General features: G+C 41.8%; 2 protein-coding genes across 3 annotated transcripts; one reads left to right on the plus strand and one right to left on the minus strand.

The window, feature by feature from the left end:
- The first annotated feature begins 2773 nt into the window (after positions 1–2773).
- On the plus strand, positions 2774–96209 carry SLC9A2 (solute carrier family 9 member A2). Its single transcript, XM_039223195.1, has 12 exons — positions 2774–3062; positions 40361–40824; positions 47684–47934; positions 66327–66544; positions 66946–67148; positions 77606–77695; positions 78254–78324; positions 84691–84852; positions 90008–90104; positions 92224–92355; positions 94046–94136; positions 95452–96209. Exons 1-12 carry the CDS (start codon positions 2774–2776, stop codon positions 95820–95822), a joined length of 2439 nt encoding a protein of 812 aa, XP_039079126.1. The 3' UTR covers positions 95823–96209.
- A 9455-nt stretch (positions 96210–105664) lies between these two features.
- MFSD9 (major facilitator superfamily domain containing 9) lies at positions 105665–119920 on the minus strand. Of its 2 annotated transcripts, none has more exons than XM_039223199.1 (6): positions 119717–119920; positions 114915–115002; positions 113880–113923; positions 113421–113550; positions 110178–110387; positions 105665–106761 (listed from the first exon to the last, which is right to left on the minus strand). In XM_039223199.1, the coding sequence occupies exons 1-6, from the start codon at positions 119879–119881 to the stop codon at positions 105971–105973; spliced, it is 1428 nt and encodes a 475-aa protein (XP_039079130.1). In that variant the 5' UTR covers positions 119882–119920; the 3' UTR covers positions 105665–105970. The 2 variants fall into 2 exon arrangements, with proteins under 2 accessions (XP_039079130.1, XP_039079131.1); XM_039223200.1 differs by lacking the exon at positions 119717–119920 and adding an exon at positions 112616–112679 and having other exon boundaries at positions 114915–114963.
- Positions 119921–140285: the final 20365 nt, after the last annotated feature.

The following is a 140285-nucleotide window of genomic DNA, read 5'->3' on the forward strand; positions in this document are numbered from 1 at the left end:
GTAAGGGAGTGAGAAAGGCAAAGGTCAAATCAGGTAAGCCACTGGAGGATTTTAATCTTACCAAATGGCACTGAAAAGTCGCTGAAGGGTTTTAATTTGATAGAGACATGATCTTCCCTTCAGTCATTTCATGTGTACAGTAATAGGTGGTGTTACCACCGCTTTCAGCGTTTGAGTTCCGAGTCATAGGGCCCTTTGAAAAATGGCTCAGCCAGTTTCTGGTTGGCATAGTTTGATACTTTGTTATTTGTTTCAGGGGAAGGATGAAAGATAATTTTTAAAAGTAAGTCCTTCATCTTCCATTTATATAAAAGAACACTTCTCTAAATGTGAAAAAGTTGATAATCTTTAACTACGATAACAGATTTATACAAGCAAAGTGATAATAGAGTCTATAATTTCTACAGTTGGTATGGGCAGTCAGAGCCCAGAAATATAGACCTGTCATTCATTTTCTTGTTTATGACGCACAATCATTCTTCAAAGCATTACGTGACTCAAACTTCTAGAAATAATTGTCTGAATGTGCCTTTGCCCTGCTGTCATTTCACTAAACTTGTACAACTGGCCCGATTGGCTTACTGCAAATAAAACTTTATTCTGCTATGGCTTTTTTGGACACTCCGTAAATTATCCTCCACTGTTATATTTAAAACCGCTTGAGAAAATAATCTGCCATTTATGGCTAACTAGTCCTCAGGTGGGGGTTGGGCTGAAACCAGTGTTGGCACAGACAGGCTGACTTCAATTCCTGCTAGATGCTTATTTGATTTGTAAACTTGGGTACATCTGCTTGCTTGCTTGTTTGTTTTTAAACATTTCTGCATCAAGAATTGGCCGATACAAGAAGGGTACAAGAATGTAAAATGGATACAAGAATGTCTATCTCTTTGAGGGTTTGTGATAATTGACAAAAAAGTTGACAAAAAAAGTCTAAATCTTTGAGGGCTTGTGATAATTGATAGGTAAGGTGCTTTGCATGCAGAGCTACCCAATTTTACAAAGTTATTATTTGCTGTTCCTTTCTTCCCGGGGAATATGCAGTACATAGCTTTTCATGAAAATTTCGGAGGCAGGCAGATTTGTGAATGTCTGGGTGATTCTTTTTAAGAAGATAGGACATCCGTACATTCAATTCTTGTTACATTTTTGAAACACTAATGCTTTGGGTCTCTTAGAATCCTTCTCTTTTTATTCTGAACTTGTTCCTGCATAGCTTTCAAAGTCTGAAGATGACTTACATGCTCTGTTCAGGTGGAAAGCTTTCTTTTTTTCTATTCTTTTCTCTTTTTTCCCCTCCCGTGTATCCTCTGCTGTCATCTCATAGATTCCCTATGTTAAAACTTGGGGCGGGGGTGGGGGGGGGAGAATCTGCTTTGAAGTTTGAAATGCCGAGTGCTTAATAGCAGGCACCATACTTTGACATTGAAAACATTTGCAAAAAAAAGAGAAGGATTTTATTTCCTAAATATCGAAGGGAGAATGGTTTCACTAATTGGGATGACAACCGGTCTGCTTTTGAGGATCTTTTCAGTTTCTGGCGATGAAGATGCTGGGGCAACGCGCCCTCACCCAGGGACGCGGAAGGCTGCTTTGGGAGCAGGCTGCGCTGCGAATGCAGGGGGCGGTCGGCGTTACAAGCTCTTCCCGATCCAGAAGGAGAGTCGCGCCCCCTTTCCTTCCCTTTCCCAACCACAACCCGTCCTGTAATTAGCGGAGCCGAACTGAGCAAATCACTGGCTTTTCACGAAATAATTATATTTGTGTTGCTCTCGGACATGTGCACCTCTAAGCCCGAAAACAGAGAAAGACGTTTTTTTCTTTTCCGTGACCGGGGGCAGGGAGAGAAAAAGTGGAAGCGACAGCGGTACAGGGAGTGAAACTGGCCCACGGTGGACGAGGAAAGAGCGAGCGTGGGAAGGGAGCCCGAACCGGCGGCTTCGGCGCGCACACGGAATGCCCTGCACAGGACGCGACTTGATAACCCTCGGAAGGGGAACAAAATGAGGCTTTTCTCAACTTTCTGAAACCTCCACAGAGCTCCCCAGTGTGTCCCGGCCTCCGCAGCTCCGGGGCCCGGCCGGTAGCGCCCCCACGCCGCGGGCCCCGGCTTCCCCTCGGGACCCCGCGCCTGCGGCGCCCGGGCGCGAGCCCGGCGCACCCGGCGTCCCCTCGCAGTAGCCTGCGGGGGGGAAAGGGCGCGACGCGTGGGTCGCGCCGGCCCCTTCGCTGGAGGGACGCCCGACGCTGCCTCCGGGGCGGGGACAGCTCCGGCCACCTTGCGCGATTCCGCCCGGAGCCGGCTGGTTCCGGGGGTGGGGGGTCTGGGCGCCCGGTGCCGGCTAGAGAGGAGCGCGGCACCGCGTCGCCCGCGGGCTGGGGCAGGTGCGCGGCGCGTCGGCCCCGAGCTCGCGTCCTCCCGCCCCGCGGCCCGGGCGCCGCGCCCGCCCCGCCCCTGCCCCCGCCCCCGCCCGCGGGCCGCCCGGGGCAGGGCCTGCAGCTGCGGCCGGCGAGCGGCGCGCCGGGCATGGGCCGGCGGCCGGCGACGGAGGGCGGCTGAGGGTGCGCGCTCGGCCAGGCGGGGTGCCCGCTCGCGGCGGGGACCGAACCGGCGGCTGCGGCGACCCGGCCCCGCGGCGGGCGGCGGGCGGCGGGCGGCGGCTCGGGGATCCACGCTGTGCGCGGCGGAGCGCGCGGCGCTGCCCCGGAGCGATGCGCTGAGCTCGCGGAGGGCCGAGCGCGGGGCTCGCAGGCAGCTCGGGGAGCCGACCCCATGGAGCCCGCGGGCACCGGGAGGAGCCTGCGGGCGCCGCCGCCGCCGCTGCTGCTGCTGCTGCTCCTGCAGGTGGCGGGGCCGGCGGGCACCCTGGCTGAGACCCTGCTGGACGCGTCAAGGGCTATGGGCTCCAGCTCCAGCCCGCCCAGCCCCGCGAGCGTGGTGGCTCCCGGAACGACGCCGTTCGAGGAGAGTCGATTGCCAGTGTTCACCCTGGATTACCCCCACGTGCAGATCCCCTTCGAGATCACCCTGTGGATCCTGCTGGCCTCCCTGGCCAAGATAGGTGAGCGAGCTGGACCCGCGAGCTGGGGTGGGGGCGATCGGAAGGGGCCGCCCGGGTGGGCGTCCCAGTAGGCGAGCTGACCTCTGGGTGCTGGCCACCTCCCTGCGGATCAGGGCAGGGGCGACAAAGCAGCTTCTGTCCCAAAGGGACCCCGGGAGGAACACTTTCATGCTTTGGTTCTTAAGTGGACATTGGCCTTGAAGTAGCCCCAAACTGTTAGTCCATACAAACTCAGCGATTTGCTGCTTGCCTTTTGCCACCGACGCCAAGTGGTACAGCCCCCTGCCGAAGCAGAGACCTGTTTACTGAAGGAGGAGGCGACGTAGCTGAGGTTTATTGGTCTCCCCGACTGGAGGAGAGGCGCAGGCTAGCACCGAGACTAAAACAGTTAATGCCCTGGATGCTCTGAGAGAGAAGGGCGCCTTGGCAGTGACACAGACCCTGCCGTGCACCTGACTAATGAGGTGCGTGGAAGAGGACCAGGGACGACTGAGTGCCTGCAGCTGCGACAGAAACACCCTGTCTCCTCCCCTCCTTTGGGCTGGGGCTGTCACTCTCCAGGAAGCGTTTTCTTAGGTGACTGAGGCCAGCGAAGCAAGATGCATATTCAAAACTAAACCCACTTTGTAAACTGTCTCTTTACCTCTTATTTGGAAGCAGAAGTGCAGAGTGTCTCTTCTCATCTGTATCCCTCCCCCCATAAACTTTTGTTGTGCTCATGGTGCTTTATGTTATTTTTACCTTATATTTTTAATACTTTTTAATTTTAAAACACGTCGGCTACTGTTGTAATGATTCAAAAAGTTATTAGGTCGAAAGACACGTATGCATTATTGCATGCGTCTTCTGCATTTGTTCTCCGAAAGATCCTGTGCTGTGCAGTAAGACGGGTCTCCCTAAAGGAGAAGACACCTTGCCTGTCATCCTCAAGCTCATTGATTGGTGGGAGAGATACCATACACACCTGTGACCATAATATAAGAACGTGCTAAGAAGTGTGACAAATTCAGAAAAGATAATACGGCAGTGTAGGGAGGCAGAAGCCACTGTATGATGCAAAGGAAGCATTTAAATTGGGTTTTCGGGGATGACCAGGGTCAGTTGGAGATAAAAGGGAACAACATTCCAGAGAGGAATGAACAAAAGGCTTAAATTGGGAGGAAAGCACAGAGCAGGCAGAAGAGATGGTCTGCAGGAGGGTGGGAGTTGTGGTAGGTAAGCCTGATGTCAGATAAAATGAATCCGATTCTGTTAACGATGGCCAAAGGAGGCGCATGCTGTTTAGTGACTTGGCAGGCTGCAGTAGCCTGGCTTTGACATGGTTGTACTAGTTCAGTGTTTCTTTTCCACCTGCGAAATGGAAGCAGGGGAAATGGATTTCCCCATCTATCAGGTAGGTGTGCACATTGACAGAAACTCTTTGCCTGTAATAATGAACTCAGGTGCTATCTCCTCACGTGGTCCTTAAAACAACCCTGCCACGTGGAAAAGGCAGATATTAATACCCCTCCCGCCCCCATAGAGGTAGACACCGAAACTCTAGAGAGCTTACAAGGGTTCCAGACATACAAAGTGGGGAGCCAAATGCAGGCTGTGTTCACTCTCCCAGCCTCCATCGCTGGAGAGGTGCTTTTGTGCCGTTTCCATTACTGCTTCTTGGTTGCCATTTCTATTCAATTACAAGTCTTTGTTTTGTTCTTCACTCCTGATTATTTTAATCTGATTAATTACACTAATAACAGCTGCTGGTAGGCACTTAAGTTCATTACCTCTAATTTTCATAACCATCCCGGGTAGGTCTGATTACCCCATTTCCTATAGGAAGAAACAGCAGTGGAGAGGTTACCTTGCGGGTGGGTGGGGAGCCAGAATTCCACCCAGGTCTGTCTGATGTCTCACTTTGTGTCTATCCTGGAGGCGTGTTTTGTTATGAGGATCAAGTGGGTCTACCTATGTATAACATTCTTAGAAAATGCTGGGCGTGTGGTGAGCGCTGAATCTTGTCACTGGTCGGCTTGGAAGAGGAGTGAATGGAAGCGTCGTGTGGTGCTCTGGCACTGTGTTTCCTTTTCCACTGTGCTGGGTCACCTCCCCCCTTTCTCTGCTTCTCTTTTAGGCTCAGCCTTTTCCCCTTTTCCAAGGGTTCCTATTCATGTGTGGGTTGCTCTTTCATACTTGTTTTTTTTTCCTATCATGATCTGTTCATCTCGTTTGACTTTATCCCATTAATTGTGTGGTATTTTATTAAAATGCTTGTGTTCAAGGTGTTCACAGGTGTATTGATCTGTCCATTGGCAGTATTTACTGATCTGTTCGTTTGTAGTTATTTATTTTTTTATCCAGATGTATTTATATTCCCCGGCACTTGCTGTTCTCCTGATCTTTCTGCCCTCCCACCCCCCGCAAATTCTCAACTTCACTGGCTACTAAGTCCTCTTTCTTTCCTGCATCTGGGGTGGCACAGAAATGGGAACACAGACAGATTTTCATGTCTCCCGATCAGAAGAGCCTGAACAGAGAGAGACCTGAGTGGAGACTGCCATGGGTGGGGTCAAGGGCATATATAGTTCCCAGAGCAGAGAGTATAGTATTAGAGTCCCCACAACCAGTTCTTGGGGGGCTTTCCTAGGTTCTTCTTGTATATATAGTCCAGCCCTGTCTTCCTGCGGCAGCTCTGTCCTTAGAGGAGCCTGGAAATGCCCAGATGTCCACTCCCTCCCAACCGGCACCCCCCCCCCCCCCCCCCCAGCCCCGGCCCCGGCCCTGCACTTTCTGTTGGCTTTGAGGAAGACTGTCCTTGTATTGTGGGATGCCTTTACAGCCCATTAAACAGTATCTAGTCATTCAACTTCTATTTTAACTTTTGTACTGGAAGAACTATTATTATGTGACTTAATTTGCTCATATTTTGGGCAGGATGATGAATTGAGCTGTGCAGGGGGACTTGGGGACTTGAGAGATTACAGATGTGTTAACTCCTGCAAAATGCCATGGTTTCTATTTGGGGGACTTTTATGCCATGTACCAGGTGTACCTGAACTTACCTAACCCAGAGAACATGGAGAAACATTGCTGGTGATTAATCTAAACAAAGGTAACAGGTTGCCCCAAATGCAGGCTCCTAATAACATTTGTAGGTTTAAATCATGCCTGATGGTGAATTCAGAATTGTTTGCTAGATTGCAGTCCAGTATAGCTTTGGAAATATCGCAGTCTGAAGTGAGCAGGTGCATTTGTGGCAGATTGTTAAATGATTCAACTTTTCATTGTTTTACCTGATTATTAGGGCTACTCAATTTCTGAATTATTTGGTTAAAAAGAAAATTCTGTAGTCGTGTTGATGACGATGTGAATGTGTATGTAAAGTATGTTAAATAAATAAAAGAACATACCAAATTGAGTATACCGTTGAATAGGTGTTAAATTTTGCAATTTAAAACATTTTCACTTAGATCCTGTAACACATGTAAACTCGTATTCTTTAATTTTGAAGATTTATATTTTGAATAATGGTTGATTTTTTTAACTGCTATAAATGCTCACCTTGCTTGGTAAATCCTGTACCCAGCAATGGAGTTCTATAGCTTAGAATTATAGGTAGCCAGAGAATTAAGAAGAGGGAAAACTTCCAGGAGTGTTCTAAGATTCTCTCCTCTGATTTCCTTGCCCATGAAGTTGATCACTGCATTTGTCCTAAACCGGGTGAACTTGGGCATGCGTTCTGCCATTCTTCAGAGTTCAGAGACAGAGCTCTGGGTTCCTGCTGTTTAAAGCAACAGAACTCCCTTCTCTTGTCCCCCCATTTAGCTTGTAGTCTTGTTGAGCTGGCCTGTTTGCCTCTTGCAGGTGTCGGCATGCATCCTGCCCTTTTCATCTCCTCTGCCCTGAAACTTGGAGTTAGGATGCAGAATTTTTCCACTTCCCTCCACCCTGTTGTCTTGAAATGAAATAACTTGTAGTATTGTTTTAAGGAAAAGACAAAGCAGTTTGGTCCCTGAAGGTTTCTCCTCTTGGATCCAGTCTGTCCTGATTTGAAATATGAAACCAGATAGTTTTCTTCAGTTGTTATCTATCTGTACTACCTGAGATCTTGATCTCTTAGAAAAACCTATTGTTGCCCTTGATCTGTTTCCCTTTGTTTTATTTGTTTTTCCTGAAGTGTATACACCAGCTGGTTGGTCAGTGGATGAAACTCATGGTTTTTCCTTGTTTCTGAACCACGTCTTACCTTGAACAAACTTGCGAAGCTCAGTCTTCCTGATGGCATGCATTTTTTACTAATAAAGCTAAAAGAAGAATTTTGATTCCTTTTTGTCTCAAAGCTTCCATCTCTCCTCTTTGGGTTAACCATATGTTTCCTGAGTTCTGTGTGAAAGATGACTGCAGCAGCTCATATTGTTTCTAAGGATCATTTCAGGTGCCACCTAGAATTTTATCACTGTACTCTAACACAGAGATATTTTCATATCTTTTAAAAGAATAACAGGTAATTTTTCTTTCTTTCTTTACCTAGATCAAAAGTCTCAGAAATTTGTCTACTGTATTCTTTTTCAAAGAATTAGATTTTGTTTGGTTTCCAATTTATCAATTTCTTCTCGTTATTAATTAGTTCCTCCTACTTTATTTAGCATGTATTTTGGTTTTTTTTATCCTGATTTAAAAGTTTAGCACATTAATTATTGAATTTATTTGTTTTCTAATATGTTGACTCCCACCTTCCAAGGGTAATTAATCCCTGAAAAAAGACTTATAGTTGAAAACATAATTAATATTACTTTCAGTAATTTTAATGACAACTTTTTAATGAACTCCTATGTTCTGAAATAGGCATGCCCTCATACTAAAATGACATCAGTCTTACTAAAATGCATGAAACCATTTTCAATAGTTTAGTTATTACAACTCCTAAGAAGCATTTCTCTTCATCAATTCTTCCAAAATTTGGCTATTCACTTGTTTTCATTAAATTCAGAGCTGTGATAAACTGGCAGTCCTGACACTCAAGAAGACTACCTTACAGGGGCGCCTGGGTGGCTCAGTTGGTTAGGCATCCCACTTCAGCTCAGATCATGGTCTCGTAGTCTGTGAGTTTGAGCCCCGTGTTGGGTTCTGTGCTGACAGCTCAGAGCCTGGAGCCTACTTCAGATTCTGTCTGTCTGTCTCTCTCTCTCTCTCCTTCTCCTGCACATGCTCTGTCTCTCTCTGTCTCTCAATAATAAATAAATGTTAAAAAAATGTTTTAAAAGACTGTGTTACAAAGCAAAGTTGTGATAATTCTAAGTTTATGTAAATTCATCTTTACAGCAAATTGTAATAACAATGAAGACAAAGGCAAAGACTAAAGAATTGAAGGAGGTGATACAAATGAAATTGCACTTTCCTAATCAATTGCGTGAAATCATTACTGCTATTAACTGACAACCCATCTGTATTATGAGATGAGAACTTAACATATCAGTAATAAAGCTGGAAAGATGACTGAAGTATCTCATCAAGGGCACTCAGCCACAGATTTAAAATCTATAATATCCAATTTAGTCTTTATGAAGTCAAAGAAATTCCTCATGAGCTCAAGTAGGAATATTAAAAGAAACTCTTCTTAAAGATGGTTTCTCATGATCCAAGAGGGTAAATCTTAGAGGAATGGCAATGTATGTATTTTTCTGACATTTATTTATTTTTGAGAGACAGAGACAGAGCATGAGCAGGGGAGGGACAGAGAGAGTGAGAGAGAGAGAGAGAGAGAATGTGAAGCAGGCTCTAGGCTCTGAGCCCTCAGCTCAGAGCCCGACGAGGGGCTTGAACTACAAACCACGAGATCATGACCTGAGCCGAAGTCAGACACTTAATGGGCTAGGCCACCCAGGTGCCCCAGCACCTGTATTTAAGGCTAAAAATATATTGTTCTGTCCTACTTTAGTTGCATTGTATAGTTTTGATATGTAGAGTTTTCACTATTGTTTCATTCTCAGTACTTTTAAATTCCCTTGTGATTTTTTTAATTCTAGCCCAATAATTATTTAGAATTATAATTTTTAGTTAGTAAACACATTGAACTTTGTGGTTGTTTTTTATTTATTCATATTTTAGTTTTGGTTAGATAGGCCTGATAATTGACTTTTGATATTGATTTAGATGTCCTCTGTGGTTTAATATGTGGTCCTTCTTAAACTGTATTTTCCATGCCTTCTTGAAAAAGATTATAGGGGTGCCTAAGTGGCTGAGTCAGTTGAGTGTCCAACTGTTGATTTCAGCTCAGGTCATGATCCCAGGGTAGTGGATTGAGACTTGTGCTGGCCTGCACACTAAGCATGGAGCCTGCTTAAAATTCTCTCTCTCTACCCCCCCACCCCCACATTCCCCTGCTCACTCTCTAATATAAAAAAGAAAGAGAAAAAGATGATATATTCTCTATTTATTGGGTGTAGGATTTTATACAGGCACATGTGCACATATGAAGATACACACTGACACACAGAGATTAGATTAAATTTATAATTACAGTTTTTAGCTTTTAATAGAATTGCCAAGTTTTTTGGCTCTTTTATCTATTAGGTTATGGGGTACATTGAAATCAGTCTCTAAGACTGTGATGCCAATTACTGTTTGTAATTTTGTCAATTTTTGCTTTATATATTTTGATGCCAAGTTATCAGGTTCATATTGTTATATCTTCTGAGTTATTTAATGATTAAATCATGAGCTTCTTTATTTTCAATAATATTCTTGTGACTCATAGTCTGTTTTTTCTCTTATTACTATTGCTATTGAAAATAAAACTAGATTTTACGCATGTATTTTTTTCTGGATCACATCTATATTTGCCAGACATATCTTTTCCCATAACATTGCAATCAAATCAACTAGATAATTTTTCTTCAGATATATTTTATTAAACTACATATACATTGTGGTACATGTTCCCCTATGAGTCAGCACTCCTGTATCCTTTGGATAAATTCCTGGTAGTGCTATTGCTGGGTTGTAGGGTAGTTCTATTTTTAATTTTTTGAGGAACCTCCACGGTTTTCCAGAGCACCAGTTTGCATTACCACCGACAATGAAGAGTGTGTACACTGTATGTTAGCCAACTTGATAATAAATTGTATTAAAAAATTAAAAAAAACAAAGTCCATACTTAAAGCTCAAAAAAAAAAAAAAAACCCACCCTACATATAACTGGATTTTTTGCATTTAATTTAAATTTTAAAAATATTTGTAATTTTAAAAAGTACAGTTACATTTATTGTAAGTTAAGATATATGTGAGCTTATTTAGTTCTTTGTTTATTGTGCTTTTACTTGGTGTCTTTAATTTTCTTTTCATATTTTGGCTTAGTCAATTTTTCTCATTTATTTTTAATATATTATTTTATATTCTGTTTCTATTCCTTTTGTGCTGACTCTTCAATTTTAATTTGATTACCTGATATAATAGGAACAATGGCAGACTGTTTTGGCTCATATACCAGTTACATATTCCTATATATTTTGTAGTTGTATGATATTGGGTACATAACTTAAAACTCTTTGGGTTCAGTTGCCTTATTGGTTAAATGGGTATAATAAAAGTACCAATACCATAAGCTGTTAGAAAAATTAATTTAGTTAATATATGTAAAATCTTAAAACAACTTTTGGAACATGGCAAACATAGTATTTACTATTTTGTTATTGTTTTATTCTCTTCCTGAATAATACTTAATATGTATAATTTTTAACTGCTATCTGCCTTTTTCAGAATTGTAGTTTTTTGTTTTAAAATTCAGACCTGGTTTATATTTTACTTCTTCCAAATTAGATTTTAGTTTTTAGACCTGGTTTGTATTTAATTTCTTCCAAATTAGTTTTTAATTTTTATAAGCAGTGTTTACATAGAATTGCAAACATGCTTACCAATTTTTTTATTGTTACTTCTTCGGTCTCCCTTTCACATTGTTTTCTTTATACTGAAATATTTTCTTTGATGGATATGTCAGGGAGGGCCTTTGAATGATAAATTCTCTTGATCTTTAACAATGTCTTTATTTTGATTTTTCTTTTAAATGATTATATAACAGAGTATAGGAGTTGGAATTGTTATCACTTATCAGTTGGAAGATATTTCATTATTTTCTGTCCACTTTTGTTGCTAAGGAGATTTATATTGTTACTCTCATTGCCCTTTGGATTAACCTGAGGTTTCTGTCTGCATGTACTTAAGATTTTTCATTTGGTCATTTCTGATATTTTCTTGCTGCTTCAGTGTGTCTAGGTATTGACTTATTTTATTTTTCTTGCTTGGATTTGGGCTTCCATATTTCTTAATGCTGTTTGATGTTTTTTATCTCTTTTCTGTTTCTTGGTGATTTTATCAGATCTTTTTTCCAGTACCACATGACTCTCACAGATTAACCTATGCTTAACTTACTCATTGGATTTTTCATTTTAATTATACTTTCATTTATGCCATTTTGGATCTTTTCCCAGTCTATCTGCATTTTGTTCATATTGTTCTACTATTTAATTAATTTATACTCCTCCTTTGATACTTTTATTTAAACTATATTCATTTTATAGTTGTTTTTGTTTTAGATTTTTCTCTTGGGGCACCTGGGCACCTCAGTTGGTTAAGTATCCAACTTCAGCTCAGGTCATGATCTCATGGTTTGTGGGTTCAAGCTCTGCATCAGGCTCTGTGTGGACAGCTCACAGCCTGGAGTCTGCTTTGGATTCTGTGTCTCCCTCTCTCTCTGCCCCTCCCCTGCTCTTGCTCTTTCTCTCTCTCTAAAAATTAAAATTAACATAAAAAAACTTAAAAAAATAGATTTTTCTGTTATTTTTAGTTGTTATTACTAATTATGTTGATCACATTTACTGGTTTTCCCTTTTGGATATTTATTTCCTTACATAGATTATATTTTTTATTGTGAGCTTAGCTTCAGCAGGGGATGTTTACTTAGAAGTGGTTTGTTTCCCTTAAGTTATGAATGGTTCTAACAAAAATGGTTTTGAGTTTTCATGCTGGGACCCAGAGTTTCAGTGATTGGTTTTTAATACTAGCTTGGTTTTCCTATATGAGTCAAGTGAACTTTAAACCTGTATGTAGGGTCAACATGGAATTTTATACTTCACAGGTGAATTTTGTCCTCTACCCAAGGCCGTAAAGAGTTGATGTATTTGATTCCGGTTTTCCTTGGCTATAGACGCCTTTTTGTATGTGTTTATTTGGCACAAGGTAACTCTTTGAGACTCAGGAATTTATGCACGAATCCTTCCCTTACTGGTTTGACTTCAAATTTCTTGGCTTCATGCATGTAGGTGTTCAAATGCACACAGTGCAGGTAACTTGTGTGGAATTGCCTGGTTCACTGTGGCTTCAAATCCTCCTGACATCTCTCTTTTTGACTTCTCTCCTTATTTCTGGCCTCCCAGACATTTTCCTTTATTTTGAATGTGGCTAGATATTAATTTTCTGTGTTTGAAGCAAGAGGTGGCTTTATCTGTGTTCACATTGTTGGGTGGCTCAGTGCTTTTACAAGAGACACATGCTATGTAATGTTTAAAGTCCATGGATATGTTCTGCCCATGGAATATTGTGATGGACTCTCTTCAATGTTAGGTGAATATAATATGTACTTTCCTAGTTTTTCTATTTGCAGGATGGGAAGACGTGACTATGCTGCTTTTATCTTCTATATTTTCATAGTTGGATAGAAGAGAAATAGTTCAGCAATTGAAAAAGTGTTGGACTTGAGTTTCGGAAAAGATGTCCACAGATTAGAAGCAGGAAGACCCTGTTGCAGTTTGAGTTCTGCCATGAACTTTGTCATCTGACCCTGCCAAGTTTTCAGCTACTTGGTTCTCACATTTAATTAGTAGAAGGAGGGATATGTATCTGCCCCATCTGTTTAACATTTCCACGGGGATAATCAGAGATACTGGGTAGGGAGGAAGTAATTTATAACAAAGATTTTACTTTTATAGCAAAAGAAACTTAAGCCAAGAGAAGCATGTGTTTATTATATTAAAGGGACGTGCAAACATGGGCGTATTGTCATTCTAAATGAGGCATGCACAATTATAGGTTACTCTCTTGCAATTACATCTTTTAAATATGATGAATCATAATTGATGTACTTCCTGCAACAATCCTGCACATTGTTCATCACCATTCAAGGGCTTTCTAATCCTGATTTGTAAAATTCATCCCTTGTTTGAAGATGTATGCATCCCTTTCCCTCTTCAATTACTCCAGGGGAGGTGTGGGAATTCCTTTGAAAGCTCTCTGTGTGGTGGTGACATAACCATATCTTTAAAGGTGAGTTTCATGTTAATACTTAGTGTTGGCATCCAAAGGCTCACATGTGAAAGACAGAAAAGTCAAAGTCACTATTGTCTTTAGAAACTTCAGCTGTAGCTAAAACAGGTTACCCATACCCACCCTGCCTGTGAAAGTGCTCTAAAGAAGTTTAAAAGTTCTGTTGTCCGTACACAGCTTCTCATGGAGTCACAAGGCGGTGGGACAATTCTTTGGCCACGTTCCTGGGACTCTGCCACGGGCAATTCTGCTACTCCCTATTACTAAGCTTCTTTCCTGGGGATCCATGGGCCGGGAAACCTGATCAGTGTAATGCAGCCGAGCATAGTCTTTTATTGTGTGGCCTTGGAGAGTGGAGATGGGTGGGCCTATGTAATCCCTCTATCACAGTTTTCCTTAATAAAATAATAATAGCCAACCAGGATGAAGCATTATTCCATGCTAGGTATTTGGGCCAAGTGTTTTATACCCATTATCTTACTTAATCTTCACAGCAACTCTGGTTGGTAAGGCACCATTATTATCCCCAGTTTTAAAAAATAGATGAGGAAACAGGTTTAGAGAGCTTAGGTAACCTGTCCAGGGTATCACAACTCTGAAGTGGTAGAGGTGGGGTCCATGGCCAGCGTACCTCATTGCTCTCTGTGTTTTGCCCTGGAGAAGAACATTAAGTTCTAGGCATCTGTCTGTGGTCTCCACAACACCTTGATGTGCCTTATCTCATGCACTATCAACCTTATTCGTGGGGGTCTCAGATTTTCACTATAAAATCACATCATGATGATTGCATCCTGCCTACTTCACCGGACCTTTGTGTGGACCAGCTGAACTAATACACGAAAGCACATTTGACTCTACAGTTGACAATGGTCAGACCTCACCACAACTCTGTAAACCAGTAGGACAGAAGGAGCTCCAGGAGGCAATGTGGCACTTAGGCAACTCCTAAGTGATATCAGAACTAGAACTTGAGTCTGGAATTTCTGCATCTTGGTCTAGCTTTTTCTCCCATGCACAAGTTAGGGAATATAGAACTCTAATGCTTTTGATGTACATATTTAACATGTTATAAGATTCATAGGTTATAGGTTCAACCCATAGCTTGGGCTGCCCATTTTAATAGGCGAAAGTTCAACTTCAACAGGTTTACAGGGTACAAGGTATTAAGTCTGTTTAATGAATGCATGTGCATACACAGGTGTTGAATTGCATGCACACACATGCACATGCAGACACGTATGCACATGTGAGTGACATTCATTTGGATGTAAGCTCAGTGCAAGAAGGGACTTTGTCTCTTTGATGTGCTGACTAGAACAGTGCTTCTTATGTAGTTACTCAGTACATAAGTGCTGAGAAAATTAATAAGTAAATAGTATTTAGAGACACTTTTTGTTTCACCCCAGCTTAATCATGTGGTAATTAAGGTAACCGTGATATCCATGGTTTGTCCATGATTTCCATGATTTGTGTTCATTATCCGAGAACATGTATTAATAGTCTGCTCTTTACTCTCAAATATACTAGTTCACATGATCATCTCTTTAGTCCCTCCGCTTACAATGCACATACTGTTATTGCACACACTTTGAGTGGTAACTTCTGCCCTGTTTTCCAAAATCTGACCTCTCCCACTTACTAGCTGTTGATTTTGGGTGAGTTAATCCTCTCTAACCTCAGTTGTTTTGTCTGTAAAATAGGAGAATGAGAGTAGCTACCTTGTTAGGTTGTTGCGAGGGTAGAGTCAATGCACGTAGAAGACTTGCCACCTTCAGACCCTGGAAACGTGGTTAGCCCTTGGATGAGAACAGATGTCTTGCTTCCTCCTCCGAAGCATAATGATATGACGCCACCCAAGTCTATTCTGTCCAGTTGTTCTGGAGCAAGTTGTTTGATTGTCTGGATGGTCCTGTCTCCTGCTGTTGGTGTTATGTACGGGCTGCTCTCTAAATCCTAACGGTTCTGTGTTCAGTGTTGCATAAATGTAAAAAAAGTCATCTATCTGCTTTTGTAAATTACTTTGCCATAGAAAAGAAAGGCTGTGCACACCCTTTGTTTGGTGTTGGGTTCCTCTGTGAGAGACTGAAGGGGAACAGCCAGGGGTAGCAGGCGGGGGGCGTATTAGGTGGGGGGCATAATAGGTGGGGGGGCAGCAGAGAGGGCCTTGCACATAAGGCTTGTGGTCCCCTGAGACCTTCTCTGTAGGAGCAGGCTCTCCCCTAGGCCCTCCTCCTGACACCCTCTGAGCTGCTGGCTCTGCTCAGTGTCCTCAGGGTCCCCAGCAATGTCCGTTCATACACAGGCAAGGAAAATGTGTTGTACTTTTTTTTTTTTTTTTTAACAAACTGTGTTTCTTTAGGAATCGAGGTGCGAAAGAGTTGTAAGACAAAGTGCTGCCCAAAGTAATCGTGAACACATCATTCATGTCAACCTGTCTTCTTGGGAAAATGGCATTATCCTTAGTGCATCCCCTGCGTCCTGTCTGGAAGGACACAGCGATGCTGCCATGGGCTGGAGGAGCCGATGCCTTTACGAGAACTAGAAAATCTGTGTGTGTGCCTGTGTGAAATAGCTCCTGCCCCAGTCTCTCTGGGTCCTACGGCTTCCCTTTAGCACCTTTATCACTGTCTCGCATATGTTTACTTATTTATTAGTCGCCTGTGTATGCTCACTGTCCCTCCCTCCTCAAGTATAGGCTCCAGGGATGGGGGGCCTGGGTCTTTTGGTTTTGTCTACCTCTGCAGAGCTCAGGAGGGTCACAGGTAAAACTAACGGTGTCTGCGTCCTCAGTACTGTTTTCTGTTTTCAGCTGCTTCACATTTGTAAGCCTATCTTGATTCTCCCGAGAGTCTTCATTTGGTTTTGTTTTACCCCTGACGTGCATCCATGAGCTTACATTCTAAGCATGGTTCATGGGCGCTAATGGTTTTGCTAAAGGGGATTTGGTTGATAAGACAGCCGACTTATATATATAGTGACTTTACTCCCTCTGGAGTGATTTTGTTTTTTCTTCTTTTTTCTTTTCACCAGGTCTTGATGTCTCAATTTTGTGTTTTGAGGCCACTGAAACCAAGGGAGTTTATTTCGCTTCCTGAATCTCTGAACAAGCGTGTAGAATGGACAGGCCTCCAGCCTTTCATTTTTCCACTAACTATGTTAGTAGTACTGGTTATTATTTTACTAAAGTGTAATGATTATGATGATGGTTGGGCCATAGAATTCTTAAGACCTGTATATCCCAAGAATTGAAGTCCCTTTGGTCTTTGCAATAATAAGCAAATCGAAAGACACGTGGATGTGCGGAGACCACCGAGTTGGTCATCAGAAGCTAGAGAGGAGGCAGAATGAACAAAAATGTGCTGATCTGGTAAGTTGAGAAAATAGCATCATCTTACCAAATAGGGTAGTCTCTTAATTTAGCTTTGGCCACCGGTGTGCACGTCGATCCCCTCTGTGTGTATATAACCAGTGACTGGAGTTAAGTGTTAGCAACCACTTAATTGAAAAATGAAATTAGGTAGCAATTACTGGCAATTGTGGGTTCCTCTACTATACTTTGATCTACTTATTTTAAGCAAGTGGTACATTTGTTTAGAAGGCTGCCTCCCAGAGGAATAAAAACCAAACAGAACATAAAACTCCAGCACAAGGTGGTTGAGTGGGTGGGGTAGGCTCCCTGGATAACCGTGCACAGCTTAATGATGGGTGGGCAAACAACAAAACCAAAACTTGGCAGGAATCGTTTACTAACGCATGGGTTGAAAGGATGACAAGTCTTGGGACTTCACATCTAGCTGCGGTAGTAGAAAAAAAAATGGCTTTCAGTCGCTGGCCTGCATGCGCTGGGTCTTGGATCTTGGTGCCCCCTCCTTCCCTTCTCCCTCCCAGCCAGATCTGCAGAGGGTCTATGCAGATACAGTCAGGGAACCCACCCACTCCCTGGATAGTTTCATTCCCTCTACATAATGCCTACACCTTGGTAGAGTTTTTAACCTCAGAAGGATCTCTTTCAATCTAACCTTTCCTTGGCTGAACCCTTTCATAGAAGGGTGTTACTGCAGCGGAAAAAGAAGAAAAAGAAAAAGGCTTGGGCCAGGAATCACAGTGGGGAATAAAATCTCTGTAGAGTTAAAGATATTTAGAGTATGGGGCTGTCGAATCCACTTCACGGCTGTAAAATCTGAATCTGGGGTCCTGACAGATTCAGAACAAGTACTGTGATGACTCTATGAGTACTTCACGAGAAACAGGAGTCGAGGGCTTTTCTTTTTCTTTTTTTTTTTTTTAGAAATTTTTAAGGTTTTTATTTATTTCTAGGAGAGAGAGACAGCGTGAGCAGGGGAGGGTCAGAGAGAGGGAGACACAGACTCTGAAATAGGCTCCAGGCTCTGAGCTGGCAGTCAGCACAGAGCCCAACGCGGGGCTCGAACCCACGGACCACGAGATCATGACCTAAGCGAAAGTCGGACGCTTAACCGACTAAGCCACCCAGGCGCCCCGAGGGCTTTTCTAAATAAGAATTCTTGGTGTGTCCAAGAGCCACTCTGAGCATTTTAACAGCACGGATCTTGTTTCCCACCTGGCGATACTAGAAATTCCCCTGGTATCTGTGGATTACTCTCCTTGGCATAGGGAGGCACATATTTCACACCCAGATGTAAAATATGCGAAAATTCCTGGGACACTGTCCAGTGTCATTGTTATTTCCTGGTGCAGAGTTGCTGCCTTGGTGGACAGTGAGGACACGCCTGAATCAGTTATAATTTCTAGGCTGTGTGGATGGTGTGGAATGTCTACTCTACCTTGGCTGCACTGTGTATGGAACATTTTGCAAAATTCATAGGACACGGTCTAAGCATGAACTGGACATCTTTGGAATTCATTTCCCTGGCCTATCCCACCTGTAGTTTCAAAAAGGAGATTGTAGGGGCGTCTGGTGGCTCATATAGTTAAGCTTCTGGCTCTTGATTTCAGCTTAAGTCACAGTTTCAGGGTTCATGGGGTCGAACCCTGTGTTGGGCCCCATGCTATCAGCTTGGGATTATCTCTCTCCATCTCCCTGGCCCTTCCCTGCTCGTGCATTCTTTCTCTCTCTCTCAAAATAAATAAATATGAAAAAAATTAAAAATAAAAAGGAGAATGTGACCCATAATAGAGTAATCTAAGATGGTCTACTTCCACAGGAAATAACCAAGATGGCAAACTATGTAATTGGTTTCGATCCTCTGAAAGCCACTGACTGGTAACCAATCTCACATAAAGTTGAAAACCACAGATAACTTTAAATAAAAAGAAGTATGATTTACAGAAAAGCACAGTGTTTATTTATTTATTTATTCTTTCCTCACTCTCCAAGCTTAGTTTCTTATCTTGGAAAGGAAGAAATGGATTTGCTTTTGACAAGAAGACTATGCAAAATAATTATGATATGTGTACTTTAGATAGATGCTCATGAGCTAGTCTCTGGCATGACAGTCTCTTTCAAAATTCCTAGAAAAAGAGTGAGCTATTTTGTCATCAAAGCAGCCATCGAGCAGCCAGGACATGCGATTATCACTTCATTAGAATAGATTTTATAGAGATCGTGGAGGACAGTAGATCTGCTATAAAGCACAAGCTGGGGTGCTGTATCTACGGAGTCATTAACTTTGCCCTGTGCTTCGTGTGCTCGCCACTGTGGCCCAACCTCTTTCACGGCCAGGAGAACTTTCTTTGTGAGTGGCCTGCCCGAAATTGATTTGGGCTGCAAAGCCCAAAGAGACTCTGGACCTTTTTGCTTGGCCTCCAGGCCCCTGAGAGTCAAGTTCAGTGCCAGGAACATCTTCCCAGGCCACCCCGTGCCCCCTCAGGGTGTATTTGCTCCCAGACACTTTCACATGTGGAACCAAAAAATTCTCTGTCATTTGAAGGGAGAGCTTGCTGTTGTTTCCATTTGTGACTTTCCTTGCAACCCAGAGACTTGTAGTCTTTCATTTTTCCCATGTCAGATTTCTGAGAGCAGCACCTCCAGCCACATCTGCCTTCGGCCCCAATAAATGTGTCTTCTGCGTGACATAAAACTCTCAGCCTTGGATGTGGTGATGTTGGTGAAGGAAGGCACACCACACAGCTCCCGGATGACTTTGCCCATGTATCTGCATGTGTTACACACGCTGCCATACACACTCACATGCATGTAACTTTTAAGTCTGTCTTGAGCAATCACGGGTAGCCCATTAAACACTAAATATGAAATTTCTGCTCATGAATGTTTGCATACTCGACTCCGCAAAAATCCTTTTCTGGTCCATTGGCTATAGGCTAGTTCTTTGGGCCCAACTTCTTGTTGAAAGGAAAATCTGAGAATTGATTTTATCTTGCTGGTGGCCCCAGAATGCAAATAATGGGTCTGAGATTGAAGAAAGACCTTAATTCGGGTGATAATGAGGCAAGGACGCAAGTCACATCTTGTGCTCTGCCCTGACTCCTGGGTAGCATTAGGATTCAGCTGTCTTCAGTGGAGACGAAAGCCCCAGCCTGCAGGGCACTCCGGAAGTTCCCTCAGCCCGCAGAAGTGCCCAACTCCACATTTGCCACTTCGGGCCTTGCAGGGAGCTTGCCCATTGACAGCAGCCAGCCTGGGGCCTAGTGAGAATGGGGAGGTACCCCCTCTGAGGAGCTGAGCACTGCTCCCTTCCTTAAGAGATGGGAGGCAAGTCCCATAAGCCATGGATCTGAGGGCTGAGTTGTGTTCTCATTGCTGCAGGTCTGATTTGAAGGAGTGTAAAAAGAACAGTGAAGAGAAATAGAATGTAAGGTTTCCCGCCCTAGTCTCCACTGCAGTCTTTTTTTTTTTTAATTTGGAAGAGAGAGCACAAATGGGGGAGGGGGCAAAGGGAGAGAGGGAATCTTAAGCAGGTCCCACGCGCAGCAGAGGTCATGCACGTGGACCCTGGGATCATGACCTGAGCTGAAATCGAGAGTCAGACACTCGACCGACTGAGCCATCCAGGCGCCCCTCCTTTGCAGTTGTAGTAGCCTCTGCAGATTGGCTTTTGGACTTGCAGTCTAGACGGACAGCAGACAGTGTGGCCTAGTAGCGCGTATGCATACTCTGTGGCTGCGTGGATGGGGAAGCCAGGCGTAGGGCAGGCCCGCAGGCAGACTGGAGAACCAGCACTTGCCCTGACTAGAGGAAGCCTCTGCCCAGTTCCAGCTGATTGCCATCTTGCACAGATTGAGGGCCAGAGGGCCCAGACTGCTGATTTTTCAAGATAAACTACACAGAGGAATTTGTATGTGTAAGCTCTCATTTACCAGTGATTAGCTCAATATATGGAAATATGAGCAAAACAAAATAGGTCTGTAGGTCACGATGGCTGCCAGTTAGTAACCTCTGGTCCAGCCTTTTTCATGTTGCATGAAATTTTGCTTCCTGTCTTCATACCTGCTTGTATTTAAGGGCTGAGTCTATTGATTGGGATTCTTATGCACTCAGGATCAGTTGGAATTTATCAAGTTCATAATAGCCAAAATGAATACCATCCTCAGAATATGCTTGTGTTACCAAAAGATAAATAAGTAAAAATGGTGACATCCTCTTCCCATTGATAAAACTGGGGAGGCTGTTCTGGAATCCCTAAGTAAAAGGCATTCCTGTTTTATACCTTGAGTAAGGAGCACAGGCCTGGGAAGCAGTGTTGGGAGGGGGTTGGGCCGCTGGCATGTCCCTCTCAACGCTGCCTCTGACATTTAATTATGTCACACTGTAACTTCATTATCTATGAAGGTAAAGTTAGTTCTTTTACCCTTTGCTTCACAGAAAATCCTGATTTTTTGCTTGTTTTCGGATAGCCCATGCTTTGCACATTTAATGGTTCTTGGTCATTTCACCATAAACATGATTGCCACAAATATTTTGCTATATATCTAATTGGGTATAAGACAGTTTTGCTGCAAAAGAGAAAAATCACAAAAAATAATGGACATTCATCTTTAATGGACATAATGAAACATGAAAAAATTAATAAGGATATTTATAATAAAAGAGCAAGCCATGAACAGTAAAACAGGGACATTTAAAAAGACATAAATGAACATGAAAAAATAATAAAATTCAATGTTAATGTCTTCCTTCATTTTAGAGAAGTGTCAGTTTTCCAAATACTAGGATACACATTTGTAACAGAGCTTTGTGCTACACCGTGAAAGGCTTCTACACTGCTGTTCATCCTTGACATGTTATATTGTCACATGTCCGTTCCGAGGTGTTCCGGAGTTCTATGGGAAAGGTATAAAACACACTAATGCTGTAATGCATTTGTAACTGAGTTTTGTTATCATTGTAACTGATACGTTATTTTCTAGTAGAGTGTAGAGTGCAAGACAGCTTTAGACTGTCTTATTTCACACTTCCAGTAAGTTTTGTTACCATCTCTTCTATCAAGTTGATATAGAAGTTATCGCCTACTTTTTGAAGACTACCATGTCTGCTCATCACTGAACATTCTGGGGTATAGCCAATAGTTAGATAACATAAAAATGGGAGCTTTGTCAATGGAGGAATGAAACCAAACTGTCCATCAGTCATTCTGTCTTTTAGAGCAGAATTCCTTCTGGTCAGTTAGTTGTGCGGTGAAACTGCGAGTGGATGTAACGGGGCAGAGATGTACGTACACAGTGAAAATACCGGATACACACTTTATTTCACCACGTGGAGAGTTGCCTTCAGCTGATCAGCTGGTTGTTTTGGGTTATGTGCATGGGTAGCAGCGGCTATCAGCCGAGATCAGTTTCAGCTACATCTTTTCACACTTGTTTGCTGAGCAGTGTTTATGTAGCTGTTATCAATATTTCATTTTGCTCTGCCATAATTACTCCATAATAATGAGTAAGAAAGTGAAAAATGAATATGAAGATTTATTTTCTGTTGTGGTAAAATAGATATCACATAAAATTTACCATATTAACCCTTTCAGGTGCGATTCAGTGACATAGGATAATTCACCATGTTGTGCACCCGTCACCACTGGCCATCTCCAGAACTTTCCCGTTTTCCCCAACAGAAACTCTGCCCATTAAACACTAACTCCCCATTCTCCGTCCTCAAAGATCCTGGGAGCCTTTATTCTTTTTTCTGTCCCAATGAATTTGACTACCCTAAGGACTTCATGGAAGGGGAATCATACAGTGTGTGTTCTTTTGTGTGTGGTGACAGTGAAGATTTTAAGGAGGGACAGCACGACTCTTACAACCTTAAGGAAACTGAGTTGAAGGTGGAACTCACCCATCAGCGATGAAAGCATAAACCTTTAGGGTAATCAGATACAAACCAGTTGGCTGGGTGTTCCGTTGGTAAATAAAATAACAAAACTAAAGATTAAAGAAAACGATCGAGAAGTTGGGACTAAGAATGTGGGTGAGGACTGTGATAAGAGTCAAGGCCCATGATCTGATCGATCTTTGTTTTCAAGTGCTTGACCCCCAGTGACAGCATGCATACCTGGTTGTCACTACATGCCTGTCCAGAGGCTTGGAGTAAAACCCCTAAAAGAGCACAGCCAGGTCAAAGGGAAGGTTAGCACTTTTCTCTTTATTGCCATTATTTTTCATGTTTATTTATTTCAGAGAGAGAGAGATAGAGAGCAGGTTGGGGAGGGGCAGAGAGAGGGGGACAGGATCTGAAGCAGGCTCTGTGCTGGCTGACAGCAGCGAGCCTCATGTGGGGCTGGAACTCATGAACTGAATTGTGAGATCATGACCTGAGCTGCAGTTGGATGCTCACCACCCAAGCGCCCCTCTTTATTGCCATTTTTGTCCACCTGCTACAAACTATGGGATAATGAGAGGGCAAAAGAGAGTAAAACTCGCTACCGCCCTGGGATCCTGCTCTAGTGGGTGAAACAGACCCTCATGTGGGTCTGTGAACTGTAGTGTAGTAATTAGTCTGCTAAAGACGTCTATACTGTGTGACTGTGGAAAGAGAACCACATGGGTCGCTCACTGCCCTCTGAAATATTTTGTAAATATCTCCCAACGAAGAGCATACCTTTCTCTTCAGATCATTGCCAGTATTGGGTGTTCCTACTTGCTGCTACCTTGAGGTGAATCCAAACTGTGGATGACAAGCCCTAGGACACATTACTCTCACCCTCTCTTGGTTTTCTTGCAGCGCCTCCTATGGGCCACACTTGGTGCCCACACTGTCGAGTTTTGCACATGCTGTTCCCTCTGCTTAGAAGCCCCTCCCACACCTCTTGGCTTTGACAATTCCAACCAATTTCCTTAAGGAGCTGCTCTCCAGTGGGGCAGACAGAATTAAAGACCCTGCAGTGGTTCTGCTGTGACTTACATTTCCCTTTCCATAACAAGCATGGCGTTGGTAATCCCTTCTTTGACATCCTTTGTCCCCGTAGATGGTAAACTCCATGGAGACAGGCATCTCCATCTTGGTTATTGCGGTGTCTCTAGTGCCTTGCACACTTCATGATGGTGAGTGCTTGGAAATGCTTGTGGGTCAATAAATGAAAGAATAAGTAATCATATGAGTTATTTATCAGTTTTAGGAAGGATGAATATTTATTTTCTCTGCAGTGATTTTCCCATAATATACATAGTTTCCACCTAATGATGTATGGGCTATTCAGTCATTTCTCCAACATATGTGTCTTGAGCATCAACTTGGTTTTTTTTTTTTAACATTTTTTAACAATTTCTTTATTTTTTTTTTTTAATGTTTTATTTATTTTGAGAGAGAGACAACATGAGCAGGGGAGGGTCAGAGAAAGAGGGAGACACAGAATCTGAAGCAGGCTTCAGGCTCTGAGCTGTCAGCACAGAGCCTGACATGGGGCTCGAACCCACGAACCGTGAGATCATGACCTGAGCTGAAGTCGGACACCTAACCGACTATGCCACCCAGGCGCCCCTAACAATTTATTTCTGAGAGAGACAAAGAAAGAGAGAGACAGTGTGAGCAAGGGAGGGTCAGAGAGAGAGGGAGACACAGATTCTGAAACGGGCTCCAGGCACTGAGCTAGCTGTCATTACAGAGCCCGACACGGGGCTCAAACCCACAAACCGTGAGATCATGACCTGAGCTGAAGTCAGATGCTTAACCTACTGAGTCACCCAGGTGCAACTTGGGGGGTTTAAAGGTGAGCAGGCCACCTTTCTGCCAGCTAGGCACTTTTTTTGCATGGTAAATAAAACTTGGCATTGGGAATCAGATCATCTTTATATCAAGTTCAGAAAGTTCCTTTGATTAGTAGTTTGCAGAGGGTCTTGATCATAAACAGATGTTGAATTTGTGCTACACGCTTTTCTGCATCAGTTTGTATAATCATGTAATTTTTCTTCTTTAGTCTCTTGATACGATGGGTTACACTGATTAGATTTCAAATGTGAAGGCACATTTGCATCCCTGGACTAAGCCTCCTTTGGTCACAACATACACATCTTTTATATATTGCTGAATTCTCTGCTAATATTTTGATAAGGATTTTTACATTTGTACTAGAATCCTGGATTCAGTCCCAGTGTCCCCAGGCAATTCTTGGATACCAGCTATGTGTTCTACAATGCAATTCTGACATTATCTACTGGGAAGCAGCATCAGGTTAAGGGCTCAGTACCACAAGACTGTCCTCTCATCAAAGGTTTTAGGGGCTCTGTACCAGGAAAGGGATTGAAGACCAAATATACAAATATGTATAAATTAAAATATCACAGTACTCATAAAGGATACTGGTCTGTTGCTTTATTTTTTGTGCTCTTTGCTTGATTTTGATATTAGGGTGTAGTAGTTTCAGAAGCCAACTGAAATGTTTCTTCCTCTTCTAGTTTTTGGAAGAGATTATGTAGAATTGGTATTGTTTTGTAGAATTCACTAGTAACACCATCTGGGCTAGAGATTTGATATATTTAAAGAGTTTTAAATTATAAATTCAGTTTGTTTGTTCTTGTTTTTTGCTAGTTACTGGGCTATATAAATCATCTCCATGTTAGGTGACTTATGGCTGTTTGTTTCATCTGAGATGTCAAATGTGTATGTAAATGTGTCCATTGTATTCCCATATCATCCTTTTTATGTTGTCAGGGTCTATAGTGATACTCTTATTTTATTCCCAAATTATTAGTAAACATTAATAGCAATCTTGCTAGAGATTTGCCAATTTTATTGATGTTTTTGAAGATTCAGCTTTTTTATTTAAACAAGCATTTAAATGCTTATTTATTTTGAGAGAGAGAGTGTGTTTGCAAGTGAGGAGTGGGGCAGAGAGAGAGGAGAGAGAATCCCAAGCAGAATCTGTGCTGTCAGCACAGAGTCTGATGAAGGGCTTGATCTCACAAACCGTGAGATCATGACTTGAGCCAAAATCAAGAGTCAGATGCTTTAAAAATGTTTTTTAATTTTTATAAAAATTTATTTCTGAGAGAGAGTTAAAGACAGCATGAGCCGGGGAGGGTCAGAGAGTGAGGGAGACACAGAATCTGAAACATGCTCCAGGCTTTGAGCCAGCTGTCAGCACAGAGCCCGACGTGGGGCTCAAACCCATGAACCGTGAGATCATGACCTGAGCCGAAGTCAGACACTTAACCAACTGAGCCACCCAGGCGCCCCACAAGAGTCAGATGCTTAACTGACTAACCCACCAAGGTGCCCTAAGATTCAGATTTTTTTCCCTATTTTTCTGTGTTCAATTTCACTGATTTCTGCTCTTTATAATTTCCTTCCTTCTGTTTCTTTTGGGTTTGTTTTGCTTTTATTATTATTGTTATTTTTAATCTTAAGGGTTTATTTGAGAAAAAATCTATTCAATTGGGTAGTGACAAACCAGAAGTGGTTAAGAGTACTCAACTGGCAGGAGCGAGGGGCAAGACTTTCATAGAGAAGAACTGGAAGTAAAGTAAGAAAATCACGTGATTGACTATAGTTTAAACAATTGCGTTTATTTGGGAGAGACTTGGCTGTTTGTGTGTAGTTGTTTAGGTTTTTAAAATTTCCTTTTTATTCAAGTATAATTAACATATAGTGTTATATTAGTTTCAGGTGTACAATATAATAATTCAACAGTTCTATACATTTCTCAGTATTCATCATGATGAGTGTATTTTATTTTTTTTTTTTGTGAGAGAGGGGGCAAGTGGACAAGGAGCAGAGAGAGAGAGAAGTAGGGTTCACTCAGGGCTCATGGTTTTTTTATCCGAAGTGGGGCTCCAGCTCACCCACTGTGGGACTTGAACTCACCAACTGTGAGATCATGACCTGAGCTGAAGTTAGATTCTTAATGACGGAGCCATCCAGGTGCCCGGTAATGAGTGTACACTTAATCCCCTTTAACCTCTTTCACTCCCCCCACCCCTCACTTCCCTTTTGGTAACCACCAGTTTGTTCTCTATATTTAACAGTCTGTTTGTCTCTTTTTTCTTTGTTCATTTGTTTTGTTTCTTAGATTCCACCTATGAGTAAAATCATATGATATTTGTCTTTCTCTGTCTGATTTATTTCACTTAACATTATACCCTCCAGATCCATCCATGTTGCTGCAAATGACAAAATTTCATTCTTTTTCATGGCTGAGTAATATTCGTGTGTGTGTGTGTGTGTGTGTTAATGCACACATGTGCATGTGCACACACACCTATTTATACCTCATCTTAATCCATTTGTCTATCAATAGACACTTGAATTGCTTCCATATCTTGGCTATTATAAATAATGGTGCAGTAAACATAGGGTACATCTATCTTTTTGAATTGGTGTTTCCTTTCTGTAGATAAATACCCAGTAGTGGAATTGCTGGGTCATAGGGGTAGTTCTGTTTTTAAATTTTGAGGAACTTCTATACTGTTTTTGAGAGTGGCTGCACAAGTTTGCATTCCCACCAACAGTGCATGAGTGCTCCTTTTCCTCCACATCCTCGTCAGCACTTGTTATTTTTTTATTTCAGCCATTCTGAAAGGTGTGAAGTGATACCTCATTGTGGTTGTAATGTGCATGTCCCTGATAATTAGTGATGTTGAACATCTTTTGATGTGCCTATTGGCCATCTGTATGTCGTTTTTGGAAAAATTACTATTCAGGTTCTCTGCCCATTTTTAAACTGTATTATTTGTGTTTTGGTTGGTTGAGTTGTATGGATTCCTTATATATTTTGGATATTAACCCCTTATCAGATATATCATTAGCAAATATCTTCTCCCATTCAGTAGGTTGCCTTTTAGTTTTGTTGATGGTTTCCTTCACTGCAAAAGCTTTTTATTTTCGTGTAGTCCTAATAGTTTAATTTTGCTTTTTTATTTCCCTTGTCATAGGAGACATATATAGAAAAGTGTTTCTATGGCTGTTGTTGGGAGAAATTACTGCCTGTGTTCTCTCACAGGAATTCTATGGTTTGGGGTCTCACACTTAGGTCTTTAATTCATTCTGTGTTTATTTTGTGCATGGGTGTAAGAAAGTGATCCAGTTTCATTCTTCTGCATGTAGGTGTTCAGTTTTCTCAATACCATTTGTTAAAGAGACCGTCTTTTTCCCATTGGATATTCTTGTCTCCTTTGTCATAGATTGACTGTAAAAGCCCAGGTTTATTTCTGGACTCTCTATTCTGTTCCACTGATCTGTGTGTTTACTTATGTTCCCATACTGTACTGTTTTGATGACTACAGCTTTGTAGAGTGTCTTGAAATCTGGGGTGTGATACTATCAGCTTCATTGTTCTTTTTCAAGATCGCTTTGGCTACGAAGAGTACTTTGTGGTCCCAGGCAAATTTTGGGATTATTTGTTCTAGTTCTGTGAAAAATGTTGTTAGTATTTTGAGTGGAATCGCATTCAAGCTGTGGATTGCTTTAGGTACTATGGACATTTTAACAATATTGGTTCTTCCAAACCACAGGCGTGGAATGTTTCTCCATTTGTTTGGGTCATCTTTGGTTTCTTTCATCAGTGTTTTATAGTTTTTCTTGTACAGAACTTTCACTACCTTGGTTAAGTTTATTCCTAGATATTTTACTCTTTTTGATGCAGTTGTAAATGGGATTGTTTTCTTAATTTCTCTTTCTACTACCTCAGTTTTAGTGTATGGATAGGAAACCAATTTCTGTACGTTCATTTCGTGTCCTGTGACTGCATTCATTTATCAGCTCTGGTAGTTTTTTTTTTTTTTTTTTTTTTTGGTGGAGTCTTTAGGGTTTTCTGTATACAGTATGTCATCTGCAAATAGTAAAATGAAAGGTCAGATTATTAATTTGAGGCATTTCTTATTTTCTAATGAATGTATTTGGTGCTATACATTTCTCCCTCAGTAAAACTTTAGCTGTGTCCCACATTTTAATATTTTGTATTTTCATTTCCATTCAGTTCAGTGTACTTTTTGATTTCCCTTGAGACTTCATTTTTGACCCATAGATTATTTTCTGTAATAGTGTTATTGAGATATAATTCATGTAGTATGTATTGCGTATTAATATAGCCACTCCCACCTTCTTTTGATTAATGTTTAATGATACAAGTTTCTATTATTTTATTTTTAACCCAGCCTATATCCCTATATTTGAAGTGAGCTTTTGGAGGACAGCAAATAGTTGGGTCATATTTTTAACCTGTTCTGTCAACAGCTGCTATTAATTGATGCATTTGGGCCATTTACATTTTATGTCATTATTGCTATGTTTGAGGTTAAGTCTGTGACTTTCTTTCTTGTTCTCTGTTTTTCATTTCTCTGTTTTCTTTTCCTGCCCTCCTATGGGTTATATGAATATGTTTTTTGGAACTCTGTTTTTATTTATCTATAGAGTTTTTGGGACTACCTCTTTGTATAGCCTCTGTAGTGGCTCCTCTAGGTATTATGTTATATACACACGATTAACAGAAGTTTAATGGTGTAGTCATTCATGAGTTTGAACGAATGTAGAAACCTCACCTCCCATTACATCCTTTACTCTCTCCAACTTGTCATATAGTTGGCTTCAACTTTTTCCTATATACATTGAGAACCACATCAAACAGTGTTATAATTTTGGCTTCAGTGGTCAAACTTAATTTAGAAAATTAAAGAGGAGAAGGAAAATGCATAGAATTTGCCCATATTTTTATTCTATCTGTTTTTCTTCTTTACTTCCTGATGTTCTAAGATTCCATTGTTGGGGCACCTGGGTGGCCCAGTTGGTCAAGCATCTGACGTGGGCTTAGGTCATGATCTTGTGGTTCACGAGTAAAATTCCTGTGTCAGGCGCTGTGCTGACACCTCAGAGCCTGAAGCCTGCTTCAGATTCTGTCTTCTGTCTCCCTCACTCTCTTCCCTACTCTCACTTGTACTCTGTCTCTCTCAAAAAAAAATACTTAAAAAAAAATGTGTGTGTATATGTATGTGTGTGTGTGTGTATGTGTGTATATAGAGATTACATTGTTTTCTTTTTGAGAATTCCTTCAGCCATTATTTTAGGATAGGTCTGCTCACAACCTACTTAGTTGCAACTTAGTTGAATTTACTTAGTTTTTGTTCAACTGAGAAGGTCTTAAGGTCTTGATTTTCCCTTTATTCCTGAAGGATATTTTCACTGGATACACAATTATGTGTCAGTTCTATTTTTCTGTACATAAATGATGTCATGTTTCTTCCTGATGGTCTCCATGGTTTCTGACAAGAAATCTGATGTCATTCCCTCTTCCCTCCTGTAGAGAAGGTGTTCTTTCTCTTTGACTGTTAACATGATTTTTTCTTTCTAGAAGTTTGACTATGAGGTGTCATGCTGTAGGCTTCTTTAGACTAGTCACATTTGGGGCTTACTCATCTTCTTCATTCTGTAGGTTTATGTCTTTTGCCAAATTGGGGGAGTTTTTAGCTCTTACTTCTTTGAGTGCTTTTATAGCCCTTCCCTCTTTCTCTTCCATTCCAGGGACTCTGATGACACTGAATGTTAGATCTTCTGCTATAGATCCACAGATCCCTTGGGCTGTTAGAAGTCTGTTTTCTGTTTGTTATTCAGATTGAGTAATTTCTGTCGTTCTACCTGAAGGTTGACTAACTCCTTTCTGTCTACTGCTCTCTGCTATTAAACCTACACAATTGAATTTTTTATTTCAATTATTATATTTTTCAGTTACAAAATTTCCAGAAGGTTCTCCTTTATATCTTCTAATTCTTTGCGTAGACTTCATATTTTTTCATTTGTTTCAAGTGTGTTTGTAAGTACTCACGAAACATTTTTATTATGGCGGTATTCACATTTTTGTCAAATAAATCTAACATCTCAGTCATCGTGATAGTGGTATCTATTAATTTTCTTTCTTTATCATTTGGTTTGGCATCTTCTTGATTTCTGGTATGATGAATGGTTTTCAATTGGAACATGAACATTTGGGGTATTAGTTTTGAGACCTGGATCTTACTTATACCTTCTGTTTTAGATGGCTTCTTATGATACCAGTTTGGTGGTGGGAAAGAAGGGTGACATACCATTACTGACAGTTGGGGGTAGATTTTCAGGTTCCCCACTTTGCTTGCATTGATTACCTGAGGAGGATGCTCTCCTCATTAATATACGGGGCTGGCAGTTCTGTATCCTTATTAGGTCTCCTATGATCCTTCCTTGGCTGGGAGGCATTAGGAGTACCTCCTTGCTGTTCCTCTGGTGGCCTTCACTGACACCAAGAGTGGTGGCTTCATTTTTGTTGGGTGGAAGTGCACGTTTTGACTCCTCTAGGCCTCCTTTGACCCACCTCAGTGAAGAGGACGTGGGATGCCCCATAACAGCAGGTGGCGGAAGGCCAGGCTCTCCACTTAGTCTTTAAAGGCACCATGGAAAAGAGTTACCACCCAGTGATGAAGAAAGTCCTGCCTCCCTACTTTTGCTTTTTCTAACACTATCCCAATAGGGAGGCTGGGGTTTTACTTACAATCTGGTAAGCACAGAATCTGGGCTCCCTACTCGGACTTTGCTGAGACTGGGGCCACATTTTCCTTTGACACGTTGGCAGGAGGAGAGTAGCTGTGATCTAGAAGTCTTCTGTGTTGCTACGCTGCTTCTTTCCTGGTCCATAGTAAAGATAGGACAGACTTTTGCTGGGACTTTTTGTCATCTGTGATTGTTGGCATTTCCAGGCTAGTGGCTTCTTCAGATCTGGGATATGAAAGGCAAAAAGAAAACCCAAGAAACTCACAGCCATGTTGTTTTTCAGATCTCAAGGTCCCTGGCTGGTTTTCCGCCTTCTGTCCACTTTTCAGAATCTCCTTATGCTTATTTTGTATATAATGTCTAGGAATTTTATTTTATTTTATTTTATTTTACTGAGTAGGAGGAATAGAGAAACATGCATACTTCATTTTTTCCAAAAGAAGTTAGTTCTATTTCTTTAATCTTTATTTTTTCTTACTTTTTTCCCACGGTCTTTAAAAGGTGAATTTATTTATTTATTTAAAGTCTACCTATTTATTTATTCATTGTATTTTCACTTTATTTTATTTTTACCCATTTATTTTGAGAGAAAGAGAGAGAGAGAGCATGCATGAGCATGAATGGGGAAGGGGCAGAAAGAGAGGGTGAGAGAAAGAATCCCAAGCAGGCTCCACACTGTCAGCACAGAGCTAAAAGGTGAAATTAAAAGAATCTTAGGTTCTATCTTAATATCCTTTACTTTGGGGTCACTGATTATAATTTATCACTGCTTTGTAAGAGAGATACCTGCAGCATAGAATTTTATTGTGTGTTTTAGAGATTTGTCTTTCTTTTCTAATGCTAAAACTCTTTAACCTTTATGGAATTTTCCAAAAGTCTTGGATTCATCTTTGATTCATCAGTTTCACTGAGAGAAAAACATCTAGACTTCCAGAATACTGCTGGCCACCAGATGTGTGGGTTTTTTCACATCAAGCATTTCTCCAATTCTCTGAGGACACCAACTGGGTGTACTACAGTTCAATTCAGTTCTGACATTATCTACCTGAAGTCCGTGTTCTAGCCCACTCGTTAAAGGCTCAGTCTCATAAGCCTGTTCATGGCAGTTGAGTCCCTGTGCTTCTGACCAAACAGCTATAAATCGAGGTTCCCATGATGCCCTCCTTGGGTTCAGTCATTTGCTAGACCAGCTCACAGAACTCGAGGGAACAGTTATGCTTACTGGTGTAGCACATAAGAAAGCATATGATAAAGGATACAGATGAATAGCCAGATAAAGTGATACTGAGCAGGATCTGGAAGGATCCCCAGTGCAGGAGCCTCGGTCTCTCCTGCCAGGAGAGTCTGGAAGCTGCCAGGAGTCTGGAAGCTCTCTGAATAGTGTCGTTGAGGGATTTTTATGGAGCTTTTATCACATAGGCAGGATCGATTATTAACACTGTCTCCAGCCTTTTTCCCTCATCCAGGCCCGCAGCATGTTCTGTGGGAGCACCCGTCAAAATATGTTCAGCATTTGACCTCCTCTTACACACACTGCCACTTTAATGGGAACTGTCATCTCCTTCCTGAATTCCTGAAAGACTGGTGTTCTTGCCTCCATTCTTCAACTGCGGTCAGAATGACCCTATACAACTGTGGATCTGATCATGACAGTCTTCTGCTCAAAAGCTTCCAGTGGCTTCCATTGCACAAAAATTACCCAAAGTCTTTCCCATGGCCACAGGCTCTGTGTGTTCTATTATTTCATTAGAACTGCTCTCCATTTCATTTCCTGCCCTGTTCTCTTGACTTCCCCTGCTCCAGCCACTGTGGTTTTCTTGCTCAGGGTGCTCCCAACACAGGGCCCTTGTTCTTCTCTCCTCTATTCTGGAAAGTTCTTCCACCATGTTTCACATACTCAGTTCATGCAGGCTTTTGTTCAGATGTCACCCATCAGAGGCTTTCTTTGCCCAGGCTGATGTCAAATACCACCTTGTCCTGTCTCTTTGGATGCCTCACCCTCCTCTGGCTTTCTTTGTAGCACTCATCACTACTTGCCACTATGCGTTTACTGGTTGATGTATTAATTTCCTGTTTCCTTCCATTAAACTGCAGCCTTCTTGCACAGGGGCTTGCTGTCTTTCACTGCTGCAGGCCTAGTGCCTGATGTGGTGCCCAGCACCTAGTAGAGTTCCAGTAAATGTATATTGAATGAAAAATATGATTGGATGGCACTGATAATTTTTATTGCTTCCGATTTTTTCCCTATTATATATAATGTTGGAATATAGTTTTGTTCTGTTATGTATGTGTTCTTTTTCATTACCACAAAGCTGGGCATTAAGATTATGCATAAGATCCCTTTGGAGTTTGGGCTCTTCTTAAGCTTTTTAGTCACATGTTTGGGTCAACGTCTTTTTTAGTTTCACTGATGGTTAATCACGTCCACCTGGTGTAAAACTCTAATTGGGCAGCTTCCATCCCTCATTTTGAAATTCCAATCTCTAGTCTCTTAGGAGGGAGTCATCCCTGTTTGCTCCATGCGTGGAGGGCAAGGATGGCTCTGAGGCACCCTCCTTGGCTCCCACGGGCCACGGAACAGACTCACGTCTTCAAAGATAGACTCCCCAGGCCTTCTGTAGTGTGGCCTCCCCTGACTGGCCCATCTCTTCTTTGCAGTTCACAGGTATCCAGGTCAGGTGTGCCGCCCCTCCCACATGGCACCTAGTCTTTCTTGTGCCTTTTTTGTGCTTCATTCCCTTTGAAACCTACATATCCACAGCTAGTTATCTGAACACCACCTCCTCCAGTTCCTTTCTGAGCCTCCTCTTCTGCAATTTCCTTCCCTTCCCTGTGTCTCTAGAACTTCTACATTCTTCTTTCATCTCATTTATCACTCTCTGGCTTGTGTTATAATTACTTATGTCCGTGTCTTGTCTTCTATGCCAAATCCAAGCTCATTAAAGATACAGCCCATTCGTGATCCAGTCCTGGGCCCCACAGAGCCTCGTGCAGGGAAGGGACTCAACAGTCTGATGAAGGGTTTAACTCTTTGTTCCTTTTCAAAATTCTTCATGGACCGTCTGTACTCATTAAGCTTTTCTTTCCAAGTGGTCATGTCATTTGGAAACAGGAAATGCTATCTAAGTTCTGCTTTGGAATAATCCCAATAAATTTTTAATGTTTCATTTATATTTTCATTTTTTTCAATTCCCTCATTATTATAAGTCTTTTGCAAACCTCATAAGTGGAGCATTTTTAAAACCTCTATGGAGATATTGCAGGTTAAGCTCCTATCCACTGCAATAAAGTAAATATTGCAATAAAGCAAGTCAAATGGATTTTTTGGTTTCCCGGTGTATATGAAAGTTATGTTTACACCACCCTGCAGTCTACTAAATGTTCAATAGCCTTATGTCTAAAAAAAAAAAAATAATGTACATACCTTAATTAAAAAATATTGCTAAAAAAAAGCTTACCACCATCTGAGGTTTTAGCAAGTTGTAATCACTAATCACAGATCAATAATGAATATAATAATCATGTAAAGTTTGAAATATTGGGAGAATTAACAAAATGTGATTTAGAGACAGGAAGTGAGCAAATGCTGTTGGAAAAATGGTGCCAGTCCACTTGCTCAAGGACACAGAGCTGCCACAAACCTTCAGTTTGTAAAAATAAATAAATAAGTAAATAAATAAAATTTTAAAAATGCAGTATCTGCGAAGCATAGTAAAGCAAAGTGCCATAAAACAAGATTTGGCTATGTATTCATAATTGCGCTCTTTTTTGGTGGGGAGAAATTAAATGTATCTTTCAGCCCCAGCATGTGCCTACATGTTAGAAGTATGCATTCATGTGTCAATAAGTTACTGACATAAATCAGCTAAACTGTTTTATTTATTTTCATTCTGTTTATTTTATGTGTTTTTTGTTTCCCTACTTTCATTGTTTATTTACTCAGGCCGTCTGGTTCTGTTTATTTTTAGAATGAAAACCTGTCACCCAGCCTTTGTCCTCTAGCATCCATCCAGCAGTGACTGCAGCTTGTTGCTGCATGGGATCAAAATGTTTTGCGTTATTTCCAGTTTCTCATGGTCTATTGCTACTCTGTTATTGCCATTCTGTTTGTTTGAAAATGTGTATTTGCTTGCTGTGTGAATTGGGATACATAAAACCAGCATTTTTAGCTTTGAGTGAACTTGCTTGTTTCTCTTAATACTTAAAAACAAGTTTAATGTACTCTATAAATATTTACCTTCCCCCCTCAGCCCCCGCCCCCAGCCAAGTAGGCAAGGCTTATTTTAGACTATTTTTTACGTTAAATCCACTGTTTCCCAGAGTGGCTTCGAGGACCAACCAGGGACGCTAGTTCGGAGTCAGGCTGCCTACTGCTGACTTTGTTTCCAAGGGTACCTGTCCCCTACTTAACACGAGCTTGGAAAACATTTGTGAATGTAATAAATGTCATGATTTTTTCTTTAAACTCTCAAAAAATCTGGAACATTAATTGGATAGTTTTGTTTGTCTGGGCCTGGAGGGTGTGCTTTCTCTCCTGTGGGCTTTGTCTCTGCTCATCTCTGCTAGTTGCCTCTTTCCCTCCTGGCTGGGTCACTAGTGAATTGAAACTATATGTAATTTCGGGGGCACCTGGGTGGCTCATTCAGTTAGGTGTCCAACTCTAGATTTCAGCTCAAGTCGTGATCTCGCAGTTTGTGAATTCGAGCCCTGCCCTGGCCGTGTGAAGCCTGCTTGGGACTCTCATTCTCTCTCTGACTGTCTCTCTGTCGATCTCTCTCTCTGTCTCTGCCCCTCCCAAGCGAAAATTAACTTACTTTCTCTCTCAAAGTGAATAAAAAAAACTTTTAAAAAAAGAACTGTATGTAATTTTTGAAACTTATTTTGTATAGTTGTTTTGTTATTGGTGGTGGTGGTGGTTCTCTGTGATTGAGATTTTTACATTGTTGCTCTTTCATGGATCCTGCTATCTGGAAGCTTCCTGTGTTCTCTTCCCAGCATTTGACAAATAGATTATTTGAAGCATAATGAGAAAATATAGTGAATTAATTGCATTGTACTTCTCTCTACATAGATCTTTAGCTTTAAAAAAAAAAAAGCTCGGTTAATTTCAACACTTGTATGCAAAGCGAAATTTGTATGCAAATAGATTCACTCCAAGAGAGGATCGTCTTAACTACACATTATGTATGAGACCCTAATCCGGTTCCCCTTCTTGCTAAGTGAATTTCTATAGCAATTAAAAGAAAATAAAATGTAAAGCATCCATCCTCACCGACTCTTATGCACTAGTGATAAAAAGCAAATGACACAAATTCAATACCCCATACACTACTACGTAGAATTTAGCAGGAAATATAAGAAACAAACTAAAACAGCAGCAGGTAAACCACGGCCCAGGGGCCTCATATAGCCCCTGCCCTTGTTTTGTATGGCCTGTGGGTCAAGAAAGGCTGTTATATTTTTAAACAAAATCAAAAGAAGAATGATATTTCGTGACATATAGACTAGTAAGACAGGACAGTTTCCATGTACCCAAATAAAGTCTCGCTGGAACACAGCCACACTCCTGCACTTAGGTATCATCTCTGACTTCTTTCGTACCACAACGGGAGAGTAAATAAAATATGGCCTGCAAGCTGAAAATATTTGGTGTCTGGGCCTTTATAGAAAAAAGTTAGCTGACCCCTGGACTGAGCAGTAGATTGCACTTGGAGTAGTGCACGTTCAGCCTCATGAAAATCATCAAAAGGTTCATTTGTCTTCTCTTTCTGTTTTCCTGATAACTGATCTGTTTCTCCATAGCATTTGATGAGATAATGACTCTGGAGAGCAAATTCTGTCCATTCAAATTCATTTTCCATCCGAAGAAGAATTGAGGGTGGGGAGAGCCACAATGAATTCACATTAGCAACTGTTGATTTCTTTGTTTTATCCTGTGAACAATGAAATTTAAGACTTTTTTTTTTTTTAGTGAATTAAAAGTTTTTAAAAATGTTTATTTATTTTGAGGGAGAGAGAGAAAGAGTGAGAGCAGGGGAAGGGGCAGAGAGAGAGAGGGAGACACAGAATCTGAAGCAGGCTCCAGACTCCAAGCTGTCAGCACAGAGCCTGACTCGGGGCTCAAACTCACAGACCATGAGATCATGACCTAAGCCGAAGTCAGACACTTAACCGAATGAGCCACCCAGGCGCCCCAAAGACTCTTGTTTTGATTAGTTATTTTGCTGATATGTGTCTTGACTCTTGTCATTCATAAACCAGACACTCAACACCCTAGAACTTCTGGGCCCGCAGAGAGTGTGGTAGAAAATTCAGTGTCTCTGCTCATGTTCACCCAGAAGCACAGAGCCGAGATGTGTTGTGACCACCTTTCATTTAATCCCCCTTTGCTTGTGAAACAACTGGGCAGATTCAGGACTACTGTCCAGTTTCAAGCAAGGGTCACTCAGACCAATTCGGAATGACCAAAACATCCATGGAAGAAAGGAAAACAGCGTTTTTAAAATATAAATACAGGATCTTTTATTTTTACTTATTTATTTTTAAATGTTTAATTTTGAGAAAAAGAGCATGAGCACAGGAGGGGGAGGGGCAGAGAGAGAGGGAAAGAGGATCCATACTGACAGCAGTGAGCTCCACGCGTGGACCGAACTCATAAACCAAGAGATCACGACCTGAGTCTGAGCCACCCAGGCGCCCCTAAAGGCAGGATCTTTTGAGCAACAGTTCTTGATCTTGGCTCTTCTCTTCTGATGTTTGCTGCTGCCAGATGTCCCCCTTCTCATTGCCCACATCTCCTTTAGCCTCCTCTCCCGTGGCCCTTTCGTCTAACGGCATCCTGCATTTCTGTGGCTGCCTTTGTCTGGCGTCTGCTCGGTCGTTTCTTGCCCTCCAGGTTCCTGGTCCGGACCCATCATGGCGCTGGAGCACGACAGCCGTTGGCCTGCAGAATGCATAACGCAGCTTCTGTGTCCTTTCTTCATCTGCCTTGTTTCCCACGCTCCATTCTTAGGATGAGGACCTCCTTTCAACACAGGGAGAGGGGACGACAATCCGTGTGGCAGCCCGGGGTGCCTGGGACGGGGTGGCGGGAAAAGGAAAGCAAGAGGCCGGAAGAAGAGGGAGCCACCGGGAAGAGGCCTTGCGTATTCTTCACTTTGTCGGCGGGGGATCCTAGTCCTTCCGTGCATTTCTTTAGAACTGTTTTCTCTTGCGTTTTCATGCAGAAGATGGGGAGGAAGCCAAAGTTGGGGGGCATGTGTGACGTCACAGGCACAGTGGTGACTGCCATGCAGCCCATCACTCATGATTGTCACAGTCCTTGGGGTGGCAGGTGCGTTTGTCACCAGATAAGCAAACCGGGCCTGGGCCTGGGCCTGGTTGTAACCTGTCCACACTCAGGCAGAGTCGGACGTGAGCACTGGACGTGAAGCCAGGGGCCGTTGTCAGACAGCAGCCATTAAGGCTCACAGCACGCACGGCGCCTTCACGTTGGGTCTTCGTTCCCTGCGTTCCAGAAAGGAGCTGGTTTGCCTTAGACTCCAGGGGACCCGCCGTGCTGTTGTGGGCACATCCTTCTCACGCAGGGGAAGCTGAATGTAGAAGCAGGCGTTGTGAGAAGAGGTTACAAAGATACGGTTTTCAGGGGACTTTCTTAAAATTCTCTGTTCATCAGAGAGGTCAGCAGGGTAGAGGTCACGGGTGAAGAGTGGCCGAACCAGTTGAATACATGTGCTCCCCAACAATTCTCAGGCCGCTAGAATACGAATGATAAAGTGATCAATGCTGGAGGGATGATTTGGTTCCCAATATAAAGACGTTCACTTTGTTATTTAGAAATGAGTTCTTTACCTCTCTTCAAATTTTTATGGTTACTTCTTTGTTGTTGCATATAAGCTCTTTCGTGCTATGACTGTAGTGCAGTTTGTAGGCTTTTAAGGGATTACGTTTTAACGTTTTTGCGATTCGAAGTTTCTAAGGACTCATTCTGTCACTTTCGTATTATGTTCCTATAACTTCGATCACTGCCAGGTGCTGCTTTCATTCTAAAGCCTGTGAGATGTCTTCAGGATGGCTGGCTGTCACCTTGTCAATAAGGGCCACCCTTACTTACGCCCTGTCAAGTGACTGTCACATGTGAAGTTGTTCCTCATGTTACCCCATGCACTGGTACAACCCACATTCCCCTCCTTTGCTGCTGTAGGCCTCCCCCCAACATAGTCTTTGCAGTAAAGCTACACTGGGCTCCACCATGAATTGGGAGATGGGTACTTTCCTCCATTTCTTCACTTCCTGGGAGACTCTTCATGTTTCCTCTGTGTATTTAATGTTTGTCCTTTAAGGAAGCCCTCCCAGATACTGCTTCCTCCATGATGTCCTTCTCTGATCCCCTAGTGGTTGTCTGGGGTCTCATCACACAGTGTCTTATATTAGAGCAGGTCATAAACACCTCTCTTCCTTTGCCTCAACCGGAAACTCTCTGAGACTGGAGATCATGGTTTGTTTATACCTCTCAGATAGTAACTACCTGATGCGCCTTTATGGGTGAGTTGGTTATTTCCGACCTCTGAAAAGTTAAGCGTACTTAGCATTCCAAGTGAGATCATTGGACAGTAAAAATATGAAGTAAGTGACAAACCCTTCTCAGTACCAGAGGGGACGGCGGTAACCGGAAAGCTGCCATGTGGCGCGGCCACCGTGGCAAGGCCGTGTATCTCTTTGAGCCTAGGTTTCCACATACAGGAATACGTCTCTGCCTCCTCCTTGAAGTTTTTTGAAATGACCTGTCACATTTGAAAATGTGCTGGAAATCACAAAAATCCTTCAAATATAAAACTGCTTGGTCTCCTTTAAGAACACTTAATTGGAACGTAGACAGAGCCGTGCTGTGTATTATGTGTGTATCTCATTCGACTTCTGATGTAAAGTTGAATTTGTGCCTCTGTGGACTTTGTGAATAGTTTTAAGGCGATCATCTGACTTTTACGTCACAATCTGTGAAGCCAATTATGCTGACCTGGGAGGTTTTGAAATACAATCTGTTTGGTTCTAGTAAAGAGAACCGGTATGTCTTCTCTCTGATTCACACACAACCCAAATGCTGTCTTTATTTTCTCCTTCACAGGCTTCCACCTGTATCACAAGCTGCCCACAATAGTGCCCGAGAGCTGCCTCCTTATAATGGTTGGCCTGCTGCTCGGAGGGATTATTTTTGGGGTCGATGAAAAGTCCCCGCCTGCCATGAAGACCGATGTATTTTTCTTGTATCTCCTCCCGCCCATCGTGCTCGACGCAGGCTATTTCATGCCCACTCGCCCATTCTTTGAGAACATTGGCACCATTTTCTGGTATGCCGTGGTAGGGACCCTCTGGAATTCCATTGGCATTGGGGTGTCTTTGTTTGGCATCTGCCAAATCGAAGCCTTCGGCCTGAGTGACATCACTCTGCTCCAGAATCTACTCTTCGGCAGCTTGATCTCAGCCGTGGACCCCGTGGCTGTGCTCGCCGTCTTCGAGAACATTCAGGTCAACGAGCAGCTCTACATCCTGGTCTTCGGAGAGTCCCTGCTGAATGACGCAGTGACGGTGGTGAGTAACAGGTTCCTGCTGTGTCAGTTCCGACACCACTGGTCTGCATTGGTGTCTGATAGTGACGGCTGAGGTGAGACCCTGCACACTCCTACAGCCCTGCGCGTAGGAAGGGCCTGCACTTGGTTTAATGCTGTTATTGCTGTCTTGAAATACCTTGTATGAATTTTTATTGATGGTGGACTCCTTACTTGCTTTTATACAGCGGGCCCCTCATTTTCATTTTGCACTGGGTTGTACAAACTGTGTCGCGGGTCCCTGCTTGTGAGGTTGTGATGGTGCCAGAGGAGCCTAAGAGTAATCATGACCTTTCTATCTCTGAGGGTTTCTCATTTGGCATTTCAAAAAAAATTTTTTTTTAAGTTTATTCACTTATTTTGAGAGAGAGGCAAAGAGAGAGAGAAGATGGGGGAGGGCCAGAGAGAGGAAGAGAGAGAATCCCAAGCAGGTTCCGCACTAACAGGGTGGAGCTTGAACTCACAAACCGTGAGATCGTGACCTGAGCCGAAACCGAGAGTCGAACGCTCAACCGACTGAGCCATCCAGGGAGGGCCCCTCACTTGGCATTTTCAAAAGTGATGGCAGTTGATCAGAATTTAAGGACTTGAGGTCCCAGAATTCTTTGTGAGATGCGATGCAGTCAGTGTATGATCCGTATATTAGAAGTGAAATGACAATATCTGCTCTGCTAAGTATCATTCCATATCTGGGCATGGTTTATTTCTTATTATATGATTTTAGGCCATTTTTTCATTATATACTCACTTTCCATTACCACTCTGCCAGCTTATTTCTGGTCCTTGCCATTTTCCTGCAAGTGGGTATTTATTCCGAAAATCTGAGTTATTTTTTATTCTCACTAATTAGCACATAATTAGAGTCAGAGGCTACGATTCCTAATCGTAATATTAGCTGAATTTACCTCCACCCTGCTTTCTGACCTCAGGCCAAGCATGTAGAAGTGACAAGGAAGCCTCTCCACCTACCCAGCAAAAGGCCTACACAGTGCCCCTCCAGCAGCAAATGACACTCAGGTGTCCCTCTACTGGTAACCCTGTTAGCGAGCACCAGTGAAGCTGTGCTATGTCAGTGACCCCACCGGTCCATGGCGGTGATGGTGAGAGCTCTCAGCTGGCCGTTACCCTTGTGTGGATGCCTACCTTGTGCTTGGGTCCTTATGACAACCCATGTAGTATGTATTTTTTTACATTTGATAGGTAAGAAAGTTGAGGCAGAGAAATATTAAGTTCTTTTAAGTACCTTAAGTAATTTACATTACCTCCTTCATTAGATCCTTTCATTAAAATATTATTCCCGGGGTGCCTGGGTGGCTCAGTCAGCCAAGCGTCTGACTTCGGCTCAGATCATGATCTCCCGGTTCGTGAGTTCGAGCCCCGTGCTGGGCTCTGTGCTGACAGCTGAGTGCCTGGAGCCTGCTTCAGATTCTTTGTCTCTCTCTCTGCCCCTCCCCTGCTCATGCTCTGTCTTTTTCTCTCTCTCTCAAAAATAAACAAACATTTAAAGAAATAATTAAAATTAGGGGCACCTGGGTGGCTCAGTCAGTTAAGCGTCCAACTTTGGCTCAGGTCATGATCTCACGGTTCTTGGGTTCGAGTCCCATATTCAGCTCTGTGCTGACAGCTAGCTCAGAGCCTGGAGCCTGTTTCAGATTCTGCATCTCCCTCTCTCTCTGACCCTATCCCCTCTCCCTCTCAAAAATAAATTAAAAACATTTAAAATAAATAAATAAAATGTTGCTCCTGATTCATTTAAAAGTCGGCATTGAAACGTACATCACTCGCCATTAGCCTATGTTCAGACCCCTGAACTGAGTAAAATGTCATTTTTTAAGGATGTCCTTTAACTTCATGTGGACATTATTAGGTAGAAAGTAATTTGTTAAGGAGGAAATCCCATTTTTTAAATGTTTATTTATTTTGAGAGACAGAGATAGAGAGTGACTAGGGGAGGGGCAGAGAGAGAGGGAGACAGACTCCCAAGCAGGCTCTGCACTGTCAGCGAAGCACCTGATGTGGGGCTTGAACTCATAAACTGTAGATCATGACCTGAGCCAAACTCAGGAGTCAGAGGCTCAACTGACTGAGCCACTGAGGTGCCCCAGGAAATCCCATTTTTTTAGTATAGCTGCTGAGATGGGTATTTTAAGGTAGCTAAGTAACAAAATACACTTCATTCATCCCCTTATGAATGACCAGTGATTATTAACATTATAACTAACGGTGACCAGTCATTAACTTACCAATATAAATTGTAACTGGGAAGGTGCCATAACAATGAAGACAGTTTGTAATTTATTGTAATTTCCAGAGGCATCAGGTTTTTCATTGTGACTTGTTTGATGTATACATGTTATCCTTGTTGGGGTAGCTTGCGGACATTTTAATGAGGATTTCTTGGATCTCTTTTGCATTTAGGAAATTTTATAAAGAAATAATAACACCTTGCTGTACTCATTCTAGGGCACTCTGGCAAAGTCAGCTCCTTTTCAGAGCAATACTATACTGCCTTCTCTTCTCTTATAAAATCTGCCATTCAGACAACCCAGTGTCCATTCTTTAAGTTTGTCAAGAATCAGATATGAGGAAACAATCTGGCTAAACCATCATTCAAACTGTGCGAAGGCCCCAGGCTTTCCAAAGGCACATCCTGTGCTTCCTGTCAAGAGGCACCAAGCCATCAAATGTGATTTTTATGGACACAGAGGGAGGGATGACCCAGAAAGGGCAGCAGGCCAAATTGAGGGCATCATTCCAATACAGGAAGGGGGGCAAGGACAGAGAGAGGGCATGGCTGCTCGTTAGATGTGAAAGCCCTTGTTACAAAGCTGACACCTGCAGTTCAGAATGACTGTAGTGGTTTTCCATGAATGAGCCTCCTTCAGGTTATACAACCTGGGCTCCGAGCCCTCAAAGCCGGGGACCCTTACAGCCACACCCGCAGGACAGCAGGGCTTGCCCAGGGGTTTTGACCACCTAAGGCTAAGAATAAATCACCAGGTATTATTTTCACCGAATTGGCTGAAGAGTGGACTGAACTGATGGGTGTTAGGAATGATTAGAACAACGTTGTAAAGAGGTATCATTTTGCCTCCTAGTCAAGTCCCCTCAGAGAACAGAAGTGGAGATGTTTTATGGAAGATTCTTTGACATTTACTCTTATCTCTAGGAGAATTTTAAGGAACCCATAGGGTAGGGAAAGGCATGAGAAGTATGAATCCTGCTATGTTCAGTGAAAACGATGAGTCACTAGGGGTTGCAACTAGAAGGGTATAGATTAAACAGAAAGAACTCATGTCACAAATGTAGTCCGGCAGATGAGTAAAATTAGAGGTCAGTGCAGTTAAATCCTTCCCCAAATCACGGTGGCTTCAATACTGAGGTAGCAGAGTTGAGGGGAGAAAACCTACCATGTAAGTGTCCCCATGCAAAGAGGAACTGATGATCCGCACATTGCCGTCAAACGGTGCCCTTGTCTGAGGCTCTGGTAGATTGGAATGAGCTGGTGAAATGACAGCCGAAGGAACAAAGGTGAGATCTTTAAATGGGAATTTTGTGCTTCCCGTTATGGTAAATATTTTAGGAAAACTTCGCCAAACTTTCCTGATGAGGCAGAGATGGCTCGGGCCCTCAGTTACCAGATCATTCCTGCCATTCCTAGTAGTTCATAATCCAGTGCCTTGTGCCCATAGAGTAATTTTCAATGATCATTTCTAGAACGTGTTAAAGTACCCACTGAATAATCCAGTACATTTTTCAAGAACACTTAAAGAATTTCCTTCATCTACCATAACAAGGCTTGGTTAGGGAGAGCTGGTTCTTTGGAACGAGATTAGGGATGGGCTGTAATGGCCTGGTCATTATGTGCAGTGTGCTGGAATTTAACTTCAGGAAGCTGGAAGGTAAACAGTAACTACTTGGTACTCATCGTTGCTCTTGCAGATAGCAGAATATATTTGAAATTCCTTATGCGAAAATGATTATTTCTTGTATTTCATATTAGAAAAAGTGACCTGAAAACTACTTTTCTGGGACAGAGCTATTCTGGTAAAGAACTCCATATTTGCGTCTTTATATTGCGTGATTTTCCGAATTACTGCACATTTTAAATCAAAGGTCAGAGTAGATCATTTCTAATTCTTCTACATGTATTTTTGGAGTCTCCTACTCTACCAGCTGAGCTAACAGGGTGCTTATGTACTTTTAAAATCCCAATAATAAGTAGAAAGATTTGAAAATACTCAACTGTCAGATTAGCCCACTACAAAATACAGGCAGCACCTGTATTTCATGAAGTCTTCAAAAGTACGATTGTCAGATTGAGGTCAGCTTTGCCCAGACCAACTAGTGACACAATTGTAGCCATCATATTAATGTATTAATTTGTATATATTATATGTATTATGTATAATATCTATAACATATAAATGTATATAAAATCTCCAAAAGCACTTTTCTACGTAGATTCCCCTGTGATACGCTTGAAGTATTTAACTGGAATGAACTAACTATGGGTTATGGCCAGTGGTAACTAAAAGAATTTTATCTTGTGCTGATCACTAGGTATCAGGTTCAGTGTAAAGCAGGTGGGAGGTTATGGAAAGCTTTCTGGTTGTCAGGGCAACGTCTCTACCGAAGACATTTCCCTGTAACATTGCCCTGGCATCTCAGCAGAATGATCCAACTGGAGCTTCTGCCTGTGTGCAGAAAGAACAATGCCTGTGACTCAGCTTTGTTCTCTGCAAAACCTGAAAAGATATTAAAATCAGGATGTCCCTTGGATGGATTTGATGGATTGAAATGGAGGAAAATTCCTCTGGAAAAAACTGTGACTATATGCTCGCTGTTCCTTAGGAACATGGGCCTGCGCCTCCTTTTGAGGCTTCATGAATGTGCTCAAATTGCAGTCTCAGAGTTCTTGAGTTCAAGCCCCGCGTCGGGCTCTGTAACTGACAGCTTATAGCCTGGAGCCTGCTTCCGATTCTGTGTCTCCCTCTCTCTCTGACCCTCCTCCACTCACACTCAATCTCTCTCTCTCAAAAATAAATAACATTGATTTTTTTTTAAATAATAAAGGAAGTGAGTCTTCTGCTGGCTGTCGGGAGCATATGAGCAAGGGAGAGCTGAGATTTGCTGATGTAGGTGGGAGGCAGGGAGAGCAGAAGCCCTGAAGCCCCAGGCAGAAGTATAGTGACAAAGTGGCTGGGAGAGGGTGTCTATGCAGAGACGGCTGCCCGGGAAACCTACCTCTCCCCTCAGGCAGCAGGTGACCATCACCCCTTCTGTCTTGACTGTTTGTAGACATGGGGTATATATAGCACATCTCTGAACCTGTCTCAGGAAGTGACCGCGGCATGTTGATGCTGATGGAATCCCACGTGCAGCAAGCCTCTGGTTAAAAGTAGGAAGCAGCCACTACTTGAAGTTAGTTTCTTTTTTGGCAAATGATGATAATCTCTCAACATATTCAAATCCTCAGGGGAATGATTTGCTTTTTTTTTTTTTTTTTTTTTCCTCTTCTTCTTAAGTCAGTTCTTGGTGGTATAAGACCAAGTGCTCTTGAGTGGCATAGCTACGATTACGAGAAAAGCTCATTTATTTCTTAGTAATTCGCTGCTTTCTTCAAAGCCAGCAGACATTTATTGTCATATTCCAGGCAGCACGGAAGAAGCAAATGATAATAAGGAATGAGTCTTGACCACAAGGAGTTTATGATCCAGTGGAAAAGAGGGAAAAAATTTCACAAAACCTGTCCTAAAAAAAGGACCTTAAGTGAGATGAAGAGTCGAATAGACTTTTTCCAGATCACACTCCAGTTTGCTGGGTCAGAACCTGACTCATTCTCCCATGGTGGAACCTTGAAAAACTTAACCAGGAAGGTCAGGAGATCTGAATTCTCGTATTGCCTGTGACATTTTGTGTGGCCATGGACAAATGGGTTCAATTTTAGCTTCTCAGAAACTAAATAAGGGTGTAGCACGGCCTGTACTGTAAAAGGCCTTCATCCCAATGCCCTGACAGCCAACTTCCCTGGAGATTCTGGCTGTAAATAATGCCATGAAAAGAAGCAGGGCACCTGCTGGAATAGTTTACTTGCTGGCTTTGTGAAAAATGTGGTAGGGTATAAGCCATCACTTCCGGTTTCATTTGATCCAGGGGCCCTTAGAAACATGTTTGCAAGCATATTCCCTAGCGGACGTGAAGTGCCTGGCATTTTTGAAGCTTAATTAACCTAAGACCTTGGACTGCCTCTTGACTTTGAGAAAGTTCCTTTGGGTCTTATGTTCTAGCAGACGTGCGGAGGGGGAGGGGGCAGAAGGCAGGACCTCAGTGCCCTGGGAAGGGAGATCACTTCAGGTGGCTTACCTGGACTGCCGGATGGGACCCCTTCCGGCAAGAGACCTCGCAAGAGAGCCTCACAAAGTGACTAAACTCACAGCAACACTGACAAGCTTTCTCTGTGGCCTACTACTTCCCCAGCATCAGTAATACAAGCAGGACCTCTTGGATGGCAACCAGGTCTTGTAAAATTATCTTTTAGATGGTATCTTAAAAAATAGCACGTTAGGAGCAAGTCACATCATAATTGTGAAGTCTCCTCTCCCTTGCTTTTAGAAATAACTTGCCTGACCACACCCTTTTACATGGCTTTCTGTTCAAAGCTATTCAACATAATATTGAAACATGAGATCGAGAAATACACTTATTGCCGCTGGTCATCAGGTTGGGTACACAGAAGGAATGTCCGTCCTTGTTGGAAGGCCAGGTGGATTTTTCTGTGGCCACAGGTAAAACGGGGAAATTGGAAGGGGTCTTGACCATGTGCTCTCTTTCTCCCACAGGTCCTGTACAACTTGTTCAAGTCTTTTTGCCAGATGAAAACCATTGAGACCATTGACGTGTTTGCTGGAATTGCAAACTTCTTTGTTGTGGGAATTGGTGGGGTGTTGATTGGCATCTTCCTGGGATTTATAGCGGCATTTACTACTCGGTTCACGCATAACATCCGAGTGATTGAGCCACTCTTTGTCTTCCTGTACAGCTATTTGTCCTATATAACAGCCGAAATGTTTCACCTCTCAGGTATCATGGCGTAAGTATTTAACTCTTTGTTAGAAGCACTTCATGATGACGTTTCATTAAATTGATGTATTCTAAGCCAAGATACTAAGGTTGAATCCATTTTACAAAAGAGGTTTTCTTAAGTTATTTTCAGAAATATTAAAAGCAGATTCTCCTTACTCTTAGCTTCAGAGAAATGAAGACATTCAGCCAAATTCATATTAAAACGATCTGGTGCTAGAATGGAAAACTACTAAAAAATTCTCCCTTGGGTCTTATATGAAATATGACAATAAACTGTTGGGATTGATTACCAGGCACCAAGAATTTTCAGAGTTTGATGCTCACTCAGGGGTTGCTCATGTGGGAGGCTCAAAACTTACTCCAAGGTAAGGTCAGATTGCCCAAACTGCATCTGGAGTTCTGGAATTGCGTATGTATATTCATATGAATAATAGTAGTAGTAGGGAGCCTTTGCTTTGCATGCTCGATTTGATTTGAAATAATAGGTGTAAGTCATTCAAAGCAAAATTCAAAGATATCATCGTGTCATTTTAGCTTAGCTTTTTAAAAAGAGGTATGATTATAAAGTGAGAAATATATACAGCAAGAAGTTCTTTATTAAAGATACAGTTAGTATATCATTCACCCACAAATTCTGAGGGATTTCCTCAAGAAGCCCTGCATGTAGGCTGGAGACGGGTGGTGTTTGGATCGGATTCTAGCCTTCACAGGGTCACTTTGAAGGAGGCTCCTTGTTGAGTGTGGTTGTTTTTGTAGCTTCCAAAAACAAGCCTATTATATTATGGTCACGCCCTATATGGGGTTGGTGAGAAACGCTTAGTAATAGAATGTCTTTATAAGATTTCATTTCGATAAAGATTTATTTACAGCTAGACATGTGCTGGGCTCTATGCTCAGCCCTGCTGCACATTGAGTTTTGTAGACACAGGCCTGGTTCTCAAAGTTTCCTCCTGTGGCCTCATTTAAAGGTTGCTTTGATTAAGGACTATTTGTTTTTCACCTCCTATCACTGCTGCTGTATCGGAAGCAGTTTTGGTTTGTGGTGGAAGAAGTCAGGTGCCTCTCCCCAAGGAGAGTGGAATCCATTATAGTGCAAGCCATGAGGTCTAAAGGCTGTGTGGTTTTCTGTTTCCCAGGGAACCTAAATAAAGCAACATATTAATCCAGTTTGACCCAGTAGTGAAATGTTCTGTATCTTCCTGGTTGCTATTCATATCATTTGTATGACTTCCAGCTTCCTCACTGTTCTCTGACCAGTGTCATTGAAAGTGTGTGATCAGCTAGTTACAAGGTCTCCAAAGAATGATGGGCGTGGGGCTCTGCGTCAAGTGTTCCGGTAGTGTTCTAACAGCAGTTCGTGTCAGAGCCTTGAGTATATTTTGACTACGTGCATAAGTAAAAGTTCTAGAACCCCCACACAATTATCTAAATATGTTTGGCAATTGGCAGGAACTGAGGTGGGAAGATCCAGAGTACGGTGAGGGTTGGGGGGTGGTGCGGATAGTTGACATGTTGGAAGGGCTCGGGGTCCTGGCGCATCTTGCCTAGAAATGTCTGTGAGGCCCAGGGTACACACTGGTCAGTCGGTGCCGCACCAAGGTCCTGACCTCCGGTGAAGATGGGATTATAGGTTTACTTGCTCCGGGAATTGGGAAATCAGGGACAAACAGGGCCACATATCCCTGGCAGATAGCACAGGGAATTCTCTGCGTGGTTTGTTCATGGAAGAAAAAGTCCACCCCCGTTTCCAGCTTCAGCGTGAACGCGTATTTTACAGCTTACTGTACAGAAAGGTCCTTGATTACGTATACACGAATATTGTCATTGCACATGGCACACTAAAATAATAAATTAACTGTTAAATAAGATATTGCAGGAGATTTAAACATTTTTGGATCTGGAATCACCATACACACCCATTACCCGTTGATAGCCAGTGAAGGGACCGATTGATGCTGGACAGTGTTTGTTCTCAGAAGGAATACCCTGTCTTCTAATGTGGGGTAGTGAGTGTGCTATTCGGAACTCGCCTACACGTGATGCTTCTATATGGTGTACCTCATAGATGTGCGTGTCGCCCCTTTGAAAAGTGCACTATGTGCATTTCCCCATTTTAAGTACTGTCTTTACCTTAGGATGTTGGTCCAGGGGATCCACTCTAATGATGCAATTAAAATCACATAACCATGTGCGCTCCTTTTACAGAGCTAGGGACTTTTTCTTCTGCATTTAAATTGCCCTGGGTTTAAGAGCTCCCATCATACTTCATGCTGATTGCACTCTTCTGCCATTTAAAAACAAATTTTAAGGTTAATGGGAGTGAAGGCATGTGCCATGTGGAACATGCTCCGTGATTTCCCTTGTTTGCTTAAGAGAAGCGGGCAGCCCAACAGAAAGGAGAAGAAGCACTGAGGTTAGGCAGCTGGGGCACAGAGAGAAAGGTTAAAGCCCCTCTCAGAATCTGGAAAACAGCGTAGCAAACTGTATCTATCCTGCTAGAGTTTTGCCTGCTTTCCTCCCCCCTCTCCCTCCCCTCCTTCCTTCCAAGTATGGCTCCTTCCTCTCCCTTCCCCTTCTGATTGCCTTTCAGATCCTGTAACCCTCTGTAATTGCACTTTGTCTTGGGTGGGCTATCAGGGTATCAGGCAGCAGCCTGTCCTAGGCTGAGATCTCTCAGTGAGCAGGAAGTTAACACAGAAGTCTGATTAAAAAGAAACATCCTTCCACAGAACAGAAGACTTGAGTCTGGGCTCAAAATGCAGTCTTTTAGGTAGGAAAGCGCTGGGCAGGAATTCAGCGCCTTGGTTTCTTTGGAGAGATGTCAGGGGTGATGGACAGCAGGCATTCAAAAGCTCCCCCTCGCAGCTGTTTATTTTGTCATGGAATTGTGGTGAGATCTGATTTTCACTGACAAGTACGTGAAATAACACAAGGTGGAGTTCTGTCTGTCTTCTGCTCCTCTGTCTTATAGAAGCTATTTGGAGAGCTGACTTCTAGGCATCCCTAGGTCTGGCTTTCCCTTTGTGGTCTCTTCACACTTTCATAAAGCTAATTTAATGTTAAGGAATTAATTATAGTCCTGTCTTCCTGTGTGTTCGGGAGGGTTTTAGCTGCAAATGCTAGGAGGATAGATGAAATTCCTTCTTTCCTGATATTCTTCTGTTCATTTCTACCCTGGAGCAAATCGTCACAGTAGGAAAAGTGCATGTCACGTGCGTGTGTGTTTCACAGGCAGCCCCACAGCACCGCAGCTAGAGTCAAGAGGAAGTTTCCATCATCCCCTGAACCAGGAACTTCATGTCTCAGTGGCGCTAGACATCTTTGAGAATCACGGCACTATAGTAGGGCACATAGAGGGAGCAGAATAGTTATTGACATTAGAAATGCATGTCTTGGTTTGCATGTTTTGGACTTCATGTTCAGCACTGCTGATCTCCCATTGTCCCCTTTGCTTATCCAAAGACACAAACAGATGTCCAAGATGATTCCATAGATCAGATCCACAAAGAAGTGAACTGAAGTAGGACTTTGTTCTCTTCCTGTGGACATCAGGCACCCCTTCCTTCCTTCCTTTCTCTCTTTCTCTCTTTCTCTCTCTCTCTCTTTCTTTCTTTCTTTCTTAAATATTTTATTTATTTATTTATTTATTTATTTATTTATTTATTTATTTGAGAGAGAGAGGGAGTGTGAGCAGGAGAGGGACAGAGAGAGAAGGAGACAGACGATCTGAAGCGGGCTCTGTGCTGACAGACTGACAGCAGTGAGCCCTACATGGGGCTCAGACTCACAAACTGTGAGATCATGACCTGAGCCAAAGTTGGATGCTCAACCGACTGAGCCCCCCAGGCGCCCCTATCAGGCACCTTGTGCCCCCCATGTCCCCTGTGCTCTAGTCAATGAGGTGCTAAAAACACTGTCATGAAGGAGGGGATGGTTAGTCTCCACAGCAGCTTGCAGCTTGCAGGGAAATACTGATTACTTTTTGAGGTGCTCTGGGAATTTAAAAAAATGGCTGAGTCCTCCTTCAGATAGGAGAGTAAGCACCCAGTATTTCTTAGTTAGGTTTTTTCTTTTCCCATGGATTCTTAATTCCTTAATTTTCCTTCTCTTGAGGGTACTTAAAATATTTTCTATTTGCTATTTCAATTATTCTAGCGGTGTTATGGCAAAGTAGGAAAGAGTATTAGTCCTGACTTATGAATGAGTAAACTGAGGCTCAGGTGGTCAAAAACATGGCTCCGGGTGAATTTTTGGATGCTGGGCCTGGACCCTAGGTCTCCAGTTATCAGGCCAGGCCAGTAATGTCCCAGTGTCCACTTCAAAAAAATGCACATTTCTAGGACAATTTTTAAGTGAGATTTTAACAGGGAATTTCCAGAATGATAAGCTCAGAAATGAAGTCTAGGAGTGGGGCAAGTGAGCTGGACTGAGGAGTCACTGCTGAAGATGTGAAGGTCGTGTTCTCTCTCCTCATTTCTCTGCGTATGTATTGGTAATTGTCAACCTTTTCAAGCTTTGAGAAACATAGGAAAGCATGCCTTTGTTTGCCATTTTAGAGCTTCCATCCTGGTTCCTCTTGATTTGCCCGCCATCGGTAGCATTTAGGAGACCATCTCTTTAAGATACAGTCGTATGGAATCATGGACCAGTGTGCCAGAATATTCCTGTTTATAGAACAGTCATGTATTCTGCTCTTCTCCAAATAATGGGGAAGAAAGAACATAGGACTTTGCAGGACATTCATAAAAGCTTACATATGAACTTATATACGTGTATTTGTGTGTATATGTAAGACAGGCTCCTTTTATTTATTTTTCCTAGACCTGTTTCATGTTTACTGAATGTTTTGCTTAGTGTAAGAATGTGACTTGGAGCTTTAATAAATCAATCTGGGTAATGCAGCCAGAATAAATACTTGTCTGCCTGCAAGTAATCTGTTACTGCACACTGTGGCCTGGCCCCCAAGCAAATCCAGTGGGTCTTAAAGCCTGTCTAAACAGAGAGCAAGCAGATCACATCAGCTTATTTCTAGTTTGAACTTCAGACTCCACATCCAACGCTCATACTTTTCCCTGCACACACTCAAAGAAGAAACGGCCTTTAAGAAGAGTGTGTGTTGCATAAGAATTGACTTAATCCTACAGCCGGCACTTCGAGTCGGTTATTGGTTTCAGTGCAGCCCAGCTAGAACTCTTGAGGCATCACAGGTGAAGAATGGGTGGCGGATGCTCTAAGGACAGGCCTGGGTCGTGGAGCCCTGTGGCTTCTGTGCACGTGTCCCGGAACATACGTGTACCCCCTCCTTCTGTCTTCTCTAAGCAGTGTTGTTTTATAGCGGTTTCAAACTCCATATCACTCTAATATTTTGGAGTGTAGACATGGACAGAAACTTATTCTGGGGTGCCTGAGTGGCTCAGTTGGTTAAGTGTCTGATTTTGGCTCAGGTCATGATCTCATGGTCCTTGGGTTTGCACCCCACATCAGGCTCTGTGCTGACAGCTCGGATCCTAGAGCCTGCTTTGAATTCTGTGTTGCCCTCTCTCTGCCCCTCCCCCACTCACACTGTTTTTCTGTCTCTCAAAAATAAATGTTAAAGCAAAAAAAGAAACTTATTCTAAATAAGTAAGGTCTAGCTATAGTCACCCTGCTGTACACTAGATCCCATAACTTACTCATCTTATAAGGGAAGTTTGTACACTTGGACCACCTTCATTTCTCTCACTCCCTTCACCTGCTCCCCAACCTCCCCACTCCCCGCTTCTGTTAACTGCCAGTCTCCTCTCTATTTCTATGACCTTGGTTTTTTTCAGTCCCACACATGAGTGAGATCATGCAGTACTTGTCCAGAGTAGTGTAAGTGATTCATGAACTTACTTGGATTTATTTTTATGGTTTAAACTGTTTGATGAAAGAGTCAAAGTGATGAACCACAGAGCTTGCTTGGTTTTTTGGAAGAAGGAACAGAACCACTGGGGTGTCACATTTTCCCTGGGTGCTGTCCAGCGTGGTGACCATCAGCCACAGGTGGCTTTTTGAACACTTAAAATGTGGCTAGTCTAGGGGCACCTGGGCGGCTTAGTGGGTTAAGCGTACGACTTCGGCTCAGGTCTTGATCTCATAGTCTGTGGGTTCGAGCCCCGTATCAGGGTCTGTGCTGACAGCTCAGAGCCTGAAGCCTGCTTCAGATTCTGTGTCTCCCTCTCTCTCTGCCCCTCTCCTACTCGCTTCTGTCTCTGTCTCTCAAAATAAAAATAAAAGACATAATTTTTTTTTAATGTGGCTAGTCTAAGTTGAGATGTGCTCTGAGTTTAAAATATATACCAGATTTTTAAAATTTAGTAGGAAAAGATTGTAGAAACTCTCATTAATGATTTTTATATTGATTTCATGTTAAAGTGCCAATAAGTAATATAAATAATTGTTGAATTAAATGAATATATTATGAAAATTAATCTCACCAGTTTCTTTTTACATTTTGAAAATATTTATTTTTGAGAGAGAATATGCCCATGAATGGGGAGGGGCGGGGGGTGCAGAGGATCTGAATCGGACTCTGCATTGACATCAAAGCCTGATATGGGGTTCGAACTCACGAACCATGAGATCATGACCTGAGCTGAAGTGTGACACTTAACCTGCTGAGCCACCCATATGCCTCTCTTTTTACATGTTTAATCACGGCTACTTTAAAAAGACACAGATTGGTTGTATTATATTTCTATTAGATAACACTGTTCTATAGTGTTCAGTGTTAGTCTTTGCTATTTGGATATTTGAAGACTTGTTAAAATATATTTTTCTTCCATCTGATAAAATAAAAAAACAGGGCAAGAAAAGATGGAGAAAAAAACCCAGAAATACATTCCCTTCATGGATGTTAATCATGCTGTTTATAAAGAACATTTCTTTGAGAATAAGGAAGGTCTGAAAGTAAGAGGAATAACCAAAGAGATGGCGGAGAGTTCTCCTGAGGTGGCTTGTGATGATTAAGAAGTCAAATTAGGGGCGCCTGAGTTGGTTAAGTATCCAGCTTCTGCTCAGGTCATGATCTCACAGTTCATGGGTTCAAGCCTCACATTGGGCTCGGTGCTGACAGCTTAGAGCCTGGAGCCTGCTTCTGATCCCATCTCTCCCTCTCTCTCTGCCCCTCCCCTGCTTGCTGTCTCTCTCTCTCTCTCTCTCCCTCTATTTCTCTCTCTCAAAATAAATAAACATTAAAAAAATTTTTTTAAGAAGTCAAATTAAAGCCACTGCGAGAAAAGGAAAAATGTTTCCCCAAGATCCACACTTAGGGCTTTGATATAAACTCCTCACAACATGGCTAAGGGGAGTCCCTGAGGAAGAGTCATCAGAGCATTAGGAATGAGCAAATTCCACTAAAACGGATTCCCCAGGGTTGGGTATTTTAACAATTTTCGCAAAGTAAAAGCATAGTATTCAGTGTTCAGAATAATATAATGTATTTTACTGCCTCGTCTTCTTATAAGTAAAAACATTAAAAACATTAGCATAATCCTCTGTGTGGGGAGTATCAATCACAGTTCTCAAGCCCTGGAGTTCTCAACTACGAGAGTGGTATATGATTCGGTCACACAGTTTGTAATTGGGCATTTTCAGGTAGGTAAGAAGGCAGGAAATGACATGGGGCTATTTCGCAGTAGCTGTCACAGTGAATGCCACCATACATGTGTTTCATTTTGTGAGATGCATCTTACGGATTTCTTTTTTAAGAACAGATGACTACAGTAATAGAATTTGAGGCCTTCATTCCTCACTGAAGGGCTTTGGTGGCTCCTTGGGTGTGTCATTTCCAAGCACCTTTATTTTAGGGAACACTGTTGGTGTTTGCCTGCTCCATGTAAGTTACATGGAACTTTAACAATTGGCTCTTACGTTAAGACCCCATTTCCTGAGATCTCTGATGAAGATAGGTTCTCGATAGTAACCAGTAACCGGGTAATACTGGTGTTACTATTACTTTGCTCTTTGAACGGTTTCTTAACTCTTGTTTGTGTTTCTGTAAAAATAGTCACAGCACCGTGTCGCTAGGTTACTCTTGGTCCAGAGCACGCTACTTCCAAGTGGTACTTTCCTCTTCCATTCTCTTGGGTATTGGTAAATTGCCCAAATAAGGCTCACATTATTTCCTAGTAATCTGTGAGCCAAAATGCAAACACAAGATTGTAAATCAGAAATGTAAGTGGTGTATGATTGCCGAGAAGGAATTGCCTTCTCTGTTTTCATCTCTGTGAAGATGAAAATGTTTGCAGGAAACCGATGCTGAAAGGAAGCATGCGGTAACTCCCAGCTAGTACTGGTGAGTAGGACACCGGCCTTTGGCCACATGGCTGCAATCAGTGTCCCATTCCCTCTGTGAGGGAATTCAGCAATGGGAGTCAATGTGTGCTCTTTCAAGAACAAGATAGGCACCCTAAGGAAAACCTGTCTCTCACCTTGCATAACAAACCTTCATGGACTTGTTAGCCAGTTGTCTGTGGGGGGAAGGAAGCTAGCCTGGAATGAACCCAGGGGCTTCCTCTGTTGGTACCTTTGCCATGGAGCAGCTGTGAGCAGCTCCTCTTGATGCTCTTGTGTTTTCTGTCAGTGTGCCCTGTCCCTCTGTCACCACTTCCCTTACATCAATCAGACATGAGGGTGTTTCTTGGTGTTCCCAGGGGATCTGGAAAAGTGGCCAAGATTCTTTTTCCCACTTGCACCCCGCAGTTAATCCCTGGCTATTTAAGGTAAATAGAGTCACTTGGGGTCCTTGTAAGCAGGAGCCCAGCTCAGACAGTAGAGGGAAGCTCTGTGTAATCAAGGGAAACCCAGATCAAACCAAATTATTGGTTACTCAGTGAAACCAAAATCAAACCAGATTTATTGGCTCATGTCAATCAATTCTTGGTGAGGGCAGGTGTAGATTTGGCTTTGGGGTGATAGGACCCCAGGCCAGAACCGCCTCTCTCTTTCTCATCTTCCTCTGTGTGATGGCTTCCTTCTGATAGGCCAGCCATCTCTAAAACATCAAGCAGGGATTGCAGACAGACTGGGCTTTATATCTCTGCAACTCTTACCACTTCAGGGAGTTCTACTCTGCCAGCTCCTATTAGAAGAAATTTCAAAACAAGGACTGTGATTGGGTCAGACTGTGTCACATGACCAGTCCTGTCGGGGGAGAAGCACTGGAAGAAGGTGGTGAAGTTAAACTTAATTTCAGTGCGACCCGCCTCTCAGTCTGTATTGACTACAAGTTGTCCAGGAAAGCTCACTCCTTTGTAGTAACGTATAGTGAGGGTGGGACCGGTGACCTATTGAGTTGAAGCTTCAGTGATGAAGAGAAGGGCATTATATGCTGAGGGTGATGCGTAGGGGAGAATGTGAAGGTGAAAAGCTCTGCTGCATCCAGAGCATGGAATCCCGGGGTGATGGGAAAAGTGATGGATGCTTGGTCTTGCCCTGTTTTGTGTGCTGTAGGCTGTTGGGAACCTTTGGAGTCTTTGAGCAAAGAGGTGACACACTGTTTCTGCTTGATGGTGAAGATGGAGTGCCTCTAAAGCTTTCTTATGCCATCACACATCAAACTAATAGTATTTTCATAGCACTTGGAGGATGCAAGCCAGTAGAGAGTCGTGGCCTCAGGCTCACGGGATGCCCCCCAAGGCAGAGGATTCGCCGTCTGGATGTCTGGGCAGGAGGAGAGGAAACAGCTTCTGACAGTAGAGTGAAGGTGCCTAGGCAGAGGTTTGCCAGGACAAGAATGTGTGCAGACTCTTATGTGCTAGTCCAGGCAAGAGAAGATAGAACCTACACCCAGAACCAAGTAATGGAAACTGGGAGAAGGGAAGGCGAAAATAGGTGGTAAAGTTTAATTCCGTCTTCACGTCTCACATTGGCCCTTAGTTTCACTCCTCAATAAAATTGTAAATAACATGATTCAAGTTTCAGCCCCTTTTCTCATTCATTCTGACTCCCCTGAACCCTCTGCCTGTAACTCCTCCTGCTTTCCTCAAACTTTGATGTACTTAGGAATCACCTGGAAAGGTTGTCTTGCGTATACAGAGTCCCAGGCCCCAGCCAGAGATCTGATTCTGTAGGTCTGGGATGGGGCCCAGGCATTTGCATTTGTACAAGGCTTTGTAGTCATTACATATACTTTTATATACTATAAATACTATATATACTATGTGTGTGTGTATATATATGTATACTATATTTAAGCGATACTTATACACTATATATACTTTGACACAAGACCTTTGTTACCACTCCCCAACCACAATCACTGGACTCTGTGGGTCCCTGGATGCCTTGTGTGTCACTACGCTATTGACAATGAACTGTGATTTTTTGTGTGTCTTCACAAAGTCATGACTGCTCTAAGTGTCAGTGAGTGACCTATAAACATTAGTTGACTTGAGTTTGAAGCCTATAAAGGAGAAGAAACACAAGATGTGGTAAATCCATGAAATGGGTAAGACTACATGAATAATCAGGTATTTATAATAGTTTACTTTTCTTTGCTATTTTAAGAAAGATTGTTCAGTTCTTATGCTTGGATCCTTCTTTAAAAACAAATTTTGTTGCATTTTCTCATATGTCAAACTCTCTCTTTTGGTTGTCAGGTTTCGTAGAAGAGGCAATCCATTATATGGTAAATTCATGCCCTGGAATAATTAATTTACCTCACATGAGTGAGTACTTTATTCTGAGAACATACAGTGTACCCTGAGTCACCACGAGACCTGGCTTTAGTCAATACAGAGAAAGCTTTTTAATTGTCCTTTGTCACTGCTAATGCTTGACACTGATTAGTGGAGTATGCTTTCATATCTGGCAAAGTCTTTGTTGAGAATATACAGCTATTATTTGGACTGTAGTTTTCTACAATTGGATCCTTACCTTTTAAGTTCACACACAGAGATAGAATAGGAGCAAAAGAATTTTGCAACATTCTTTTTACCTGTCTAACTCAAATAAGCAGTTCAGATTACAGAAAAAGTCTCCTAATCTGGGAGTGGAAATTAGAGAATTGACTACTCTTCAGAAACATAAAAGTGGGGCGCCTGGGTGGCTCTGTTGGTTAAGCATCCAGCTCTTGATCTCAGCTTAGGTCATGTCACAGTTTGTGATATCGAGCCCCGTGTCTGGCTCTGCCTGGACAGCATGGAGCTTGAGATTCTCTCTCTTCTTCTGTCTCTTTCTGCCCTTCTCCCACTTCTGCTCCTGCACTCATTCTCTCTCTCACACTCTCTCTCTCTCTTTTTTTTTTTTAAATGTTTTATTTATTTCTAGGAGAGAGAGAGACAGTGCTAGCAGGGGAGGGTCAGAGAGAGAGGGAGTCACAGACTGAAACAGCCTCCAGGCTCTGAGCCGGCAGTCAGCACAGAGCCTGATGTGGGGCCGAACCCACGAACCACGAGATCACGACCCAAGCGAAAGTCGGACGTCCAACCGACTAAGCCACCCAGGCGCCCCTCTCACTCTCTCTCTCAAATAAACCTTTAAAAAAGTAAAAGCACTTGTATTTATAGACTGAATTTACTGAGGCATGGCATCACCATATGCATGTAAACACAGGCTATGCATTTCGTATTGATGCTGGTCCCTTTTGTTCTACAGATCACAGCCATCTAAATAAAGGTTCTGGACTTTCATTAAACTAAGCTCAGTCAGGATTATTTGAACATGAAACTCAGTACCATAGCATGCAGTGAACCGTGGTAAGCGTGGATGAATGCTAGCCCTGCTTTCTCAAAGTCTTCATTCTGGTAGAAGGAAATGAGCATACGTGGAAGAATGGCTTCTTGGACTGCTGGGTTGCAGTCTGGTAGTACAGAAAAAAGGATTTGTTGGAGTTTTCTATTCAGAAATAGTCCAATGACAGGTTCTCTAAATACAAAATCTGTTCCCCCCTGCCCCCCCAAGAGACTCTGTTGAGATAGTATTAGCTGGCCTGAATTTCACGTATGCTGTATTTAGCATGATTTAGTGATGAAGAAAACCTCAGTTGCTGGTGAATGGAAAAACCACTAATTATAGTCCTTTAGCTTCTCCGTCTCTAAATTGGTGATAATCACCATACATTTATGTTAAAATGTAACATGAGGTAAGGTAATAACAAAGCAGGAAACACTAGTGAATTCTATACATACCTTACCTCCATGTGGCCCCACCGAATAGAAGCCGACACCTGTCAAAACACAGACACGCTTGGGGATATTGTATGGGCCGGGTAGGTGCTATGATGGATTTTACAAACCAAATGACAGACGTTGTAGGAAATCAGTTGACTCCAGCCTCTAGGTTCATGCCCCTCCAAATCTGGTCTCTGCATTTCCTTCAGAGTTCTGCTAAAACACAGAATCTGTGCACACCACACCACCATCTCTATGAACAACTCATCCCTGTATCCACAGTAGTCATTGATTTGAAACATATTAATGACCTGCTGGACACTGTGAAACATTGATGACACTTTTTTTTTTTTTTTTTTTTTTTTTAATCATGAAACTGCCAGTTGGGTTGGGGAAATAGGCATTAATTATATGACCAAAGATATGATCTCTCATTTTTTCTCCCTCCACCCTCTGGAATAAAGTTGAAACTCCTAAGCATAACATATAACCAAGTCACTTATTATCTGGTCCTTCATGCCTTTCTTTTAACATTGTCATCTCTGACTAATCGGATTGTTCCCTGTTCCCTGAATATGTCAACCTGATTGTTTTCTGTTTGTTTGCTTCTTGGTTTTGGGTTTTTTGGTTGGTTTTTTTGTTTTTTGTTTTTGTTTTTTTTTTGTTTGTTTCTTTTGTTTTGGCCTCTTCTCTTGCTTGGCTTCTTCCTGCTTGATGAGCTCTTTGCGTAGCCATGGAGATATTGCTCAAATGTCTCCTCCTTTGTGACAGATACAGTGATTTCCTTCCCTGCACTCCCAAAGCCTCATTTCCAGTCCCCATATCTGGCACTTGCGCTGTTGTGTCACGATGCTATTTTTGTGTGATCCTTTCTCCCCTGAGACTAGGAACCTTTGAAAATAGAAGCTGTGTCTTACTTGCTTTTATCTTCATAGACCCTAGCACAGAACTTGACCCAGAGTAGATGCTAAGATGTTGGTTGATATTAACTTGTTCTTCATAATCATATTAGCTAGCTATGGAGACTAGGAAAGATAATGTGCATGGGAAGGGGGGGGTGACTCAGTGACACAGGCTAATAAAAGTAAGGTTCTATTGCAAATTCTAAAGGCCAATGGTTTTATATTTGAAGGACCTTCAGAGTTAAGAGATTCAACTAGAATTTTCTAAAATGAGTGTCTAGGTTATTATTTTGAACTAAGTTTTTTTTTTTTAATGTTTATCTTTGAGAGACAGAGAGAGACAGAGCATGAGTGGGGGAGGGGCAGAGAGAGAGGGAGACAGAGAATCCAAAGCAGGCTCCAGGCTCTGAGCTGTCAGCACAGAGCCTGACACAGGGCTTGAAATTAAGAGCTGCAAAAAACTTAAGACCTGAGCCGAAGTCCAATGCTCAACCAACTGAGCCACCCAGGCACCTCTATTTAGGTTATTATTTTGGTGTGGATATTATCTATCACTCTGATGCTCAGAAGGAGGGCAAGAAGACAGGGATTTCAGCCCTGAAATCCTCATGTGTTCCCATGCTGATGGGGGAAGAAATCTTAGTTCTCTGTAAGTACATTGCTACTGTGATATGCTTTGACATGACCCTGTACCCAAGGACACTCTGGCCACACCCTTCAGACCCAGTGAGGCTGAAGACAGTCAGACACCAGACTGTAACATTACCACCTCGTAAGTTTCTTGTGCTGCTTTTAGAAAAATGATGAAGATGCAAGTTTAAGGTGCCTAGACTGTCAGCTGCGGATGACGGTTTTTGCAGAGAGGAGAGGAGGTTTCTATTCTTCTCTATCGCTTGGGGACTGTATTGTGTTTGCTTCCCTAATTGGTAGTTTTGTGTACTTGCGAGATGATTGCATTGAGGTGGTTTGACTTCAGGTCGGAGTGCAGCACAACAAAAAACCTCTTTGCAATGAAAACACCACTTGGCCTTTGCCTGAGAAGCCGTGCGCATTAAGCTGTACATGACAGAGCAGAAGAGGGACATTTGGAACTTTTGTCCCCAGCCTGTAGGGTGCATCTATGTTGTAGACATGCCCACACTTCCTGAATGGGGACCTAATGGAGGCTGAAGCCTCTGATACCCGCCAGGGCCGTTCTTCTGCAAGTGTCTCACTGTGCTGGTAGGAGACGGCATTAAGTTACAGTGACGTGTCTGGCAGACATGAGCATCACCGGGGTGTCGTGTTAAGGACACAAAGCAATGGAAATGGATACCGCAGGCATTCATGTAAAATTCATTTATTTTTTTAATTCTTACACCAAAGCTGTATTTTCCAATAATCTCCAAATTGAATTTTTATTAAATTGCTCACATAATGAACTGGAGATAATCCTTTACCTGTAGATGGTTTACATTTTGCCCAGTAACTGGCGGGAATGCGATCTTAGAGGGAAATGTTTACCATATTCACAAAAACAATATTCTCCAGCCTTTTAAAAATCACTTTTTGAATGATTAAAATCTAATGCCAGGAGGGAGAGAGGGAAATAGGGGTAGTATGAAAAATGTAGGGATTTCAACTCTACAGCTGATGTTTTATTTTAAAAAATAAAGTGATTAGAAAGCTGGGCAGTAAGTACTTTGGTGTTTATTCTGTATATTTGTCTCTAAGCTTAAATGCTTTATAATAAAATCATTTTGAAGCACGCTTTGCATAGCATTAGAGAATTTCAGGAAGTAATAGAACCATTATAATTTGTTTTTGTTACAAATTTTCAACTTGACAGCATTGAATAAATGCTCATTAGTTTGTATTGCTGTATATATGTCTTTTTTTATTATAAAATATAGTATGCATTAGTTTTTTTTTAATCTAAAAATATTTTAGTGTTTGTTTTTTGAGAGAGAGACAGAATGTGAGTAGGGGAGGGGCAGGAGAGAGGGAGACACAGGATTCGAAGCAGGCTCCAGGCTCTGAGCTGTCAACACAGAGCCCAAAGCAGGGCTTGAACTCACAAACCACAAGATCATGACCATAAGTCGGTCGCTTAACTGACTGAGCTACCCAGGCACCTCTATTATGCTTTAGATTCTTAATCAGCTTAATCTGGCTTTTGCCTTCATTACTTTATATTGGGTAAATCTTACTTTTTGATGTCCAGTTAAAGAGAAACTAAAATATGGAAGACAAGATGTTCAGCAGCATAGTTAACAAATGGCTTCTGTTCCCTGGGGGGCTAGGGAGATGCCCTGTAGACTTGCTCAGAGAGATGCCACTTACCATTTCCTTCTCATCTGGCTCTCTCGCCTGCTGGTGGAGGTTCCAGCCTTTTATTCAAATTAGCGTGGCTGAGCTTCTGTTAGCTTCTGTCACCAAGCACACTTGAGCAACGGCCATGCTCATGCGGGAACACGCCCATGGCTGTGGCCACCACACATGGGAGGTGATCTGCTCAATGATGCCCCCTTGAAGATTCTCATCCCCAGACTCTCCTTGCAAATAAGTTCCATGGGAGAAGGGACTTTGCAGGTGTGATTAAGGTAGAGCCTTGAGATGGGGAGATGACACTGGATTGTCTGGGTAGTCAGATCTAATCACAATGATACTAAGAAGGTCGTGGGAAGGTCAGAGTCAGAAGGACATGTGGCCAAGGAGGCAGAGGCTGGCATGACTGGCTCATGAGTCCAGACCTGGGAGTGGCCTCCAGAAACTAGAAAAAGTAATGAACAGTCTCCCTTAGAGCCTCCAGAAGGAGTATAACCCTATCAGTGCCTCGACTTCAGCCCAGTGAGAGTGGTTTTTGACTGCTGACCACTGGAAGCCTAACATGATGAATCTGTGTCGTTGTTGCTAAGTTCTGGCTGATTTCTTACAGAGCCATACAGAGCTAATATAGAGGAGCTTATACTTGAGAAAGGTGAGCCAGGGCTTCAGAGAGGACTAAGACCTCTTCCCAGTCGGAAGTAACAGGGCTCCCTGGGAACAAGGGTGACATCCTCGACAGTGCTGGCTTTGAGTCAGACTGCCTGAGTAACAATCCTGGCACCACCATTTATTAGCAGTGTCGTCTTGAATAAGAGGGCCTCTGTCTGCCTTTGTTCTCTCATCTGTAAAATGGGAATGATAAGAGAACTTGCTTCAGAAGCTTGTAAAGAGGCTAACTGACCTAATCCATACAGAGAGTTTGCATAGCACCTGGCACAGAGCAGGGGTGCTATAAAGTTGCTTATTATTACACAAGCCTTCAGCTATTTCAAAGGCTTTGCTATGTGTTTGTGGTTGCTGAATTTTATTAGCTTATTTAGTAAGGTACTCTTTTCTTTCAGGAACCACATGAATTATGCATGCCTCCCACATATGAATCTAAAAGAAGTACCCACTCGTTCTGGGGACAGTGACATTGTAGCTAAATGCATGGTTCTTGACCTGATGGGGTCTTTGTTTTCTTTTAATAGGGGCACAAAAAATATATACATGGTTTTTTTTGTGTGTGTAAAAAACAGGTCTTTTTCTTGCAATGAAATACATTCATGATTACCCGTTTAGGTCTTAATTTAGAGAGCCCTTAGGTTTGTGTTCTTTGCCTATCCTTGGGTTCACAGTAGGAGGATTTTCCTAAAATATCAGCAGTCTTCTCAGGGTAAGGAGGACTACCTGCAGTGATTAGGGGCAGGATGCATTCAGGGTCACTATGGCTTTAAAGTTAGAAAACTTTAAATGACTTTAAACTTTAAATGTAGAAAACTTCACAGATCATGACCAGCAATTGGTTCATGGCATGGTGATCACACTGTGGAAGGCGGTCAGCTCACTCAAATTCTGTCTGTTCACATCTTCTGCCCATTAAAAAAAATTTTATGTTTATTTTATGTTTGAGAGACAGAGACAGAGCACAAGTCAGGGAGGGGCAGAGAGAGAGGGAGACACAGGATCTGAAGCAGGCTCCAGGCTCTGAACTGTCAGCACAGAGCCCGACCCAGGGCTTGAACTCACGGACCATGAGATCATGACCTAGTTGAAGTCAGTGCTCAACTAACAGTCACCTAGGCATCTTCTGCCCATTTTTTAATTAGATGATTTGGTATTTAGGGGTGTTGAGTTGTGGAAGTTCTTAATATATTTTGGATACTAATCTTTTATCAGATATATCATTTGCAAATATCCTCTCATTCAGTAGGTTGCCTTTTAGTTTTGTTGGCTGTTTTCTTTGCTGTGCAGAAACTTTTTATTTTGATGAAATCCCAGTAGTTTATTTTTGCTTTTATTTCTGTTGCCTCAGGAGACATATCTAGAAAAATGTTGCTGCAGTCGATGTCTAGTATCTGTGTCTCTTTCGATGGAACCTACAATGAGCTGTCATTGAGGTCATACTGAATTTCTCTCTGTAGTGGCCATTTGAGGTGGTCAGAGAGGAGCTTCTGCACATGGTGAGGCAAGAAGGCAATAAAGAGTAGGGCGTGTTGGGGAAATTATAGTTGAGCCTTATGGTGTATACTGGGTGGCCAGGGTGTGTGGGAGGTGACACTGGAATTGTCCACTGAGGGAGGAGTGGGAAGAGCTTTGGACGTCCAACTTGGGAGCATGAACCTAACCCTAAATCCCTTCCCTTACCAGAGAATGCACAGGTGCTCTATTAAAATGGATATAGTCTGAGAGGAAATAAAGGCTCTGTAGTCGCAGAGTTTTTGAAATATTGGAGAAAACAAAAAAGGGCCTCTTTCCTCCAAGAGTTCCCTGAGCCTATAAATACATTGTGAATTTTCTAGAAGTACATACCATAGATAAGTAGAAATGAGACTCAAAACTAAGGCTTTGGGATAAAAAAAGAGAGAGTCCAAGAGATATTCAGGTTGAGAGGTAGAAAACAATTGGTGACCAATTAGGTGGTGGAGTGCGGCGGGGGGGCACTGAGGAGATATGTCAGGGGCGAGAAGGCCAAGGACACTACAGTTTGAAGTTTAGGATTTTAGGTAACACCTTAGCATTTTAGGCACTGGAGGGATGGAGAAGACGAAACTGGTTTTGTAGGAAGACAACAGGTTTTGAATTGATCGTGGACTTGTTGTGACCCTGGCAGGTGCCCACACCCCTAGACTACAAAGCTGGACAGAGCTGAGACGGTCAAGCCATAGGTGCTGATGACGACGTCCAGAGACAGTGGGGCTCCGATGGTGCACATCACATTCACTGACAACAACTGATCAATACCTCTATAGTGACGGTAGAAGGGTAGAGCCGCCACTGAGCCCTTAATTGCTGACTCTCATTTTCTGATTAGGATCCTTGTCATGTTTCAGCAGGAGCTGTATCTTTTCTTGCAGAATCACTGCCTGTGCAATGACTATGAATAAGTATGTGGAGGAAAACGTATCTCAAAAGTCCTACACGACCATCAAGTATTTCATGAAGATGCTGAGCAGCGTCAGTGAGACCCTGATCTTCATCTTCATGGGCGTGTCCACTGTTGGAAAGAACCATGAGTGGAACTGGGCCTTCGTGTGCTTCACGCTTGCCTTCTGTCTCATCTGGAGAGCTCTGGGTAATGGTGTTTGGTCTGCAAATGAGTGTTCAGATGAATGGGGCTTGCTTCTTCTTGCCCCTCCCTTTGACTGCTGCTACTTCCTCTTTTCCTTATCTTCTTCCAGCCCTCTCCTCCTCCTCTTCCCCATGCCTAATAGATTCTTTTCATCCCCAAGTACCTTCATGGCTGTGCTGTAAGTCAGACTAACCTCTTGGGGCCTCTCTGAGTCCGCATTTTCAGCTGCTATCCTGGAACAATGAGTGGGTGTGCCTGAGAGCAGAGGTGAAGGGGAAGATGGTGGGGCTTGTTCGATTCCAAACTCTGCCCGTGTGTCACAGAAGTGTAGAAAATGAATCTTATTGGTTTCACGTTCTGGCCTCACACAGTCTGCTCTCTTTGGTTTTGCTTTTCGTTCTCAGGTGTCTTTGTCCTGACTCAGGTCATTAACTGGTTCCGGACGATCCCCTTGACCTTTAAGGATCAGTTCATCATTGCCTATGGAGGGCTCCGAGGCGCCATCTGCTTTGCGCTTGTGTTCCTCCTACCTGCTGCTGTGTTTCCTCGGAAAAAGCTGTTCATCACAGCTGCGATCGTTGTCATATTCTTTACGGTCTTCATCCTGGTGAGTAAGTTTCTTTGTCCCAGCAAAGTCTCTCTGGTTACCGAGAGAAGAGACCAGATCTTTCAGGCTCTCATAATGAATTCCTTTTCGCAGGATACAAAGTGGCAAAGGAGCTTTGGTAGTTATGATGTTAGGGAAAATGCTCTTTCCTCATGTCACCTAATTGTTCAGGGCCCCAGGAGAATCCAGTTCGTTCGCTTGGCCCCCATGCAGGGATTCTTATTTAAGGAAACTCAGCTAAGTGATCTAAGCTTACTACTGGAAACTGATGAACTGAGCTTGCTAATCCTTGTCATTTGTCTTACTCTCTGACCCAGTAAATGTGCTCGTTAAATGCTGCTTGTGTGATGACCTTCCAACAGCAATTTGACATTAGTTGACTGCACAGCAGTGTGTCCCTTGAAGTGATGGGCTGTGTGAATACATGGCTAGTATTGGGCGGCAGAGAGTGTGGTAGGAAGAACGTGGGCCTATGTTAGGATCCAGACATGGCCACCCAATCTCTTTAAGTTAATGAGCCAACCCGTAGGAGATTACATTTCGCAGATACTCACTTAGTAAATACGTACTGGACTCCTGCTATGTGCCAGATGGAGCTCTGGGGGCTTAGGATCCATGAGTGAACAAAACACAGAAATATCTCTGTTCTTGTGAACTTACATCCCAGAGGGGATGGCAGAAACTAGACATGGCAAGTGAGTAAATTATAGAGTATATAAGAAGGTAAAAGTTGCTCTATAATAAGAAGTAAGGGCTTAGACATGGTGAGGGTGGAGTGATAATTGAGGGGAGGGTTGCAGTTCTTCTTAAAATTTTTTGTTAATGTTTATTTATTTTGAGAGAGAGAGAGAGAGAGAGAGAGAGCAAGAGGCAGTGTAAATATGGCGGAGACAGAGAAAGAGGAAAGAGAGAATCCCAGTCAGGCTCCACACTGTCAGCACAGAACCGATTTGGGGCCCAAACTCATGAAACCATGAGATCATGACCTGAACCAAGATCAAGAATCAGACGCTTCACCAACTGAGCCACCCAGGCGCCCCAAGGGAGTTAAAGTTCTAAACATAGTAGTCATGGAAGGCAACAATGAAAAAATGACATTAGGATCAAAGGGGTGTAAGGGGCGAAGGAATTAGCTAAGCTGAAGAACATTCCCAGCAGATAGGACCATAGATCTGCAGGCAATGGCTTCCTGGCCAGGGTGGCTGGAGGGATGGTGGATGAACATGGTGAGGGAGACTTCACAGAGGACATCAGGGCTTTTGATGTGAGTGTCTAGGAGGACGGACTCGCTCTTAAGTGAGGAAGGAAGGGTGTGAGTAGAAGGGGTTGGACTTGATTACAAGCATGCTGGGTTAGGGGTGCTGAGTAGACCTATGGGCAGAGGGATGAGCAGGCAGGGTACTGAGCCCGGGGTTCAGAAGACAGCTGTGTCATCTGCAGAGGGCTGGTGTTGGAAGCCGTGACATTGGACATGGCTGCCAAAGGAGTGAAAATTTGTATCGAGGAAGCCAATACATGGGACCGGTGTCTGGGGAAGCCCAACTTTAAGACACTGGGGAGAGGAGGGAGGCAGCCAAGGACGCTGAGGACAAGTGACAATGACAAAGGGGGAAAACCAGGAGGTACTTTTTTAAAAAAATCTTGTTCAGCCATTCATCACAGAGTGCTTCCTAGCTGCCTCATTCAGGTCTGAGCTCTTCTTAGAGTATCTCCTTTGATCCTGAAAATAATTCTGTGGCACAAAACTCTAGGACTCACTGTTACTAACCCCATATGACAGTTGAGGAAACTGAGACACAGAGCCCATGCTTAAGTCCCTTTCCCAAATTTACACGGATAGTAAAAGGTGGAGCAGAGACCAATTTGGTCTTGACTCCAAATAAAGTACATAATAAGCGTTCACTACTGTAACTCCCTGTGCTCCTTTTCCTTTCACTCCAAAAAGCAGTTCTTCCTTCATCCATTCATACCTCCCAATGCTGGGAGCAGCGGGTTATCCTATCTGAAGAAACTTGGAGAAGAATGCCTTGGGCAACCCTTTTCTAAGTCCAGAAGTAGCCACTTTTTGTTACCATCATTGTCCTCAGCACCTTCTCACTGCTGGTACCCATCCGTGATCCTGTGTCAGGCATTCAGACAAGGACTTTCCCCGATGTATTCTCTCATTTCATCTGCACAACACACCTTTGAGCATGAGCCCCGTGAGGCTGAAAGAGAGAAAGGAGACTGACCCAAGGACACACGTAGGTGAATGACAGAAGCTGAGGTTAAGCCTAGGACTCTGACCCCATAGACGAGCTCTTCTTCCATTGACTTCAGCCAAAGAAGACATCATCTACTGGATTATGATTCATAACAGCTTCAGTTATAGTTATACGTACCAGTTGTGGTTCAAATACCCAGTGTTGGCCTGAGTCGCCTTCTTATACTCAGTGAGTCACCTGGGGGTATAGAGAAGCCAGCTGTCCTTGTCTGTATCTTTTTACTGTGGTGTTTACAGGATCCTTGTAAAAAGTCATCCAATTTGCTACTCCCACGCGTTACCTGAGGCAAAATTGTGCATTGAATCCATTTTGCCTTGAGCGTTTTAGTCTCTCAGGAACAAGGCTGGGGCGACGGGCTTGAGGGGAAAATCAGGCAGGAGTGAGTGACTCACTGCCTCTCCTAGTCCAGCTGCCGGGTCCTTAGCACTCCCAGCGAGCCCTGCCAAGGCTTAGTCAGGGCTCTGGACTCCTCCTTGCTCTCAGAACTGAAGGTGTCAAATACAAAAATAGAACCGTGTCAGTCCAGCGTAACTAAGAACTAGGTCATTTGGAGATGAATATATCAGCAGCTATTACCTACACGAGGGCTTCTCAAATATCTACAGTGCAGAGCCAGCTCCCTCCCCCCAATATCATGGGCACATGCTTTTGTAAAATATAATAAAAATGATGAAAGGGCACCTGGGTGGTTGGGTAGTTGAGTGTCCAACTTCTGCTCAGGTTATGATCTCACAGTTTGAGAGTTCGAGCCCCAATCGGGCTTGCTGCTGTCAAAGCAATACAGGCTCTGGATCCTCTGCCTCATTCACTATCTGCTTCTCTCTCTCTCTCTCTCTCTCTCCCTCTCTCTCAAATGAATAAACATTTTTTAAAAAATGACTAAATAGGGAGACATAATTCAGGAGAGGACATACAAACTACAACCTCAAATTTTTTAGTGATTAGATTCAACAGGCATAAGATTGCATTTCTACAGCCAGAACAAATCTAACATAGGGAAAAGGAAAGTATTACAAAAAAGTATACAATTATTCAATGAATGTATGTGTATAGGTGATGAATATAGAGTGTCACTATTATGCTCATAATATCTTGGCTTTTTGCAATTGTAAATCAACCAAAAGCTACAGGTGAACTTCACATTCCCCATATTCAAAGTCTACACACCCAGTTTGAATGAATAGCACGTATATCAAGATTTAACTGCAATTAACAGAATTTTGGATGTGACAAATGAAAAAACACAGGCCACAAACAGAATAGTTTAGATGTATTGACTGTATTGGGTAGTTTAGGTATATCAAATTAACCCTTCAGTGATGGGGTCAGTATTTAGAGTCTGTAAGCATACCCCATGCATAGTCTTCTCTGATTGGGTTTAAGGATTACCTGGCAGAGCTCTCTATGATGTTGTGAGGAAGAGGAATTTCTGTAGTTCCGTGCATACTATAATCTTCTTGTCACTGTTGTCTGTCCACCCTTTTGTGTGCACAGATTGGAGACCAATGGATCTGGCTATTTAAAAAAAAAATTTTTTTTAATGTTTATTCATATTTGAGAGGGGGCGTGAGGGGCAGAGAGAGAAGGAGACAGAAACCGAAGCAGACTCCAGGCTCTGAGCTGTCAGCACAGAGCCCGATGCAGGGCTTGAACCTACAAACCATGAGATCATGACCTGAGCCAAAGTCGGATGCTTAACCGACTGAACCACCCAGGCACCGCTGGATCTAACTCTTACGAGACTCTGGGTTATGAGCACACACCTGCACACACACCCAAATGCACACACACTTCCTTCAGAAAGGGTATTTTTTTTCCCAGAATCCACCAATAATTAAGGAACTCAGGGGGCGCCTGGGTGGCTTAGTCAGTTAAGCATCCGACTTCCAGTTGGGTCATGATCTCACGGCTTGTGGGTTCGAGCCCCGCGTCGGGCTCTGTGCTGACTGCCAGCTCAGAGCTTGGAGCCTGTTTCAGTCTGTGACTCCCTCTCTCTTTGACCCTCCCCTGCTCACGCTGTCTCTCTCTCTCTCCTAGAAATAAATAAAAATATTAAAAAAAAAAAAAAAAGGAACTCAGGGAAAGAAGCTTGGAAGAAAATACTTAAATAGGCTATAAACATACCAGAAATAATTATAACCTATGCATCAAATTTTGCCTTCTGATTAAGGGCTATGCATCCTTTTTCAAATGACAACTTTTATGTTGGTGGATCTATCATGAAACTTCAAAATGCCTTTCCCCTTATTTCATTATTTCTTACCTGATGAGCTCTTCCCTCCCAACACTGTTGAGTTATTAGCACTATATTCTAAAATAGAATTCCATGTGACATATGATTTATTGTTTGACACCTAGATTTATAATGAGAATTTTAGCGTTCCTGTCATCATGTTGATAATTGGAGAGTGTAGCCCTTTATGAAGCACATTAACATGTTTCCAGAATACAGTCTTGCTTGTCAAATATTGAATGAGTAAACAATCTGATCCCTTGGGCATGTGAATTCATTTTCTTTTAGATGAGATTGGTAATGATACATAAAATATAAGCTGTCTCTCGTTTTAAAATTATATTCAAGGTTGGGGGCAAGGTAGAGTCCAATAATTGAAAGCACGGATGTTGGAGTAAGGCTGTCCTGAGTTGAGATTCTGATTGATATCTGATAGTTAATGTCCAGAATAGCCTCTGTGAACTGCTGTGTACTTAGTGTAAGATCTGGAGAATAGTACTTTCCTCTGGGTAGTAGATGATTTAACCTGATGATTTGCCCTGTTTTAATTATGACATTAAGTAAAATGGTAACAGAAGAAAGAAAAACAATGCCCTTCACTGTACTTTTCTTTGGAAGGAAAAATAATTGGAGAATAATCTAACAATCTGGTTATTATTTAATTAATCCCTATAATCACATAGCAGACCCTCAGAATTCTGGAAATCCATTCAGCAGTTATCTAGAAGTCCATCAGGTAGCAGGGTTGACTGGAATTCAAGCAAGCAGTCTCTTTCTGTCTCCGCTGCAGATCAGTGTTGTTGTAAGTCGTTGTGCAGAACTGTAGAGCATCTGGGATTTTACCTTATTTGCAAGTTAATAAGTTTAACTTCCTTGTCAAATTTCCATGGATACTTGCAGAAGACATCAGACTGCTGAATCAGGGGCGAGCAGCTTTCTTACGCATGGCCAAAGCAGTAGCCAGAGCTTCGTGTTGGTTTGTGTCAGTGTTCCATCCCCTGGGTTTCCCCATTGAGGGCTCAGAATGGAGGTCTGCACATGCGGTGCGTGACAACAGACAGGACACGGGCACCGAGCCTGAGGATCTATCATTCTTTGTCTTGAGGGCAATATTACCTCATCTCTCAATGTTGCTCATTGCAAATGCAATCCTGAAAAATGGCCTGGGTAAAAGTGGTGGAGGTCCTGCATTATTGGTACCCCCTGCAAGAATGGGTGGGACACTCAGGACCCAAGGTGGGCTGGCCTTTCCCAGTAACAAGTATGTCTGCTGACTTAGCCTCTCAAACTGGGCCAATGATGCCAGCTATTTTATAGATATTGTGAGGACCTTCAAATATACTTTAATTTGTTAAATGAATGGTCATATTTAAGATATGTATGTAGTGTAACAGTGACGCATTCCATACTTAATTGACATGTACCATTACTAAGTGAAGAGCTATGGAATTAACAAAAACTCATTCTGGTCTTACAGTAAAATAAGCAAGATGATCAGGATTTTTTAAGATTAAAAAAATGTAGGTGAATAATTTAGGATGTGGGAGAAAGCACAGTCAAGGATAGTTCCAAGGGTGTATGACTGAGCAACCAGGTGAGAGAAGGCAATGTTTAATTTAATACCAGGGGAGTATTGGGTTTGAAGGGTGGGGAGCCAGGTGTTCGGTTTTGGACATGTACTTTTTGGACATGAATATTTGCCTGTTAGACATCTAAGTGGAAATATTGACTAGGCAATTATATATATAGGTCTAGAATTTAAGGGAGAAGCCATCTCCTCACTGGGAGATAGAAATTTGAGACTCATTGGTATATACATGGTTTGTAAAGCATGAGTCTGGAAGAAACCATTCAGGAGTGAGCATAGAAGGAATACAGAAAAGGAGGCCTATCGATATTGAGAAGTAAAGAAAATGTTCAGGAACTGGCCTAGGAGAATGAAAAAGGTGGATAGTACAGTGGGGGGAAGATCAAGAGGCGCTCCTCTAGAAGTCAGGTGAAGAAAGTATTCAGGAAGGAGAAGGTTCTGGCAACTGTGACGTGGGGGGGGCACACGGTCAGGTGAGATGGGACCAGAGAATGGACTATTGGATGCAGCAAGGCTGTGATGAGTGGACATCTTCACAAGAGCACTGGGGTTAAGATGGTGAGGAAACTCCAATCAATTGGATTCCAGAGAGAAGGATAAAGAGAGATTGGAGACAGGAGACATAAGGCAAGTCTGTTGAGATCTGGGAGAGGAAATGGGTAGTAGCTAGAGGGGACCGTGTGGGCTTTGGTTTGTAGTTTTCAAAGGTAGGAGCCACAGTAGAATGCCTGAATGCCTGAATGCCAGAAACACTGATGGCACAGGAAAGGGAAAGACTTAGTTTAGAGGAAGAGATATCTGTGTGATGGCCAGATTCTAGGGAATGTGGTAAAGCTTGGAAAGAAAGATACACAAAGGCCTGGAGACTGTGGGGTGAAGAGTGTGAGCACCATGTGAACACCTTTATGGTTCTTGCCCACTTATCCCATTCAAAAATAAATACTGTGTGTGCAACTGGGTTTATAATCTCTGTGATCAAGTTTGTAATGTGAGCACAACCTTACAGAGCGTATGGGATACACATAGCAATGATGGCGACATTTTTTAATAAGAGAGTTTCCTCAAGTTGTTCTGGAAATTGTCTGCTAAATCAGCAAAGAAATATAAGATAGTTCTTCCCCCACCTCCTTTTTTTTTGGGAAAATTTAATTAAAAACAAACAAACAAACAAATTATTTTCTTCCAAAAGCGTAAACCAAAATGATGCTCATTACTTAATCAGACAGATTTTTTTTGTGACACGTTACTGGGAGCAGAAGCAGGCAGAGCAGGTGGAAACAGGGGTGGCACTGGGTGGAAAACCAAGCTCACCTCGCTGTCCTTCTGTTCACACCTGCCGTTCAGTACTCCCTTCGAAGCATTGGGTCTGGCCCTGCGGTGTTGTGTTCATTGTGCCAAAGCCAAATGAAGGGGCGGACATTTAGCTTGTGCTTCGCAGATATATTTTTCAGTGGTTTGATGGAAAACCAAAGGGTTTCTTTATATTTTTGTTTAACCTACACGGATGGTAACAAGCTGATCAGGTTGCTTCCCAAGTGACCTAACTTAGACATTTTCCAATGTGGTGAAATAATGCGCCTTCCCAAGGGTGAGTGGTTGTGGTTGTCATTTTCGCCCTTTGTTTCTCCCAGCCAAAGACCCAGGGCTCCTAGAATAGAGCATCCAGCTTGGGGAACTTAATATGATATACGCAGACACCATGTACTCTGCCTCCAAAATAGATGGATCGAGGAAGGAAGGAAGAAGGGAAGGAGAGGAACCTGTCAGATAGTTCCTGTTGACATGCCATCTGCAGATACTCTAAGGAGCCAATAGGAGACTCCTAAAGGAGCTGGTTAAGACCAGGTTGTTAAGAGATCGTGCCAGTGACCCATTGCATATAACCCATATATTTTATTAATTATAAGCTAAAATAGGTAGTGTTTTTAGAAACTGGATTCGCCCTAGGTGCCAGGCCACACTTGCTTTTTGTAGTTGATCTGTTTTGTTTTATTTGTGGTGGTACATTACTTTCTAGATTATCTGTCCAGTGGAAGGGGTCCACATGTGGGTTGGGGCCCGTGTCCCGTCTTCATTTTTATGTCCCGTCTTCATTTTTATGTCCCATATTTACAATGACTCAGTGTATTTACAATGCTTATGTTTTTACTAAATGGATACTGATAGAAAAAGAAGCATGCAAAACAACAGCTAGCATCCTTAGAACACATATAGTTTCTACATGACACTGATTTTGTTGATTTTTTTTTCCTGGAGTGATTATTAAATCAGTGTCTTCATGGAGTCTCGAATTCAATGGAATCACCTATCTCTTGAAACCACATGTTAACACCTACTTTCATTTGCTTAAGTTAAAAATTACCAAATACGGGTTGATTGGAAAACTGTGTATTACTTCTTATATTATTTCAAAGTGACAGACTGAAATGCAAATAGAACATACTGTGTGTCTTATCCCAAATTTGGTCAAAATCAGTTCACACTCCAGAAATTTAAAGTTAAACTTAAAAATTCCCGAAGCTGGATTGATAGAACACAGTGGATACCCTCTTTTAAAAAGTGTGTGTGTGTGTGTGTGTGTGTGTGTGTGCGCACGCGTGCTTGTGTGTGTCACAGTTTATATTATCAAAAACATTCTCAAAGACATGCAGAAAGACGAGACAAAATCAAATGCATGGCAGGGAGTATATGTCAATATGTCTACCCATCCCCCCAAAACCCAATTGCCCCCCAGGCATGTGTTCCCCTTACCAAGAAGGACCAGCCATCTGCCTACCATGCAGCAGCCTTGGGGATCTTCCTTGACCCCACATTCTCACCACCTCCTTACCTGGCCTGTTTCAGAGCCAGTGTCTCATAATTTTAAGCCTATTAGCTGATTGTTTGTTTTGATGTCTGTAAGTTCCTCATCATTCTTCTTTTTCTATATTTTCCTGGTTACCTGTACTCTTCCAGACTAATTTAGAACTAACCTCTCAAGTTCCGTTAATAAAAATACTTTGGAATAGGTTACCAGAATTTTAATACATGTACTGAGATAAAATTGTCAGCATCCTATGGCTATGTAATCCCATCTAGGAACTGTGTCTTTTTAAAACTCAAATCTTTTGAATATTATTTTATTAATTTTTATAGTTATTTTTATAAAGGTTTTGTGCATTTCCTGATGGGATTATATAGTTTGTATGTATGTATATAGAGAGTATATATTTTTGGTATCTATAGAGACTTTTAGTATATATTTTATATGTGATTATATCCTATGTATATATATTAGTGTGTGCTAGTATATAATAACATATATATAGCATATAATAACATATATACACACACATATGTTCTCTCATGTAAGTATTCTGTTTCTTTTCCTAAATTAGGATATGGGATAGATTTGTGTCTGTTGAGTTTATGTCTAGTCACTAGTAAACTTTCTTGGTATTTTTTAATGAAAAAAGATTATCTTAGATATTTTAGGACAAAAGCTAGATCATTCAAGAGCAGCAAAAATCTTGTTATTTCATTTTTTATTATCTCTACTTCTACCTGTTTGTCTCTTATTAAATTGACTGGGACATGCAGAACTGTGTCAAATAGCAGATAAGGAGTATCCTTGTGTTATTTCTAGTTCTAATGGAAAGGCTTTTAATGTTTAATGATTAAGTCAGATGTTCACTAAAGATTTCTGGCAGATGTATTTTTTTTTAATCGTGTTAGGGATATTTTCTTTCTCTTCTTAGATTACCAAATAGCTTATGGTTCTGTCCATTTTTCAAGTTCACAAACATGTCCAACCCCTTCTGTACCCATTCTCACTGCTGATTCTTTGTTCATGTTTGGTCCTGCTACCATACGATTCCAACGTCCTTTAAGACTGTTATCCAGTGTTCCCCCTCTAGGAAGCCCTCCCAGATGGGCTTCCTGTGTATCTCTCATTCTCCTTTTTGCCTGCTTTGTAATTGTTTTTGGTATATCCTTTTCCCCATAAAATTACAGAGTCCTAGAACTGAGTGCCTTAACTGTTTATCTTTGTGTCCCAAATGCCCAAGACCCTAATGTGTATACAGTGGAAATACAATTAAAATGGTTTTAAGAAAATAATGAATATAAGAATTACTGAAAAATTTTCTATGGATATCACAAGTAGGTAATTCCTCTGACTTGGATAATAACTTTATTATTTCTTGGAATTTCTTTCTTTCTCTTAGAATTACTTACTTAGAGTTTGTTTGCAATGTCTTGAACTTTGTCCATTGTTTTGTTTCTAGTAGAGGAGGATACCTTTTATTGGTTATTGAAGCTTAGAAGAATAAAAGCTATTCTTGAATTTTTAACTTAATTTTATAAGAAGATACACTTTGTTTTTCCTGTGTAGGGAATTACTATCCGACCACTGGTGGAATTTCTAGATGTTAAGAGGTCCAATAAGAAACAGCAAGCGGTCAGTGAAGAAATCCATTGCCGGGTAAGTGTTAATGTAGTATAATGATTTAAATGGCAAGAGAAAAAATTGTTGGATTCAGTTGGCCACTTGATATTAAGGTGCTCATTTCCTGAAGGAGAGGGAAATGGCAGAGAATAAAAGGGAAGGAGGGTCAAGAAAGGCATGCATTGGGGGTATCGATTGAGCACAACCCTCAGTGGCTTCTCCAAATGAGCCTGCTAGACCCTTGGGAATCTGGGCACAAGAGATCCCTCATTACTTCCTTCAACCAGAAAATGTTTCTGCTGGAAAATTATCACCGCATTTCATATTTTCCAAAATTATGAGCAAACTGTTATGAAGAGAAAACTAACCTGAGAATTGCCTAATATCGATATAACAAACAACACTTTGTTTAGAGATGAATATTGTTTCATGACTTTCAGTAAAAAGAAAACAAAACAACAACCCAACAGCAACAACAACAACAAAAAAAACGAAAAACGATCAGGGTCTTCAGAGTTTAGAAGTGATAGAAGTAGAGTGGAAATTAGTGATTTCCGGTAAAAATTAATGAAGACCCTGCTTTTTCTGTTTTAGTTTTTCGATCATGTGAAGACTGGGATTGAAGATGTTTGTGGACATTGGGGTCACAACTTTTGGAGAGACAAGTAAGAGGGTCTTACACCATTATATTCTGAGGTGGCGCTGGCTCACTCTGGAAGCAGGACTTACTGACCTGTGTTATTTTTCGGAGTTGCGAATCTTTCCTGTGCTGGGCCATCCTCTATCCTTTAAGATAAAGTTCAACAACCACAGAGACCTGGAACAAGCTAGAAACTTATTTTTCTCTTCTGTCAAAAGCCAGAGCTCTGTAGGCAATGTAGGTGTGTTCATAGGTTAGCTCTGCTCCACAGGCTGCCATGGTCCCAGGACCCTTCTTTCTAGGTGAATCGCCTAACAACTTCCATTTCCAAGGTTGCCTCTTAGACCAGAATGGCTGCTCGGCATTAGTCATCATGCACACATTCCAGGCTGCGTGTAGGAAGAAAGATAATGAAGAGACAAAGAATATGTACCAGCTTCCTCTGAAATGAAGTTATCAGAAGCTTTCACAGAATTCTTCCAGATACATACACGGCCTGGCCCTGTAGGGCCAGGACTCCATCATGTAGGCAATTCTCACTGCAAAGGAGGCTGAGGAATGTAGTCTATTTGGTTAAAAACTGTGAGTTCTGTTACTGTTTGTTCTCCCACACTTGTTGAGGGGCTTTGTCAAATGCAGAGCTTCAGAGCACCAGAGGTTATAAATAGAATAACAAGTATTTTACAAATAGATGTTAAATACATATAACCAAAATTTTTAGATATACACTTACATGAAAGATTATGTGCACTTATATAAATGTGTCTGTCTCTATCCGCTTTTTTGTTTGTTTGGTTTTGCTTAGTTTGGTTTTGGTTTTTTAACCTTTAAATGCTCTGTGTTGGATAAATAAGGTTCAGTGCTTCTCTTTGAGGATCTTAGAGTAGAAATGGACAAGTTACACTAGCCAGGCAGAATTAGGTACACGCTTTCATATAAACTGAAAAATAGACTTATGGGATCAAGCAGTAAGAATTAGTTGTGACAACAGGGCTGGGGACCACAGGGTACAGGAGCCAGCCCACCTGACCACCAGGAGCTGACTGTGTGCCTTCTGTGCCATTCACACAGGTAGGTTGAGTCAGCCGTGGCAGCAGTGTGCATGGAACTGACACATGCTATTAATCAGGGTCTTTTTTTTAGGATTTTTTAATAAAACAATTTGTTAACATTTGTCAGTGCATCACTGGTTAGGAAAGCCTTTTGAAAGAGACAGATGGACAGATTTAAATTATACTTTGGTAGATTCGTTTTCTTGCCCTTGCTTTCCTAACTTGCTACTAAGTTCCCTCCCTCCCCCTGCTCATTTACATGAAGTTGACCAACATACCCATGTATGCAGTTTAACAGCAGGGAGTCTTCAAGTGCTTACTGTTTGTTCACATGTCCTGACATGATATTGGATTACACGAGAAATATAAACCATGAACTCAGAACTTTAAAATTTTACAATAAAGTAGAAGTAACAAAACAGTCACACAGCAGACAGGTGTGTGTATGTGTGTGTGTGTGAGATCATTAAGTGATAAAATGAGTTACAGAGACTTTAAGTGCTAGAGCAACATTTATAAACCTGTCCACACTTTTCTACTAATGTAGAAAAGCTCCTTGGACCTAGCCTTACTTTATAAGTAAAGAAAATAATATTTTATTTGTACAAGGAGATTGCCCAGTTAGGCACATAGGAGCACAAAGTAATAAAGCAAACTAAAATCTTCATTGTGAAAATGGGGGTGGGAAATGGCCATTTATTTTGGGCAGGACTTACATTCTTTTTTTTTTTTAAATTTTTTTAATGTTTTATTTATTTCTGAGAGAGAAAGAGAGAGACAGAGTGAGCAGGGGAGGGTCAGAGAGAGAGGGAGACACAGAATCTGAAACAGGCTCCAGACTCTGAGCTAGCTGTCATCACAGAGCCCGACGCAGGGCTCGAACCCATGAACCATAAGATTATGACCTGAGGCGAAGTCGGACTCTTAACTGACTGAGCCACCCAGGCACCCTGGGCCAGATTTACATTCTTGCAGGCAGGAGGTAGATGGGAGAACAGAGAGCCTCACCCATTTCTGTTGTGACTTTCTAGGCTACCCTGCTTTGCGTCCCTGGAAACTTATTAACGAAGAAGGATCCTTGTCTTTGCCAAACCAGCGATAAAGACTTTCCTGCCTTAGTCTCTAACTCTTGTTTTCTCAGCCCGGCCCATTTTCCACCTGCATCCTCCCTTTCCACCTGACCACTTTTCTCCCTTCTCTAGCATCCCACCCTTCCTTGGAGGGACCAGAGAGCATAGTAGCCCACAACAGTTGGCTCCTTTCCAAAGGAGAGATTAAGTTAAAGATTTATACCATTCCTCTGCCTCCCAAACAGGGGGAAGTAGACATGAGTAGATGTAGGCATCAGGTCAGCAGCCTCTGGGGTGGTGGTGGCAGGAATTGGCGGACCCTGTGATCATGTGGATCTGGTCTGGAACGTCAGAGAAAAGTCTGGCTACGTCCTGTCTTGCAGGCAGAGACATTCTGTCTCTGGGGTACGTGCTGCTTCGGGCCGAAACCTACATACGCCAGGGTAATTGGACCACACATACTAAAGAGGGCAGAGCCAACTCTGATTTCCTGTCTGGAAGGTAATACTGCTGTGTGTCCCACAGTTTTCTCCGCAGTGTACATACTTCCTTTCACCCCTGTATATTTCCATGCCCGATATTCTCTAGGTAGATTTCAAATACTTCTCTGGATTGTCAAGTACACCATATACCGCAGGTAGAGCAGGGAAACGTGTATGGGTATGGAGGAATTTGGTGCTGACGCAGGCCATCTTTAAAATTAGCACTCCTCAGATCCTATCTCTGGTATGTGTGTGATTGTTGATGTTAAAGATCACATATAAAGAAGTGGATTGTTTTAGGTATGTGGGGTATCTTTCCATTTTGTCTGGAATCCTTCTGCTGTAAATTTCTAGGGGTCTTGCCAGAGAATTCGTGAGGCATTTGATGCTTTGAGAAAGGGTAAGCATAATCCTCTGAGTAGGGAAGTTTCTCAGACTCCATGAAAGTTGTCTAATGATGGGGAAAGGAAGAAAGCACCCAGGTGGTGCTTGGCAGAGAAATGAAAGGTATGGAAATAAAAGAAAGTACACAGCTCGTATGCTAAACAGATCAGATGTCATTGCTCTTGATGTTAATTCTTCCTTTTGTTGATCTCTAGTGAAAAGCCAAAGCAATAATAAAAATAACAAAAGATGTGTTGCTGTGGGGCACCTGGGTGGCTTAGGTTGAGTCCGACTCTTGATTTAGGCTTAGCTCCTGATCTCACAGTTTGTGAGATCGAGCCCCACATTGGGCTCTGCGCTAACAACACAGAGCCTGTGTGGGATTCTCTCTCTCTGCCCCTCCCCTGCTTGCTCTCTCTCTCTCTCAAAATAAATAAATGGTAAAAAAAAAAAAAAACCACCCAAAATATAAAAAGATGCATTGCTGATGCCAGGAGTCTTGGCCAATGGGTCTAATGTGAAGTTGAGAATAAGCTTAGAAAAAAGTTAGCCCTGTGTTTAGTGTAGTGGCCCCAGTGGAAAGGATGGCTCTCTTTCATTATTCATAGCCTTCCAGTAGAGAACAAAGGACTAGTGCCAAGAATGTGGTTTCACATTGTTTCCATTCATAGGACAGGTGTACGTATAAACCTCTTTGGACTTCTGGTGATCACTGTAATGCGTTTCTTTCTTTCCCAAAGTATGTCTATTGAGTGCTGTTTTGCTTACCTGTTGGCATAATAATGTTACATAACCAACTGCCCCGATCCTCAGCTGCTCAAACAACAGTCATGTTATTAAAGCATATGAGTCATGAGTCTGAGAGTCCAGGATCTGAGCTGCGCTGGGCTGATGTGGACAGGTCTTGCTCTTGCTTCAGGGGCTTGGCTCGCTGTCAACTGATCCCACTGGCCTTCTTGGATGTGACTGGGGTGATAGAGCTCTACTTCATGTGGTATTCACCTTTGTCCTGGGACTAGTGAGCCCCTTCATGCATATCCTTCTCATGGTAATTTTGGAAACAAAAGAGGTAAGCTTCAATAGTCAAGTGCCAAGTGCAAGCCAACAAGTCTGTTTTAAGCCTCTGCCCCAATCTTCATGTTTGCTAGAGCCCACTGACCAGAGAAAGTAACATTATTGAAGCCAGTGGCAGGAAACAGGACAGCACAGGTCACCTAGGCCATGGTGGAAAGACATTGCCAAGTAATAGGGCAGAGGGTGTAGATGCAGGGAGGAATTGAGACAAATGATCTGTTCTACCATCTGTGCTTCTAGTGTGCGAGGCACTGTCCTAGGCGCTGGTGATACAGGAAAAAGTCGGGGGAAAAGCCCAAAAAACAAAAAGTCTCTGCCCATATATACCATTCTAGTGCTAGAGTACAGAAAGCAAGATAAATAAATTATAAAGCATGTTAGAAAATGGTAAGTGGTATGGAGAAAACTATCTGGGAAGTAGAATGGGAAGTTAGGCAGGTGGGAAGGAGATGGCATGCATTTCTAATGGGATGGATGGGAAAGCCTCTTTGAAAAATGGCTCTTAAGGAAACACTTAAAAGGGGGTCTGCAACTGTGGGGGAAGGGTGTTCCTGTTGGAGGGAATAGTGGGTGTAAAGCCCCACAGGTGGGAGTGGAGCTGGCAAGTTTCCAGAGCAGGAAGGATACCAGTGAGGCTGGATGTGAGAAGCACAGTGCTAAGAGGTGCAGCTCCAAACTGTGGAGGGCCCCCAGGTCATTGTACATTTACTCAAGAGAAATGCAGGGTTGTCATATGGTTTGACTGATGTTTTATCAGCTTCACTCTGGCTCCTGTGTGGAGGGTAGTCTGTAGGAATGTGGTGGCGGAAGCAGGGAGACCAGTTGGGTGCCTGTTGCAAGAATCCATTGAGAGATGATGATGTCTTGCATTAGGGTGGATCCAGGTGATAGGAGTGTCGAAGTGGTGAGGCATGGCTGGATTGTGTATGTGTTCTGATGGTGGAACTAACAGAAATTGCCAAGAGTAGACATGGAGTATTCGTTTGCTAGAGTCGCTTAACAGAGTACCACGGATTGTGTGGTTTGAACAATAGAAATTTAGTTTCTCACAGTTCTGGAGGCTAGAAGTCCAAGATCAAAGTTATCAGTCATTTGGATCTTTCTGAGGGCCACAAGGGAAGCATCTGTTACAGGCCCCTCTCCTTGGCATGTAGATGGCCTTCTTCCTGCCTCTTTACATGGTCTTCCCACTGTATGTGTCTGTGCCCAACCTTCCTCTTACTATGGAGATACCTGTCATATTGGATTGAGACCTGCCCTAATGACCTCATTTTAACTTAATCACTACTGTAAAGACCCTATCACCAAATACAGTCACATTCCCAGGTACTGGGAGTGAGAACCTCAACCTGTGCACTTTGGGGGGCACACAGTTCAGTCCATAACATGGAATGTGAGAGAAGGAAAAGAATCAAAGGTGACCGGGTGGAGTGATCATTAACTGAAACGGCGAGGACTGTAGGAGAAGATGCGTTCAGTTTGGGAATGTCAAGTTTGAGAACTAGATATCTAAGTGGAGATGTTGACTAGGCGGCCGGATATTCATTTCTGGGTTTGGGGGGCGAGGCTGGAGCAAGAGACACAAATGTGGGAGTCACTGGCACAGAGATGCTATTAAAATCATGAGACTGGGCAAGATGGCTACAGAGCCAGTGGAGGTAGAGAGGACCAAGATGGAACGCTGGGCACTCCTACATCAAGAGGCCAGAAAGAAGAAAAAGACCCAACAAAAGAGACTGAGAAAGAAGTAGGGGGGGGAGCCCAGGGGAGTGTGACATCCTGGAAAATGACATATTAAGTGGGAGAGGTCAGGAAAGGTGAGGGCTAATAACTGGCCATTGGATTTATATCGTAGGGTCACTGATGCCCTCAGTACAAGTAGCTTCAATGGAGTGCTGGGGACAAAAGCCTAATTTGTGAATGTGCAAGAGAAAATCTGAGGAAAGGAACTGGAGATAGGAAGTATTAACAACACTTTTGAGTAATATTGTTGAAAAACGAAGCAGCGTAATAGCAAATGTTAAACATATACATATGTTACTCTGTAATTAGTAAATATTAGATATATGTATATCATGGCTATGTACGATAGTACCACTGATGTACACACACACACACACACACATCTATACACACATATATTCAGGTCTACACATACAAAAATATATGTAATGATCAGATGAGCTAAACATTGCTACTAAATTTCTCCCCAAGTATAGTAGAAATGATTTTCTTGATAAAAGCAGACTTATTGTTGTTGTTATTATTTTTTTTTTTTTTGGTCAGTTTAGTATTAACTAATTGAAGCTCTGATTTTCTTTATTTCCAGGTTTAAGAAGTTCGATGACAAATACCTACGGAAGCTTCTGATTCGGGAAAACCAACCCAAGTCAAGCATTGTGTCTTTATATAAAAAGCTTGAAATAAAACATGCCATTGAGATGGCAGAGACGGGAATGATAAGCACTGTGCCTTCTTTTGCGTCTCTGAAGTAAGTACCATTTTACCAATAAATGTGAGTATTCCCGTGTATGTCTTTATCGTTTTTTGAAACCAGTGATAATAACACATTTGACCTATGTCCTAGAGCTTGCAGAAGAATGAGATCCTGGTTAAAATGTGAGGTCTAGAAACATGTGCCTTATGTCACATCATGTCAAGTTATTTTGGAATTGACTAGTTAGAAAATACTTTGTCATGTTTAGGATGGTCATGCCTTGATTGTATTTTCTTGAGGTAATTCAGTGCTTTTTAAAAGCGCCTCTTTAGCAAGTCTTTTGAAATGGAATATCTTGAAGTGTGTTATAAATATGCAGGTGTATATAGCTATTTCCTCATAGATTATTCATGCATCATAGTTTAAGGCTTACAAGAAACAGTGATATGACGGAACATACGGTATGAGGGCTCTCAATCCAGGCTGCACACTAAAAATATCTTAGGGGCATTTAAATAATACAGATGCCTGCGTCTCACCTATACCAGTAAACCCAGGATCTGTGGTGTTAAGGCCCAGGTAGAGGTATTTTCCTCATTAAAAATGACTCTCAGAATGGGAGAGTGACTTACCCAAAATGTTACAGCAAGCCGATAGCAGTATAGTAAATGAGTGCTCAGTTAACAAAAGAGGTCATGTTATCATGTAAACATCGGTCCTTCCCTACCTCAAAAACAACAGAAATTACAGGTTCTGCTGATTGCTTCTTTCACCAATGAGCTTGAAGTGCATTTAAAGAACATGTAACCTAATTAAAATGTTATCAATGGGAGAGTTGAAACAAGACAAGGAAACTCCCAAGTCCTACCCAACCATATTGACTAGGATTTTTACTAAGACTGTATGTACCCTATTAAAACTATGGAAGTTTACACAATCCAAAATAAAAAGAAATAGTGGTTCAAGGATGGCTTGGAGGTAAAGGCATATTGCACTAGCTAGCAACAGTTGTGGATTGAGCAGTGACTGATTCATAGTCCTCCACTGCAATAACTCACTATGTGACCTTAAGCTGGTCCATCTATTTCCCTGAGATTGAGTTTCTTCAAGTAGAAAATACGGCTACACTTGATCTTTGTTTCCCTCTAGCTTTACAAATTAATGATCTTTCTTACTCACCATTCCATTCGTAGTTGTAGCAACGGAGAATTCAGTTATTCAGCTTCACAAAGGAGAGCCATTCGTTATCTTTGTGATCACTAAGAAATCTTATTTTCATCTTAGTTTCACTCTCTGTGTATAGTTCATTTGGAAGCAGGCAGTAAGTAGAGGAAAGGCAAAGGTTTAAGGTTATTGAAGTAGATAACAGAATTAATGGTCGGCTGCATGGCTGCACAAATGAGTACCATATTGACCATTCCACATCTCCTGAAACATTTTCTCTAGAGAGAATGAAAAGCATAAAGGGAGGTAACAAGGAATTGTATTTATGACATTAATGGACTCAGTGTTGTAGACCAAACCATCCTATGAAAAGAATTAGAAAATATAGGACAAAATATATTTTTAAAACCTGATGAAAAGCTGGAAAGCACCAGTGCAAAGAAGAATTTCTTGGCCAAGAGCCAACAGAAAAGGGAAGTCCAAGAAGATGGAACTGGCATTTGGTGCCATTTTCCCCGCCTGGATCACAGAGAAGTTATCTGAGAGTCTCAAAAGGCTGAAACAGAATACAACTGGAATTCAGTACCTACTAAGAAGGAGGAGTTCTTATACCCAGCTATAGGCTATTACTTTAAAATTCTACCCCCTAACCCTTACTTTAATGTTGAAATGTTGAAAGATTTACCCCAAGATCAAGAACAAGGATGCCTATTACTACTACTATTTCTATGAATGTTGTACCAATGCTAGACAAGACAAAAATTTTAAAGTTAAGGATTGGAAAAGAAGTAGAACTGTCACTATTCCCAAACAGCTGGATTGTTTTCAGAGAAAATCCAAAGGAACCTACAGATAACTAATTAGACATAATAAGTTAATTTACCTAGGTTTCTTAATAGATGGCAAAAAAAAAAAAAAAACTGGTGGTTTAAGTATCAACAAGTAGAAGATGACACTTTAAAAAATGCTTCATTTAGAATGGTATCATGAAATATTCGTATACATCAATGTCAAACATCAAGATGAACTTTAGGGAATATGTGTGAAACCTCTCTGCAGAAAGTCCAAAACAGATAAAGACTGTATTAATAAAAAGAAAAACTCAATCTTATAAGATTATTGGCTCTTCTTAAATTGATCTATGGATTCAAAGCAATTCCACTCAAAATCCCAGTGTGTCATTAGACAATCTGGTCCTAAAATTTCTATGGAAATATAAAGGGCCTAAATTAACCAAGACAAAATTGTCTTCAAAATGGAAGGACAAATCTGAAAGATTTACACTACTAGGTAGAAAGACTTACTGTAAGTCTCCTATGATTGAGACCATGTGGTACTGGATAAGGATAAAAGAACAAATAGACCAGTGGAACAAAGCAAAAGTTTGGAATAGACCCACATATATATGGATACTTCTTAATGACAAAATTGATAGTAAAAAACAGTGAGGAAAAGATGGCCCTAAAAAAAGGGTCCTGGGTCAATTAGGTACCCATATGGAGATAAAATGAAATTGAATATTGTATCAATTGAACATTGCCTGAATCCAAGGAGTATGGTAGATCCCCATGTGGGTGGTGAAACAATAAAACTTTTGAAGATTATAGGGGAGAGTATCTTCTTACTGTTGGCATCAGAAAAGATTTCATTAAAGGAATGAAAAAGAAAACTATAAAATGGGAGAAGTATTTGCCTTACATAAAACTGACAAAGGTCTAAAAAAAAAAAGACAGTCCTGTAGAAAAATAGACAAGAGACTTGTTCAGGAAGTTTACAAAATTGGATATTCAAATGGTCAGTAATCATATGTGTTCCAATATATACATATTGGAATTTTCATAGAAGCACTGTTTGTTCTATCCAAAAGTTCAAAATAAGCCAAATACCCATCAATAGTAAAATGGATAGATTGTGATATATTCATGTAATGGGATATTGTACAGTGAATAAAATGAACAAATGATAGCTAAATGAAACAACACAGTTGAATCTCCAACATATAATGCTAAGCAAAAGAGGCTAAATTTAAAAGACTACTTATTGTAAAAAAAATAAATAAAATTTAAAAATAAAAAAACCCTACCTATTGTATTTAAAAGATTCCATGTATAGAGTTCAAATGCAAGCAAAACTATTCTATGAATTCCAAAGTTAGGATAGAGGTTGTTTTTGTCAAAGAGGGAAGGAAGTGGTGACTGTTGGGGGTATGGGATATGAAGTGGTTTCTGGGGTTCTAGGTCATGTTCTGTTTTTTGACATGAGTAGTGGTAGTGCAAGTATATTTGCTTTGTGATAATTCATTGAGCTATACATGTAAGACGTATGTACTTTTGTTTTTGTATTACATTCCAATAAATATACTTTAAGTATATAAACAAGGGAGGTTGTTGTGCAGGTATCACTAGGGTTATACAAACATGTGCCAGATAAAACTTGGTGGGAACATTGTACAAGAAAATCACACACACAAAAGATCGCTGCCTCTTGACTATTTGTCCTTCTCAAATGCTGTGAATTAACTTTGCTGATCAAAACTCCTGATTAGAAACTGGGACAGCTGTTTAACAGCAATGCTTCAGTCTAAGAAGACGCTTCTTAAAAACTCAGTTGCGCAATTGAGGTTGAGGCAAAAATGGATCACTTATATTTAGAGAAGTCTGTCGTGCAGAAGCCTTAAATTTCTGTGTCCATTCCTTGGCTTTTCTCCAGTACCACTGGACATAGACAATTAATATTATGGCTCATTTTCAGTTACAGCAAGTCTACATTTAAAAAAAAGAGAGAGAGAGAGAACTGTGCTCTTCAATTGGTGTGTCCTTAGCGCATCTTCTGTAAGACCTGGATTTATAGATATTAACCTTCTCAACTTTATTTCCTTAATTTATCTACTTAGCTATGTATTTAATTTTACTACATATTTTTGTAGGCCTTCTCAAAGCCGTTTTTGAAGGAGTTGGAATCAAACTGTACAAATACAGTTGGTTCTCATTGTTGGTGGTAGTTATGTTCTGTAAAATCGCCATCAACGCTGATTTGCCCACTTGCTCCTAGGGGAAATACGGGATTGGGGTCTTGTGAGCTTCCGGTCACAACATTTTCATCAGCTGATGATACATAACCTTGTTTTGTGTATGTTTCTATTTAAAGACACCTCATCACATATATATTACTCTTTCATTAACATTCTTCTCATGGCCAGCAGCATCGTACTCATGCTTGAGCAAAGCGTATCTAACATGACTTTTCTCTGGAAGGCACATCCCAACTTTCTTTTGTTTAGGAACATTAGACAGCACTTCAGACCCATGCTTGGGGGCCATTTTAAACAGCAAAGTCACCAGCAGCACAAAGGTGTGGAAAATGTGTCATTAAATAGACCATGGAAAGGACATTTGTTTACGGTACAAGACCTGAAACAAGAAGACAGAGAGTTGCCACATTCAGCCTTATCCGGGAGCCTGTGTGTTGGGGGACTCCTATTTTCCCCCACTTTACACATGTCTGTGAAAAAGTGCCAGGAGTACTGATACTGTGTTTACAAGTAAATTTTAGCAAGTAGGTCACTTTACAAATATGAAATCCATGAATAATTCTGATTATTATATGCATACATATTATAAAAGGTGTCTTTACAAATATTTCTAATCAAGTGCCTAAAAGATGAAGCCTTAATCATAAAATGTAGCTAATTAAGTTTCTGTTGGAAAAAACTCAACTGTGTATTACCTTATTTATGGGGTATTAGAAATAGTAAACTGAGACCATTATCATCTACTATAGTCTTTCTTCCTTAATAGTAATTGTGTGGAAAAAAAGAATAATTGCATGAACAGACTCTGAAAACTTGTGCACGATTAAACTTGTTTTGAATAATTTTGACACTGAATAGTTTTAGAATTTTGAGTTCTCTTCAAATAGTGAATAATCGCTAAATGTTATTCTTTAAGCTAAGAGTCTACTTAAATGATATTCTATCTCCAAAAAAAAATGATGATTCCAGTATTTGTTGAATTGTAAAATGCATTCTTTCTCTAACTTTTCACAGTGATTGTCGTGAAGAAAAAATAAGGAAGCTCACACCTGGTGAAATGGATGAAATCCGAGAAATATTATCCAGAAATCTCTATCAAATCCGACAGCGAGTAAGAATAATTTATTTAGCAAAATGTTTCCTTGCCTGTGGCTGAGAATATGCCTTCTGATTTCATGCTACCCAGTTGTAGCAGATATTGCCCTGCTACTATGCCAGCCTTTGGCAGGTCCCACACTAGGCAGCTTCTCTTTTCGGAGTTCTGTCTTGTTAGGGTACCACGCTTTCCCAGAAAACCATTGGGAAAGGTTTGGAGTCCCCTGAGAGTTCTGCTACTATGGACTTGGAGATAAAAGACTATATTTTAACTAATTGTGAAGAAAGTAATTGATGGCTCTCTTCTAATTTTTTTTGTCTTTTAGAGAGAGATTGAGAGTACGTGTCGGGGAGGGGCAGAGGGAGAAGGAGAGAGACACTCTTAAGCAGGCTCCACGCTCGGCGCGGAACCTGACATAGGGCTCGATTTCACAACCATGAGATCATGACTTGAGACCAAATCAAAAGTCAGATGCTTAGCCAACTGAGCCACCCACACAGGCATTCATTCTTTTAATGAAATAGCTTTATAGCTTGTAGAAAACGTATAGCTTTAAGAAAACTCACCAAAATGTATTTGATCTTCCTTGTTATTCATAAAGTGCGATCATTTCTTCCTTTAATGTATCTCCCGAGTCACTTCTTCCCCTGCTACCCCATTGTTAACACCTCATTCTAACAGTTGGCTAATAATATAGCTAACATTTTGAGAGTGCAGACAATTTGCCATGCCCCATTTCAGCATGTGTTAACTCAGTCCTTCAAGTGGTTACTGTTGTTTCCAGTTTGTAGATGAATAAATTGAGGTACAGTGAGGCGAGGCGGCACACCTATCACATCGCTTGTAAGGAGCCTTCCTCGCTCATGTTGGGGTCATTTCTTTACTTTTTTAGTGGGTCTCCCCAAAGGCTGTCCCCATTCCATCCTGCATTACTGTAGAATGCAGGATGAACCTTTTAAGCAGCATTCCCTTATTTAAAATGAACCAAAACAACAGTGGCGGCTTACAGGCTAAACTATTCTCTCAGACTTTGGGATCTCTAATTCCAAGTTCTATAGTGTCCGGCCTTCCATCTCCCTCCCCTCCCCAAGCCCCCAGGTTCTGTCTTCCTTCCTTGGACTCTGGTCCTCTCTTCTCTGTCTCCACTTGGAATGTCCCACTGGTTCCTGTCAACTGATCCACATCCTCCAGTGGTTAAGGACTCCTCCTCAACCACCTCCATATTATTCCCAGCCCTGTCTTTAAGTGGGGTAGCAGTATGAGCTTAGACCACACCACATAGTTTTAGCACTTAATTTCATGATTTCATATTATTTTGTTAGCCTTTGATGTCCAGCTAGCCAGTAAATTTCTCAAGGCAGGAATTGAGCCTTGTTCTCTATCAGTTTTGCATATTTCTTCAAGACTTAATATTTAATAGTTGGGGACACAGGATACTCCCAAGAGGTATATATTAATTCTACCAGAAAATGAATTCCATCACTAGTTACAGTTTATTTTAGGAAACTTAGAAAACTGACAATGTGTGCCATACGCAGCCCTGGTTTAGAAATTTCACTGCTTCAAGTACTAGCCCATGGTTATGGCTGGTGATAGCCCCAGTTTTTTAGTTTGACAACCCAGTTGTAAAGAAAACGTTGTAGAAACGTTCTTAAGTTAATCACAAGGACATGGCACCACCCAGTGGCTCAACGTGGTTTGCTTTTACACAAGGAATTCCTATTCAGTAGAGAATTTATAAAGATGAAATGTATGTTTTTATTCAGCTACTAGTGATGGCTAAAAACATAGAAAGTACTTTAAGGTGGACAGAGGCACTTGATGAGTTCCATCATTTTTCTGATTTATGAAGATCACACTTCTGAATGAAAAATAACCTATTCAAAGACTTTTATTAGAAAACAAATGCTTTCAAAACCTGAATGAATGTTAACTTTTTATGAACGTTAATAACTGACATACGTTTTATTTATTTTTCTGCTCTGAACCTTAGTTAAGTGCCTTGCCGAGGTGCAAAGCCAAAGAAACGCAGCAAAGTTTTGGAATTTCTGGAACAGCAATCAGGTTTTTTGTCTGTTTTGTTTATTTGTTTATTTTTTTTATTTTTTTGTAAATGTCTCTTTTTTCATTTCAGACTTTGTCCTACAACAGACACAACCTGACAGCTGACACAAGTGAGCGACAAGCCAAGGAAATTCTGATTCGCCGGAGGCACAGTTTGCGAGAAAGTCTCAGGAAAGACAACAGCTTGAACCGAGAGCGCAGGGTGACTGGCATTTGTTACCATTTGTCTGGGAGGAGGGAGGCTTCCAAGAGCAGAGAGCCAGCACCCATCTGGAGGCTCCGCTGACAGAATAGCTGCTGAGGGTTGATTCACAGGAATTCTGAGGTGGAGTTCATGGTAAAGTCTTCCTAGATATTTCTGGAACACCTGTTACGTTCCAGGCACTTTTCTAGCACTCGGAATATGTTGGTGAATGAAACCAACCAAGCAACATACCTCCACTTGTAGAATTCATATTCTAGTGAGGAGAAGGCAGCCAGCAATGGAATATATTATCTGTTATGTTGGAAGGCGGTGGGTGCTGTAGGGAAAAACAAACAAACAAACAAACAAAAAACCGATGCTGAGGAAGGAAATTGGGAGTATAGAAAGGGTCAGTAAAGTTACAAGTTTAAACAGCATGGCTGGACCAAGCTTCATTTGTAAAGTCTTAGCTGATCTCTCCAGGGAGAGGTTGCAGGTCAAAGATAGGCCAGTGTCGCATGCTGGAACTGCAGGGTCACAAGGGCCGGGGGAGGGACAGCAGGGAAAGGTGTTCACTTTTTCACTTGGTCGAGGGCATTGTCAATAGATAAGGAAACCCATTTTTATTTTATTTTTTTTTTAATTCTCACCCTGTCTTTTTTTTTTTTTTTAATTTTTTACAAATAGTTTATTGTCAAGTTGGTTTCCATATAACACCCAGTGCTCATCCCCACTTTTAAATGACATCATGATTAATTGATTTAACACAGCAGACATTGCAGCATACCACTGACACACGAGGTTGCATTAACTTTAGGATTGTATTTCATTTTTTAATAATATTCTGTAGTGGATAGTCAGACCCAGAATGGTAATGTGGAACAAGATAATTCTCTTTTTTTAATGTGTAAAATGTGGCAGCATCGATTAAAAGTTAAAGAAAGTAGAGATTTGAATTGTCAGCAAATTAGCTATAGAAATACTTCTTGTTCTATCATTTTCAAGACTTACTAAAGTAATTAAAAGTTAAATATGCTACACTTTTCATATATTTTCTCTCCATACATATAGGTTCTACATATTTTCTAAGTTTATTTATTTATTTTGAGAGAGAGAAAGAGGCAGTGCAAGTGGGGAAGGGAGAGAGAAAGAGAGAGCGAGAGAGAGAGAAAGAAAGAGAGAAAGAGAGAATGAGAATCTCAAGCAGGCTCCCGCTGTGGAGCCTGACACAGGGCAAGTCCCACAATCCTGGGATCATGACCTAAGCTGAAATCAAGAGTGAGACACTTAACCCACTGAGCCACCCAGGTGCCCTGTTTCTACATACTTTTTAGTAATAGCCTTATACATAGGTGTTTCCTTAGCTTTTCTTTAAAAAGACTCAATAGTTTGCATATCTTATTGTTAATGGTGCCACTTTATTTTCAGTTTCCCTTCATACTGATTTCTGTTACATTTTAGAAGACATTTGATTATTTTAAGTAAAATAATTATTGCTGGAAGTTTCTGTTACATTTTAGAAGACATTTGGTTATTTTAAGTAAAATAATTATTGCTGGAAGCTTTATTCCGTATGCCTGCGAAGTACTTTTGGAATAGAGAAGTACAATTTTAATTTTTAACACCAAAGTTTGACGGAAGCTTTTAAACTTCTAATATGCAATAAATGACATCTTTGTAATCTAAACATTTTCTATGTTTCTCACAGGCTTCCACTTCAGCTTCTCGATATTTATCCTTACCAAAGAATACAAAGCTTCCAGAAAAGCTACAAAAGAAAAAGAATATTTCTAATGCAGGTAATGAACTCAGTTGGAGCAGAGTCATTTCACAAAATAGAGAAATTTTCCCCTTCTTCTTTATCCAGGACAATCAGTTCAATGTTTTGCAAATCTCAGACAATAATATGGTGACTTATTCTTAGCGTTGTAAGCTTTTTGGATGGAGTTCTGTAGAGTTCTAAATAATTCCACCAGTTATTTTCCATAATGATTCTTGTTGATACAGCACAAGCAACTATCAACTATCGTCACCTGTGAACAGGTAAGTAGAAAGTTGTAAATATGCAAAGGAGCATTTACATTTTTACAATTTGCATACATTTTCATAAAGTCAGCCATAAGTTTTACTTCTGCCTGTACTCATGAAAACTTTGACATACAGTCTAATATCTCTTTATTTAAAGATAATCTTTAGGTTGACCCGAAGCCATTCTCTGTGAACCCCAGAAGAAATATGTTAGGGTACCATGTTATTAAAATGTGGGATGTAACACTACCACCCCCTTTATTTTTGCTTATCTATTTAATTAACCAAGAAGAGGAAAGTCTAATGATGGCCGCTCATAACGGTCAGTGAGAAGAGAAATGAGAAGAGAGGCCAAGCAGCACTGAATATTTAGAGCAGTGGTCCATGTCACTGCCATGTGACATGGTGGTCTCAAGAATCTTAGTTCCTGGGCAAGCTCCCCATCAACTGTTCTACCCATAGCCCTCTAGGATCTGAATTTTGACAACCAGCTCGTTCTGATCATGTGTCTTCCCATCGTTTGTAAAGGGCACATTTGTGTTTTGGCCCTTTACAAAACTGTAAAGGAGATAAAGAAGGTTGTCTCTGAGATTCCAGGTCACGACAAGAAATTTCATAGTAGCAGCTAAGTGCTGATGTGCTTTCTGTGTGCCCGACACTTAGCTGAGCCTTCCTGGGGTTGTTCCAATGGGGCAGGTGGGAACGTAGCTGCTGCTGCCAGAGTCGCACTGTGATACCCAGCGGCACTGATGATTAATACCTCTTGAAGCTCGGTTACTTCACCTGTCACATGGGTGCGTATGAGGATTCAGTAGGTGAGTGCATTTCAAAGTGCTTGGTTCGGTTGCCTGGCACACAGCAAGCCCTTCAGCATCGGTGTGGACATTCGACAGTAACACTCACAGAGAGGATATATCGTGCCCAGGTCTGGGGGCTAGAGGCAGTGAGCCCTCGGCCCTCCCCTGCCCAAACCCCAGGGCCTGAGGGCACCACAAGTGCTGGACCCACTGGTGCATTGCGGAGTCACTTCTCATTCCTTCTCTCTAAAATGCTTGCCCATGTTGTCCTTCTTTTGCTCTGTGGTAGGTGGCAACAGCAGTGACTCGGACACAGATGTTGGGACCACTGTCCTCAATCTGCAGCCCCGAGCAAGGCGCTTCCTGCCAGAACAGTTCTCAAAGAAAGCCCCGCAGCCCTACAAAATGGAATGGAAGAATGAGGTAGACGTTGATTCCGGACAGGGCCAGCCTTGTAACCCCCCGGCTCCCCACAGCAAAGACGGGGGCACCCAGACCCCAGGCATGCTACGGCAGCCCCTTCTCTCCAAAGGCCAGTTTGGTCCAGTGCGGGAAGACAGTATGACTGAAGGTGGCCACCCCAAGCCACCGCCCAGGCTAGTCCGAAGGGCGTCAGAACCTGGAAGCCGGAAAGGCCGATTTGGAAGTGAGAAGCCTTAATGGAAATGGCCAAAGCAGACCTGGAGTGACTGACCCAGCACAGCTAGGGTGTGTTACTCTGAAACCTGACACAGCAGTGGAATCCATTGAATACCCTCTATGCATCTAACGACTTCTTTGGGTAGCAGAGTCATGCCACTGACTTACAGGATGAAGGCTCATCCCAAGAAGAGGAAAATCAAAGAAGACAGTTCCATAAAATGCCTTTTGTGACTTCTTGCTAGCAGTTATATTCTTTGCAAGCCTCAAGAAAAAGAAAAAAAAAAAGTGTGCCTTTATTGAACTTGAATGACAGAACTTGAAATTTTTATCACACCCTTGTTGGTGAAAATTTTAATATATACATGTATGCCTCAAATTTTATTTATGAAAACATATCTATATCTGTAATCAGTTTTTAAATGAAGGGCGCTAAAAATACTCAACATCTTTGCGGGGGTGTCAAAGGCAACGCTCAGAGGATGATGGGCCGTCTGTTCAGAGTCAAAGTGTTTCCCCATCCTCAGCTGACCGACCAGTAGGTGAAGGAAAAGCACAGCATGGAGCAGGGGCACCTGGTGAACACAATCCGAACCTCTAGGCAGATGAGGTTGCTTCGCTCCCAGAGCGCGGATTCCTGTGATACAGTGAGTCAGCCAGATTTAATGTGTTCCTCATTCCGTATGTTCTGGGGTGATATATAGGTTCCCTCTCTCGTTGTGTTTGGTGCAAACAGAAAGGCTGGGTGGGTGACACAATGTATGACAGACTTGGCGGCAGCTTTTGATGAAGTTCCAGCGCGCAGGCCTCACGTTGCATGTGGGGAGACAAAGCAGCACCTGCTTAACCACTTGGTGGCAGGTTTTATATTGTGCAATACTGGGAAGAGGATACAGGAGATTCCCTTTCATGCCCATCCAGGACTACCTGCTTTAGAGTTTTCTGTAGAACGTTCCAGAACCTTGAATATAGGTCCAAGCCTCCAAGCAGTTTATTTAAACAGTTTTCCAATATTTAGCAAATTGGTGAGAATTCAGGTCTTGAAATTTATTCAGGAAGCACTTTGGGGAATGTAGTTCAATTTTTTTTTTTTGCACTCTTTTGTAATCTGTTACCTCTCGCCCCTCAATAAAGTAGTGACTCAAATTCTTCATATAAAAATGGATTCGCCTCATCTGAGTACTTTTTAAAAGTACAGCAGAAACACAAGAAGTAGAATATAATCATTAAAGATTAATATTTGAATTTCTGTCTCCTAAACTGTAGATTTTTATTGCCCTATCTTTTTTTTTTTTTTTTCCTGAAAAACTCCTTTTGAAAACTTGACTGGAATAAGACTCTAAACGTCCGGGTTTAGATACAAACGAGGCCACGCGTTTTGTCCCCTGGGTGCACGTTGGATACACAGCAGAGGACACAAGTGAGCACAGTATTGTTGGTCAGAAAACATGAATAAATTAAAGACTCAGCACTCCGAAGTCCCCAACAGCGCTTCTCCTATCCCCTTCCTTCTTCCCTACCTACATGGAGAAATAAATCTTCTCCTCTTTCTTGCATTTCTACAGTCTTGGAATACTGCTAGATTGCAGGGCGTGAGGCACACGAGGTACAAGTTCATCAAGAGCACTATTTCCTTCCCAAGCTTTTCCACGTTAACCAGCGGAAAAGTTACCACGTAAACCAGCAGCACAGCCACAATTTGGAAACTGTAGGCTGAGGACTCTGTGCCAAATATCTTAATTTTCAGTGAAAATATTTATATGAAAATGGATATATTTCATTTGCGGAAAAGAAATTAAAACTGACTTTTAGCTTAGAATTTTATTATAGGAATATGATTCATCAAGAGATGGGATGTATATTTTTGAGAATGCCAAGAATAAATTTTTAGGAATTAATGAGGTCTGAGAAAAAGAAAGGTTAACAAGGAAAATGACCTTAAAAATAAACTTCCTGATTCTTCTGGTGTCCGAGAATAATAAATATTGTAAGGAGTCTAATTTTCTAGAACCTAAGGAGAAAACATGGAAATTCTTGTTACATTTCTTCCTGTGAAGTAGGTAGACCAAGTTCAGCTAGCACTGATTAAAAGTCAATAAAGAATTTGGTTGACATTGTGTAAATTTCAAAAAAAAAAAGGACCACTTTTGTCATCTTAGCATCAATTTAAATTTTTTCTTATTTTTTGAATGACAAAAGCAACGACAAATAAATTTGACTTCATTTCGCTTTTTTTCTATACTTTTTTTTTCAAATAAAATTAAGTTCTAGACACCATAGGAGAGAACGTCAAACCTTTTAAATATCAAAATAGTCTACATTTTCTGTGGTACAGACACATCCCAGACCCTTTGTAAAGGATCCCCTAATTCAAGCAATACTTGATCCAACCAAAGTTCCAGTGTAACTATAGAATTTTGGTGGGTGTTTTTGGTGATTGTTGTAACAAATTTGACTTGAACTACCTGTAAGTGTAAGGTCAAGGCTTTATTTATTTAATGCTGAGGGCTGACTATTGGGAACAGTTAGTAAACAACTAGAGATTGGCTCCAAAGTTCGATACTTTTAAAAAACATGTGTTTTATGTATGAGCCCCCAGAATATCTAGGATGAAATTCCCTTTGCTTTTTTTAAGCTTTGTAGTGGGGGGAGGGGGTGCTTATTTATATAAAGAGCATAGAGAAGTAGTTATTTATTACATGTCTCAACCTGTTTTCCATTTGTTGTCCTGCCCAAATCATGTCTATGTTAGAACTGGCATTTTATAAACAAGTGTGAGAACTGTGATATTTTGTTAGCTCAAAGTTCACACTTGACTTTCTTCTCTGAAGAGTTAGTAAAGAGATTTCTTTGTGCAGTTGAAGTAGCTGTTGGCGTTATCTGCCAAAGCCTGAACATAGTATGTTGATTCCCTTTGTTAAGATGAACAAGATTTTGGTTCATGACTCAACCCTCTGATGATCTGAGATTTTGTGTGCGTGAATGTTTTTTTTGTTTTGGTTTTTGTTTTCTTTTAGAGCAAAACAAGAAGCTTGCTGGTACTTTTATCTCTGACATTTTAACCAGGCCCTTTCTTCAGTCCATTTGTAAGGCAGTTCAGAGCCCCATTTGGGTAACTGCTGCCTGCCAGTGACCACAGCTCTTTGTTCAAGAAAAATGACAGACCCCTTCAGAGTTTTTTTCCCATTTCATTCACTCTGCATGTGGCTGACACTCTCAAACATGGTCACCCACTGAAGCCGTGCAGATGAAGCACCCACGCGGTTAGTTTTGAAGGTCTTTAATTTTGCAATGGTACATGGCTTTTGGATCCCTTTTGTTTTCTAATTGTCTACATTTTTTCTCAAAGAAAATTCTATTTTACTACCTCTAAAAAGAGTCGATAAAATGTGGTCACTTCTCTTAACTGTCTGGTCAGAGAAATACGTGTTTCTGTGTGTAGAGTTAATATATCTACTGTAAATGGATTATCAGATTTTCAGTCTGCACAGCATATGGATTATTTTTAATGACTCAGCACCTCCTTCAGGGCCTTTGTGTCACAGAGGTCTCATGGGGGTCTGTTATCCCCATACTGTGCGGTGTGGAACTGTCCCTCCGTGAGATGCCCAGTAGACAGAATGACCCAATAGACACATCAGTGGCGACTTTTCTTTCGCTACTGTTACAAACTACCTTGAATTAAATATTCTAATGTTTTTCTCCTTTTTTTTTTTTTTTTAATTTCACTGGGTCCTGTTATGTCCTCAGTGCAAGTAGTAACATTTCTAACTTAAAGGAGGCTCTCTGCCTCTAGTCATGGTAACTCTGCTTGCCAAACCGAAATTTTATAAGTGTACACCAACAAAGAATTTTCCCTGGTTTCTGTGAAGGGTATACAAGTCCCAGTGTTAAATCACTCTGGAGGGGAAACAGTTAATGGAATAAACCTAAATGAAAATATTTAATCACAGCGGGGGAAAAGAATGCACCACAGGAAACCGGCACAGCTCCCCAAATTCCAGGTTTTACATTTACATATCAAAACCACTCTCATTTGTGGTAAAATGGGGCCCTGATAGCTGGAATTAGTGAAAGGTAAGAATTTAAGAGTGTTAAAATTTTCAGTTGTTTTAATTTCAAATACACGTATCTTAAGCAGGGCTAACATTGCTACTGTGTGAAAGAACCTGATTAAAGGAATGAAGATTTTAACTGGTCCATTAATTTCCTTTTTTTTTTTGAATGTGCAAGAGGGCCCTCACCAGTGGGGGAGGGGCAGAGGGAGAGAGACTCCTAAGCAGGCTCCATGCTCAGCCTGATGTGGGCCTTGATCTCAATGCTCTGAGATCATGACTTGATCCGAAATCAAGAGTCAGATTCTTAACCAACTGAGCCACCCAGGCGCCCCTTAATTTTTTATATGTCAACAGACCCTTTTGTAAAGGGCTCCAGGATAATGCATGCTCTGGAATAGTGAATCCTGCCTTCCCAAGCCAACACAAGCAAAACAAATTAGGTTAATGCCATCCACTGTCTTAACGAATGATTTTTAGAGATGATTTATGTGGGGCTATGTACCGACATATCACACTTCCAGGTTTTCACTAACCTAGTTTTCGTACCCGATCGAAACCATTTACCATATTTGCTACCACAAGAACCTCTTACTGCTGGGCATCTAGTTCAAGTTCTTACCTTTAGCTGGAAAGTCATTTTGAATGGCTTGGCATACTCTGTTGTGTTACTCATTCCATAAAGATGGCACAGTAAAGGTGCTTTGAAGGTGACAGGGAGAAAACCAGTCACCCTTATCCGGGTCATTAGCGCCTGGCACTGTCAGAAGTTGGCTTCATGATGCCTAGGCCTGGGCTTCAGCCCACAGCACAGACCAAGGCAAGCCAGAGCATGCACCCATTCACACGCACATGCACTCAGACCTACAAGGGACAGGCCCCACAGTCAGCCACAAATGCAATTATCACATCAGGTTCATTCTGGATAGTTCATGTGGTCTCAATTTCACTGGGTAAGCTCAGGAGAGATTTAGGTGGGTAAGCTATCACATGAGAAAATTGGTTCTCAGTCTGGATAAGAACTGGAGTCCCAGTGATTCAAAATCTAAAAGATTCTTTGATAAGCCTGAAGAATGAACATCTCCTATTCCATATTGTAAACTGCAACTATTAATAGGTATTTTAACTACTTTTATCCTCTGCCACAATGTGTGCTTTGGAAAAAAGAGGTTTATTTATCAGAATATAGTATAGTTGAAATCAAGACTGACTAAAATGCAGTATTTCATTCTAACGACATCCTTATAGTACACTTTTATGCTATAGTTTATGCATATAATTATTGGTAATAATTAACACCGCCTTCCTTAATGTTTATAATTATCTTTTCCTCTTGAGGAATAGCACGAGCTCTTTGAGAGCATTCAATTCCAAATTAATCATTATTTCTTACAATGCACTGAATAAGGAAAACAGTAAAAATTGTCTCTATTATTTTCACACGCAGCTGTCTGTAAAGTGGTGGGTTTAAACAAGCCATTGGAAAAAAGTGAGAAATCTAAAGTAATGTTTTAAAATAAGTTAGCATGTGTGTACCTGATTAATTAAAAATAAATCCTACTGATGAGATACCATCTTAAGATGATTTGCTTGCCAACAGTGTGCAATACATTTCAGATAATGTGTATATTAGGTATTAGCATATGGTTTGAAACTCCAAAAGCTGTTGTTCTTACTATTAGGACATGTTTCAACGTAACTGGAAGTTAATGTTTTCTGGTGCTTCTGGATACTGACGTAAAATATACATCAGAATACAGTGATGGCTCCTAAAAATAACAGAATAAATGACAATGCTTCATTATAATTTTAAAGGGGTTGTATGACTAAAGAAAAGTATTACCATGTAACTGGCAAGTCCTTCCGGAAAAATAAAGTTTTAGGACAGAACATGATTTTTTCAATTCATCACCCTGTTCTGAAGGGAGTCACACTACACATCCTCCTGGCTAAATCTGTGGTAACCTTATTCCAGAGACTTCTTAAAAGCGGAAGTTTCCAGGAGAAATAGGGCATGGAGAATCACCATGCTGGTTATACTATACACTCCAAGGAAAAAGCTATTCTCTTGTAGCAGGCGCCCAAATGCCTGAAATTTCCCGAGTGGATTGATGCTCCCCTTCCCCCACAGGTGTCTAAATACCTTATAGAAGTGTCCTTGGGAAAAGACGCCTTCTTAATGTTCTGAACATGCAGAGAACAAACTTCCATAAAGGGCCACACATGTTCTCTGCCAGCTAACATAGGAAGGGGCAGAATGTGCTCAACACCCATTACCAGACTCTCTAACCTTGCCTGACCTCTACCTGGACCAGACATGTGGGTGTTACCCATAGCCCCTTCCAGAATCTCCGTGGAGGTCACAGGCCGATAGTCTTTAGGCTCTTCAGAAAATTTCGTGCCCTACCTGCTTCCCTCGGTGCGCGTGACCACTTCTCCCTCACGTTCCTCTTGGATTCCTGCACCAGCAGGATCTCAAACAAAACGTCTGTGGAACAGTCTCCAACAGGAATTCTTCAGTGGTTTCCCCTCATCTGTGAGAATAAAGCTCACTCCTGAGCATGGTACAGGAGGCGCTTCATGATCTAACCCAGACACTCTCAACCCCGGGGCACTTTGGAGTCTGGTTCTCAAGGTCTAGGGCAAGCTCTGGGTATCACGTGACTCTAATATGCAGCTGAAACCACTGACTCCAGCCCCTTCTGTGTGCTGCAGGCCTAACTCTGACCCACAAAGTCTGGGTTTTGGAGCCTCGCACAGGTCACTGCCCTGGCTAGGCGTGTCACACTCCCTTTGTAAATTTTGCTCATCCTTCTGAACTTGAGGGCGAGGTATACCTTCCTTCTATGGAGAAGGCCAAGTCTTCAGAACCCAAAGCCCCCAAGGCTGAATCACAGACCTTATAAGCTGTGGTTGGCATAATGTTGAAAGGGTGCCATTTCCTTTATAAACTTCTCAGGCAAGTTCAATGCCCCTAAAATAAGACTCCAAATAATATTGAGCCATGTGACATTGCAGGTATTTTTGACTTAGAAAAATAGCAATTTCATATGCTTACCCTAAATACTATGGGAATTTTACAGAAGTCACTCAAGAGCTTAAAAACAAAACAACACGAACTTTGAGCAGATTTAATTTCCCTGAGATCATATTCCATAAGTTATACAAATACTGTCCATTAGGCCAGTGGTTTTCAAATTTTACTGTACATACAAAGCAGCTGTGTATCTTGTGAGAGTGGTTCCCAGCAGCTCTGGGGTGGGGCAGGAGGGTCTACACGTCTAACAAACTCCAGGGGATGTGGACGCTGCTTTCCTGGAACACACTTTTGAAGAGCAGCACACTGGACCACATAAGAGGAACTCCAGGCATGTATCAGTGATACTGTGGGTTTGGTCCCAGACCACCGCAATACAGTGAATATTGCAATAATATGAGTAGAATGAATCTTTTGGTTTCCTATGTATAAAAATTATGTTTATACTATACTGTCATCTATTAAATGTACAGTAGCATTATGTCTAAAAAAACAAGGTACATACTTTAAATAAGAATACTTTATTGCTAAAAAATGCCAACCACCATGTGAGCTTTCCATGAGCGGTAGGTAATGTTCTTGCTTGTTGGAGATTCGTTTCTCAATGTTGATCAGGGTGGTGGTTGCTGAAGGCTGGGGTGGCTGTGGCAATTTCTTAAGACAGCAATGAAGTTTGCCACACTGGTTGATTCTTCCTTCCCTTGAACACTTATTACAAGCCACTGTAGGGTTGTTAACTGTACCGATTTCAATACTGTTGTGTCTCAAGAAATAGGGAGGCCCGAGGACAGGGTGACAGGTGACCAGCCAGTTGGTGAAGCAGTTGGGACACATAGCATGTATCGATTAAACTCACCATCATATGTGGGTGCGGTTCATGGTGCCCCAAAACAATTACAAGAGGAACATCAAAGATCACTGATCACGTATCACCAGACCAAATACAGTGAAAAAGTTTGAGATATTGTTGAGAATGACCAAAATGTGACACAGAGACACAAAGTGAGCAAATGCCATTGGAAAAAATGATGCAAACAGACTCATCTGATGCAGGGTTGTCACAAGCCTTCAATTTGTAAAAAATGCAGTATTTGCGATGCACAGTAAAATGAAGTGCAATAAAACAAGGTATGCCTATATAATATTTATCTAAAAAAAATCCCCACAAGTGTGGAGAATAATGAAAATGTTTCTCTATTCTTCTATACTAAGATCAACCCTGGTTTTCAGTATTCCAGGTATCTGATCAATTGTAAAGCCTTAATAAATTTATAGGCTTTATTTAACTTCAAAAATAAAGCCTTATGATATCAAACACTTAATAATGACTATATTAAAGAGTGTCTAAGAAACTTGTCTATTTCTGAGCATACAGAAAAGATAATCTTTGGAGAAATTCTGCTTCATTGCACAAAGCCACGATTACTTCTTGTCTTTTGAGTCTAACCTCTATGATGTTTTGGTGTGTTCTTTAAGAGCATCACCATTTTATAGCATATTTTGGATTTGTCAAAAGCACTTAGCGCTGTACAAAAGTTCCCAATTGTAACGCTTCATAAAAAGTTAGTATTTTCCTTGCACCCAGACAGGAGAAAGGACAATTTCAAACATCTAATTAATTACTCCTCATAAATGTACGAGTTTACCCCACACAACAACTTCTAAAACTAGAGAAACATTTTTTTCTGCTTTACAGACAAGTATTAGTTATAACAGACCAGTGTGTTAAAGTATCATTTACAATTATACATGTGTTAGGCTGAGAACAGGAATAAGTTCCTAGTGGACCACTTAGAAAGAATGAGAGCAGATATGAACTTTGGTAGTTTGAGTGAGGAAAAGAGAAGGGGCTCCAAAATAATTTTTATCAATGGCTGACATCATCCAAATAGCAAGAGCGTGGCAGATCCTTCTCTGTGAGTTTGTGCCAACCTTCACTCTGAGCCTCTCGGCTGGACCCTGGGGCCCTATATTGGAATGGCAGTTTGGGCCTAGGAAAAGGCACACCAATACATTTCCCTGTAGATCAGCAGAGCTCCTTCGTTCCCAGGTGTGATACTAAAGTGAGATAAAGGAAATGACTTTCAACATAAGACACTGTAGAACTAAGATCCCTCTGATGAGGCGTGACGCCTGGCTCTTACACTGCATGAGATGGCATCTGAAAGGCATTCCTGTCCTTTGGTTTCCCCACTGGGCTCTACCAGCATCTCACTGATGCAGCCTGGTGGACCACCGGCTTCTGGGAGCAGCTCATGCCTGATAACCCAGGGAGAACTGGCCAGACTAACCACCTCAGCTCTCTGCAGAGCATGGGGCTTCAGAGGCAGTGGACACAGTGGACGGGGCCCACGAACCCATTTCTCCTATGACGGAGCACAACTGCCAAGAGCTGGGGAAAATGTCCCACACTGTGATCACTTCGTTTAGTAGTTCAAGCTGAGTTAGCTATTCATAAACACAAACCAAGCCTCTGGCTTTGACTTGAATCAAAACCACCATGATCTCTGAATGATGCTTTTTCTGCCGCCGTGAAAAAGTGCAAGTGGTGCTTATAGAATACAGGGTTCTGGGCATCCCTGAGGACCCCCGAATTGGTCTCCGGGGCCAGCTATCTGATGTTCCCTGTTTTCCAGGTGGAACCAGAACTCATAACCTTGTTATAACTTAAGAAAGTGAGAGGCTAGTTTCAATAACAGCTTCCTCCATCTCTAGGATTCTCATGGCAGAAAGGACCCTCTTGGCTTCCGCATTTTGACATGAAACCCCTGTCCCAGTGGATCACTTTATTAATGCGATACCGTAGTTTTTACTTAGCAGGGGAGTACATCACCTTCTATTAACTCACCATCATCCCCCTGCCCTGAAGCTGGTAGTGCTTCTCCCGGAAAACTTCAACCGCACCGGCTGGGTGGGAAGAGGAGGCTTTTACAGAACCTTTAATACCTTCCCCTTCAACAAAGCTCTGGCTTCTGATCGGCCAGCAGGCCGGACCTGGGCGTCTATCAACACATCACACCCGTTGGGAAATCCCTCCTCCACAGCCTCGGAGTTGGTTTCTTGCGTCCAGTTCCATTTTACTCATTTTTTAATTTGTCACGGCCACCATCACCATACCGGCGTCTGTTCAATGACATTATGAAAATCGCCACTAGGGCTAGGGCAGCCCCCAGGCCAGGGGGCCCGCACGGGCTGACCTCCTGCGCCACCCCAGAGAGGAGGGGGGCGACGATCCGGCCCACAGCCGTGACCGACTGCCCCACGCCGATGACCGTGCCGCTGGCCTGCGCCCCTCCCGCGGCCAGCTGCAGGTCGGTGATGCAGGTCCTGCCCACGGCAGTGGAGACGGCCAGCAGCGAGGAGCAAAGCATGGCCACGGCCACGGTGCGGGTGGCGGTGTGCAGCAGCAGCAGCACGCACGTGAGCACACTCGAGTGCAGCAGGACCGCGTGGCCGTCGTGCCGGTACAACCGCAGGATGGGCCCCAGCGCCAGGCCGGCCAGGGCGCCCAGCGCGCTGCCGTAGCTGATGAGGTAGCCAGCTGACCGCGGCCGCACCCCGAAGCGCTCCTCCAGGCCCAGCACAAAGTTGCTGTAGTAGAGCATGGCCGCCACGGCCATCAGCAAGCGCACCACGAAGATGTCCCACATTTCGGAAAATATCAGGCTCTTCATGTCCCGCAGTGCGGAAGCGACCTCCACCCAGGGCGGCCTGGAGGGCTTCCCACGGGCCCTGCTCCGGCAGTGGGGGGCCGCTTCTTGCACTTGACAGTCTGTCTTCTCCCGAAGCTCAGAGTTCTTAGCCGCTGGCAGGTCTATCTCTGTACTGGTGAGCTTCGCGTCCCGCCACGGAAACAGCCAAACCAGCCCTGGTAAGGTGGTATAGGATTGGTCAGAGGAGGCTGCATGCCGCGATTCCCACGGTGCTCCCGAGGGGTAGAGGTGGGGAGGTGGCAATTATTTGTATGAGATCACTACTCTGGATTCTGTACTAGGATTATACTCATCTGTATTTCTCAATACCGTTTTTAACCGTTCCCACAGCAACTTCTACTCAATTTTGATAACGGAATTCTATTCCCCTCAAAGAAAAAAATTTAGACCTACAAAATGCTCACTTTTTTCCCAGCTCAAGAGTCCATGATGGTTTCCTAGATCACGTGAGATCTAAGTTCTCATGCTCTGTGTTTAAATTCTTCCCATCATTAGTTTTCTAAATCTGTCTATCCACTGTCTGCATACACATCCATTCACCACCTGTACTTCACCCATTTGAATACTGAATATTCATGCTTCCTAAATGCTAAATTCTGTGCTAAACAGTAGGAATATATTAACCAACAAGACAAGGTCTATGAAATCCCTGCCGTCAAGGAATGTAAGTCTAAAAGGGAGTTTAGACAAGTAAAGCAACTGGATTACAGGGTAAGGGCTAAGTGGAGGGAAACAAGGGATGCTGTGAACAGAGACAGCCAGCCTTGGCTTGTGGAGAGGGGGGGACAGCTTGACACCCCCAAGGAGTCATCAGAAAGCACCTGCGTGGATCTGCCTCCAGTCAGGGCCATCATGTGCTGTTACAAGTCACACCTCAAAATCTCAGGGGATGCCATTCTCATGGACCGGGATGCATGACCTTACGCGGCAGCTCGATTCCTATTCAGATAATCTCTCCTCCACCCTTGTGACTGGAACATTCCTGCCATGGCTGTTTTATTTATCCCGTGCCATCCAAGTAGAATGACCTATTGGCACGGCCAATCCATGCCCCCAAATGTCTTAAAACTGAATTCCAGCTTGCCATTCTAGGATATCGTTTCCTAACTCATGCTGCTGGGTTCTCAGTCCTTCCACACTTAAATTCAGTGTGGGCCAGTGGCCTTTCAGGCCCCTTCATGCTGTTTTCAGCAGCTACATCTGTGTGTGTGGTTTCTCCAAATATAGTACTGGTGGACTATTAGCCAGGGACTAATTTATGACAGGAAACTAGCCACACAAGAATGCAGGCCTGGACTTTCCACCTCTTCTGACCTTTACGAGGGCCCTCGGACACTTCATAGAACCTTGAAAAAAATGAGCAAGGCTTGTCACTGGTAGCCTGAGAGAAAGAGTATAATTAAAATAATAATAAAGATGATAATCATGACAGCAACTAACGTTTACTGAGGGCTTCCCATACTCGACGCTGTGGGGTAAACTCCTAACAAGTCTAGGAGTGCTGTCACCCTGTTTTACAGATGAGGGACTGAGGAAACCCACCCAAGGCCCACACTACAAAGTGGCAAAGCAGGAATGTGAATCTAAGTCCGTCAGACTTCTGTCTGAAAACAGAAATCATGGGAAAAAGACATAAAAGGCCTTTCTCAGGCAACGTGGCAGATCAGAGTGAGGATATGAGAGGCTGAAGGGGTGAAGAGGGTTGAAGAAAACAGCTGAAGTTGTTGAGGGAAAAACAAACAAACAAAAAAACCCACCATACGTTAAGTTCATTGAGCTGTCTGGCCAAAGCCCCATGTGAGACTGTCTGCTGTCCAGCCCCCCCCACCTCACCCTGTTGTTCTCCTCTGCTATTTCCTGCGTCAGCTTGGCCCGCCGACCTCCACATTTCTTAAGAGTGCACAATAAATCCCTATGACTTTTTTTAGCCATTGTGGAGAACGCTTGCAGGTGGATGTATCCCTGACTACCTCAAACCCATTCACAGGCTTAGGTGAAGGCAAAATGTGAACAGCAGCATCGCTGGAGAATTCAAAACAGAGCTCCATATCAGGTTCTTCGTTTACACATGACTTCTGACTTCCACTGCTATCGCATTCATCGAATTCCTTCACGTGGGAAGGTACCTGGCCACGCCAGCTGGTCAGGTGCTTAAAGTATTATCTAGATTTACCCTAATCCATGAGACCACACCTCACCTCCTGGCTGAGGTTACAGGTTACACTTCTGGCAGGAAATCATAAAGTATTCCTATGAGGTCTGACACTGAGCCGTGAACTCTGCTTCCTGAGTGTGAAATCCTAGCTCAACATGGAATTCATCTCTCAACGTGGAGCCTTGAATACAAGACTGAAAACGGTGCAGTAGGTTATCATTACATTTAAGAAAAACTGAAGAACGTGAATCATTCCTCTTGCTTACAAAGTTATTTATCTAAGGCTCAGCCATATACCAGTCTCTGGGCAAAGAGGCTCATCTTGTTTGCTATAGGTGCAACTGATGCTGCGTCCAGGGGCTCACAGTCCAGACAGTGTTCTTTTATTCATCAAACAGGACTGAATTTAGTTTTGTGCCTGGCAAGTTCTGGGCAGGAGTGACAACCATGAGCAAATCCCTATGCCTGAGGTGTTTACTTTTGAATGGCATGTGTGCAGAGGTGGGAAGGAAAGGGGTAGAAAGAACAGAAGCAAGAAAACAAATTTCTAATATAATTTGAGAAGTGGCGTCAAAGGGGCACCTGGGTGGCTCAGTCAGTTAAGTGTGTGACTTTGGCTCAGGTCATGATCTTGTGGTTCATGGGTTCAAGCCTTGCATCAGGCTCTGTGCTGACAGCTTGGAGCCTGGAGCCTGTTTCAGATTCTGTGTCTCCATCTCTCTCTGCCCCTCTCCTGCTCATACTCTGTCTCTATCTCTCAATAATAAATAAACATTAAAAAAAAAGAGAGAGAGAGGCGTACTGTCAATAAAATGGAGTTATTTTAAACAGAATCATCAGGGAAGGCCATCCCAAGGAAGAAAATATTTGACACTTGAATGATAAGAAGAAAAACCCTGTGAAGCGATTTGGGAAGAATGCTGTAGGTGGAGGAAAGCACAGATTGCAGTGCCCTCCTGTGGGAATGAGCCTGGTGTGTGTGAGGTTGACCAGAAAGCCAGTGTGGCTGGAGCATATGGAGAGAGGCAGAGTGAGGGAGTGAGGGACAGGGCCAGCCCACCACTATGCTGGCTGCATGAGACACATATGTACTTTTAACATGATTGGGAGACATGGGGGGGTGTCTGTAGCAGGGGATGAGGTGGTCCAACTTCAAGTAATAAGTGTGCCTATTCTAAGGTGTAGAGGATTAAGAGTATACTTATCAGGATGAGCACCAAGTAATGTATAGAATTGCTCAATTGCTGTATTTTACGCCTGAAACTAATATAACGCTGTATGTTAACTATAGTGGAACAACAACAAAAAATTCTGCCTATTTTAAGAACAACAAATTGTAAGGAGATTAAAGTAGGCGGATTGATCAGTGTGAATGCATAAACCAGACAATCTTCTTATGATGAAATGTCAACTTACCAGCATTGAGAATGAAGACGGAAAAACAGATGAAGGCTGTTAAATAGAATCCACCATCTAACTCAGTGAGATAGCCACCCACCATGGGGCCTAAGATGAAGCCCACACTAGAGGCTGCGTTGAACTGTCCAATTACGAGTGGTCGTTCCTTCTCTGTGACCAGATCAGAAAGCAGAGCCCTTGAAATGGAGAGTGTGTGTTTGAATATACCTGTAAGGGGACAAGAAACATGCTCTGTAACATTTTTCAGACCAAAAGTATCTTGCACATGATCTTGCAATTCATCTCTATCACTGACAGAGTTCTAGTCTCCACTCTCTTTGAACGTCTAAGGTCTGCAGTTTCCTGCCTCCGTGACTGGACTCCCGGTCTAGCCCCACAGTCCTAACTGGCCAACTTATCCCTGGTGGTGAAGCCCTGAATCCTTAGTTTCCCCACCTCCCACCCTGACATCCCAGTATCTCTGGCCCTCTCTGTTAGCCAAGTGCAATTCATGGTGGCTTCTCTACAGAGATGTGTCATTCTTTATTCATTTGCTCTGTGGATAAACATTTACCTCATGCCTACTATATGTCCAATAGTAACTTTGACCCCTGACACAATGTACTATCTTCACAGAGCCTGTGTGTGTGTGCGTGCATGTGTGCATGTTTGTGTATGTATAAAGGTAATAACTGCTACAGACAGAAACAGAACAGGCAAGAAGGATAGGGTGTAAAAATATAGAAATACGGTGACACGGTCATCTAAACAATACCAGTTGATTTTCTATTAGCGAGGGGTTTATGAGTTTGTTGCCTGAACAAAATGAAAGCCATGACATGACTTAATAAGAGATTAAATTATATGTTACAACTTTATATTCCTCCTATTTCTGTTGAGGTACTTGACTCGTCTTCACCCATACTCCCATACACTGAACAGACTGTGGTTTCTGGAAACACAGCTTGCTCAGTGTTGATTGATGCATAGCAGGCGCTCAATCAATGCTCCTGGAGGGTCTGTGTGAACTGCTCCTAAGTAGGATGGAACATAACGGTTTCCAGCAATCTTCTTGAAAGAAGTATCACTCCACGGGGCGCCTGGGTGGCTCAGTCAGTTAAAAGCATCTGACTTTGGCTCAGGTCATGATCTCATGGTTAGTGGGTTCGAGTTCCGCATTGGGCTCTGTGCTGATTGCCAGCACAGAGCCTGGAGCCTGTTTCAGATTTGATTGCCAGCACAGAGCCTGGAGCCTGTTTCAGATTTGGTGACTCCTTCTCTCTCTGACCCTCCCCTGCTCACACTGTCTCTCTCTCTCTCTCTCAGAAATAAATAAAACGTTAAAAAAAAAAAAAAGTCTCACTCTGCACATCACTCCACCAGCACATTGATGCTGGCTTCTACACCCAGCTGGGTCTAAATATCAGAGACGGTGTTTGTCTGATAACCAGCCTATTTGGGAAGCAAACTTAAAATCTCTTTTGGAACTAGGTAGAAAGACTCTTTCTAAACCTATTCCCTTAAATGTGAGAAAGGACTGGACCAGAAGATGATTCCTAGGAGGCCTGATAGATTATGTTCTTGTGACTATATTCCTGTGTTTATTTTTGAAATGATACTGATTTGGGTCCACCTCACACACCCAAGGAAAAGAGGGATGTGGTGAGAGTAACCCAGACTAGCTTTCTGTTACATTTTGGGGGCTGGGCGAGGGGACAGAGAGAGGAGGGGGAAACCACACGTCTGCTTCTGGTACTTCAACCTCTCTCAGGTTCACCTTCAGGACACAAAGACCTGAACCTACATGTGAAATCTTGTGGCACAACCCTGGCAAGGCTGCCCAGGGCTCCTTCACGTCCCCGGGCCACTGAACACCAGAGAGGTTCCACAGCAAGAAGGAGTTTTTGTGTATAGCTCTCCAGTTGGCAAAGAGTAGGATGTTCACCTAACAGAGCTACCGTGACTCAAACCGGGCTCATGTCATATTAAACAAAAACATTTTAACCTCCTCTATAAACTTCTATCTACTGTATAATCAATGTTGAGTCTATTTGTCTTATATTTTTCTTTAGAATCATGAGCAGCCTTACTGCTGAGTGGTGGAGTATATTACACTGTGGGACACACACTGCCACTCAAACCAAGCCTGTACAGTAACTTCAACACTGCGTGTGCACAAGCAGCCGTCAGCTGGGTTCCGCATGGTAGTGGGACGAGTTAGGACGACAGCTTACATTCAAAGCAAAGACCTTCATGACCTTTTTTTTTTTTTTTGCGTCAATAGAAAGGCACAGCATGAATTTTGGAGGGTAAACTCCAAAGACTTAGCGAGAAAGAATGTATGTCATGGAAATGGGGTGAAAATCCCCCAATAAGCTGGTCATCAACTGTAGGTCAGAAGGACTTATTTAATGCTCTGTTCCTTGGGGGTGTTAGTTAAAAACATGCAGCTTAACTGAATATGGGCAGAGGTCCTGTGCCGCAAACTCGTCCACCAGGGTAGCAGAGTCTGTCAGTGCTCTATTGAGTAAGGAGAGAAAGAAACACTGAGACTCCAGGGCTCTCACAACGGAGAAAGGCAAAGAGAGAATAAAAAGCTTCCACAGGAACTGCCTACGCACCACACCATGACGGCATTCACAAGTGGCGTCTCCAAGAAAGGACAGAATGTTTCAAGGCAAGGACGAAATAAAAGCTATTTTGAAAATGCCAGAAACTTTCAAGATCAGTGTGGAAACAGAAACTGACCCATGAGCCATGAGCCACTACACTGTCATCCTGCTCTCTCCCCCAGGCAGCAGCCAGGTTCACAGAAGGCAGCAGGGAAAGCCATAATCGTAAACCTCAACATGAAGTCAGGAGGCCCAATTTCAAAATGATCAGCTCACCAAGGGAGAGAACAGAAACCACAGGGTTGGCCAAAGACATTGAAAAAATTCCTACTGGTTGGAGGTACCGAGAGATCAGATCGATGGGAAGGAGACAGGTCTGTGCAGCAGCCTGATGATTCACATAGACAGTTGGGGAAGGCTCCAAACTCGGTCATGTGCAAGCTTTGCGGCTTGGCACAGGTTAGCCAAGCCTGGCTGATACCGAGGGCCCCACCAACAGCAGGGGCTGGTTACTCTTGCTATTGCCATGATTCTCTCTTGACATGTACTCTAATCAAGAAGGCAGTGTCTAGAAGGACAGTCTCTCTTTCTACACATACATATACCTGACTTGTTTTGAATGAACACACACACAAAGGCAAAAACTCACCCACAGGGACTCTGGCGAGGGCAAACAGGAACACACTGGTGGATGCTCCGAGAATGAGATAACCCAGGGCGCTGAACAGAATGCACACCAGCAAGGAGGACCGTCTTCCGACCACATCACTCCAGCAGCCCTGAGGAAAGCAAGGAACACAGCAGGTCCACCACCACTATGGAAATGCCCCCAAAATGTTTTTAAAATTTTGAAATGTTTACTTACTTTTGAGAGAGAGAGACAGAGAGAGAGAGAGAAGCACATGAGTGGGGAAGGGCAGAGAGCAAGGAGACACAGAATCTGAAGCAGGCTCCAGGCTTCGAGCTCTCAGCACAGAGCTCAATGTGGAGCTTGAACTCATAACTGTTGAGATCATGACCTGAGCCAAAGTCGAACCCTTAACTGACTGAGCCACCCAGGCACCCCAAAATGTGACCCAGATATGTTGCTAGATGGGGGATAACTTACCACCAATGTGCTAGAAAAGAGCTGCAAAATGCCGTAGGAGGAGCCTATAAAAGACATCAGTAAATCAATACAATCAGACCCATCACAAAAAAATGGATTTATGTGGTAACAATTACATAGAAATTAACAGAAAAACACTGGGGGGAGAGAGAAAGGACCATTTTAAAAGGAAATTACCCTTTTTTTTTTCAGTTGGAAGAGAAAAGCCATACAATTTTTTATAAAAGACCTTCAAAATAAAACTGAAGGAAGCAGAAGAGAGACCAAAGCTAACGGCCACCCTCAGGGACTCTGAGAGAGAGGCCTTCTCCCACCTTGTGAGGATGTGTACCCCCAGCTGAGAAGACTGAACAAAGAGTACTTGGGGGAGTAGAAATCTGAATCCTGCAAGAATTCTGCTAAGTCTTAAATCTTCTGTATTATCTCACATGCCTCTAACCTTCCAGTTTTATAAGAAACTGACAAAGTTTTACAGAGTACTTTTACCTCCATTATATCAAACAGCACGCCCCTTCTGCTCTCCCTAAATACCTTCAGGTTGCCGTGTGGTCCAGTGCGATTCCACTTTCCAAGGGAAATACAAATCATGGCATGGAGGACTTACCAAATATTTTGTACACACTGTCCCAGAACATCTGCTTATCCAGCTTGTGCCTAACCAAGGGCTGTTCGTCTTAACAATTTCTTGTATAGTAGCATGCTCCCAAGCCCTATTTCCTGTCTCTTAGGTAAATCAGTGACCTTCAGACGTGCTGTTTGTAGGCTGCACAGGTAGAAAAGCCGTAACAACCCCCTAAGAGGTGCTGGTGGTGGTGCAGGAAGCTTGCAACCAATCTGTCAGGGCTCACCCCGAGTCCCTTTGCCGCATGGCTTGATTTCTGTAGGTTGCGTTTCTCTGATTTCTCGCATTAGGTTACAGGTGCCCTCAGGCAGGAGTCTATACCTACCCTTTAACATACACAGGCAGCTCCTTGCATAGGTTCGGGAAATACCTGAAAATTCAGCACTCTGAAATGTGCAATATTAACCACTCACCTACTATTCCAGCAACTGTTGGACTTGCCCCAAGAGATTTGACATGAAGGCTCAATAAAGGGACGACCATGCTCACACCAAACAAATCCTAAACAACAAAACATAATTAACTCCAATTGAAACTGAAGCTTAGATGTTCTTGAAGTGGTAATCCGAATAACAGGCTGATTTAAAAAAATAAAAACAGGGGCGCCTCAGTGGCTCAGTCAGTTAAGTGTCCAACTTCAGCTCAGGTCATGATCTCACAGTTCATGGGCTTGAGCTCTGCATCAGGCTCTGTGCTGACAGCTCAGAGCCTGGAACCTACTTCAGAGTCTGTGTCTCCCTCTCTCTCTGCCCCACTGCTGCTCATGCTCTGTCTCTCAAAAAATGAATAAATGTTAAAAAATAAATAAATAAATAAAAATAAAAACAATACCTAAAATTTTGAGCAAATAAGAAATCATAATTGTATTCTGTAGTGAGTGTGCTATACTCAACCGGTTAAAGTTATCAAAGAATCAAAATCAATATAAGAATTGCTACTTGTAAATGCTTGATCACCATAACCTAGAATCATTCAACCTCAGCTTCTTTGTAACTGATCTTTAATATACAAGGAGGATATGCGACAGAAGTTAAGCAAATAAAGAAACCTGTTTGTGGGTAATGAAGTGGGAAAGGAAGTAGGGATAATGCATATTCCTTGGCAAAGCAGCCTTTGCTTCATAGTATGAATTTCCTCCCAGAATTAGGGAAGGCAACTAGTCTGTGGTTTACAGGCTTACAAGGTAGTATCTGAAAAGAAAATCTGAGCGAAGCAGGAAGGAGAAAGGTGGCTGGGGTAGTGGGGAAAGCCAATGTTTTGCAGCTGGGTCAATGAAAGTGCATGGAATCTGGGGTCAGACAGACAATTCTAAGTTCTAGCTCCATCACTTACTAAGCATGTTATTGGATGTCATCAAGCATCAGTGCTGTCATCTGTAAAAAATGGGGATGACACCTGTCTGGTAGAAATATGATGTACATTAAGAGACGTAGTGTGAGAAATGTGTAACACGCAACGGAAGTCAAACATTTTTTTCTCTTTCCTTCAGTCTGGGGATAAGTACTGATCCTTCTTGCTAGGTATTCTGAGTGAACAGATTGTTAATTTTTCTTAAGTTTTGTTCTCATTCCTACTTCACTTGGTTACTTGCTACAACCGGTTTCGAAGGAGGAAAGCACATTGCACACACACATTTTCTTTACACTCAACCCAAATTCCTTTTGTTATAATCCTGGTTAAATACAAAGAAAGAAATGTATGGAGGATAATTTTTTTCTTTGGGCCACAATTAATCTTTTGCTGGCCCCTTCTCCTAGTGGCTATACCTTCATCTAATTTTAGAAACACAAATCTCTAAATGTACTTTTCAGTGTCCCCTTTCCATCGCTACATCTTTAGGTGGCCAAATATTTACTATCCAGTGTTCTTAAATAGCCCATAAATTTACACCAGAACTATGGTTCGTTATTTTGATATAAGATTACTTAAAATTTCTCTTGGGTCTGAGTCAATGCCTGCTGGGGTTTTCTGTCAGCTTTGTTTCATTAGCCTACTGATGCATTATATCATTTAAAATAGTGAAAATATATCAGTTACTTATTGAATTTTCTGCTCTTTCAGAAAAGGAAACTCAACTGTCCAACAAGATTTTATTTCCAAAAAATTCCCAGTACCACTTGTCATTTAACCTTCAAAACGTTATTCTAAATAAAGGATGGAAGAGAAATTATTAAGTAGGTTGAGATTTATGGAAGGTGATAAGAAAACATAGACTCATAAGCAATCACCGATGCTCACTATTATTTTTCACACTTTATGAGTCTGAAAAATAGTATCTATTTCCAAGGAGGCTGGTGCTAGCTCTTTAGGAAGTTGTGTTCTAAAACTTTCTTCCCTTGTACTATAAAAGGCGACTCCTCTCTTTCAGTAAATCCACAAGTTCTTCAAAATCACCCACATTGCATGCACTTTAATGTTGCAACTGGTCACGTGGCTGTAATCATTCATAAGGAAATCAGGCGAGTAGGGATCACTTAAACCTTTCATGGGAACAGCTACACCTCTCAGTAAAAACTGGTGTATATACTAACAAATACCAGGATCTTTTTCACGGTAGGAACCCAAATATTTTGTGATTAGCAAATTGCCTCAGTAAGAATGAATAAGAGACCTGACTAAAGCTGATGAAATAAAATATAAACCTCCCCATGTTATCTGAAGGAAAGGGAGTAAAATCATAGATCTCAGCACCATCTTAGGATGCTAACCAAAAAGGGCCTAGAGGGCCCTTAGTCTTCCTTCTTAAACAAATTAAAACCTGGAAGCATGGATGAGAACTAAAAACAGAACACTCTGGCAAATGACTTCTTTAATCTTGTTCCCTTCCTCTCTTATTAATCCAAAACCATTTTCTCAAAAGTCTTAGGGGTCTTTACATCGCTAATTATATTAAAAGTAATAACTAAGTTATGTATAATACTCCTTAGATGTTACCTAACAAAGAGCCATTAGATCCTTCACAGATACCCAAAGCTGCACATACTTTAATTGCTTACAACATTTTCCATTTAAAAAAAAATCCCTAATCTAACTTATGGGAAATCTTACATTTTCCCCTGAACATATTAGAGACCAAATGCTTCTCTTGAACAAATTATTAAAATTTTACATCAGTACTGCTAAATTTGACTAGCTGTGTGCACAGCATGTAGACAACATAAGAGAAGCTCTGAATATTCAAATCTGTAACCAGGGGGCCGGCTGTAATGAATGATCAGTGAATTTATTTAAAAAACTCAAACAATTCTGAATTGTAGGTCATGTTGGATTCTCTGAAGCCCAATCTGGACTTTCCAGGGGAAGGCCCAAATCCTTTTCATCTCGAAGAACCAGACAAGAGAGGGAAGCAGTAGCTTAGAGTCCCCAGCTCCTACCACAGGGTGGATGGCAGCCAACTCCCTTTTGAAATTTTAAGAACCTCTCACACTCTATAGTGTTGAATTCTGGGTGACTGGAATGGAAGGTAGGAGAGGTATTTCCACCCTGAAACTGAACAAAGATTAAGGAATGCCAAACTCAGGCATTCTGGAACGGGAGGCACTGAGCCTGAGGGGTAGGTAGGCAAGGTTCTCTGGGGGGTAGGTAGACAAGGTTAACTGAGGCAGACGTTCTGTGTGAAGGTGTCCTCCTGAGTGCTTCAGGGTTCTGTGTTTACAGTGACTTGGTGGAAATGCTTTCACCATTGTCTTAACTATTAGGTCAACATTAAAACTTTATAGACTGATGAACTCCATGCATTGAGGGGGCGGAAGGGAGACTGCCTTCCTGCTCCTCTCCTAGCTGAGCATAGCTCACCATCCAAACTCTAGGTGTGGCTATTGTAACTGGGGAGTAGTGGTCTTAACCTGCATCTGGGCAGAAAACGGAAATTCCTCTTTGCCAAGACCCAGTGCCACTGGGGACTATTGACGGCTGAGGCAGCCTTCTCCCAGGGACCTTTAACCTGACTAGTTTTGTCCCTCAAGATACAGACTCATCAAAGAATCCTACCGGGTGCTTGTCTCAATTCTCCCCTAACATGAATCGGCTCACAACCAAAGCAAATGAACCAGGTCTAGACTAGAAAGAGAGGAGTAAAGAGTTGGATCTTGGGTTCCTGGAGATAACGGCCCATGAACTACCAACACAAGCTTACTAGTAAGATTGTTAATTTTTTCCCAGCAGGGACTGTGTATAACAATGATTGGAATTCCACAGTGTCTACCACATAGCAGATTTTTAGAAATTCTAACAATAACAAATGGATGGATGACTTCCTCTATCCTATACTCCTCTTTTTAAGCTTTCCATTCTACATGGGAAATTCATGTAGGACACACACACACAGGACACACACACAGGGCACACACACAAATCATTAAAAAAACAAATCTGCATTGTCCAATAAAGTTTGTTGAAGGGCAGATGTGTATAACTCACTGTGGTTTGCATTTTTGTGTTGCCGTTGGTAATACAGGTATGCTGTTTCGAAGGGGCACATGCACCCAAATGTTTATAGCAGCACTATAGACAACAGCCAAAGTATGGAAAGAGCCCAAATGTCCATCAATGGATGAATGGATAAAGATGTGATGTATATATATATATATATATATATATATATATATATATATATACACACACACCCAATGGGGTATTATTAGTCGGAATCAAAAAGACTGTGGTTTGCATTTTTAAACACTCAAGTCTACCAGGAATCCGGGTAGGCAAAACAGGCAAATGTGCCTAATTAGTTCAAGTAGGATCATCAACAGCGACTTCCCCGGCTTGGTCTGACAGAAAGACCCGTGTATTCGCAGCACATCTACAGACACCAGATCAGCTGGACTTCCTCAAGCTTGCCAACAAGCCTACTGTCCACCCTGTGTGCGCCGCACCTACCACAGCATCTAACACCTGGGGTCATCCTTGAGCACCGCTCATCACAGATTACACTTGAGCCTGGTGCTGGAGGCTTCTCAAAGGGCAGGAGGGGCACAAGAGCTGCGAACTGGGTCCCTTAAAAGCGCTAGGGGCAATAAAGCAATGTGGCCTGGCAGAGAGAAAGGGTTGGGGAACAAGAGGAAGCTTGAAAAGTAAGGAGGCACCACCAGGCGGATCGCAGGTTCCCAGCCCTGACTGAACCTTACAACCACTCGAGCTTCAAGAAAAAACCCACCCCTATTTGGGTTCCAGGTCCAGGACGCAGCCCTTCGACCCCAGCCCCAGAACTCACCAAGAAGCCCACCACATAAAGACAGAGCAGGAAGCGGCGGGCTCCCACCGCACTGGCGCCAGGAGCCTGCGCCTCGGCCCCGGCCCCCGGCTCCTGCCTTGGCTTCTGGGTAGCCGAAGCCAGACCCCCGGCCGAGGCCAGGCGGCAGCCATCCCCGGAATCCATACGGACTCGGGCTGGGGGGCGCGGCTATTGCAGCCACGACCGGGACCCGCCCCGGCGCGTCAGTCCCGCCCCGAGCGGAAGCGAACGGCGTGCGCCTGCGCAGAGGATAGCGCAGCGAGGCTGTGGGGCGGCGGCGGCTGGGCGCGCGCGCGCAGCCGCGGTTTGGGTCCGGGATACGGAGCTGGCGGCGCGAGCCCGGGAGTGTGAGAGACTTGCCAGTTTTGTTTTGGTAATGATGATGCTCTACGTTTCCTCGGACGAAAGACTGCCTCTGGTATTGGAGGACGGGAGGGAGCTGTGAAGAGCTTCACCGAAGAGTATGCCCCCGCCTCCCCGCCCCCCGGGGTGGCGGCCACCCAGCCTGGGAGACTCGAGAATTAGGCTCGGGGGGGTGGCTCTGAGTGACGGGGAGTTGGTTCCTCTGGCCCCCCCACCCTTCAGCTTGCCTGTTGGAAACACAGCGGAAATAATGTAGGCTAACCTTGGAGAGCTGTGAGCATCCTGCAAATGCTTCCTGAGCCCGAGGGGAGGTGACAGGTGCCTGGAATAATTAATAATAAGCATATAATAAAAGAACGTGATAAATAAGACACAATAAGCAGGAGAAGACGATAAATAAAATAATAGGGTGGCAAGTGGTAGAAGAAAAGCCCCGTTTCCAGATGAAGACCAAGGAGGCGGAGAGTGAGCTGCATCCTTCTGGAACCTTGGGAGAAGTGGCATGTGGGCTGAGAAAATTGAGGAGATGTATGTGGCCGAAACTTTCTGAGCAAACAGAGTAATCCGAGAAATGGGCGGGAGGCAGGATGGATCATTCAGGACCTAAAAGGCCCTGGCAGAGCTTTAAGGTTCTATTCTGAGTGTACTGGAAGGAATTACGCAGCGCATGACACCAAATAGTGTGTACCCATCACTTGGCACAGTGACTGACTCGTGGTAAGTACTTAATAAAGATGAATTACGGTTATTAGCTCCTCTTTTATCAGGAACTTATTTCAGTACTTACTCGGCTCTCGCTGTGATGTGTTAGCAGAGGGTAAGTGAAACTCAGCTCAGGTCATAGTCTCATGGTTCTTAGGATCGAGCCCAGTGTTGGACTATATGCTGACAGTGTAGATAGAGCCTGCTTGGGATTCTCTCTCACCTCTCTCTGCCCCTTCTCCACTTGTGTTCTCTCTTGCTCTCTCTCTCAAAATAAATAAATAAACTTTAAAAAATATTTTAAAAGTTAAAAAAAAAAAAGATATAGGACACAAAGAAGAAAGCCATAGATGTCATATCAGCTATGACTTTGTGTCCAGTTACAGATGTGAGGACTGTTATGATTATTTGTATATGCTCTTCTTCCCTCTTTTTCTTCCAAGTATAATTATATATGTGAGTGGTGGAGGTTAACCTTGCAGTTTAGTCATTAGGTAGCATAATATTCGGTGTGATTGTGACTGAATTTGGTGAGTAATTAATGTAGTAATAGATACTTTGAGTATTGAGACTGTTGCTTTTTGTTAGGTGGAAAATTGTATGGAAATTGAAATATGAATAAAAGGATGTATTTGGACAAAGGATGGACAAAATTATTAATTGGTTGATGTCAGTTCCAAATCCAAATATACATACAATCGTCCTGCCCTGTCAAAATTTCTCCTTTCTAACTGGTCTGATGTTATTCTTTCTTAGTAGAAGGTGCTGAGGGACTAATGTGCTTTTCTCTCTTCTTGCTCCTGTGGTATGAGGCAGCCAGAAGAGTGTGAACACCTAGTGGTACTTAGCCCCAGCAACTTTCAGTGCCACCCTTGCATGCAGCAAATTCCACTGACATCAAGCTGGTTTCCAGGTGAACCTCCCAGGTGCCCTAGCAAGTACTTTCCTAGACATTTCCACGGACACCCTGGCTGGTGGCTTCCCAGTAAGTTTCATCAGTGTCTCAACTGAGGGCAGTAGGTAAGCACAAGATATCAAGCTATCCAAATTTGTTATAAGGAGAAGTAAAACTGACTATATTCATAGACCACATGGTCATCTATATAGAAAATACTAAAGATCTATAAGAAATCTACTGGAACTAAAAGTTTAATGGGGTTGCAAAATACAAGGTCAATGTACAAATAAGAATTTTATTTATATATCCTAGTAGTGAATAATTAGAAACTAGAGCTTAAGAAGAAAACCATTATAAAAACATTAAATATGAAATAGGGATAAAGTTGACTAAAAAATATGCAGAGAGAAATCCTCCTTGGACCTCTTTGGGATTGAATTCCTGTGCTTCTTAGTGAGCACACCAAGATGGTAAAACTGTAACCATTCTTTTTTTTTATTATTTAAAAAAATGTTTTATTTATTTTTGAGAGAAAAAATGAGCAGGGAAGGGGCAGAGAGAGAAGGAGACAGAGGATCTGAAGCAGGCTCCAAGCTGACAGCAGCAAGCCTGATGTGGGGCTTGAACTTACAAACCACAAGATCATGACCTCAGCCAAGGTCAGACACTCAACCGACTGGGCCATCTAGGTGCCCCACCATTCTTTCATTTGTGTCATCTTCTCAGAGCTGATTATATGGCTGGTAACCTTGAAAGATGAGGTAATGTCCTTTTGCTCATGAAAGATAAAGCTTACTTTCTGCTTACAAACAAGCTTAGTGTTCCTGAGTTGTGATTAAAAAACACTACCTGTGCAGAATCCATCTGGGTCTGCTGCATCACTGGCATAAACATGCTGGTGTTTTTGCTGTTTGTTGTGTCATGAGTAATAAAGTCTTTTGTCTCTAATGCAGAGGTCTCATGTCTTCTGTTGGCATCTATGAAATGGTAATAGGCTAACTCAGTTTTTAAATGGCATAAGATCAAACTTAACACCCAACAAAGACCTATACACTGAGAGATAGGAACATGGACCTAAATAAATGGAGAGATACACCATGCTCATGAACTGGAACACTGCATATTGTTAAGATACTATTTGCATTTATAGTATACTACATTGAAATACAACTACTTGTCATTAGAATGGCTACAGATGAAAAGAGTTGGAGGGATATGGAATAAGAATTCTAGTGGGAATATGAAATGCCACATCCATTTTGGAAAGGAGATTGGAAATTCCTTTAAAAAGTTAAACAGTTAAACATAACACCTACCATGTATACTTCTGAGATATTTACACAGTATATATGAGAGCATATATTCAAATGAGTTTTGTACACAGATGTCCATACAAACTTTGTTTGTAGTAACCACAGACTGGAAACAATGTATCTATCAGAAGGTGAAATTGCTAACCAAATTGTGGTAAATCCATACAGTAGAGATCTACTTAACAATAAGGTACTATGAATTCATACTACAATGTGGATGAATCTCAAAATAATTATGCTGACTGAAGAGATCCAATGAAAAGGAATACATGTAGGATTCCATTCATGTAAAGATTTCACAGAACTCTGTGTTCACCTCCAACATGTAAAGAGCTTGGAAGTTGAGAGTTCTGCTCTTATAATAAGTAAAAAAGATGGAGAAATTGGAAACATAACTTTTAATAGATCCATCTGAAAATTGAGGTCACAGGGTAAGCCATCACCTGGGAATCTGGAGAGAGCCTAATACAGACAAGGTTAGCTTAATGCCAGCAGAAGTTGCTGAAACTGGTAACCCATAGGAACACTTCCATTGTAATTTTGATGAACTACTGGAGGCTGACAGTTGACTGGCATGAGAGTTAAAAATTCTTGGGGGTTCAGTCTCAGGGATACCCATACTCTCATGGTATTTATCAATAAAAGCTCGACACCAGATTCTTACAGTAAAAATTTATTTATTTATTTTTTTAGTACTACATGTAATTTTATTTTATTTTATTTTTTTTTACAAATAGTTTATTGTCAAATTAGTTTCCACATAACACTCAGTGCTCATCCCCAAAGTGCCCTCCTCCATGCCCATCCCCCCCACCCCCCCACATCCATCAGTCCTCAGTTTTTGTCAGCTTTCAAGAGTCTCTCATGGTTTGCCTCTCTCCCTTTCCCCCACCATTTCCGCTCTTCTTCTCCCCCTTGTTCCTCCATCAAGTTCCTCCTAATCCTCCTATACGTGCAAACATATGATATTTGTCCTTCTCTGCCTGACTTATTTCGCTCAGCATAACACCCTCACGGTCCATCCATGTTGCCATGGCCAGATTTCATTGTTTCTCATTACCATGTAGTATTCCATGGTATAGATAAACCACATCTTCTTGATCCATTCTTCTGTTGATGGACACTTAGGCTCTTTCCATGTTTTAGCTATTGTTGAGAGTGCTGCTATGAACATTGGGGTACAAGTGCTCTTATGCATCAGCATTTCTGTATCCCTTGGGTAGATTCCTAGCAGTGCTATTGCTGGGTCATAGGGGAGTTCTATTGTTAGTTTCCTGAGGAACCTCCACACTGTTTTCCAGAGGGGCTGTACCAGTTTACATTCCCACCAACAGTGTAGGAGGGTACCCGTTTATCCACATCCTCGCCAGCATCTAGAGTTCTCTGATTTGCTCATTTTGGCCACTCTGACTGGTGTGAGGTGGTATCTCAGTGTGGTTTTGATTTGTATTTCCCTGATGAGGAGGGATGCTGAGCATCGTTTCATGTGTCTGTTGGCCATCTGGATGTCCTCTTTGGAGAAGTGTCTGTTCATACCTTCTGCCCATTTCTTCACTGGGTTGTTTGTTTTTCGGGCGTGTAGTTTGGTGAGTTCCTTATAGATTCTGGATATTAACCCTTTATCTGATATGTCATTTGCAACTATCTTTTCCCATTCCGTTGGTTGCCTATTAGTTTTCTGGGTTGTTTCCTTTGCTGTGCAGAAGCTTTTGATCTTGATGAGGTCCCAACAGTTTATTTTTGCTCTTGATTCCCTTGCTTTTGGGGATGTGTCAAGTAAGAAGTTGCTGCGGTGGAGGTCAAGGAGGTTGTTTCCTGCTTTCTCCTCTAGGGTGTTGATAGTTTCCTGTCTCACGTTCAGGTCCTTTATCCATTTTGAATTGATTTTTGTGCATGGTGTGAGAAAATGATCTAGTTTCATTCTTCTGCATGTTGCTGTCCAGTTCTCCCAACACCATCTGTTAAAAAGGCTGTCTTTTTTCCATTGGATATTCTTTCCTGCTTTGTCAAAGATCAGTTGGCTGTATACTTTTGGGTCCACTTCTGAGTTCTCAATTCTGTTCCATTGGTCTATGGGTCTGTTTTTGTGCCAATACCATACTGTCTCGATGATGACAGCTTTGTAGTAGAGGCTGAAGTCTGGGATGGTGATACCTCCCGTTTTGGTTTTATTTTTCAGTATTACTTTGGCTATTCGGGGTCTTTTGTGGTTCCATACAAATTTTTGGATAGGTTGTTCTAGTTTTGAGAAGTATGCTGGTGCAATTTTGATTGGAATTGCATTGAATGTGTAGAGTGCTTTAGGTAGTAATGACATCTTAACTATATTTATTCTTCCTATCCATGAGCATGGAATGTTTTTCCATTTCTTTGTGTCTTCTTCAATGTCCTTCCTAAGTTTTCTATAGTTTTCATCATATAGATCTCTTGTATCCTTGGTTAGGTTTATTCCGAGGTATTTTATGGTTTTTTGTGCAATTGTGAATGGGATCAGTTTCTTGATTTCTCTTTCTGTTGCTTCATCATTGGTGTATAAAAATGCAACCGATTTCTGAACGTTGATTTTGTACCCTGCAACTTGGCTGAATTCTTGGATCAGTTCTAGTAGGCTTCTGGTGGAGTCTGTCGGGTTTTCTATGTAGAGTATCATGTCATCTGCAAAGAGTGAAAGTTTGACTTCCTCTTTGCCAATTCTGATGCCTTTGATTTCCTTTTGTTGTCTGATGGCTGATGCTAAGACTTCCAGCACTATGTTAAACAACAGTGGTGAGAGTGGACCTCCCTGTCATGTTCCTGATCTCAGGGGGAAAGCTCTCAGTTTTTCCCCATTGAGGATGATGTTAGCTGAAGGCTTCTCATAGATGGCTTTGATGATGTTTAAGTAGGTTCCTTCTATCCCAACTTTCTCTAGAGTCTTTATTAAGAAGGGATGCTGTATTTTGTCAAATGCTTTTTCTGCATCTATTGACAGGATCATATGGTTTTTATCTTTTCTTTTATTGATATGATGGATCCCATTGATTGATTTGCGAATGTTGAACCAGCCCTGTAACCCAGGAATGAATCCCACTTGATCTTGGTGGATGATTCTTTTTGATATGCTGCTGGATTCGATTTGCAAGGATCTTGTTGAGAATTTTTGCATCCGTATTCATCAAGGATATTGGCCTATAGTTCTCTTTTTTTGCTGGATCTCTCTTACAGTAAAAATTTGAGAAAAGTCCCTGCATGTTTTCAGCAGAGAGAGGAGAAAAGTAAACATTTAAAAATTAACACAGGAAAGTTAACCATTTTGAAATACACTGAGGCCATCATCTATAACAAAGATTTACTCTGTAAGGTAAGCTATCAGAGCCTTATCTGAATTGAGAAAGGACAATTAAACAACTCCAGCACCCTCTAACCATTTTATTTTCACACAAAAGGAAAAAGAAAAAAAAAAAGGCTAAGATATGCTTCTGAAAGTCACAATCCAAAGACTCAAACCCACTAAAGCACTGAGATTTAATCATAAGGTTACAGAATGTTTTCCCTCTCCTACACTTTATGAAAATATCAACAGACCTTCAGTAAGAGTGTATTACAAATGAGCAATATGTAAGCCATAGACCCTATTTAAGGACTTTCTAAGGAAATGCAAATATAGCAGGAAAAACAAAACAAGGGAACTGGAGAAAACTGAAGCTTCTGGAACTTACAGCTATAAAAATATTAAATAGAGCCTAATTCCTAGCAATATTATAAAATTTCACATTAAAAGTCTCATTACTTGAGTTTCTATTCCACAGCACATACATGCCTGGCTTTTGACAAAAATTTAAATTGCATGCTAAAGGGCAGGAATGAACAGTCTGAAGAGACAAGCTCAGAACTAGATTCATATATGACACAGACCTTGCAATTATCAGAGGACTTTAACTGATTAATACATTAAGGGCTCTTATGGAACGTAGACAACATGCAAGAACAGAGGGACAATGCAAGCAGAGATGAAAACTCTAAGAAGGAATTAAAAGGAAATGATAGAAATCAAGAACATTATAATAGAAATGAAGATTGTCTTTGATGTGTTTATCAGTAGACTGAACTCAGCTCAGGAAAGAATCATTGAGTTTGAAGACAGGTCAATAAATTCCCAAAGTGAAAAGCAAAGATAAAAAATAATGAATTTTAAACATATATCAGAATATTGAAGACCTTTGGGATAATTTCAAAAAGTATGTGATATGGATAATTGGAATACCAGAGGAAGAGGAAAGAATTATTATTTGAAGTAACAATGGCCTAGAATTTGCCAAAATTGATGGCAGAGACCATACCACAAAAAACTCAGAGAACACCCAGCAGGATAAATAATAAAATCTCTATATGAGCTGTATATTCAAAATGCAGAAAACCAAAGAACAACACTACTCAAAGGGGTCTAATTGACATTTATGAAATCTTCATCTAGCATTGCAGAATACCCATTCATCTCATATTCACATTGACATTCACAGAGAGGCCACATTCTGGGTCTTAACATACACCTTAACAAATTTAGAAAAATAAAATATGTACAATGGATTTAAACTAGAAATTGATAACAGGAAATTATCAGATTTTTAACACCCTTGAGGATTAGCAGCAAACATTTTTTTAAGTTTATTTATTTTGGGGTAGGGGGATTGCAGAGAGAGAGAGAGAGAGAGAGAGAGAGAGAGAGAATCCCAAGCAGGCTCCACACTGTCAGTGCAGAGCCTAACAGAGGGCTCAAACTCATGAACTGAGATAAGGATCTGAGCCAAAGTTAAGAATCAGATGCTTACCTGACTGAACCATCCAAGCACCCCTAGCAGCATACTTTTAACTAGCACATGGTCAAAGATGAAGTCTTCTAAGAAATTTAAAAATATTTTCAACTAAATGAAATTGCAAAATAGAACAATTGTGGCACTCAGAAGGAAATTTGTAACATTGAATACATATATCATTGAATGCATATATATTTATTCATATATTTCTTCTGCACCATTCTCTGTCTTCGCAGGGCTCCAGTGATACATATATTAGACCACTTATTACTACCCATCAGATTTTGAATGGTGTGCTTATTTTTTTTTTCTTTTTTCTTTTTTCTTTTCACCTTGAGTAATCTCTATTGATCTATCTTTAAGTTCACGGTTTCTTTCCTTGGCTGTGTTTAGTTTGCTGATGAATTTGATAAAGGCAATCTTCATCTACTGTATTTTGATGTCTAGACTTTGCACTTAATTCTTCTACTTTACACAACTCTGCTGAAGATGTATATCAAGTCTTAAATGTCTACCTTTTCCATTATAATCTTTAACATATTTATTAGTTATTTTAATTCCATATTATGATAGTTTCAACATCTGAGTTATGTCTGGGCTTGGTTTTGATGATTGTTTTGTCTCTTCAGACTTTGTTTTCTTCTTTTATTTTTTTTTAAATGTTTTTATTTATTTCTAGGAGAGAGAGAGACAGCGTGAGCAGGGGAGGGTCAGAGAGAGAGGGAGTCACAGACTGAAACAGGCTCCAGGCTCTGAGCTGGCAGTCAGCACAGAGCCTGATGTGGGGCTCGAACCCACGAACCGCGAGATCATGACCTAAGCGAAAGTCGGACGCTTAACCGACTAAGCCACCCAGGCGCCCCTGTTTTCTTCTTTTAAAACAGAATTATTGAAAGGCAATTCACATATTATACCATTAACCTATTTAATATGTATAACTCAAGAGCTTTTAGAATACTCATGGGATAGTGCAACCATCACCATAATCAATTCTAGATTAGGGATGCCTGGGTGACTCAGTTGATTAAGAGGCCGACTCTTGATTTCAGCTCATGTCATGATCTCACCGGCTTGTGGGACAAGCTGCACACTGACAGACTGGAGCCTGTTGGGATTCTCTCTCTCTCCTCTCTTTCTGCCCCTCCCCTGCTCATGCTTTCTCTCTCAAAATAAATAAGTAAACATAAAAACATAAAAAATTACTTTTAGAATATTTTAGTCACCCTGAAAAGATAACCTGTACATCTTAGACATCACCCTGCAAACCCCCAATCCTCCTAAGCCCTAGGAAGCCACTAGTCTACTTTCTGTTTCTCTATATTTGCCTATTCTGGACATTTCATAATAAATAGAATTATGCAATATGTGTTCCATTGTGACTAGCTTCTATTAACCTTGATTTCAAGGTTCATTCTAATGGTAGCATGGATGCCAATAATGTTTCTTTTGTAGATATACACATTTTATTTATCCATTCATTGATTAATAGACATTTGGGTTATTTCCAATTTGGGGATATTATGGATATAATACTGCTATGAACATTTGTGTACAAATTTTTGTGCATATATGTGTTTCCATTTTTCTTGAAGTAGAATTGCTGGTGGTAACTCTATGTTTAAACATTGGAAGAACTGTCAAACTGTTTTCAAAAGTGGCTAAACCATTTTATATTACCACCCACAGTGGGTGGAAGTTCTAATTTCTCCATGTCCTCACCAACACTTATTATATAACAGTAGTTGTGTGGATTTTCATTGTCCTGATCGTGTATACTGTTGAGTATCTTTTTATGTGCCTTTTTGCAATTTGCATATCTTCTTTGGAGAAATGTCTGTTCAGATACTTTGTCCAGTTTTAAATTGGGTTGTCTTTTTATTATTAAATTGTAAAAGTTCCTTATATATTCTAGATGTAGATCTCTTATCAGATATATGGATTATTAATATCTATCCATCTGCAAGTTATCTTTTCACTTTCTTCATAGTGTTCTTTGGTGAACAATAGTTTTTAACTTCGAGGATGTCCAGTCTATTTTTTTTCTCTTGTTGCTTGTGATTTTGTTGTGATATTTAAAATGACATTGCCTAATCCATGGACATGAATATTTATGCCCATTTTTTTCCTAAGAACTTTATAGTTTAACTCTTCAATTTAGGCCTTTGATCCATAGTGAGTTAAATTTTTGTTTATCTTGTGAGGAAGGGAGGGAGGGGGTGGGCCATATCTTAAATGTCAAGAGCTCTTGCTGTTTGTATCAAATTTTTAGTAGATTTTTAACATGTTTCTGCATTGGTATATGTAATTGTCCTTTAGGACAATTTCCTCAGACTTTAAATGGTTGAGTGTTTTAAGTAGATTTACCAGTTATGCTTGTGAGATTGGGGAATGGATCAATGGAGCTGCTCAAGCTGCCATTTTGGAAGTGGAGCTAAGGCTCTGTTTTCTTCTTGCTTTTCCCATGTTCTGTAATATTTTTGTTCAAAGCTTGGCACGTTGTATATGACACTAGTTAGTGAGATCAGTATAAACATACACACATACACATTTTGCATATGTACCAAGTTGTGCTTAGAGGTGAGCACAACTTTCCTTCTGCTGAGTCTTCAGTGTGAGGGTGTGTGTTAATCTAGTCAGGAGTTGGACTGAGCTGGAAGTTTGTTATTGCCCACTTACCCTCAGTGATTACTCTGCTGGTTACCCTCAGTGCACCAAAGACTTCATGTTTCTTGAGTGCAGGGGTTCTCAGCTGAGGGTGATTTTCCTGGGGGACATTTGGCACTGCCTGGGAGAACGCTACCAGCATCTGGTGAGTAGAGACCAGAGATACTGCTGAACATCTTACAACTCACAGGATGGCAGCCACAGCAGAGAATGATCCAGTACATATTGTCAATAGTGCCGAAGTTAGGAAACACTATTCTAGGGCTATCTGATGTTCCACATAGTTTGCTAGAGGGTTTTCCATTATATCTGCTCTCCTCTTGGCCGGCTTTGCACTGTTCCTCAGACATTATCTTTCAATTCCTAGGTGTATTCCACTGTTATTTCTACTTTGACACATGATAGCATGTTGGTGACTGTCAGGGAAGGGGAGCATTCTCTGCTGTTCTGACTGTCTTAGCCAGGCACTGTGAACCTGAGGCTTGGGGTGTGGCCTTCACAAGTGTCCACATTTTCATTCAGCTGTAGTTCTAGGCCTGGTACCCCATATTCTAGTTCCTCACTTAGGGACAGAGATTTCTTTAATAGACTTTATTTTTCAGATCAGTTTTAGTTTAATAGAAAAAGAAATAACTGGAACATAAAGAGTTCCTGTATATCCCCTGCCTCCACACATGCACAGCCTGCCCTGTTATAACTATCCTGGGCCACAGTTTATATGTGTTATAATCAACGAACTTGCATCGACCCATCATTGCCACACAAAGTCCATAGTTTACATTTTGTGTTTCACAGTCTGCAGGTTTGGACAGATGCATGAAGGCATGTATCCAGCATTACAGCATCATACAGAATATCCTCACTGTTCTATCAGCCCTGCACCCTTCACTTATTCCTGCTTCTCTCTTGAGGTAAAGTTTCTTCTTTGCTTCCTTCTTTGCTTCCTTTCTTTTTATCTCCTTTTCTTTTCCTTGCTTTAAAAAAGAAAAAAGAAACCCACTTTTGTTTTCTTCAGCTACAAAGGGTTTTCTCTAATTCCCTGAAGTGACAAATTTGCTGCTCTTCTCCATGCAGATCAAGGCTTCTGTTGCACAGGAGAGACAGTAAGTAGAGTTTGGCTGTGGCTACTTTTCTGATGCCTCAGGCAACACTTAGGTAGGAGAGGATGGAGATCCTCCCCAGTCTTTGCAAATACCTGGAAGAGTTTGTTGATGCAAACAAGTTGATACAAATCCCCTTATGTACGGGTAGATCTTCATGCTAGCCACACTTGGCCTGTAGCAACTCATAAGAAATGTGTGGCTAAATATTCTTAGGAGCTTACGTGGGGTCCTTTATCTTCCTAGAAGCACTTGTCTCTCTCCAGAGATACAAAGTGGTTTGTTGTTTACCTGAGATCTCCATTCTCTCGGGGGTTCAAGAAAAGCCATTCATTTAAAGTTTGCCTAACCTTTTGTTTGTAGGAAAGGTGGGCAGAATGTTCCTTCCAGTTTCTACATTTCCAAGATGAAAATGAAACTTAACTCCTTTTTTACATTGCTATAATTCTTTTTTTAAAGGAAAAAAATTTTTTTTTCATTTTTAAAAAATGTTTGTTTATTTCTGAGAGACAGAGAAAGACAGAGCACAGGCAGGGGAGGGGCAGAGAGAGACACACAGAATCTGAAGCAGGCTCCAGGCTCTGAGCTGTCAACACAGAGCCCGAGGTGGGGATCAAACTTGCTCACTGTGAGATCCTGACCTGAGCCAAAGTCAGACATTTAACTGACTGCACCACTTAGGCACCCCAATTGCTAGAATTCTTTGACAACTGCTATTGAACTGAGATCTGCAAAGAGCATCCAACTCCTGGCTTTAGTTTTCTGTTCTGGGGTAACACATTAGGGTCCCACCCTTATGACCTCATTTTATCCTAATTACCTCCTAACAAGCACTGTGTCCAAAGAGAGTCCCAATGGGGGATAGGGATTCAACATATGAATTTTGGGGGGCACACAAACTGGCATAATAAGAAACCCTATCACAGAGAGATGCCTCAGTTTCCTTATTGATAAGATGGGGGAAATCCTAGCACTTATTGCAGTGGGTTATTGTGAAGGTTAAATGCATTAGTAAGCACAAAGCACTTAGAATAGTGCTTAGATAAAAGTGAGCGCTATGTAAGTGCTGGGTGTTATTACATTGTCACTGTTGTCAGTTTTGTTATTCAGCTGTTGTGTTGAGTATCCTGGTATGTCCTGAGTTTCAAGTTCCCCATAGTGCCTATGGAATTAAATGTACAGAACTTAAGGGACTTGGCTGAGCAAAACATAAAGAGAAGTCTACGCAGCCCTCCGTGCAGAAACCGCCAGCACCTTCAACAGACCTACAGACAGCGGCCTCTCCCTGGGCAGCTTCTGACTGTATTTTCACACCAGTGAAACACCAGCTATTTTCTCCTCTTCAAGACTTGGTAGCACGAAGGTCACATGGATGTGTGTCTCCATCCTGCACTCTCTTACTCCTGGATCAGATTGTCTTTCCTTTGGGGCACACACCCAGAACGGGCTTGCAGATGCTGAGTCCATTTGAGCCTCATGCTTTGGGAAAGTCATCTGAAGTGGGAATTAAAAGACCATCTTCATCTTTACTGATAAAGAAGACCAGTGGCCATGGTATGTGAGGACAAGGTGACATACCCCAGAGCCGAGAGCAAACATGTCTTCTTCTGTAATAAGATTCAAGTCATGGCACACAAGGTTCATGGGAAGCACTTTCACAGCCAAGGGACAGAAGAGGGGAAACTTTTCATTCACAGGTTTCTGGCATGTATCCTGAAGAGAGAAGAACAAAGAGAGGAGTAAATTCGAAGTAGCAATTCTTTAAGATGTGTATTTGTATAATAGGTACATTCTGATAAGTTATATCCATTTGATTTCTAGTTTTACAAATAAAAATAAATTCCTCTTTGGTCCCCTGATTTGTTTTTGAAATGTTTTATTATGTTTTGATTGCAGTTGAAGACAGATTTTTAACAAATAAGTTCTAAGTTTTTTACCTCTTTTCAGGAGCTGATGCACTCAAGTTCACTAATAGAGTTCCTTATGGAGCTCTATGAAGCTAGACAGTGAGCTCTCTTTCAAAGTAAAAAATGTTATTGTAATATAATCCCCTTTGTGTTAGTTACTTATGTTACTAGCTCTCAATTTAATGGAATATTAACTGCCTAAATTAGTGAGGTGAATGAGTCAATGGATCTTGCTGCAGTTGTGTTCAGTGTAGACTATTCATCAGGGCATTGGTACTTTGGTGGAACCATCTGAGTAAAGGCTGATCAACATCAAATACTGTTGTAAAAATAGCAAATCTGCACTGGAATATTTGTATTACATAAAAATTCTAACTGACCATAGTGGACCAGAGAATGCAAATTTTACCTGTGGCCAGCAGATGGCAGTGTTCAACCCAATTCAGTTCAACTCTATAAGATTGCTTATTAGTTAAGTTTTTCCTGAACATCTACCTCAAGCTGGTAGGGGTGTAGCAATAAACAAAAACAGAATCACTAATATTGTCCAGAGAGTTTATTTGTTGTTCCATATGTGTAAGATGAGAAGGCCTGTGAATAATCTCTTAAAACTACAGAATGTGGTCCTGTTGTCATGTTGGTGGATGGGAGAGTAGTCAGGTGGCACACACACAAGAACCGAGAACCATTATAAAAATAGAACTTAAAAAGGTCAGTAGAGTCACAGAGACAGATGACAATGTTTCATTGGAGTAACAATCTGTTTCAACGGTGATCATAGGGAAGCAAACGATGTTTCGGGTCATCACTCAGTCTGTTGTCTTATGTTTAGCACTGTGGGACCACAGTCCTTTACCTGTAACCCTTAGGGCCAGATGTGTTTAGAAGTTAGAATTTTGGGGATTTTGAAAAAATAATATGTTATATATTTCCTAATATTCCCAGTGTACACTGGGGGACCCTGTAATCAAACACATTCATACTTATGCAAAATAATACATGGTAGATTCACACTATAATTTATATATATCCTTATGCCAATTAGGTCTGTTTTACCAACAGCTTTGGTTTTCAGAGATTTTGGAATGGCAGATAACTATGTGGATCTATATTATTCCATGAGAAAAAAGAATCCAACCCCAAAGCTATAGAAAACCTTTCCAGTTTCCTGGAAAATGGATTCTCAGTCTATAGAAGCTTGTGAGAGTTTCATTTATATGCAGGCGTACTTTGTTTTGTTGAAGTATATTTTATTGTACTTTAAGGACATGGCAATTTTTACCAGTTGGTGCTTTGTGGCAATCCTACATAGAGTAAGTCTATTGGTGCCATTATCCCAATAATATTTGCTCACTACATGTCTCTGTGTCAGAATTTGGTAATTCTCACAATATTTCAAACTTTTTCATTATTCAATCTGATGACAAAACTTTGATGGATGAAGAGTTGCTTATTATGGGTGAGCTAAGAAAGTGTTTTTTCCAGATGAATCTATTCCTGGTAAAGATATTGTGAAGATGGTTGAAATGGCAACAAAGGACTTAGCATATAACATAAAATTAGTTGATACAGCAACAGCTGAAGTTTGAGGAGATGGACTCCAGTTTTGAAAGAAGTTCCACTCTGGATAAAATACTATCAAATAGCATCTCCTGCTACAGAGAAATCATTTGTGAAAGGAAGAGCCAATCCATATAGCAAACTTTATTGTTGTCTTATTTTAAGAAATTGCCTTCACAACCACCACCCCGATCCATCAGCAACCATCAACATGGAGACAAGACCCTCCAACCACTTAAAAGATAACCACTCAGTGAAATCTCAGAAAATGATTAGCCTTTTATAGCATACTTTTAAATGTTTATTTATTTTTGAGAGAGTGTGAGCAGGGGAGGGCAGAGAGCAAGAGAGGGACAGAGGATCTGAAGCAGGGCTTGAATTCACGAACCATGAGTTCATAACCTGAGCTGAAGTCAAATGCTCAACCACTCGAGCCATCTAGGCACCCTGCAATAAAGTATTTTTTAATTAAGGTATGTACATTGTATTTTTAGACATTATGCTCTTGTGCATTTACAAGACCACAGTATAGTGTAACATAACTTTTATAGGCACTGGAAAAACAAAACGTTCATTTGACTTGCTTTATTGTGTTATTTGTTTGCTTCATTGCCATGGTCTGGAATCAAATATCTCTGAAGTAGGCCCATATTTCTTTACAGATTTGTTAAGCATTTTTAGGTCCTGGATATTGTCATTCTTGAATTTTTTTTAAGGTAAGATGAACCAGAATTACTTTTGTTTTGAGAAGGCTTACTTTAATTAGATATTTTGAGATAATTAAGGGTATTACAGTATTAGGACTGGAAATTATGACCTTAGAAAAAGAATGTTTGCTCATTATCACTCACAAATTAAACATGGCTTGGGATTTCTGCTAAGTTTCAAAATATTTACCAAATTTTAAAAAACACAGTTAACTAAAAAAAAAAAAAAAAAAAAAAAAAAAGACCCTGGATCAAAATAGTGGATCAAAGCCTTCTGTTGTTTAGTCGTCCAGCCTTTGGTTGTCAAGTTTTATTTAACTTGGAAAAAACCAGAAGGAGGGGCACCTGGGTGACTCAGTCAGTTAAGCAACTGACTTCCGCTCAGGTCATGATCTCGTGGTTTGTGGGTTCGAGCCCCACATCGGGCTCTGTGCTGACAGCTCAGAGCCTGGAGCCTGCTTCAAATTCTGTGTCTTCTTCTCTCTCTGCCCCTCCCCCACTCATGCTCAGTTTCTGTCTCAATTGAAAAAAAAAAAAGAAGGAAACTTACCACCCTAACTTGGAGTGTTAATGATCTTCATATACTCTAGATTTTAGAAGGTTGATTTTTAAAACTTTTTTTAAATAAAAAAAATTAAAAAGATTTTTGTCAATTACTATAAGTGATGAAAGACTCTAAAAGGAAAGTTGTTTCCAGGAAGTCATAGAATCTCCAAATGAAATTATGACAGTAAAAATGATCAGGGTTGGAGGAAAAAGGCAGGGATGACCAAACAGTTCATGGAGCTTTCAGAATGGAACGATAAAACCAGACCAGCTTTCTTAGCTGGGTCGGTCACATCATGCCTTCTAACATCTGATTTTACAAAGTGTCTATGTTTGTTTGCTTCATTGTTTATTCTTTATGTTGTTCTCAAAAGTACTTGAAGCAGCTTACATAAACGTATATAACATAACATGTTAAACAAGTGTGTGTTGGAGAGAAAGTCGAGGCACACAGGAAGGAAACTTAAGGAAGGCTGGTTAAGGAGGGTGTGGGAAGCTGGGACATCACCTTTGTACATTAGTCTCTGAGCTTTCCAGGTACGAGGTAGAGAGAAAAGTACTCTTCGTGTCATAAGAATATAAGCTTACTGAGGTTAGCATATTTTATCCACTGCCATCATTCTGGGACACAGCGATCTGCCTTGAAACAGGCATGTGATAAATATTTATCTAATGAATTCAATTTATAGTGTCTCTAAGATTAAAAATAACAGTGGTGGTCTGTGGAAACACAGCTTCTTTTAGTATTCAGAAATTTCCTCCTGTTCTTCATAAGAAGACACTCTAGATGCAGGGACCAACATTCTCAGTAACATTTTGAAGAATGATGGGGCATTTTTAATGGGGGGGGCCTTTCATTTATTTGTTTATTCATTATTAATTTGTTCATTGAGCAAACATGTCTTTTCCCAAGACACAGGGATCCAAAAAGTATCTAAAGAAGAGCAGGAGTGTAATAAAACAAGTATGGTAAAGCATTATAGGTTGTATAATACAGACTTGGAGAGCACTGCTGGTATGCAACACCCACAAGAATGTGTAACACATAGTAAGGACTTGCTACAGATTTGTTGAGTGGACTAATGAAGAGTTCATCAGACACATGGAAGAGAAGTGAGTTCTAATAAGAAGGGAGCAGTATAGCAAGGATTTGGGAAAATGCTGCAGGTAGCCTAAGGGAGAGAACGAAGTGTATGGTGTGGGGAGGGCTGGGGGCACTTGCTGAGAGGTTTAGTCTGTTGAAATAAACCCGAGTCCTATCTGGAATGCTATCACAGGGAGTTTTATCTTAAATTATGATTTTTTAAAAATTTTTCATCAAAAAATGATCTTCAGCTAAAGAGGGGATAGAAAAGAAACCTAATGTGTGTGAGCACCCACTCATTTGACACTTCCTCTTACCTAATATCCCCGGGTATCCTCTGAAGCACTGTTCCTATTTTCCGTATGGGAAGCCAAAGCTCAGAGATTTGAATGATTTTCCTTATTCTATGAAAGACAATTCCCACTCTTCTTAATTCAATGAAATCCTCATTCTATAAGACTGCCAGTGGGGTAGAGAGCTGATCCTGCGGCTCCTATTCTTGTGCCCAGGTTCATCATATTCTGGAGGACCAGTCCTAAGTCTGCACTCAGCCCCCTTGCCTCCTCATTCAGCCTTGGGGGCACAGAGAACAATTGAACATTGTAAGGAAACTGTGGGGTAACATTAAGGGTATTAAGATAGAAACATCACCCACTAATTACTGAGAATTGCCTTTGGCAGTGAGACTCCATGCAGACCTCTCTTGGCTTACCTCTGACCATCTTCATGAGACCTAGATTATCACTGAGTCCTACCACCAAGAAGACTTTTAGATGCTAAGATTTCTGCTCAAGAGAGTGAACACCCACAGAGAAAGTGGTTGTTTCAGAGCCTGTCTCCTGAAGATTGACCTGTATTCAAGGTATTTAATGTGCTTAGGTTTATGAGCTACATGGCAGATGCTCATGGATATCAGCTGTTGTTATTCACCTCAGTTCACATTTTTTAAGCTTTCCCACAGGATCGAACCTGAGATACCACGCTTATGCTCATGGCCTTGCAGATTCAGTGTGATCATTATACCAACATAAAAGTAGATTCAGTATTCACCTAAAGGATAGGCAATGGGGTTGTTTTATTATAGCGTTATTACAAGCTGGGGTTGGTGCCTGCGTATGTCTGTTTCTCTTCATCTCTTGGCCTTTCCCTAGAAAAGAGTATGAAGGGAAAAAGAGACCCTCTGCCCAAATCCGTGGAGATGATGAGAACCCAGCAGCTTTTTAGCCATCTTTCTGGTGCATGGTCAGTTGTTCAGGCTGCTGAAAGAACCTGAGTAAGAGATGCTGAGTGGCTGTTACGGGGCACCTAGGTGGCTCAGTCAGTTAAGCGTCCAACTTCTGATTTTGGCTCAGGTCATGATCTTGTGGTTTGTGAGTTTGAGCCCCATGTTCGGCTCTGCACTGATAGCACAGAGCCTGCTTGGGATTTTCTACCCTTCCCCAGCTCACGCTCTCTCTCAAAATAAATAAACTCTAAAAAGTAATTTAGAAATATTTTAAGAATCATGCAGAATTAGAGGAGTTGCAAATGATAGGCAAATGGTCTACTTTTCTAAAGGAAAGAAACACTTTTTGACCCCTGGGTGGTAAGTTTCATTTCATTTATCAGTAAGAGTCTGATGGAGAGGAAAAAGAGGAAACACACACCCCACTAAAATCCATCCCAAGTTTCACGAAGAGCAGGCCATACCAGATCAGGGCCCTTTCTTCTGGGACGGATTACCAGTTGGATAGCTCAGAAGGTCATGGACTTGTATCTCAGCCAAGTGTACTAATACAAATCGGTTTTAATTTTATTTTAGTGCCTGTTGTGTGTCAAGCACTGTGATAAGCACTGGGTATAATGGAGCTAAAGGTGTTCAGTTTCGTGACATCAGAAGTACTCTGTGATATCAAATAGATGCGCACAAATGAATGGTGGAAATAGATTGCTTACTAATAATTGATTTAATAAACACACATTTTTATAATGATGCTTATGCATTTTTGAATAAACCAGAAATGGTGAGAAAATGCCATTAGTTGATGGACCTAGTCCAGAAAGATGATCTTTTTGTGTGACAAAGACCAAAATTGAGATGAATTAGAACAAGGACAGAGTCCCACATTCCTTCCTGCTTATTTAAAAGTCTGGTTGTTTGTACATGTGTTTGTTCATGAATATGTGTGTGTTAAAGATTTAGCATCGATGCATAGATTTTTACTATAAACCTTTGGGATATAAGTAAAATAAATAAAATTTTCCTGAAGAAATTCCTCCTCTTCAAAGAGCAATATATTTTGAGACTCTGTTTTTCATCAGTCCACTTTGTGGGTGGTTATTTGGAGTAACTTGTACAAGATATTAGAGCTGCTGTAGAAAGTACTGTTTCTATGTCAATAGAGTGTGTGGCACGAAAGTACTTTTTTGTACTTTAAATAGTCTGTTATTTTTTCTTGATCTTTTAAGTATACATCTGAATGTCTAGGTTATACACTTGAACTGTACTCCATGTTATGTTAGACCACTTGACCCACAGATTATTTTGTATCCCAAAAATACCCAAAAGGAATTAAGAAATTAATTACAACTTTAATTATATTCAAGAAAACTCTCGTGATTCCTTATAGTTGTTATTTATCTATCTTCAAAGAGAGTCTTAATTGCCTTTGGCTTTGGGGTTGTAATGGTCATTCTAGACTGAGGAGCTTATTCAGACACTTAAGACTTTGGGCCAATACTGCCAATGACTTCATACCACTTCATCTTCTTTCCACTTCTATGGATTACCCAACAGCAATAATGGTCATGCTAGCCAGCCCCTGATACTCCTCTCTACAGTCAGGGGAAGGTCAGCTATTTTTTGATCCCCATGGGAGGGAGACAGCTCCTCAATCAGTATCCTAAAATAGCTGGCCATTCTCAGCTGCTG

Source organism: Hyaena hyaena, unplaced genomic scaffold (assembly GCF_003009895.1).
Source record: "Hyaena hyaena isolate Hyena2069 unplaced genomic scaffold, ASM300989v1 scaffold_1287, whole genome shotgun sequence".
NCBI classification, from domain to species: Eukaryota; Metazoa; Chordata; class Mammalia; order Carnivora; family Hyaenidae; genus Hyaena; species Hyaena hyaena.

Bases quoted from the DNA above. Each gene is read 5' to 3' on its own strand.
- SLC9A2 (XM_039223195.1), top strand. From the start codon at position 2,774: ATGGAGCCCGCGGGCACCGGGAGGAGCCTGCGGGCGCCGCCGCCGCCG. The intron at 66,545-66,945 runs GTAATGGTGTTT...TTTCGTTCTCAG, and splicing joins TCTCATCTGGAGAGCTCTGG to GTGTCTTTGTCCTGACTCAG. The intron at 84,853-90,007 runs GTAAGTACCATT...AACTTTTCACAG, and splicing joins CCTTCTTTTGCGTCTCTGAA to TGATTGTCGTGAAGAAAAAA.
- MFSD9 (XM_039223199.1), bottom strand. From the start codon at position 119,881: ATGGATTCCGGGGATGGCTGCCGCCTGGCCTCGGCCGGGGGTCTGGCT. The intron at 110,388-113,420 runs GTGAGTTTTTGC...GTCCCCTTACAG, and splicing joins CCTCGCCAGAGTCCCTGTGG to GTATATTCAAACACACACTC. The intron at 106,762-110,177 runs GTAAGTTGACAT...CCACCTTACCAG, and splicing joins CGTCTTCATTCTCAATGCTG to GGCTGGTTTGGCTGTTTCCG.